This window comes from Xyrauchen texanus, chromosome 30 (genome assembly GCF_025860055.1).
Source record: "Xyrauchen texanus isolate HMW12.3.18 chromosome 30, RBS_HiC_50CHRs, whole genome shotgun sequence".
NCBI classification, from domain to species: Eukaryota; Metazoa; Chordata; class Actinopteri; order Cypriniformes; family Catostomidae; genus Xyrauchen; species Xyrauchen texanus.
Genome location: NC_068305.1, coordinates 20,030,804 through 20,138,935, shown reverse-complemented (window position 1 = coordinate 20,138,935; position 108,132 = coordinate 20,030,804). Strand labels below are relative to the sequence as shown.

The 108,132-nt window shown below is 38.1% G+C and overlaps 2 protein-coding genes, 1 long non-coding RNA gene and 1 pseudogene across 4 annotated transcripts; 3 read left to right on the top strand and 1 right to left on the bottom strand.

Moving 5' to 3' along the window:
* Positions 1 to 41,636: 41,636 nt before the first annotated feature.
* LOC127624125 (vascular endothelial growth factor receptor 2) lies at positions 41,637 to 76,881 on the bottom strand. Of its 2 annotated transcripts, none has more exons than XM_052098796.1 (30): positions 76,611 to 76,881; positions 68,454 to 68,550; positions 67,974 to 68,188; positions 67,478 to 67,599; positions 66,255 to 66,423; positions 65,760 to 65,896; positions 63,788 to 63,980; positions 62,657 to 62,774; positions 62,090 to 62,259; positions 61,806 to 61,962; positions 59,466 to 59,577; positions 59,206 to 59,314; positions 58,138 to 58,482; positions 57,885 to 58,031; positions 56,688 to 56,819; positions 54,128 to 54,234; positions 51,943 to 52,078; positions 51,749 to 51,853; positions 50,331 to 50,444; positions 49,915 to 50,003; positions 48,951 to 49,116; positions 48,033 to 48,124; positions 47,795 to 47,917; positions 47,565 to 47,676; positions 47,087 to 47,186; positions 46,299 to 46,404; positions 46,020 to 46,144; positions 45,705 to 45,789; positions 43,092 to 43,177; positions 41,637 to 42,972 (listed from the first exon to the last, which is right to left on the bottom strand). In XM_052098796.1, exons 1-30 carry the CDS (start codon positions 76,672 to 76,674, stop codon positions 42,756 to 42,758), a joined length of 4,050 nt encoding a protein of 1,349 aa, XP_051954756.1. In that variant the 5' UTR covers positions 76,675 to 76,881; the 3' UTR covers positions 41,637 to 42,755. The 2 variants fall into 2 exon arrangements, with proteins under 2 accessions (XP_051954756.1, XP_051954755.1); XM_052098795.1 differs by having other exon boundaries at positions 41,726 to 42,972; positions 51,943 to 52,081.
* An 8,644-nt stretch (positions 76,882 to 85,525) lies between these two features.
* On the top strand, positions 85,526 to 88,841 carry LOC127624400 (uncharacterized). Its single transcript, XR_007968151.1, has 3 exons — positions 85,526 to 85,812; positions 86,562 to 86,617; positions 88,287 to 88,841. It is a non-coding gene; the product is annotated as an uncharacterized LOC127624400 (long non-coding RNA).
* A 4,551-nt stretch (positions 88,842 to 93,392) lies between these two features.
* On the top strand, positions 93,393 to 98,449 carry LOC127623912 (polyprenol reductase-like; annotated as a pseudogene).
* Positions 98,450 to 99,787: 1,338 nt separating this feature from the next.
* Positions 99,788 to 105,254, top strand: LOC127624171 (transmembrane protein 165-like). The gene is made up of 6 exons (XM_052098873.1): positions 99,788 to 100,080; positions 101,262 to 101,493; positions 102,968 to 103,143; positions 103,284 to 103,469; positions 103,651 to 103,756; positions 103,891 to 105,254. The coding sequence occupies exons 1-6, from the start codon at positions 99,943 to 99,945 to the stop codon at positions 103,965 to 103,967; spliced, it is 915 nt and encodes a 304-aa protein (XP_051954833.1). The 5' UTR covers positions 99,788 to 99,942; the 3' UTR covers positions 103,968 to 105,254.
* Positions 105,255 to 108,132: the final 2,878 nt, after the last annotated feature.

The following is a 108,132-nucleotide window of genomic DNA, read 5'->3' as shown; positions in this document are numbered from 1 at the left end:
AATAGTGACTGCAAAATGTGAATTTTTACATAAACGAAAGATGAGTTTATTTCTTTTGCTCCTGAAAAGAATCTTTAATGCATTTTATTGTATGTTTATTTTAGAGTTTTTCTTTTGAAAAATAAATGTGCAAATTTGTCTGTGTGTAGCACTTGTTACTTCAGAATATAAATAACTGAAACCCTGAATGTGAATAAATATGATGTTCTTAAATGATTTATTAAGGTTATTAGGTTCAAGGTTTTTAACGCTCCCTTGTCTTTGGCAATGATTTTACATCGCAGCATTTACCGGGTCAATTTGACCTGCACATTTTACTCGCAACATCTATTTTATCATCAATAACTAACCTTTCACTAATTTACAATAGTAGAATTTATAAAAATGTTATACACCATAAATGTATGTACAGTATGTATTTATTAGGGCTGTCAATGAATTCGCAAATAATTGCACGATTTGTTAATCAAATAAATCGCACATCAATATTTTCAGAAAGGCTTTCAAATAAAAATTTATCAAAATATCTTTAAATAATAATATAGAATTATATTAAAATAATTATAAATAAACATAATAAGTATAATGCTTCAGATAATTAAAATACATTATGTTGGCAGATGAGTAAAGCATTGATTACACAATATGAAAATTGGCTTAAGAAGGCAATATATTGTTTTATATTGAATGTTCATCTCATTGAACACAAAGTCACATTTTGTGCAAGGTGTTTCATGTCCTAAGTAAACTTATTACAAGGGCTTTTCTAAGGACATATGCATCAGACGGACGATTTTGGAGCAGTGGCATAGGCAGAATTTTATTTTTGGCCAGGCCTTGTCAAAAGTGAGTGGGCATGACTTTCACTCATAGCCTACACATTTCTTATAGCCAAAAGCAAGTGTAGCAGCCTCAATAACCAGGCCTTTTCAATCTTCCGTTCTTTGTTTTCATTTAAACGGAATCTGTAGTAAATGATACACACTAGAGCAAATACTTCAATGTCTCTATCCGTCACGTACATGTTTCTAACCATAGGTAAATAGCATGTCCAGGCACATCAAATTATTGCAGAATATAATCACAAATGCCCAACACTATCTACTGTTGCAGGTTTAAAATGCTGGAACTAATTAGTCAGATCAAAACTGTGGAGAGAATATCCCACCTCAACCAGTGATAATAGGACTTACCAAAAGTATGGTACACATTAATAAGGCACTTCATCAGTAGTATACACAAACTAACTTGAACACAATACACAGACATGAGCTTTTATCAGTTGTCAATTAAATCATAACACTGACAAACAACAACACAGCCTAGGATAGCTACCACCCCGTCCACCCTCCCCATACTAAAGAAACACAGAAAAAACAGTGCATGTAGTCATTGGCATGGTTACCATCACTCACAATGCTTTTGTGTTGCTAAATTGTCCATGGGGCAACTGTTTAGCACTTCCATGAGCGTAATATCTTTGCTGTTCTTTTCGCATTTTTCCGATTGAAATGCTGAATAAAGCCAGTGAATTCTGCATCCTCGACAGCTAGTCCATAGAGCCTGCATGTTGGTTTGAATAGTTCTTGGTGGCCAAATATTGTGGACCATGGCAGGCAGGTGATGTTTTCATGATGCTGTATATGTCTATGTAACTTTATGTAACGAGGAGTGGTGGTGGCGTAGTGGTTAAAGCACAGGGCTGTTAACCAGAAGGTCGCTGGTTCTAACCCCACGGCCACCACCATTGTGTCCTTGAGCAAGACACTTAACTCCAGGTTGTTCCGGGGGTATTGTCCCTGTAATAATTGCACTGTAAGTCGCTTTGGATAAAAGCGTCTGCCAAATGCATAAATGTAAATGTAAATGTAAATGTAACTTTGTAACAATTGCAGTGTTCATCAGTGTTCAAGTGACCGCAGAATAAGAACACTTTTGATGCAACTTTCATTTTTGCGATTACGTGACAGCCCACTCTGAAATGTCATGCTTGGTCATCAACTCTTCAGTTAACTTCATAACTTTGTAAAATGTCCCTCCAAACTGTTTCTGAAGTTGACCAAGTTCAATTTGAGATGTCCAATCAAGCCAATTGAGTCTGTGACCGAGAGCGTGGAGCTTTGAAAAACAAATTTAATAGTTTAAAAAACAAATCTAAATGTCACCGGCAAAAACAGAAAGTTCTTTGTTTGAAACTGGTGCAACAATCTGCTTCAAATTTGGTCTCTGCATATTTCTTTGAACATTGAGCTAGCATTTCCAGGATTGAATCTAGCAGAAGTAGCACTGCTTACCGAATCTTCTCTGGAGCTCCAAGCTTTGTCAATCTGGGTGCATCTCTCTCTGAATTTCCAGGAAGATAGCATGTCTATAAGCTCCAGTTGGGAATGTATGCAGAGAGTTCAAAGTCTCAAAAGATTTGCTTATGTGTTCAGATACTGAGGCCACCGTGCAAAGAACCAGATTTAGTCTTAGAGAACAGCATAGAACATAGATGCATAGGGAAAATGTAATTTCAGGATTACTTTGGTGATGGCCGTGCGACGTCTGAGTAGAGCAATGCTGAGAGAGTGAGTACGGTAAAGATAGACACCTGTGGGAAATCACCTCTAACAGCTGTTTTGTGTTTACAGTGAGGCCGGAGAGGAAGTTAAAGGGCAATTCAGACTGCCGGAGGGGAGAGAGAGAGCCGAGCCTAAAATTGTGTGAGTGTGTGTGCATTTTTGTGTGGGCTGAAAACAGTGTAAAAATAAAGAATTATGAGAACTGTTCACCTGGTCCCGCTTGCTCCTTGAGAGACTACAAGAACCTTGTCACACTGGTGCCAAAACCCGGGAAGGAGGAAGGATACACTGCTATCAAGACTTAGCCACTGAGATAAATCATCAGGTCACTCATCCAAATCCAACAGGCCCAACACCAGGCTCTCATGGAGCTACGAAAGGAGCAGGAACACGCTACTTTTAGATGCTCCTTTGGGCCCAAGTGGAGGACCGGCGGACATTGCAGAGCTTTTTGCTCCATGAGGGGGCTTCCACCGCAGGCAACAGTGGGCCCACACGCAATGCGCGCTAAGATGGTAGCTCAGGACGACATGTAAGAAAGCACATGGCCAGATCTCTGAAATTCCCACGAATGCAGTGGGCTGTCCATCTCTTGCCACTGCTGACAGGGGGGGTACAACTCGCGGCCCAACAATGTCCGGTCATCAACCTCCTGGACTTTGTTGACTTGTGGAAAGCCATCCTGCAAGATGTTAGATGGATTATTAGCGACTAACAACCTGCATCACCATTCACTTTCATTGCCTGGGAAAAAGCAGTACACAAATTCTTCAAATTTCTCAGTGTTCAACAGAAAAAAACTAATTCAGGTTAGGAATAACATGAGGATAATTAAATGATGACAGAATTTTTACTTTGTGCTATCTATCCCTTTAAGTTGTCATATTGAAATTAGGTATTGGCATTCAAGAGCGCTGGGAGACATCACTTTGAAGACAAACCAATGAAAAATATTTGTAAATGACAAAGTGAACTACATCCAATAATACAATATCATACAACTCATTTAACATTGCACTAATGCAGCTTTAGTATGTAGCTCCATAAACCTAACCTAACATAAACTTTGGCCTTTACTCTGTGTCCCATCTGTCATCTAAATACTGTCAGATTGTATCTAATACCTGAACCATGATTTTGTGCCATATTGTCAACCATCTGTGGAAGCATGCTGTACGGATTGCATTTCTAGAGCATAGCTAATGAAGACTGCAGCAACTGCTACATGTTCTCATGTCTCATGATTTTGCTCATATCTAATGGGCTGTAAATAATGCTAAAACTGTCTTTTCTGTGACAGCTGATACATTGAATGTGAGTTTGGCTTTGATGCAGCTCTGAACATCTGCTTCTACAGGGAAACAGGCATTTTCCCGTCTCTGAGTACATATGCTGGTCAATTGTTTTTTTTGGAATCCAAAACATTAGTCACTGCTTAAATTCTGAGCCAAAGTTGAAGTGCTTTGTGTATAGTTTGTAAAATCGTAGCTGGCATTTATAGTTTGAGCTGTTCTGAAGACATCCCAAGACTACAGATTCTCAGAGCATGTGAATCTCCCAGTACAGTCACAGTTTATTGTTCACATATCTGATAAGGAGCAAAGGATTTCCCACTATTGAAGATGACCAAAAATACATACAGTGAGTAAGCAGCACCTGAGCACTCCGCTTGATTCCCTGACCAGCTGAGAGAGAGATAAGGAGCGAGAGAGTAGAGATAAACTTTTACAACTCATTACAGTTTTTTTTTATGAGGCAAGAAACACCTGCACCAAACACCAGATGTTGAAGAGGTGATAATATTTACTTGGTTAATGAAGCCAGACTGTTAGAGTCATGACACAGTCAAACTGAACAGGCATTTCATCAGTGTTTGGTACCAAGAGTATAAAAGAGTTCCAAGTAATTCAGAAATGAAAATCAAAACAGTGGGTGGATTGCCCAACACATTGCTGGTTACATGTAAAATAAATGTTGAATGTGTTTCTTTGTTTTATCTTTGTGCAGACTTGAGGCTTGGTTCATATCCTTCAGAAACCGTTCAAACAGGGACAGTCAGTTGATAAATAAGGATCTGACGTAAGAGAGTAGTTTGAGCATACACCATTAACAGTATTTTCATGCTGAACTTCCTTATCTTTACCCTACACCTACAGACATGCCATCCTTCTATATTAGTGATACATGAATACAAACAATTATAGTGAAGGCTAATTATAGCAATGTAAAGAAGCCAAAAACCTTTGATCACACGTTATCTGCATGTTTTAATTCTACCCGTAAAGTATTCAAATTAAAACAATTTATCTTAGCTTAATTAAAAGTACTTTTAGTGTGTGTGTGTGAGAGAGAGAGAGAGAGAGAGAGAGAGAGAGAGACTTTGACTTTTAGGGTCTCTTTTATTTACAAAAATATTTTTCCTTACAATCTAAGCTTTTTTTAAAACCAGAAAAGGACAAAGATACCATAGCTATAAATATAACGCTATACCATAGGTAATAAAAATAAAAATTTAAAATGACAAAAATGCATATATATATATATATATATATATATATATATATATATATCTACACACATATATACCTACATACATACATATATACACACCTACACACATGCATCACTTAAACACCTTAGACATTCATTTGCAAATTACCATCAGTATCAACTTCACACACACATTGATTAACTTCCCATTTACATTTGAAAGTTTCAAGATTATCAACTAGTTTATAATAAGCATACTCTATTTTAACACGTGTTTTTATCAATCCTTTCAAAATTGCTAAAACATCAGTTGACCCAGTGTCATTCAGTTTTCCTTTACGTGACACCCATATGGCCATTTTTGCCAGTCCAAATAAAAAGTTTAGCAAAACAATGACTTCCTTTTTAGAGAGAGAGAGAGAGAGAGAGAGAGAGAGAGAGAGAGAGAGAGAGAGAGAGAGAGTGTGTGTGTTGAGGGGTTTTCTCTAATGAGTTTCACATTCCTGTGGTTTTTGTGGCATTGCTGACAGTTTGACCTGTTCACTGTGCTCAGAACAGGATAGGGAGAATGAGAAGGGTTGGAGGATGGAGGGGTGTATGAAAGAAGATGAAATTATATGATGAAGAAATGCAGTACATAGAGGGGAAGAGAGAGTCTCAAACTGCCACATCTGACTTAATAAAATAAAGACGATGCACACATACTGTATATCATATCAAATTAAAAGAGATACAAAGGTATTTGCACTATATTGCAGTTCACTGGTTGCTAAGATTGGTAATAGCAGAAAATTTACTAGGGTTTTTTATTTGTCTACTTAAATTAGCCTGCATCATTACCCCTCAACTATCATTCCCTAGGGGATTATTAAATCATAACACTTAAAAGATATTTTAAAGACAGGGGCCTGGGGCCCCACAGGGCCCTGAACAGAGCCTCAATATACTGCCTCAATACACTATACACTTCCCTAAGTGAAAATAACCCACTCCTAAGTCTCTAGGACATACACACAGATCTGGAGATATGATCACTCTGTTCACTATTCTATGTTAAGTCTATGTAATCTCCTTAAAAGGCCACACAATTTAAGCCATCACTCTTGTCTGCAGTGCAAATGGTGCTGGATGTGTTAGATGCTGAAATTTATAAGGAAGAAGAATTGGTTAGGGCATTTTGGAAAATCCCTAAGCAATGGTCCGTGTTAATTATGTGACATAATTTGAAAGCGAAGACTGTTGTACCAAAATTAAGAAGAACAAAAAACATAAAACACAAAACTCAAAATATGTTTTTTTGCTTAATTTGCTCAATGCAACTTTGATGTTGGGGCCTATAATATGAAAATTCAAAGACAGAAACTAATAATAAACTTGATATTGTAAATATATTATTTGCCTTTTTTAAAAATTAAATTAATTAATTATTTATTTATTTTTACAACTATAACAGTGGTATTTGTAACAAGACCATAGTAAACACATGGAAGCATGGATCTTCTTCACTGCCTGGTTAGACATAACATGATTTCTATAAAAAAAAAAAACTATTGCACTTTGAAATTATAAACAGTAGACATACTCTAAACACATGTAAAAACAATAAATACAAAATATAAATATTTATAGGTTGTAACAAAAATTTATTATACATTATATTCCCTCACTCCCCTACTGTAGCCTATAACAAATTTAATAGAGCTATAGAAGTGATATGATCATATATATTATCAATCTGTTTCTGCCTAAAGTACAGTTAGTGTTACTATAGTAAATTCAAGGGTGGTGATGTAGTATTCTGTGCTGGATTCAAATGGTTCCACTTCTCGCGCCTTGCTTCTCACTGATTCTCACAGAGTTCAAGAGCTCGAGCTTTAAGAACTTTGTGCTCACACTGTCCTGTCCATTGAGCCATACCCATCTACAGAGCCATACAGGTGCATTAGCCAAGTTTGTGCCTCCGCCTGTGTATTTGATGCTGCTAAACCAGATACTTCGTCGCTAGACTTTAAAATCAGATGAACTGCGGTACAAATGCATACCAACTCGTATAATTGAGAACCAACTGATATACTCCAAGTCTAGATAAACCTTTTAATGCAAAGAGGAACTTGTCGCTAGATTTGATGATAAACGCCCCCCATTTGTAACCAAATGCCATTTGTAGAGTCATTCTTTTCTGGTATTCAACTAATCTGCTGGTGCTGGGTAGTAACGGATTACAAGTAATCTGGATTGCGTAATCAGTTTAAAAAATCAAGCACATGTAATTGGATTAAATTACATTTTAAGATACTCGTAACTGGACTACAGTTACTTTTTTATATATTACATGATTACATATTAATAAAGCAATTGCAGTAAATTGTTAATAACTTCTTGATCATCCTAATCATTTTCTTTTTCATTCTAAATCAGCACATCACCGATACATGTTCGGTAAGTCTTTGAGAGTTTTCGGAAGAGAGGGCGATGTGTGTATTGAACTCAGAACTGATACTCGCTACTAGCCAGCCAGGTGAAGATGGAACAGTCTACCTCAGCATTTAACCACTGGTTCTATTTTTAAAAATGAAATTACACCAATGGTGTGAAGCTTACACATTGAACTTACTTGCTTCAAAGGATCTATTGTATGCCTTCTTTTTTTTCTTCTTCTTTTTTTCCCCTCCCCTTTTTCTCCACAATTTGGAATGCCCAATTCCCAATGTGCTCCAATCCTCATGATGGCGTAGTGACTCGCCTCAATGCGGGTGGCGGAGGAATCTTAGGGGGCTTTCACACTTGGTTCGATTGCCTGTTCCGAACCCGAGTTCGATTGCTCCCCCCTCCCCCCTGCCCCCGATGGACTGTGTTCACATTATATATTTGTATCCGAACCGCGTTATGCTTGCGTCATCAAGCTGCAGCTGGTGCGTAATCGTGTTGCTTGATAACCGCGAAATGAAAAGGCGTCAAAATTCAATGAATAGACTTGCTCGGTTCACATTTGTTCTTCTTTTTTTAACCTTTGGTTTTGTTTTCAACATCAAGATACAGAAACACACTTAGCGTCTGTCTGCCGCAAAAATACTGAAATCGTTCAAAAGACAGCGGGCTGTCCGCCGAAGACAATTTTTGCGAAGGCAAGCAGAAATCATCTCTCTGCTTGCAGTGCGCGTAGCGCAGTGCGTCAATCCCGCTTTCGTCAAGGTAAGTGTATACACACGCACGCGATGCACGCGACGCGACGCACTAAAGTAAACTCTTTCCGCTCATTTTGAAAGTGACGCGTGTGAGACTGACGACCACATTATACGCCATCAATAGCGGTTCACTTCCGCGGTTTGGTTCGATTACGCTCATATCAGCAGCGAACCGTACTGGAGTTCACATGAACCGTACCCCAGACCACCTTTTTAAGTGGACCCGAGTACGGTTCGCGGGTGCGCACCCGAGTTCGGAAGACAGCGTTCACATCATCCAAACGAACCGAACTCTGACGTCATTCGAACCGGGGTGCGCACCAAAAGTGCTAGTGTGAAAGCCCCCTTAGTTGCCTCCACATCTGAGATCGTCAACCCGAGCAGCTAAAATTAAATAAATAAAATTTGCAGCAATATAAAAACAACGCCCATCACTCCCTTGTAACTGCTGATGCAGTAGTTCACTGCATGAAACCTGACAATCGTTCCATATGTAACTCTGTAGGAAATATTCTGCTCAAATAGATTTTTCTTGCTATTCAAAAGATAATATCTTGCACCTCAGCTTTGGAATAGGGGATGGACTATCAGTAAGCAGTAATTGCTGTTAGATTTAATGTTTATTTAATTCATGAAATGTTCAATGCACTTTTTAAAAGTCATAAGGAGCTCTTTTTGTGAGGCTCTTTTTGTTAGTAATAAAGAATGTAATGTATTTTCTTCCTCTGAACTTTTACATTAAAATGTTTATCCTACTCAAATGCATGTGACATAAAATAAAACAGAATTAAGTTGATAGTAATACGAAAGTAATTGGATTAGATTACCCCAAAAATTTACTCCACAAGATTACATTACTGATTGCATTTTTTGTCATGTAATTTGTAATCAGTTCCTGATTACAATTCACAAGAAATCCACCCAGTACTCAATACGCTGATAACTATAAAAATTCAGCTTATAAAAAAAGGAACATGCTTTTACATGAGATTTGAAATCATCATATTATTCCCTGTATCTGATGTCTAAATATAAACATGTATACAACACGATGGTAAAGGTGTTTATATGCAATGCAGAATCAGGGTAATGGACAAAAAAATATTCAGTATGTGTGATGATCGTTTGTTTGCTTAAACCGTAATTAGCATGCTTACTGTTTTTAATGTACTCATATTAAAAATATCCATATTTCTTGATAAACTGCTCCTTTAAAAATATTTACAGACAGTTATGATCAATTTTGCCTTGGGGCAGTGGATTGCCCACAGTTTAACTGCAGAGGAGAACCCCTCACAAATGTTTACGGGTGTATAAACAGGGAGAGGTTGCCTTTGGCAGTGTTTGAGCAGTTAAAGGACAGCCCCAGGCAAATTAATGGGGTGTGAACATACACAGGGAGCTCAATGTTGAGCTCCCTGTTGTTCAAAGACATGCAAGTGAGTGATTATATATATATATAGAGAGAGAGAGAGAGAGAGAGAGAGAGAGAGAGAGAGAGAGAGAGTAAATATCTCATTCACTGTGTGTGCCAGTCACGAGCAGGGGAGGCCATAGCAGAGTGAACACCACTTCCTGTTAACTTCCAGCTGAGGAAGTGTGTGTGGTGGATGCATGTGTATATACACTGAGAGGCATAACTACCACAAGAGCCACACACAGCCAGTGACAATCACACACAAGGCAAACAACCTTAAGCAACACACACACTTTGCCAAGAAACCACAGCAGAGCAGTGAAAAGGATACAAAGTTTGATGAGGTATAGTGAGGAAATGTGTGCTCAGTTTATCTCTAAAACAGTTAACTTCCTCTAACAACACCACAGTGGTGTGGTAATAACAGAGGTGTACAAGCATTACATATACACACATTCTCTTATTCCTCTTCTTAGAAGCTACTTGCTCTGAACTCAACACTTCAGGACAAAACCTCAGCACCAAGAGGTCAACCCTGTGAGCCCCTTTAGCCTTTGGTAAAGAAGAGACTAAGATCCTAATTTTCAGACTCTCCTCAGCAAAATGTAAACAAATGGGCGGCAAATGACGGTGTGATCTCAATATCTTCAGCCTTGTCTGACCGCACACTGTCATATTAGCCAGTTTTAGCCTTGAGTGAACTTTGACTCTTTAGCCCAAAGTATAATCGGTTTTGACGTGAACGTGTCAAAGGCTCAGCCTTTCAACGTAGACTCCATTTGACTGTGCACACATACTCAGGTAGTTAGTGTGCATGCATGCTAAGTAGTAGCCATGCATGCTAAGACTGTTATGAGATACTGAACTACTTCTCTTCTCTTCAGTTGTCTTTATAGTTCTTCAGATTCAAGTGATACAAATGCAGGTATCTCCTGACCTCCTCATACACGCACTCTTGAAGTGCACATCCACTGTTGTGGTTTCCTCTTTTGTCTCCTAATGTTTAGCAATTAATTTTTCTTCTAGTGCTTCTCCACTAAAGCAACGGCTCTGATGTGAGTGGTGCCACCTTGTGGACTCACAAAGTAGTGCAAATAATTCCAGGCGTATGTGCTTCCTGCCTGTTCAGAGTATGCGTGGCTTGACAAAATGTACGTCACATGTCGTATACGCAGACGCCTAGCATTCGCATCTAACCTAAATATATTCTGGGCTTTAGTTAACCAAATAATTCAAATTCTGTTTCATTTACTCACCATCATTTTGTTCTAAACCCATATGATTTTCTCTCTTCTGTGGAAGACAAAAGGAGATGTTAGGAGCCATTCATATCAAACATATTTTTGCTTCCATCCATGTTGTTTTTCAATAGTTTTTCTATGTAAATATGCATGAGACTGACATCTTTGACCATTGCTCCACATTTGTTATTTCAGCATATCACACAGCAGAGCCAAGAGCCAAGTATTCAAATTGCATAAAAAAAATTATGCAATTTGAAGACCGTTTCAAGTTAAAAGAACTTGAACTGTTAAAGATGACAGCTACATTCTGTTCTATTTGTTGCACTGTCTAGCTTTTTTTTTCTTTCATTTGGTCTGAGGGGTCCCTGTTCCAAACCCATATGACTTTCTTCTGTGGAACACAAAAGAACATGTTAGGAGTTGTTCAAACCAAAGACGTTTTTGCTTCTGTCCACTCTGTTGTTCAAATGTTTTTCTATGCAAACAATTACTAGTTGTAATTTGCGGCACATCTTGCTTTTTTTTGCAGAAAAAGTGCAGAAGTGCCAAGTTTTTTTAAACACTGTGTCAAGCTAAAAAGAACTTCAACTGATATAAACGTGTCTTGAGACACTTGCAGGTCTCCTCAATCACTGTTCACTTTCTTAGCATTTTAGCAATACAGGTGAAACTCGAAAAATTAGAATATCGTGCAAAAGTTCATTAATTTCAGTAATTCAACTTAAAAGGTGAAACTAATATATTATATAGACTCATTACAAGCAAAGTAAGATATTTCAAGCCTTTATTTGATATAATTTTGATGATTATGGCTTACAGCTTATGAAAACCCCAAATTCAGAATCTCAGAAAATTAGAATATTACATGAAATCAATAAAAAAAAGGATTTTAAATACAGAAATGTCGGCCCTCTGAAAAGTATAATCATGCATATGTACTCAGTTCTTGGTTTGGGCCCCTTTTGCATTAATTACTGCCTCAATGCGGCGTGGCATGGATGCTATCAGCCTGTGGCACTGCTGAGGTGTTATGGAAGACCAAGATGCTTCAATAGCGGCCTTCAGCTCTTCTGCATTGTTTGGTCTCATGTCTCTCATCTTTCTCTTAGTAATGCCCCATAGATTCTCTATGGGGTTCAGGTCAGGCGAGTTTGCTGGCCAATCAAGCACAGTAATACCATGGTCATTGAACCAGGTTTTGGTACTTTTGGCAGTGTGGGCAGGTGCCAAGTCCTGCTGGAAAATGAAGTCAGCATCTCCATAAAGCTTGTCTGCTGAAGGAAGCATGAAGTGCTCTAAAATGTCCCGGTAGACGGCTGCGTTGACTCTGGACTTAATAAAGCACAGTGGACCAACACCAGCCGTTGACATGGCTCCCCAAACCAACACAGACTGTGGAAACTTCACACTGGACTTCAAGCATCTTGGATTGTGTGCCTCTCCATTCTTCCTCCAGACTCTGGGACCTTGGTTTCCAAATGAGATGCAAAATTTGCTCTCATCAGAAAAGAGGACTTTGGACCACTGAGCAACAGACCAGTTCTTTTTTTCTTTAGCCCAGGTAAGACGCTTCTGACGTTGTTTGTTGTTCAGGAGTGGCTTGACAAGAGGAATACGACATTTGAAGCCCATGTCCAGGACCCGTCTGTGTGTGGTGGCTCTTGATGCAGTAACTCCAGCCTCAGTCCACTCCTTGTGAAGCTCCCCTACACATTTGAATGGCCTTTTCCTGACAATCCTCTCCAGGCTACGGTCATCCCTGCTGCTTGTGCACCTTTTTCTTCCACACTTTTCCCTTCCACTTAACTTTCTATTAATGTGCTTTGATACAGCACTTTGAGAACATCCAACTTCTTTTGCAATTACCTTTTGAGGCTTTCCCTCCTTGTGGAGGGTGTCAATGATGGTTTTCTGCACAACTGTCAGGTCAGCAGTCTTCCCCATGATTGTGAATTCAACTGAACCAGACTGAGAGACCATTTAAAGGCTCAGGAACCCTTTGCAGGTGTTTAGCTGATTAGAGTGTGACACTTTGAGCCTACAATACTGAACCTTTTCACAATATTCTAATTTTCTGAGATTCTGAATTTGGGGTTTTCATAAGCTGTAAGCCATAATCATCAAAATTATATCAAATAAAGGCTTGAAATATCTTACTTTGCTTGTAATGAGTGAGTCTATATAATATATTAGTTTCACCTTTTAAGTTGAATTACTGAAATTAATGAACTTTTGCACGATATTCTAATTTTTCGAGTTTCACCTGTATTTTAGTATTTGTGCATCATATCCTGTTCTATAAAAGCTGTTAACAGTACAAAATGCTTTACAAAAGATTTTGAACATAGTGTTGTAATGATGTATTGGACCCATTGGTTTCAAAAGCTGTTTCAGCGTACAGCATGGAACTGCACCGTTATGGAAATCTAACGATACAGCAATAAACTAGATATCACACACAAACACACAAAGGCCTAGCCTCACTTTTAAAGAACCAACTTACAGTCATTATAATGCGATTAATCAATCCTTGCATGCATAAGCCATGAATATTTCACCATTCAAAACAAAAGGGTGAATGCTTAGCATGGGTCAGCATTGGAATCTTGATGTAATGAACAAGCATTTGTTCCTGGATCATTGCGGGTGTGGGACTATCAGCTGTCTGCCTATTAAATATGCAACAGGAGGTGTGAGGGGTCACAAAGAATTCAATATCGCGTTTCATATTTTGTTGTCCTTGTCCATTACCTTTGTTCTCTTATCTTGTGTTTGACCAGTCACTGACACTCACGTCACTTGTACAAGACTGTACTCGTTAAATATTCTGTGCCTCAGTCAACAATACTAGGGTGTTATTCTTCCTACATTTACCAGTAGTGTTGGCTGCTACAGTAAAAGGGATGAGAAAGCTATCAGCACTACATACTGTACCATCTGTAAATGTTCAACTCACTTGTTTGATACCAGATGTTTGGAGGTGTATTGCAATATCCTCTAGGTTCATTCCAATCATTCTCAATCCAGTTAGGACACTCCTAAATTCCCCCTTAGGTGTCAACAAATAGATACAAATCTGTTCATGTAGTGTGTAAATGAAGTTCCAATATGACAAATAATTGTTGTACAATGTGTTTGTTTTCAAGATATAAAAGCTAATTATATAAGTGACATACGGGGAAAAATCGAAAAACATCTGAATACAGAAAAAAATCTATAGACACCTTTAGATTTTGGGCTTTTATTGTGTATAAATATGACATTTTATCATGATGTATTCACTCTAATTTTTTGCTCCAATCCCACTAGACAAGCAGTAGAACAGTTCAAAGGATTTATTACCAACAGAAAAAGCAGTCGTATTCCTGACACACGGGCAGAGATGGCGATTCATGGGCAGCAAGGACAGGTGTACAGCAAACTGGAAGGTAACCACACTTCCCGACACATGGGCAGAGACAGCAACCAACAGATACACGAGACAGCACCAAGTAGACAAAGAGAGCAAGGTTAGCTGCTTGACAATACAAAACAATAATCTAGCCAAGACAGTGAGGGCACACAAGGATTAAGTAGGGAGTGCAATCAAGAGTGAACAGGTGTAGCTAGCACGTTAATAAGTGGCATGATCAGCGCCTCCCCATGTGTGCTGGCTCCACTTGCGAGACATGAAGGAGAGAGAAAAACAAAAGAACAGAATACACCGGAAAACTCACTGGAGCCGTGACAGCTACACGTGTTCCTCTAGTGAATTAGTTGCATTGATAACATTTACTGTGATTATTTTTATTTTATTTGTACTTTTTTGAGCTTGGTTGAATAGAGTCATTTTTCACTTTTAATAAATAAACCTTTTAAAGATTTTTTGTGTTCGACGAAAGAAAGAAAATGATTTGAGTTTGGAGCAACATTAGGGCAGAGTAAATTATGACATATGTTAAATTTTTAGTTGCACCACCCCTTAAAGTGTGACCATAATATTCCGGACTGTTCCATCTGGACTCGCATCTGATCCACAGATGGTGTCTGGGAGAAGGCAGGGTGCGGTAAAGGTATGACCCAAGTCCTCCATGATGTAATTGGCCAAAAAGCCATTAATCAGGACAACAACAACAAACAACAAAACACACACACACACACACACACACGCACACACATTGGGGATTTTGTGGTTCCTCCTGAATAGTGCTGCTACAATTTAAGCCTGTAGCACCACTAAAATCTTTGTCTCCAAACATCTTATTCAATCAGACATGACATAACACAAACCAAACAAGCACGAAAAAGTGACTTCAGAGGACCTTGACGCAGTTCACATAGTATTTGAGCATGATGGCGTACAGCTTTTGTAGCATGTCAGTGGACATTTATTGCCATGCTGACAGGAACTGGCTGGAAGAATGTCTTCAAAATCAACGGTATGTTAAAACCCTTTTTAAAACCACACAGGTGCTACATTCTTACTGCTCAAAACAAGCTGATGATCCCTTACATGCAGGTTTACACAAGATGACACATAGCTTAAAGACAGGGTACTATTATGTGATCTTGGCAAATGCATGGGGAGTAACTGGAGGGCAAGAGCATGTCAGAGTACCCATATGGTTCTGTGTCATGTCCATACTCAAATACAGATCATTTTGACAGGGTGATTTATCCTCTGTAGCTAATTGAAAGCTGCATTAGTTTCTTCAGGATTTCACTTTGTTGACTTGGCAATATAATATTTACAAGAGGAGTATCACAGGATTTGTCAAGTGTTAAAAATGCTCAAGCTCATCCTAGATATTACAGATTTATGTAAACAATTTATTTATCCTTTAATCTAGCCGTTGTACCCCACTACCAGAATCGAATTTTTGACATTATACTGCCATATTTCAATATGTCTGTTCTCGAATGTGTTTAATATGTCATGTATTTGTTCTGGTTTTCTTTGGTAATTTCAGATGTAAAGCCTAGATTTGTGTTTAGAACAGGGATTAAAAACTGTTCAAGAAATGAAAACAAAAACATGGAGTGAAAACATAATTTGTAAATGCTGGTAACCAGTTATAACCGTTAAATTTTTTTCTGACAATTTTTTCGTGAAACCAAAAAGTTTATCAACTTAACCACTTCACGTTGCCCGAAAAAATTAAACGTGCTTTGATCCTGAAGGAAACTACTGCATCACACAATTTATTTGCTAATTGCCTGTTGTGGTTGTCATATTATCTGAATGAAGACTTTTTTTAACAACCATGTATAAGTACAATTACCGCTAATCCAGATATGAGTAAAGCATTATTAGAGGTAAAAAGTGCATTTCTCAGTTGCTTCCAAGTATACACAGAATTACTGTTAGATTTGATGCTTTAATACAGATTTGATGCTGCCAAGTTTTGACTCAGAAGCAGATCTGTAAATAAAACTATACATAACTGTTAATTAATTGCTTGTTATGATTTCTGTGCAAATCAATCCACCACATAGGACAAAAATGCTTATTTTCGCTTATTTTGGTGAGGCAACTGGCTTGTTTTGGGCTTGTTTTTCCAGACCAGGACACTTGTTTCTCTTGCGAGATCTGGTAACACTGTAACTGCTATATCACCCACCTCTGAGCTCAGAGTACTGTCATTTGAAAAAGAACGTTATTAACCTTTATTTTATTCTAACTAGTAACCTTTTGGAAAGGAGGCTGTAGAAATTCTGAACCAGATCGAAAAAATACAGTCAAGTCAATATAAGTCAATTTTATTTGTATAGCGCCTTTCACAACACACATCGTTTCAAAGCAGCTTTACAGAAGATCAGGCATTAACAGACGATAAAAATATTGTATATAATGTCGATGAATCATCATTGTGTAATTAGATAAAAAAAGAAAAGTAATTAAATAATAATTGTATTAATAAGCCCAGTGAGCAAGCTGAAATCGACTGTGTCAAGGAACACAAAACTCCATAAGATGTAGATTAATGGAGGAAAAATAACCTTGGGAGAAACCAGACTCACTGTGGGGGCCAGTTCCCCTCTGACTAACATCATGAATATAATGTAAATATTACTTGTGTATAGTGCAAGTCATGGTTTAAAATGATTAAACTAAGTAAGTGTTAAGGGTCAGTGTTTAAACATCGATTGTGTTTGAACTGTAAGATTAATGACCACTGTCTTTGAAGTCCATCCTTGATTAATTGCAGAAGTTCACATAGATGCAATTGTCCTTGTTAATTGGCTGATGAAGGCTTTTGTTGGCAATTGTTAGTCTATGCATTCCATTTCAAGATCGTAGTCCATCAATAGACCGAGGTGATGCAGGCAGTGATCAGGGATGTGAAACGCAGTTCAATCTGGCCGGTAATTTCGGTGAGGTTCGGTTGTGGTCCATCCTAAATCCAAGGTTCAGACAATGGCATATGAAGTATCCCATGTCTTATGGTTAGAGTTGGCATCAGTTAATCCTCTGAAGCCCATCATAATAGACTGAAGTGATGTTTGGCTGAATTATTCAAAATACAATTTATGCTTAGAACGAACTGAAATGAAAAACATTTAGTTTTTAGTGCCTGGTTATGAAATCACACACACAATTTGTTGACAAAAATATTTTGAATAATTCACCACCTACAAGTCTAATCAAAGTCCCTTTAAAACTAGTCAGGTCACTTGACGGACATGTTTGTAACACCTCTGTGCAGCTACTTCTTGGTCATACAAGTACAGCTTCTATATATTTGAATTGGGAAAGCGCAACATCTCCAAATGATTGATCGTTATTATATACTAATAACATTTTTCAAATCAGAAATAAAATCTGAGAAAAAAGTTATCATAAATACCAATTTATGATAAATAAATAAAGCATAAATTATGCTTTATTTATTTAGATAAAATCACACAAAAAAAAAACGACATTATACAGACTGGTCTAATCCGCATACACATTCCATCAAAAATAATATTTTAACTGTAAGGTGAGACTTCCATTAGCATTATGATTTCTCCCATATGTATACAAGTGACCTGTCTTATAATGTCCTATAATGTCTCTGGTCCAATCAAGTAATTAAAGAAAAAACATCACAAACTATTACAATATTTAATGCTTAACATAATGTCATGTACATTCCAACATATAAATACTCTATATACTATATTTGGACGGACATAAACTAATTTGTTAAGCATTATGTAATGCTTGTTAATAACATATTGCTGAAAATTATTGTAGTGTTACATTTTGGTAACAGCAATGATGTGATGAAATGCTGAAACTTAACTTAATGCAGAAAACCCTGAAAACAAAGTAATGTTAGTTCTCTTACGAGAGGTTCTCTCGTATTGCGTAAGCTAGCTTACGCTACGGGAAAGATTAATCTTTTCTGAGATATTGAAGCCAAAAAATTATCCTTCATTTTGTATCCATTGTCAACGCAGTGCAGCAGCTGCATACCTTGAGCGGGCTAGCTAGCGAGCTCATTGCTTGCTCTGCGGCAACTGCTGCAGCCTATAGACGAACTTGAGTGAACTTGCGTCCAATGACAGGTGCCCGCGCCGTCACTGTATCAAAGCCCGCCAGAATGGGCGTGGCTAGAGTGCATATAAGCGTAAGTTCGTAGGCTGGAACCCTGATTTTCATCTATTCAGCGAAGCTCTTCGCATCTCTGAACTGCAGAAGCCGCGTCGCCGTTCGAGGGGCATCTAGCAAGCTTGGACAGCGCTCGAAGAAGCCGGCCGTCTTCCCCACCTTCAGCCATCCTGCGAGCTACGCCATCCGGCGACGTATCCTTTTTAGAGCAAGCTAGTTCCTCAGCGAACTTCACAAAAAGGGCAACGAGCGTCTGTTTAAAGATGCCTCGCACCAACTGCGCCTCATGCCGCGCCCCTCTCAGCGCCGGAGACCGCCACCTCATCTGCACTCTCTGCCTGGGACTGGAACATGCAGAGCTCGCCCTCGCTGACGGCGGATGCGACCTCTGCGAGGAGCTTCCGATGTCGACCCTGCGGGCTCGACTCGAAGCACTCAAAACCGAAGCCACCGCGCCGCCTTTTGTTTCGCCACGCAGAAAGAAGCGCCGCTCCCAAAGGCTGCCGGAACCGGTGTTAGAAGCGACTACCTCGCCGGAGCCTCTCCCTCCAGCTTTGCTTTCACCCTCCCCGCCCCCCCGGGACGCGCAGTTGCCGCCGAGCGGTCGCACTGTTGCCATCTCGGATGACGAGGCGGAGGATAAGGGCTGCTGTTCCATCATGGCTTCGGACAGCGAGGAATGGTCAGGCTCCCAAGCCTCCTCCTCGGCCCAGAAATCCAGCAGGACCCGCGCCGGAGTCGAGGAAGAACTAACGCGCCTCCTCACACAGGCCGTCGACCGCCTCGGTCTCGAGTGGTCACCGCCCTCTGAGCAGGCTCCCAACAGACTCGACGGCTGTTTTTTTCAGAGCCGTACTGGAACATGCAGAGCTGGCCCTCGCTGACGACGACCTCTACGGCTCGCAGTCAAATGGACCAAGAGCTCACTACAGCCCAGTCAGGCAATTTCCTTCCTTGGAATAGAACTAGACTCCATGGTGAGACGGCATGCTTATCGACACAGCGCGCGAGCCGTGTTCAGCGACTAGCCGCGTCCTTTCAGATGAACAGCCTCACGCCTCTGAAAAAATTTCAGAGAATGCTAGGTTACATGGCCTCAGCCGCAGCAGTACTTCAGCTGGGTTTACTGTGCATGCGCCCGCTTCAGCATTGGCTAAACACCCGCGCATCTCGCCGGGCTTGGGCCACGGGCCGCCAGCCGATCAGAGTGACTCAGACCTGTATCTCAGCTCTGCAGCCCTGGGCACAGCGCATAAACACCCGCGCATCTCGCCGGGCTTGGGCCACGGGCCGCCAGCCGATCAGAGTGACTCAGACCTGTATCTCAGCTCTGCAGCCCTGGGCACAGGCCGAATGGTATCAGCGGGGAGTGACGATGGGAGCTGTATCTCGCCGAAAAGTCATCTCGACAGACGCGTCCAACAGGGGTTGGGGCGCGGTCTGCGAGGGCTGTCCGGTTTTTGGCCTATGGTCAGTTCAGGAAAAGCTCCTTCACATAAATTGTCTGGAAATGATAGCGGTCGAGTACGCGCTCGTGCGCTTCCTCCCGGTCATTCAGGGTCACCACGTCCTGGTCCGTTCGGACAACAGATCTGTGGTATCCTATCTAAACCGTCAGGGCGGTGTCAGATCCAGGAACCTCTTCCATCTGACAAAACGCATACTGAGTTGGTCCCAGTGCCACCTGCGCTCGCTGAGGGCGACGCACGTGCCAGGCCACCTGAACGACGGCCCAGACAGACTGTCCAGAGACAATATTTCCCCAGGGGAATGGTCCCTGCACGCTCAAACATTCCAGAAGTTATGGAGCATATTCGGCAGAGCAGAGATAGACCTCTTTGCGTCAGAAGAGAACTCTCACTGCCCAGTATTTTTCTCAAAAAGCGAGGACCCGCTGGCCCAGGACTGGCCCAACCGCCCGCTTTACGCCTTCCCTCCCGTCTCGCTATTGCCACAGGTAATGCAGAGGATCAGGGAAACGCGTCACTCGGTGCTCCTCATAGCCCCGCTCTGGGAGAATCAGACATGGTTCCCGGAGCTTACGCAGCTGTCACTGACAGCCCCGTGGCCCATTCCAGTGAGAGCAGATCTCCTCTCTCAAGCTCGCGGCACGATCTGGCATCCCCACCCAGAGCGCTGGGCTGCACGCGTGGTGATCAACGACTACCCGTCGCTTTGCCAGAAGGAGTAATAAACACTATCATACACGCTAGAGCCCCTTCCACGAGAAGACTCTATGCGTCCAAATGGTCTGTGTTTTCAAAATGGTGCACCGACAGAGACCTGGACCCACGGACATGTGGGGTGTCGTCGCTGCTTGTGTTTTTACAAGAGCTGCTGGATAAGGGCAGATCCCCATCCACGCTCAAAGTGTACGTGGCGGCCGTTGCGGCGTTCGCTGAACCCCTGCACGGCCAGTCACTGGGAAAAAACGAGCTGGTCATCCGCTTCCTCAGGGGAGCTAGAAGGATGAACCCCCGCGCCCCCATCGGTTCCTATCTGGGATCTTTCCGTAGTTCTCGAGCTATGAAAGCCCCCTTTCGAACCGCTTCAATCCGTGGATTTGAAATACCTTTCACTCAAAACCGTTTTCTAACTGCCCTGTCATCAGTTAAACGTGTGGGAGACCTTCACGCGCTGTCTGTCAGCTGCGTGTCTTGAGTTTGGACCAAGTGACTCCAAGGTCATTTTAAAGCCTAGACACGGCTATGTCCCCAAGGTGATCGGTACTCCTTTCAGAGCACAAATCATTTCCCTATCGGCACTGCCAGCATCCAATAGCGAATGCGACGCCAATCTCCTTTGCCCAGTCAGAGCACTGAGATTGTATACTGCGCGCTCGCCTCTTTCAGACGCTCTGAGCAGCTTTTCGCTTCGCTCGGAGGGCACACCAAAGGTTTCGCGCCTCGAAACAGACACTGTCTAGATGGATAGTGGATGCTATTGCTGCCGCCGACGCGCCAAAGACCTACCATGCCCGTTAGGCATTAGGGCTCACTCCACTAGAGGCATGGCCTCCTCGAGGGCATGGTCCAGCGGGATTTCCATTCACGACATATGTGTGGCAGCGGGCTGGGCTTCCCCTCCACCTTTGTCAGATTTTACAATCTGGAAGTGCCAGCCCTGCAGGCAAAACTACTAGCGGTTTAATACGCTACAGCTCCCCTGGTGAGCTGCACTGATGGGACACATTCCACACAGACCGGCACCGCCTCTTTCTTTCCCTTCCCACTATGTGCTTATGTATTACACACACACTGGCCCGCACTCTTGCCGGCCAAATATTATTCCCCACTCACAAGGGCTCCCCGGTCCCCCACCCCGGGGCTCATGCAGTGGATGCTTGGCGCGACGGCGTTGACAATGGGTTCCCGTGAGCGTAAACTAGCTTACGCAATACGAGAGAACCTCTCGTAAGAGAACGAATCGGTTACCTAACGTAACCTCGGTTCTCTCTAGAAGAGGGAACAAGTATTGCGTAGCCGGCCGTGCTTCAGCGTCACGCAGCGATTTTCGCTTCATTCAATGAAAACCAGGGTTCCAGCCTCACTGAACTTACGCTTATATGCACTCTAGCCACGCCCATTCTGGCGGGCTTTGATACAGTGACGGCGCGGGCGCCTGTCATTGGACGCAAGTTCACTCAAGTTCATCTATAGGCTGCAGCAGTTGCCGCAGAGCAACCAATGAGCTCGCTAGCTAGCCCGCTCAAGGTATGCAGCTGCTGCACTGCGTTGACAATGGATACAAAATTAAGGATAATTTTTTGGCTTCACTATCTCAGAAAAGATGAATCTTTCCCGTAGCGTAAGCTAGCTTATGCAATACTCGTTCCCTCTTCTAGAGAGAACCGAGGTTACGTTAGGTAACCGATTCGTTTTCATATGAATAGGAATTAATGTTGGTTTAGATTAGATTTTGATTTCTAAAATATCTCTTATTGAATTATTATTATAATTTTTTTTGTATATTATAAAGCCTGTATACAAACGTCTAGGTTACGGATGTAACCTCCATTCCCTGATGGAGGGAACGAGACGTTGTGTCGAAGAAGCGACACTAGGGGTCTCTCTTGAGAGCCTTTTGCATCTCTGATCTATGAGAAAAGGCCAATGAGAAATTGGCAGACAGAATTTACATGCCCCACCCCCGGACATACGGGTATAAAGGGAGGGAAATTAGTCTCTTTCATTCAGGATTTTTCTGAGCAACAGTGGTTCGGTTCAGCAACGTGGCCGGGAGGACACAACGTCTCGTTCCCTCCATCTTCCGTCAGTCGCTCACTTCGACGTTGTGTCGAAGAAGCAACACTAGGGGTCCAATTTAAATCATGCCATGCGCTGAGCCGTGTACGTGTACTGCTGACACAGGAGTGGGCAGGTATTTTATGTGCCAAAGCGACCAGCCTGAACACGGTGAGGCATTTCAGCACTGGTTGCACACGCTCGTTGGTGAGGCGCGCTGACATTGAGACTGAGTCTAACTCCATGCCGAGAAAAGAGATGCTCTGAACCGGGGTGCGCTTGCTCTTTTCCCAGTTGACCTGAATCCCTAAACGGCTGAGGTGCCTGAGCACCTGATCCCTGTGGACGCATAGTAACACTCTGGAGTGTGCCAGAATGAGCCAGCCGTCGAGGTAGTTGAGAATGCAGATGCCTGCTTCCCGAAGCGGGGCAAGGGCAGGGACATGCCGAAGGGGAGGACCTTGTACTGATATGCCTGGCCGTCGAACACAAACCGTAGAAAGGGTCGATGTCGAGGCAATATTGAGACGTGGAAGTACGCGTCCTTCAGGTCTACCGCTGCGAACCAATCTAGATGCCAGACGCAAGTTAGAATGTGTCTTTGTGTGAGCATTTTCAACGGGAGTTTGTGCAAAGCCCGGTTGAAAACTTGCAAGTCCAAGATTGGTCGTAAGCCGCCAGCTGTGTATATGCTGAAAATGAGCACAGAAAATAACCCTTTTAGAGAAATAACTCTTTTAACAGCGCTGTCGAAGCATCCAGGGGCAAAGCTGCACTGCCGTGCAGAGAAGGAGAAAGCCACTGATATGCGGCATAGATCCAACAGCAATCGCTGAGAGATGGGAGGAACAGTGGGTGACTCGCAGCTCTCTGCATACACAACCGGTCAGCTCCGAAGAAAATTTCTGAATGAAACAGACGCATTTCCCTCCCTTTATACCCATATGTCCGGGGGCGGGACATGCAAATTCTGTCTGCCAATTTCTCATTGGCCTTTTCTCATAGATCAGAGATGCAAAAGCCTCTCAAGAGAGACCCCTAGTGTCGCTTCTTCAACACAACATCGAAGTGAGCGACAGACGGGGAACTAGGGCCATCAATACATTAAAATAATTACTGGTAAATGTTGCACACAAAAAAGTATGGCTATGCATACAAAAGTAAAATAAAGAATACAGCTGCAAGCAGCAATTATCAGGGTTCAAGCCACTTAATGCCTTTAAATGCATACAAATAATCATGAAATGGTTAATTATAGACAAGTACTGTTGCAGAAAGTTCCCTATATGTCATAATAACGTACTGTATTATTAACGTAGTATTGTCACAGAATGTGATTTTTTTGGCAATGAATGCATGAACTTTATTTTTTGGTTGCCATGTAAATGTTATCAGAATGAAAGTCTGGTCACTATGTTGTGTTATATGAAACTTGGATGTGGGATATTTCTACTTGATATCTTTGATGTTTGATAATAAATGCATTTCATTGCATGATGTCATAATATTACATAATATAGTGCAAAGCGGCAGTCATCGGGGGATAAGCACACATTACCTTATTCACAGTAGCGCCATATTTGGTTTTTGACAAGATGAAAATTAGTGTGAGGGACAAAACAAAATTTTCTTCAATGGGTTGTGTTGTTGTTTAAAGTAAATAAATCAGTAGACAACAAACTCCACAAAGGACAATGTTGTGAATATTAGATGTGATCTTAGACCTTTATAGGCCCTAAGAGATCTAATCATTTTCACGTATATGCACTTTTATGTTTACATTTTATATATACATAGTAGCCTAATAAAAGGCCTTATTTACCTTCATATATTTTTCTTAAACATTTTTTGCCAATGAACAAGGTTCAAGACTTCAATTTTGGAAGCCAGTAGAACATTGTATAATGCTAAATAAATGCTAAAATATTATTGTTAGACCCAGTAAGGCAGTATTGTCATCATAAAAAGTGAGAAACACTGACCTCTTTAAAGCACAATATAATAAATTACAAAAAAATAAACATTCATTTCTCTATCAAAACATTACACTAATAATTCACCTGATAATATTAAATTAGTTTTATAAAGGATTGTTAATCATTTTCATTTAATAGTATTACATTATTAATTAGAATAAATCTATCTTCCTTTTCAGTTTTATTTGAACTATAACTAGAGGTTGCTGGTCCATGAGGTCTGCTTCTGTGAGAGTGCAGATGTCGCCCAGATAGCACACATGCATCTCATAGAGATGTCTGTTTAAGATATTTTCATCTGAAAAGCATCACAATCTATTTAACATCAGTTAAACAAAAAGATCAGATTTACAAATATTCTAAATCATAAACATCTCAAAGTTGTAAAATGTCTTAAATTCAGTTTTCCCAAATTTAAGGTCAGAAAAACTAAAGCCTTAAAATCATTTAAAGAGGTCTTAAATTTGGAGGCAGGAAGACAGGAATCGTGATATGACCTAATGTGAGTATCAAACTTCAGAAGAACAGGATTTATTATAAAAGTGCATTCGCTGCATCCTTCTAAGTGAAAATGCGACACTGTTGTATTTTATCCAAGCATGCAGGGACTCATGAGTGTTTTCAGCTGTTGCAGAGCAGTGCATCAGGCCATATCCGAAATGTATGACAAGCGATCAGTAATGATCAACTGTTGTTGATTATAATGAAAGTGTTGATGAAATATAAAAATGTTTACTTTTAATTGTTTATATTGTAATACACTGTAGATCATTGAAGTGCAAATGGTATTTCCCTTATCTGTTTGAATAAGCAGCTGGAAGCAGTGAAGCACAAACATTTTCAAAATAGGAGTCCCCGGTTAAAAGTTCTGCACTATAAATCAAAACTTTTTTCTTTACTTTTTTTATATCTAGTTATTGGTATTTCGGTTGAACCATAAACTGCTTCTGGAATTTAATTCAATGTGGACTCTTGTAGCCTCTGTCTGACCCTTCCCATCACAGGAAGGAAAGACGAAGAACATTTAATATAGGCTACTAATTGTTACAAAATATTTGCAGATTAATTGCTTTACTTTCAACACATTATCGTATCAGCAAAATCCAATATTTATCTACCTCTAATTTGTATTTATTTATATAATGGTACATAAACCAATTTTAATGTGATATAAATGTGGAAAACATGTCTTGAGTTTTTTAAACTTGCATATAACCTATCCTGTTTTACTGATAATCAATGTTAAGACCATGTTGAATGTATGCTTTATTTTGAGATTGTGTGGGTTTGTTTTGGGATGGGGATATAGTATACATTTTATTTGTTCAGGTCTTGAAAAAATCTTTAAAAGTCTTAAATTTTATTTAAAAAATATAATTCCCTGCTATAAGGCATCTTGTAAGTGCTGATCCATCTGTTTACTCTGCTAGTATAATTATCACCTGCTTGAAATATGTCTGCCAGACATCAAGTGTGCGCACTCATGAAGACAAGCAAGAGATCAGCAATAAACAACAGCCAAAGAAAGCCAACAGCCAAGACATTGGGAAGAGGCAGACAAAAATATTAGAATTATTAGAAGATGAAAACATCACCCGCATCTCACAAACCGCTGTCTTATTCTTTGAACTCTTTTCCCTGTTGTGCACATTAGTGCAATAATGGGAGCAAGCTAGTTTTTCATGCTGTTTGTTGACATATTACGAATAAACTCTCTCATTACTATGCCTATGCATGTGAATTTGAAAAATGTATGAGTTTGTGAAAAAGTTTTATTTGGAGCCAAAGAGCTTGTGGTTGATACACAGTCTACAATCACAATATTACCATACTAAATTGTATTTAGGGAAGACGCAATAACTATGAACTTACTGTTCGTTGGAAAGTGCTGATTTACAGGCTTTTTACCAATGTGTCAATTCACAGGCTATTAATATCACCAAGGCTTATTATTTAAGGGTGTTTTATAGTAGATAAAACACGCTGTATTTTTATTTAATTTTTACCATTGTGGGAATGCGCACACCATAAAAAATCTGAATAATATTGCTGACATGACAAGAAAATGTAAGCGCAGCATAGTTCTAGCAGGAAGACTAGCAGCTGTACATCATCGTACCATTAGCTAGGTAACTCCTAGTAAATCACATGTAAGCCATTGTTTTATGTCTGCTCACCATATCACATTGCTGTTTCAGTTTGCTAACACGGCAACCTCCACCTCAACGAGTTGAGTCTCGTCCTGCACGGGGGAAGGCTCCTCACCCCTGCCTCCTATCTCCGACAGGATATGACGGTTCCGAGTACAACTTCTTCGGATCGCCAGACGGGCCTACGCCAAAGAGAGACATTACATTTCTGTTTTATATTCATCAAATAAATGTCAACTTAAATTTCACTCAAGTCTTCCTGATAGAATTAAAATTACTGAAGCTCTAGTAATTATTAAATTCCCCCACATCCACATATCAAACTAATCCTGTCCGAATAGGGTCTAAATCTCTCTCAGCCTTTGTTTTCATTTTCAAAAGAAATCACAAAAACCTATGGCTTATGTATGCTTATTACCTTTCTTCATTAAGCAGACACTTTTATCCAAAACAACTGACAAATAAGAACAACAGAAGCTATTCTTCCAAATGAGAAATTAAGAAGAAAAAAAACTGCTAATCATTTATTTATCTGATTTACAGGGAGTGGCTGAATGGCAAAATACAACTTTTAGTATTCTTTGAAGACATTCCTTGAGTGGCTTCCTCTGGTGGACAAAAAATATAACAACCTATTTATGTACAGCATCAAATACAATTTCTTATGTTATAGCTCTGACAAATTGATACAATTTTGCATGTTACCTCAGAATGTTCTTTTGTGCATCTATACTAAGTTTTGTTAAGTTTAATTGTGCTGACAAGGTACAGGCCAATTAGTTATTATGGGCCACAACCCAAAACGTATTTGATTATATCTTCAGAACGATACGGCATATCAAAATTATTTTGATAACTTTTTGTCTGGAGGGTCTATAGATAAGGTATACAAATTTTTGTGCAAATCAGACAAGCAGCCTAGGACGAGTTCGAAAAGGTAGGTTTAAAAAAAAATAAAAAATACACATGATTAAAGTTTTCTTGTGGGAATGGAAATCCATGTGACCATATAACAGGGGGGCACTGGTGGATTCAGAGAAGCTATTTTATTGTAGTCTATTCCATTCCGGAGTTATTAGCAAAAAACGCAAATCAGCTAATTATAGTGCCACCGTGTGGCCAATTGTCAAAATTTGATAAGAGGCTTTGAGTTGAAACCCTGCTTATGTATAGAAATGTCCATAATTCTTGGCCATTCTTATATTTATAAGGAGCTGATTTTTTTGTGTGTGTGTGTATTTGTTGAATCGATTTTTTAAAGAATATGTAGTCATTTGAACCAAAGATGATGCATATTTAATTTGAACTTTGTCGCTCAAACGGCTGTGAAGATATGAAGGTATGAAACTTTGCGGACATCTTCAAAATGTGCACCGTATACTGGGTTTGGTTACGTTGACATTTGCATTGTGTAGATATTAATCAATTACTCAAATCACATTAAATCAAAGGGGGGTCTGTGGATGATGTATACCAAATTTTGGGCTGAACGGACAAACAGTGTAGGAGGTTAAAAAAAGAATGTTTTTCAAAATAAAATGGCGGAAAGAAATTATACATATTGGCGGTCGGGATAAGAAGATGTGTATGTCTAAGTTGTATGAGCACTAAGGGTGAAATATTTAACATAAATAAAAAATAGTTCAACCTTTATACTATATTGCCATTGTGTCTTGACTCCACAATAACAATTGTTTTTGCAGTCAACGTGGATTCAATGAACAGCAGCACTGGAGTTCACTCTCTGCTGACTTTTCCACTTTTATTATAAAGCAACCATGTGAACCCAATTTGTTTACCCAAAGACCCTTTTCCATTTTCTTTGCAAAGTGACTCCTTGTAGATATCAAATCTGTGTAGTTAATTGCATACATAAAATATATTTTAGTGGCCTCTAAGAATTGCCCCACAGATGAACCTCAAAAATATTTTCTTTTCTCTTTGTTGAGTCCATAGGATCTCTATCTTTATTAGATTTCTGCTGAGGGCATCCAACTTTATGGTATTTCCAATAACAAGACATGGGTAAAAAGTTGATCATGCAGTTGATCACTAAGAGGCCAAGTTATTAAAACAGGATTTCATCAGGAATGCTCTCTGGAACTCTGAGGACCACTTGGGAAACTTGCAGGCACAAACACTGTGTAGAGGTGTTGTCATGCTTGATTATATCCAGCTTTCACAATTAAGGTAATTGTACACAAGTTGCCATGTCCAGGAGCCTGGGTAGCTCAGCGAGTATTGATGCTGAGTGACTCCAGCCAGGTCTCCTAAGCAACCAAGTAACCTCCTCGTGCTTGTGATTATTGGTTCTCGCTCTTAGTGGGGCACGTGGTAAGATGTGCATGGATCGTGGAGAGCAGCATGTGCCTCCACATGCGGGGTCTCCTCAGTGCCATGCACAATGAGCCACATGATAAGATGTGCGGATTGGCGGTCCCAGAAGCTGAGACAACAGAGACTTTCCTCTGCCACCCAGATTGAGGTGACCTACTAAGTAGTGGGAATTGGGCATTCCAAATTGGGAGAAAAGGGGATAAAAATACAAAATATAAAAATAAAAAAACTTTGCTGTGTCAATATCCTATTAAGAAAAGCCTAGGCTGGGCAAATCAGGCATGAATTTCAGTCATCTTTTGAAATATCAAACTTTTACAACAAAAACATCTAAATATTTGTTTAGAGATCGCCTTTTTGTTTTCAACAAAAACATCCTGAAGGGCATCCGGACTACATACAGTAGACTGTAGGCTCATCAAACACACACATAAGAGTGAGTGTCACCTTTTATCATATCACTAAGCATTCTTGTGGTCATCATACAAACATCCTGTTTCTCTGGATCTGCACAGGACAAGGAAACTAACTTTCCTTCCTCCACAATCTTTTCACAAGCCTGTAACCCAAAACGGTGCAGCAACACACACACACACACAAGCACACAAACAAACATAGGAAGAAAAGCGTGCTCAGTGCTTCATCTCACGTGGCAACTCATACACTGACAATGCTCCAACCAGTAAAAGGCAATTTCTTTTCACATAAATTACAGGTTACAGTCTATGGATGTAAAGAAGTTTTTCTAATTTTCCTGGAAATCTTGATCTTGTGACAAACAATTGACCCCTTAGCAAAGCAAATCCAATGAAATCAATATAATAGTCTTGCACTCACATCATATTCAACTTCCTTGCTGTCATATTTGCAAAAATCTTTTTGTTATCCAGCCCATTTATTGTCAAATAGTGTCTCTTTAGAGTTCCTTTCCTCAAAACTTGCATACATCCTAAAACGTCTTCTCAAACAATGAGCTATCTTCGTCTGGTAACAGTTAAACCATGTATGTAATTAATGTTAATGGAAAATAAATTGCGCTTGGCAGTGATTACCTCACCATAACCTTTCACACGCTGACAATAGAGAGATGGATTTTAAATGCCAGGACCAGCTAACACAAATTTTACTCAAGGGCCAACACAGCTGAACAACTCAGAAATGCGTTTTGATGTTTCTATACTGGTGCCTTGTAAAAATTAGAGAACCTGAATCAAACAAGAGTCTCTGCGATAACAGATCTGTCTGTGCTACAAAAGGCTAATACAGAGTGCATGTGTATGAGAAATGGTGTAGGGATGGGCTATTGTCTCTTCATTAGTTTGCTTGTCTTATCCGTCTGACTTTGTTTTTTTTTCAAACACAGCTGTGTGGATGAGTGGAATGTCATGTGGGAGACTCACACTCATGGAACTGACAACCTAAAAGCTACCACTTCCTGTACAGCTGGACTCAACAGCTAAGACAGGCACAGTCCAGAGTCAGTAAATTCAGTTTCTTGACCATAAAAACAACAAATTCAGAAATGGTCGAAGAACCACAAGGCAGTCTCATCATGAATATGTCACAGGGGTGACATTTTGCCAGCATCATCAAAATGCCATTGTCATGCCGTTCTCATCTCAGTTCCGACAGTTCCATCATAGGCAATCTTCAGATTAATCCCGCATGTTTACTGTTTCATTTGACTTCTAAACATGAGTTTAATTACAGTATAGTCATACTGAAATTTTAGATCCCCTGACTCAACCCCGTTCCTAACCTAACTACTTATAAACAATATAAAACATGTAACAGGCATGTGAATGTAGTCATAACAATTACATTACACTATAATGTAGTTATTTTTGAACACCTAACTCCACCCTACTCCTAAATATAACAAATATTGTTACAAAAATATAATTAACCATCAATATGTGACGAAACAAGCAGACACAAGAACATTCACAAATAATCAAAAATAATAATAATAATAATTAAAAAGCACCATAAAGTATACAAATGACTCGTGCTGCATTCAAAGTCCTCCAAAGTAAGATAGCTCCATGTGAGGAAGAGAGTAAAACTGAATCACTTTTCATTTCTGAATATCTTTCTTTCCATAAAGGTAGTCCCATCTCATTAAAAAATATACATCTCAACATAAGAAGTTTGCAAAGAGTCACATGACTCATGAAAACCAATGGTATTTTACTTAATTGACATCAAAGCTGTCATAACGCTTGTTGGTGGCAATATTGAATGTCGAACTGAGTGCTGTCGGTATCTGACTGTTACAGTGGATGGGAACGCTCACACTGATTATTGCTTTGTTGGCTGTTCTTCGTGCAAAACAACAAGGCATCTGAAGATCAGGAATACAGTGCACAGATAGCATTGAAAATGGTCCTTTTCTCATTTTTTGAGCTGCAACTCATTTTGAAGCTCAACATTTTGAAACTCCCTTTATGTGCCATGGTGACCAAAACAATGAGCAAATTAGATTCAATATTATTCAAATTTAGTCTTGTGTAAAGCAATGGAATGCTCTGAAATGAGTTGAATTCAGCGTCAGAGTGACATTTAACATACAGACCAAGGGCACATTTCATGGCAAAAAGTGACATTTTGTCATGAGAGTATGTTGGAAGACATTGTCTCTTAAAAATATTTAACAGAAAGCCAATCCCATCCAATGATGAATGCACTTTGTTGCCAATGAGGTTTAACTTTCCTGACTTGCTGCTTGCAAAGCCCTAATCTGCGATTGCCGCGAGTTGTATCCTGAGTGGTTCGAACTCTGAGAAGCTATAATCCTAACCCTACTCCTAAATATAAACTCCTTAATATAAAGACATGATGACAAAAGTCATGGAAGGAAGAGATTGACTCAGAGCCAGAGGTATCATCTGAAGCTCTTCAGATTTTCACCTTTTTACACTGGGCTGCACTCATAACACAGACCATCACAATGTGGAACCTTAACACAGCTGACTCAAGGTGCAGTTGTTAATGGTGCCTCAAGCCACCAAGTGTAAAGTGGAGCATTCAAAACTTGGATTATGTCACACCAAGTGGTTTCAGCCCAGCAAATGACTATTTTCAATACAAAATAATACTAATAAAATAAAAAATACAATTATGAGAAATGGAATTTAATTGGTGTTTTGTGTTAACATGACCAGAAGAAAGAGTAAAATGGGCTTCTTATAGTTATCTGTATATTTTAATTTAAATAGGTAAACCACTGTTGGGTATGTTCAGGGTGTGCTATAGCCTAGAGATTTATGCTTTAAATTGTAGTTTACATTCATGTCTATGGATTTTCTAGATACTTGTAGAGATATTCCTTGGGGCAGCTGTCAGCCTCTTAGTACTGATACATTGCTTTGAAAAAAATATTATTTATATTGGAATACATTCCAGTAAGTTCTTGAGGTGAAAACAACCCAAGAGCAATATTTCTATGAAGTATTAAAGCCCAAGATTATTCACCTAAATTCCACATAACTCTCTTGTGGGTTCTTAAAGTGCTTTGCAAAAACTGAAACGCAAAATTTGACTGGAGGTGTTGATGTATTATCATCTTCTGTGCTAAAGTAAATCTCGTGTTAGATTAATTTAGGCTTGCCTTGGTTGCGCACACAGCATTTCGCTGGAGGAAACCTCGACCACACTGGTATTTCAGAGAAGTGCTCTGGAAAGCGAGGAACCTACTCCCTCTAGAGGCACCCCATATAAAAAAAAAAAAAAATGAGGTAAAGGTATTAAGCTAGGGCTGTGCCAGATATTATTTTATACAGAGACATCTACCTCTACTGCTTTGCCACAGGAACGACCATAACGTCAACTTGGATCACGTGAACCGCGCTCAGAGTGTTACGACAGAAAAGAATAATTTGCGGATGCCATACAGTTAAAAGCATAGTATTTATTATGTCTATGGTTAAAAGGGTTGAGGAGTAAATCGACACCTAGGCCTACCTAGAGCCGACTCGTTCGCGAACGACCCATCACTACCCAGAGGCTGATCTTTTGACTGGATGTTTATGGAGAAGTTTCAGTGTGCTGAATAAACTACTGTTGTGAGAAAACAGCTCGTCATTTAATGAATTGTGAGCGCCTATCAAACATGTTTTACACTAAACAATCCATTTGGAGTGAACAATGTGTGGAGATATAGATTACTAAAATGAAATTGTTGTTTTATAAGAGAAGTCACGGACAGTTTTGCGACAGGTGCCGGCTCTTGTAGGTGAACGTTGGGAGCCGGGTCGCATCAGAAGAGCCTGATCTATTTATAAAAATATAAAAAATTAAGATATAAATAATCAAAAGATTTAAATGTCTAAATAGATAATTAATAATACATAATATTATATTATGCTGTTCAGATTGTATTAGTTTTGAATGGTTAGATTTATATGCACTTTGTTTATATACAATATAAAACTATATTTTAAATGCAAATGTTTGATCGCATTCTTTTTCATAACAAACCAATGTATTTTTAAATACATTGTGGTTAAGGTAGAGTATTATTTCATTTAATAATTATATTAGAATTGTTTTAACACCGATTATAGTCAAACTATCGCAAACTGTTTGACTTGGAAAAAATACTAAACGTATTTTTTTAAAGAGCCGTTTGGGAGCCAAAAGAGCCGGCACTTTTTGGTGAGCTGAGCCGAACGAGCCGGCTCACTGAAAAGTGCCAGAATGCCCATCACTACCTCTGGGGTAGGGTTCATTGTTGCCAACTTAGCGACTTTGTCGCTATTTTTAGCGACTTTTCAGACCCCTTTAGCGATATTTTTTCAAAAAAGCGACTAGCGACAAATCTAGCGACTTTTTGGACAAACCTTAGCAACTTTCCAAATTCCAAATATCGCCAGTACTGCAAGCGTGAGGTCTTACTTCCCCGCTGCGTCTGCTCTGTTCAGTGAGCGGCTGAGAGGAGCAGCACATTCCGTTGACTGCACGCCAGCGGACATAGACATGAATGAGCTGCGCATGTGCACGCTGTGTTAGCAGGAACCAATCAGCTATGATCACATAGCAGCTGCCTTCTCCTTTGTTTTAATTCAAAACATTTAATTTGACCGTTTTTTCTTGGCATGCGCTTAGGGTTGCACCCATAGATATTATGATGTCTATGGTTGCACCAGCTATGCGTAAGTTCTCACGTAAGTTAGGACGTAAAGTTCACACTAAGGACATAATATGACGTTTACCTGTATTGATCCAATAAACGGCCTTCACATTTGTACACAGAAGCGTTAAAAAGCCTTTATCTCGTTACGGTTGATGTTTAAACCTTGTTTGCTCACGTAGGCTAACTGTCAGCTATAAATCCCCATTAAAGTACGATACCTAATTAAAGTAGATATAATAAAAAGTATATTTATTGCATATGTAAATAACAATAATATAGGTACTGTATCTAAAATAAGTGAGGGGTGATAAATAAATACTAATAGGCCTACAACAGGCTGGAAAAACAGACATTATTCATTTAGTAGGCCTATCCTATATATATATATATATATATATATATATATATATATATATATATATATATATATATATATATATATATATTATTATTATGGTTGTGTACTCGTGAACTGACCAGTTTATGCCATAAAGACTTGCTTTTGAAGCTTATGAATTGAAGCATTTTTTAATATTTGAAGTTGTAGTGAATTATAATTAAATGTGCTCTACAATACTTTATCATGGCATCTCGTATAGCATATACAACATTAGTCTACATTATAAAATAGAAAACATGGAAGCCAAAATTTAACTTGAAATCTTATAGGTCATGTATTGCAGCAACTAGCACTCAGGACACAGCCTGAAATTATGAGGGCTGCTTGTCTTAAGCCATCTTTAGCTTTGTTACAGACTTTGATGTATCGGATACAAACACATACGTAAGCATGTCTGTTTAACCACTAGATGTCACAACAGACCCACATAGACACAGACGGCCCTATCGTTTGAATTCACAAAGCCCAGGAGAACAAATGGGTGCCTCCCTGTGAAGATACAGATTTTCTTAAGCATTGTATAAATATGTTGTTTGTTTTGCCTTTTGCCTTATTGGCTTTTAATCTATAGCCTATGTTTGTGTTCGTTGGTAGTTTGTTCAATGGCTTACCTTTCTCTCTGTCAGCTTCATGTACTGTCGTTCCCCTTCTGTCACTCACTCGAAGTTGTGTAGATTGTAGTGACACAAGGGGTTTCTTCTGAGAGCCTCGCGTACCTCTGAACTTGAGAAAAGGCCAATGTCAAGTTGGTAGACAGAATTTGCATGCCCGCCCCCGGACATGTATAAAGGGGAGCAGGAGAGCAAATGTCAGACAGATTTTTTCTTCGGAGCCAAGTGGTTGTGCAACAGTAAAGCTGAGTTCATCACTGTTCCACTCACCTCTACTGGTGATAAGCACTGCTGTTGGATCTACGGCGCATTCCAGCGGCTTTTTCCTCTCTGCATGCTGTGCAGTCCACGCACCTGGGCGATCCGACAGCACTTTAATTGCCTGAAAGAGTGTTTCTCCTCCTAAAAGAGCAATACACAGCAGGTGTTGAATGTCCTTTTCAGTGCGCGTCTTTTTCAAGACTGGAAACCTCCGCCCCCCACGGCTACTTGATCGGTTCCTCAGGCCAGGGTGCCGCTCATAGCCATGCCCCCTGACTAGTTCCCAGCACTGACTAGTTCCCAGCGCTGACTAGTTCCGAAGACATCCCTACAGGACCTCAAATTATAACCTGCATTTGCATTATATTGGTTTGCAGCGGTAGACCTGAAGGACGCGTACTTCACGTCTCCATTCTGCCTCGGTGTCGACCCTCTCTATGACTCGCATCGGATGGCCAGGCATATCAGTACAAGGTCCTCCCTGTCGGCCCGTCCCTATCCCCTCGTGTCTTCACCAAGTCGTAGAGGCAGCCCTTGCCCTGTTACGCGAAGTGGGCATCCGCATATTTGATTACCTCGACGACTGGCTCATCCTAGCACACTCTCGAGAGTTACTATGCGCCCACAGGGACCAGGTGCTCGTGCACCTCAGCCGTTTGGGGCTTCAGGTCAACTGGGGAAAAAAGCAAGCTCTCTCCGGTTTAGAACATCTCTATTCCCGGCTTGGAGTTAGAATCAGTCTCTATCAGCGCGCCTCACAACTGAGCACACGCAGTCAGTGCTCAAGTGCCTCGCTCGCTTCAAGCCAGGCACAGCGGCTCCTCTCAAACAGTTAAAGAGGCTCCTGGGGCATATGGCATCCTTGGCCGTGGTCGTGCCGCTCGGGTCGATGCATATGAGACTGCTTCAACACTGGCTTCAGACTCGAGTCCCGAGATGGGCATGGCGCTGCAGATCATACCGTGTGTTAATCACCCCTTCCTGCCATCAGACTTTCAACCCTTGGACAGACCTCTGTTTTCTGCGGACAGGAGTTCCCCTACAGCAGGTGTCTAGATGTGTCGTGGTCACTACAGACGCCTCTCAACTGGGTTGATGTTGATGTGCCAACGCAGGCGGGCCCCCGTCCAGGAGCCAGCAGCTGCATGCCCGTAGCACACGCCGCCGCGCCTGCGTTGGCACATCAACTGCCTGGAGTTGTTGGCTGTACTCCTTGCCCTGCGGGGTTAAAGGAATAGTTGACCCTAAAATTTTTATTCTCTCATAATTTACTCACCCGCATGCCATCCCAGATGTGTATGACTTTCTTTCTTCTGCTGAACACAAACAATGATTTATAGAAGAACATTTAAGCTCTGTATGTCCATACAATACAAGTCAACAGGGTCCAAAACTCTGATGCTCCAAAAAGCACATAAAGGCAGCATAAAATGTATGCAGTGGTTTAATCAATGTCTTCTGCTTTGGGTGAGAACAGACTAAAATGTTACCCCTTTTTCACTGCACACCTTGCAATTACAGTCAGGACCGATCATTATTTCAAGCTTGATTACACTTTCTAGTAGAGTCCACTAGATGGCACTGTGAAATAAAATCGAGCTTGAAATCATGATTGTCAAGGAGACAGCTGATGTCAAGATTTATAGTAAAAAGGAATTAAATATTGATCTCTTTCTCACCCACACCAATCATATCACGTCTGAAGATATTGATTTAACCACAGAGTCTTATGGATTACTTTTATGCTGACTTTATTGTATTTTTGGAGCTTTAAAGTTTTGGCCCCTATTGACTTGTATTGTATGAACCATCAGAGCTGAAATCTTAATTTGTGTTCGGCAGAAGAAAGAAAGTCATACACATCTGGGATGGCATGAGGGTGTGTAAACGATGAGAGAATTTTCATTTTAAGGTCAACTATCCCTTTATCTTTTTGAGGTTTTAAATTGATGATTTTACTTTGGGATGTGTGGCAGAGCTCATTTCATGACCACTGTTGGGAAAAGCAATGGTAAAGAAAATGACAGAAATTTGAGGTAAATCTTGTTAAGGTTATAAAAAAGAATAAGTTAACTTAATGTTATGATGTGAAAGTGTGTATGAAAATATAAAAATGTATTACAAATAGATGTAGATATTTTCAAGACGATATTTTTTCCTCTGCTTCACTTTACCAGTACTGCTTAAAAAACGAGTCAGCTGAATTTAGTTAGCATAGTTTTAGTTTAGTCATTATTTAAGACATCCTTGTTTGTATGTAATTAGCTGCATTAGTGCATATCTATGAAAAAAAAAAGGCTTTGTTGGTATGGAGGTTTGATGCATGTGTTTAATAGCTAGTTCAGAACCCAACATAAAACGAAAACTAAACTAAAACTAACAGACAAACTCTGAAAAATAACGAAAACTTAACTAAATTGTAATGACAATTTGAATATAAAATAGAAATAAAAACTACATTAAAAATCTAAAAATATAATAACACATTATTTGGTCATACTTTGGTCTGGATGCCAACGTCTCGCGAGAGTCGCATTTGATTTTTCTAAGGTTAGGAAATAGATATTGGTGCACGGTGTATGGTTTCTGTGGGACTCTATAATAAATATGGTGCGTGAACGTCGTATGAGACTCTCGCGAGACTTTCGTCATCTGGAAGGTTACCCTCTAGATACGACCTTGGAAAACGGTATCCAATTTGTTCAAATATTACTCACACTATGAACCACTAGGTGGAAGTAGAACTTTTTTCTTCTTCTTGTCAGAACTTATATAGACGTATAGTAGCGTATAGTAGTGTATTGTTGCTCCTAGCACAAATGCTGGTGGATATACAGTGTACATAATATATGGCAAATACATGGCATGGATCAATACGACAGATATTAAGAGGATGGTTTTGTTTATTTCTTGTTAAGTTTATTGTGTGTTTTCTGAGCTCACAGGAAGATGATTTTTGTTACTATTTGCAAAGTGCACAAGTTAAGTCAAGGCTATTCAAGAGTAGATACTTTTTAAAAATGCTTATTTAAATGGCAATTATGATTTCAAGAAGTGTGGGAAAACTTGAAACATGCACTGTGCTTGTATTGGGGCTGCCCTTCCTCTGATTTAAGCTACATTAAATAGATTTTCTTTTCTTTTAGTGTGAACATTGATGGGTCTATTGGCAGAAACCACAATATTTTTCCAGTGATTTATTTATGCCACATATCAGTGTGAATGTTAGTGTCCATATCCACTGCCTTGCACACACTTACACACTACCCTAGGTTACCAGACCAGTAAATATAGAACATTGACCTAACGTTACCATATGACTTCCATTTGGTTATTTTTGTGGGAACCAATTCCAATTCATGGAACGTTCGTTTTAGGTTTTTCTTTTTTATGTAAATATAACCGTAAACGAAAGTACCCATAACATTGCAGGGAGTTTGTTGTTTGACAACCTAATAAGAACTTATTCAGAACGTTAGATAATGGTTTTTAGATTTATTTTATAACCAAAATCTAATGTTTCTGGAACATTCTGGGAACCACAAATTATTAGCTGGGAGTGTGTCAGAGTTTGTGTGTGTGTTTAAAGATATTTCCTGACATTGCAGATCATTGCTGGACATTTCACCCATTCCAAAGGAAATGAGATTGAATTCCTGCATCTAAGAAGGGTAAGCTTTTTTATGAACAACAAACAGATAACATTAATACTTGGTCATCCCTAATCTATAATCTCAAATCTAAACTGGGTAAAACTGCCATGTTACTAACAAGGGCAAACATTCACAGTGACTTTAATGCAGTGACATGTAAGTAGGTACACACAGGAGCACGTGGAGTCATTTTTTTATCTTTAGATGGTGCTAGTGAGAAGCTTGCCATCTAAAAGTAGTACTGTGAAGGAAATCATTGCTGTTTTTATTTAATATAGTTGTTTTGTGTCTTCAACGGTACTGCAAGTAATTATTGCAAAGGTCTTAGGGTGACCACTTTAAAATCACATGTCCTTAAGTGTGCTTCTGTTTTGCAGTCAGAATATTGTTAGCCCTTTGATGTTTATGTTCTCAGCAGTTGCAGGCACCAGTAAAGAGCAGGTTAATGTAAACATAGCTTCCTCACGCAGTGGGTATCAGTGCCAGGGAACAGCCTCCTATTCAGAGTTACACAAACACCAGCTATGAAGTACACATAGAGGTTTCCAGGTACAAGGTGTTTTCAGAACAGAGAAAATACCTTTTCTTATAGACTGTGCAACACAGCTCCTAAAAAGTAACTTGACTAGGTTAGATTTTAAGAGGACAAACAGAAAATTTTAAATGTAGCTTCGACCAAGTGGAAGATCTGTTGATCCAAATAAATAATGCTTTTTACAGAATTTACAGTGGGGTCCAAAAGTCAGAGACCACACTGAAAATATGTAACACATAAACAGGTAAGTTAAAATGTAGAATGAAGAAGAAATATGTATCATTCTGCACTATTTCTTGGTCACTAATCAAATGCATGTCAATTTGTGACAGTGACAACTTTAAAGGAATAGTTCACCTAAAAATTACTTACTGTCTCACCTTTATTCCATCCCAGATGTGTAAGACTTTCTTTCTTCTCCAGAACACAAAAAGAAATTCACTCCAATGGTTTAATCCATGTCTTCTAAAGGAATCTTTTGGGTGAGAACAGACCAAAATGTAACTCCTTTTTAACTGTATATTTTGCCATTGCAGTCTCTAGGCACCAAAAAAAAACAGCTTTCTCTAGAAACTCATCAGTCAATCATTGTTTTGAGGAACGAAGGCTATAAAATGCTTGAAATTACCAAAGAAACTGAAGATTTCATACAAAGGTGTACACTACAGTCTTCAAAGACAAAGGACAACTGGCTCTTACAAGGGCAGAAAGAGATGTGGAAGGCCAGATGTACAACTAAACAAGAGGATAAGTACATAAGAGTCACTAGTTTGAGATATAGACACCTCACATGTCCTCAGTAGATAGCATTATTGAATTCTACCCGTTCAACACCAGTTTCATGTACAACAGTAAAGAGAAGACTCAGGGGTGCAGGACTTATGGGAAGAATTGCAAAGAAAAAGACACTTTTGTAACAGAAATCAAAAACTAAAGGTTAGAGTGGGCAAAGAAACACAGAGTTTGAATAACAGATAATTGGAAAAGAGTGTTGTGGATCTAAACCTCATTGAACTTTTGTGGGATCATCTAGATGGTAAGGTGGTGAAAAGTGCCCGACAAGACAGCTACATCTATGGCGAGTGCTACAGAAGTGTGGGGTGAAATGTCACTGGAGTATCTGGACAAACTGACAGCTAGAATGCCAAGGATCTGCAAAACTGTCATTGCTCCACATGAAGGATTTTTTTATGAAAACTCTTTGAAGTAGTTTAAGAAGTTGTGAAAATGTTTTCAAATTGTAATAATAATTTTTCACGTTATTAATATCCTGCCTATATATTGTGATCAGTTGAATGACACTTTGGTGAATAAAAGTACTCATTTCTTTCCATAAGTGCAAAATCTGTACATTATTCCAAACTTTTGGCCGCTAGTGTGAATATATATATATACATATTAGTATTTCATTCTGAAAAATAAGTGTCTGAACTTTGTTGTTATGTTGCCACATTGGTGTTAATCCAACTGACCCCATTTTTGTTATCCTCAATACAATAATAAGTGTAAACAATAGCTGGATGAAAAGCACTGAGTGCTCACTGTGCTTTGATGGCCTTGTGCGTGCTATTTTTGGTGGCCATTTTGATACCAGCACTCCTAAGACAACACCCAAGGCTGTGTGAGCATTGTTTTCTGAGTTTCAGTCACCCATGCATACACAAAAATACAAACGCGTGAAACCCAAAATGTAAATGCAAGTAGTAAACAAGAAAGTCATGCTCAAAGAGGCTAGCGTGATTGTCCCATTCTCTCAGACATACATAAACAGAGAGGAAAAAGTTAAGATAAGAGTATATTGTCTTCTCAGGGTCATTGAGAAACAGATACAGGAAGAGTGGGGTCTCAAAAGATGTACGCACATGTGCATGGAATCACACACATCCACATATATATATATATATATATATATATATATATATATATATATATATATATATATATATATATATATATATTTTTTTTTTTTTTTGATTGGCAAGAGTTTATTATTTTAAAAACTAATTACATTAATGTGTTACTAAATAATACTCAAAATGGCAAAATACTGACATTTTTCTTACAAAGACAAAAAGGCCCTCATTATAATCTGTACAATCAAAAGACGAACCAAGAAACAAAGCTGAGAAAAAATCAGACAGATTGTTTGTTACTTGGGAGAGAACAAGTCTGGCCATCATTCGTTTAAAGACAATGCAAAAGATGAAGACAAAAATGGAAAACATTCACACAATCAGTTGTCTGACATTCCAGTTGCTATTTCCTGTTCGGTAGGAAGAGGGCGTGCCTCTGCTCAGGAAGTGGTGTGGACACACTTGGAACACTCTTGTTCTGCAGTCTGTGTAAACAGGATTGTATTGCTAAGGCTTTCTCACTCCCCTGACATTTAGAAGAATAAAAATACAACATACACCTTATCTGCTACAAAACAGCTTGTTCCAATGCAATATATTACATTTTTTTTAAATGAATATAATAAAAAAGTTAACCATTCAAATTGAAGATTGAGGGCCAATTAAAAAGTTTGTTGTTTTTAGATGATGCAGTGCATGTGGTTATAATACCAGAGTCATTATGAGTAGGCAAATGGCAGGAAAAACCTAATATTCGATGAACAATGACATTGAAGGTTCAGGGTTCCCACACCTTGTGACCAATTAATTTCCATGATGATTCCAGTAGTTTACGATTACTGGATTAGGATTTTTAAATATAATTTTATATTGACTTCATTAAGCAATTTAAAGCCAATCTACAGTAATATTTTAAAGCTAAACATAGCCACAAAAATATTAATATGTATATACAGATATTTCTATGACATTCCCATAACTTTTACAGTTTTGTTTTACTTTCTATGACTTTTCCATGATTTAAAACTCTTCTACCACTTGCATGAAATAAGCATGACAGTGCTAAGTGTGTTGTTGTGAAAGAGGAACACTGTTGAAGCTCATCTATAAACATAGGTATTGATATTAAACTGGAGGTGCACTGTAACGGACATCTGCGGTGAACTTGTCGTCTCTCTTGGGCAGTGGAGGTTTCTTCCGAAAGTCTCTCTTCAGGATCATTTCCTCGTTAGCGTATATTGGCGCTTCTGCATCATCAGAATGGTAGCCCGACTGATAGCCGCTGGTCTGATTGGATGATTCAGAAGCTAAAGACTCCTTACTCTTGCACCGCAGGAGTTGGCTGAGGGTAAAAGCATGAACGCAAACGTGTTTACATGGCTGTGGAATTTTCTTGGTTTACACACGTTCAAGTATAAGCTGTACTGATATCAGGATGAATGTGATGTTGCTACATCTCACCTGAAATTAGGTGTTCTTTGCACATGGCGATCCAAAGCTTTCATCTGCTCACGTGATAAGCCCACTCCACAGTCCATGTGACCATTCTGTAGAGCAGGAGATAACTTAAAATAGACAATTTTTACCATTATAAATATTTCTAAGATGCAACAATGTAAAGGCTTGTCGATTCTAATGAAAGTGTAGTGTGTGGATTGATTTTATAGTTCTGTTTATGTGAAGTTTCAGTATTGGGTAAATTACTCCAAAATAGGAATCTGCTATAAATTACTAATTACTTCTTTAAAAGGTATCTGTTTGCTTTACTGATTACTTCATGGTAGAAGTAATGACATTTCTAATTTACTTTTAAGTTACTTTCTAAAAAAACTTTTTATTTTTTATTTTTCTGCTCAGTAAGTTCAAAATAATGTCTGTATTTCCTTGTTTATTGTTGTTGTCTTCAGCTGTCACAGAAACACAAGCAGAGATACGTTTGAACATAATTCATAGTAAACAATTCATCAAGACATTTTGTGTAACCCATGTAGTGTTCTTGAAAGTAGTTAACTTAAAGCTTAAGTATGTAACTTTTTTTGGGTTAAAATACTTTCTCCTATCCAAGCATAATATGCAGAGACAACTATAATTAAGCTATTCATAGATAGGCTAAATTTTCTCGAAAAGTTTAAGCATCGTGTCTCTGTGGCACTATGAAAATTTCTCTGTTTGTCTTGAGTGACCTGCTTAGACCCGCCCCAACAACGTTACTCAACCAATGCTGTGAGTATGGGTGGGACTATCTCTTTGTTTGACCAATGGCAGATGGGGTGGTGGGTATTCAGAAGGTTGATTTAAAACAAAGTTTATTTTTGCAATTTCATTTGGCCACGCTAGTGTCACAGGAATTACATGCTTCAGCCTTAATTGAAATTCAGTAACTAATCTGATTACAAGAATTTGAATTGTTATGTGTACACTACTTTTTGACAAAAAATTTAATTCGATTACAATAACTAATTACTGTTCTTTGAAATCAGGTAACACCCAACACCGTAAACATTATGTAAATGTTTTAACCTGATTGCCATAACCTGATTAAATCACTATTCTAGATTCTAAAAATCAGTTTAGAAATCAGAATAGAACAACTTACATAAGGCTGTATTAATCAGAATTTTGTGTAATGTAAACACTAAGAAACATCATGGTCTATAAAGACAAGAAACATTATTGTAAAGAAACACCATATAAATGTCTATATTTGTAACTCATGGCCTATATTTTGCACTCCATTTTCTTTTCAGAATAAAAAGGCTTAACCAGACTATCAAGGTTAATCGTATAATTATGTGCATGTAAACAGCTCTTTTAAGACCTTTTTATATTTATATTTTATATTATATAGAGGAATATGTAGGGATTCAGGGGAAGGCCCTAAATTGGTTTAGGTCATACCTGACTGAAAGAAGCATGGCAGTGAAATTCGGCCAGTATACATCAAGTTCTACACCACTGATATGCGGTGTGCCACAAGGCTCTATCCTGGCCCCAACACTTTTTTCACTCTACATGCTGCCGTTGGGAGATATTTTTAGGAGGTATGACATTGCATTTCATTGCTATGCAGACGACTTGCAAATATACTTACCATTAAGAAACGGAAGTAGCCTGGAGCCTCTAATGTCCTGCCTGTCTGAACTTAAATCATGGTTGGCCTCTAACTTTCTATATCTTAATGAAAATAAGACTGAGATTGTAGTATGCGGGTCCAGAAGAATAAGGAGCTCAGCGGAGTTACATTTCGGCCCACTCTCAATACATGTTAAAGAACGTGTTAAAAACTTGGGTGTTTACATCGATAGCTCTCTGAAGCTAAATGCACAGATAAATCATGTGGTGAAGACAAGTTTCTTTCACTTAAGAAACTTGGCTAAGATGAAATCGTGTTTGACGTATAAGAGCCTTGAAATTGCTATCCATGCGCTTATATCGTCAAGACTTGATTATTGTAACTCTTTATATAAGGGTATTAGTCAAGCTTCTATTCTACGGCTGCAAAAGGTCCAAAATGCAGCAGCGAGATTATTATTGAATATTAAAAAACGAGAACATATCACTCCATCTTTGATCGCTCTACATTGGCTTCCTGTACAATATAGAATTGATTTTAAACTTCTTTTATTGGTGTATAAATCACTCCATGACCTTACACCGACTTATTTATCAGCTCTGTTAATAGAGTATCAATCAGGAAGAACCATGAGATCATCAACTCAAAAGTTGCTGAAAATTCCAAGGACTAGGTTAAGCCAGAAAGGGGATCGGGTTTTTGCAGTAGTAGCGCCAAGACTTTGGAATAGTTTGCCATCATATGTTAGGGATGCTGACTCTGTACATGTTTTTAAAGTACAACTTAAGACATATCTGTTTGCCATGGCTTATTCGTCTTAAATGTTTATATTTTTATTTTTTATTCTATTACTATTGTAGTATGTTTCTCTTTCTATTTTTCAGTGAGAATGTAAAGCACATTGGTCAACTTGTGTTGTTTTAATAGTGCTATATAAATAAAGGTGACATTGACATTGACATATATTTAGATCCTGGCTATAGTATGTAGAGCTAAATTACCATTACAGCACTGTGCTCCAGGGGAATGTCTTCAAAAGTCGTCATACTTATTGGCATTCCACATTTGTCTGTCTGTTGTGGGAACCTGTCAGCAGAAGATTGAGTGAGACCACTGTTACATTAGTTCAACAAAGGAGTGGTTCAGCACATTTTATCCTCCAATGTCAGTTCTTCGAGGTTGGATGGATAAATAAGCAACCGATGTGATATAACTAGGGCAAAGAAATGTCTGAGTGCTTGGCATATAATTAAACCTGATTAAATTAGTTAAATGATGCAACAGCACACTAGACAATGTAGTAAGCGTAAACTAACCCCAGTGGTGGAGCATTATCATAGTGTAGCTGGGCTTCTGTACTGCCTACATAAGGTGCTCTATTAGATGTTCCTGTTTCTTCTTCCATCTCTCCATTTGTCAATGGGATGTAGTCTTTTCCATCCTAAAACAGACAACAAATACTAGTTAAATTCAAAGAATCACATTTGAGTTTTGTTCAATGACATGTGGAATCACAATAAACACCAGAAACAGTAAATTATGTGTTGCAAAATCACATAAAACCACAGACATTACAGTAAAAAAAAAAGTTTAACCTGTTGTGCACTAGCCTGAAGCAGATTACCCAGATGCTCGACTAATTGAGTAAAAGTTGGCCTGTCTTTAGGCCGATCAAGCCAGCAGTCCAGCATGGTCTGATATCTGGAAGAATTCAATATTAACATTGAAGAAGCTGGGTTAATCAAGTTTCCACTTTATGGTTGCTACATCTCTGATCTCATTAATTAAAATAGCAACTTCAAGATTTTCCAAAAACAGAGACGTTCCCAAAATATGTCATATGTTTAATAGAAATAATGAAGGAATGAATGAAAATATGAAGGAAAATACTATTAAATACTACTACTAGAAAAAACTATTTCCTAGTTTAAACATAATCGTATTATGCAACCTATTCGCTTCAAGCAATTATGTGTTAAAAAAAAAGCTAAATATGATTTGACCTGGGCCATATTTGCACCTAATAACATCCATCTCCATCAGGTGATCCAATCACGGTGAGACACATGGACGCATTCACTTTTACACTGCAAATGTGATGCAGTCACATGCATATTTGGCCACCTATGATAATGGTTTGAGTGACTAGATCAACAAAATGTTTTGAACCCCCTTTCACAACTGTATTTTGGGCTGTGCACTTGTGACAGCTGTTTGACAGCTGTTGTGCTGCCAACTGTCCAAAATGGATGCTAATACAAGGTGTAAACTGGGCTATCAAAAACCTGAATCCAAGATGTATTTCACTGTCTGTCACTGTCACTGATGATTGATTCAAATAGATCCTATTACTAAAAGCTTGTAATAAGAAGTGTATAATTACATCTCAGGTGTTGCATAGTCTGGAGCTCTCATTCTGGTTCCCTCCTTGAGTCGCCTGCAGAAAGACTCATCAATACACACACCTGGATATGGAGACGCACCTGCGCCAAAAGACAAAAGCCATCAGACAACATCAACTACTGCAAGCACAGAAGGTGTATGCAATCTTGCAATATTCTTTACTTCATCTTCAGCTTTTACTATTCCTGAAAATAAAACAAAAGTATTGTTTCCTTTTAATGTGAACACTGCAAGGTCTTTTATTTTTTATATACAACAGTCCCAGTCCACTAATCTGATTGGATAAGCATCTTTCCAAGTGTGCTGATGATTTAGCATAAGCTGCAAAGTCATACACACCTGGGGTGGCATGAAGGTGAGGAAATGATGAGAGAATTTAAATTTCTGGGTGAACTTTTCCTTTAATTTACATTTAAAGTTTATTTCTGCGAGATTCATAACACCTTAAGGCTTATTACCAAGTGAGAAGATCTCCCAGAGCAGCACACCAAATGACCACACATCACTCTGTGTGGTGTACACACGGTCAAATATGGTCTCGGGAGCCATCCACTTAAGAGGAAGACGAGCCTGGGTGAGAAAGAGTGGGAGAGAGAGGCAATGCTCTAGTACTGTATATGTTGGTGTATTCCACAAAACAAATTAAATAAAATTTATTTTTGTTCATGTGTATAGCAGCAGTCCTCACATCTCCTTTACGGACGTAATCAGGGTCTTTATAGACGTCTCTGGCTAGACCAAAGTCGCATATCTTCACCACATTGTTCTCAGATAGTAGGATGTTTCTGGCTGCCAAGTCACGGTGAATACACTACCAACCACCAAAGATATACAGTAATTTAGCTATCTTTAATGAATGGAAATTGCTCAAGTTCAAAGCTTACACACACACACAAATGAACTCTTGTGACGTTGGTCAGTATTACCTTTCTGGAGGCAAGGAACTCCATGCCTTTGGCCACCTGGAAGCTATAGCTGATGAGGTCCTCCATTGTCAGGTGATCCCAGTCTGAACTCTCTAAACATACACATCAAGTTGTAAAAATGCATAGTATTGTATATGACAAGTGTAATTAAAACATACAAATTAGGTAAAGTATTTGGACTCTTTTAGACAGCCACTATTAAAAAGGTATTCACTTAATTGCATTAGATATAAAGATATCAAACCAAGTGGCATCTAAATATAATCATAGACGGGTCCTCAGAACTAACTTCACTTTTCTTTTTTTCTTCTTTTTCTCCAATTACAAAAATGTTATTTGGCTTGTCCCTCCTTGTGGTTACAGTGAGGCACTTACAATGGAAGTGATAGGCGCCAATCTGTAAACATTAAAATACACGCTGTTTCAAAAGTATACGTCACCATACGAAGACAATATGGGCATTAACATGATTTTAGTGTGATAAAATCGCTTCTTTACCTTTTCTTTGTAAAGTTTAATCCAATTTTACAACTTTGTTTCCATATCGACGTAACGTTGTAAAAACCCTAAAAAAAATATTTCAACAACAGTATACATGTGTTTTAACTAAAGAATTAACGTATATGCTTTTAGAAAATTATTATCTTCACCTTTATGCCTTTTACCCCTCCGAAAATTAGTCACATTCACCTCCATTTTAAATGCATCTTTGTAACCTCGATTCATTTTTGCTTTTTTTTAAAGAAAAGGAGGAATGAGTCCAAATTATTTTTTGTTGAAATCAAAATAATGCCACAAATGCTGTCAAATGAGCTTAACTTGTATTGTACCCGGAACATTCCTATAAGTGTTTAAATACTCCATACGAGTCCATAAGTGTCCAATAACTACCAGAACCCAACAAGCTGTCTAATGTACCTTGCTCATCCTGCACATGGGTGGTGGTTGTCTGCTCTCCCAGTCTGGTGCACAATGCAGTGCCAGTGCAGATGTCCAGTCTAGTGCTGGCTCCCAGACCCAGATCCCCCTCACGCAAATCCTCTTGCTGCTGCACTTTCCTCTTTCCCAGCCGTGAAGTATGCCTCTGAGAAACAACACACAGGTAGATCTGTTTCAGTTGTTGTCAGGGTAGTTGGTTAGTATGATTGTCAGAGTTAAACACCACAAACACATCAGAACTGTGACTAACATATTTTGTTGTAGTGGTATCATGCACCTCTTTATTTTACATAGCACCAGTGGCAGTCCTGGCTCATTACTTCATTGCTTAAGTGCAAGATCGATTGGTCAAGTACTAGAGTAGAGTTTTCAATGAGCAAGCAAGGGGACTAGGGTTCAAATCCTGACTGAGTATAAACTGTATCTTTTTTAACCAAACAAAATTGCTGAACTTGGCAGCCAGTGATCATCTTTAATTTTTGTTGTATGGAAAAACTCAGCTTTGACATTTTGATAATAACTTCTTTATGGATAGATGATGAAAGAATTTTCAGTTTAAAGCTAATGATCTTTTCTGTGGAAGGTGCAACTCGATTAAACTGACCAAAGTTTAAATTAATATCTGCCACGTTGTTTTAGACAAACATTTTTTCAACAATAACTGTCCAATTGTCTCAAAAGCCTGCGGGGGCATGTGAAGTCAGTTTCTGAATGGGCATGACACTTCGGCTTTGTTGTGTGCAACTTAACAACTGTTTCTACCTTGAATAACATTTGAAGTCCTTACATTAATTTGGCTGTGGCCCAAAGTCAACATAAGGCTCTTAAATCAATGTGACCTCATCAGAGGATGGCAGAGCATTGTTAAAATCATGACCTGTAATCTGTGAAACCACATTATAGGCTCTTTGACAGGGTTATAATGAAATATGGAGCCGTTTACCTTGTAGGGACTGTATTCTCCTCGCTTGCTTTTTAAATAGCTGGAGAGGTTACCATGTTTACAGTACTCTACAATCACCATTAAGGGTCCTGATGAAGTCAGTAAAAGAAAGAGACGAATAAGATGAGAGACTTTTAATATGGGAACATTTTCAACAACCAGCAATCACTTTGTGGTGTTCGTGACAGATGTTGCTTACTACTTTTTACTGTGACTGTACATTTTGTCAGCCATAAAATTTCTACACACATCCTACTGAACAGAACATGCCTACAGCAAATGCAGACAGAGAGGAAAGGATACTACTTTCCCCAAATGTATTTAGAGTAGAGAGAGAAGCAATTATTGTCAATATCTGAGGTCTTTTTAACTTTGACCAGTTTTTACATTTTATTGAGGTGAAATGAGAAACTAACCCCCTGGTTTGGTGCAGGCTCCTAGAAGGTTGACCACATTGAGGTGATGACCAATATGGATCAGAATCTTCAGCTCAGACATGAGAGCACGGTACTCACTGGAGGTAGCACCCTCTGTTGGAGTTGGAGAATATTGCAGCCAGATGTGATACAGCATGAAGTAAGGACATACAGGTCTGGCCACAGCCAAAAAATAACTTTTTATTGCACATATTAAAGTAATATTCTGGGTTCAATACAAGTTTAGCTTAGTTGACAGCATTGGTGGCATAATGTTGATTACCACAAAAATACATTTTGACTCGTCTCTCCTTTTCTTAAAAAAAGGTTAAAAAAAAACGTTACAGTGAGTCACTTACAATGGAGGTGAATGTGGCCAATTTTTAGAGGGTTTAAAGGCAGAAATGTGAAGATTATAATTTTATAAATGCATTTGCATAAGTTCTTCTGTTAGGGTTTTAGGGTTTTTTGTTGCCATTGCATCGTTATGGTAACGAAGTTGTAAAATTGGCTGTAACTTTACACAGAAAAAGTTAGTTAGTGATTGCGTCACACTTAAATCGTGTTAACACACATATTTTTTATGTCTTGTGGCCATACATTTGAAACAGTTAGTATTTTAACGTTGAAAAATTGGCCCGCATTCTCTTCCATTGTAAGTGCCTCACTGTAACCTAGAATTTTTGCTTTTTTTAAAAGAAAAGAAGGGGCAAGTGAAAATATTTTTTTTAGTAATCAACATTATGCCACAAATGCAGTCGATTGAGCTTAAGATGTATTGAACACGGAATATTCCTTTAAGAACCAACCATTCATATTGCTGGGCCATGAAAGCAGGCCAAGTATACTGCTTTTTTATTTTTTTATTAAAAACATAATTTATGTTTATTTCTTTATGAAATAACAGGATTATTTAGGTATTTTGTTCTTGGTTTTGTCAAAAGTCTGTTGTAAATATATTAGATTTGGTGGCTTGATGATAGAAATCTTCCAAATATCGCCACACGGAGTTCTGGGGAAAAAGTACGGTAAAAGTTGCTTGAAGACGAGTGAGTCGCCACAGATGTTTTCTTTAGTAGATGGTTTGATTTTGCACACATAACTTATATCAGCGAGGATCAGGCTGTCTTATAAGGAATTGCAACATTATACATGTTTAAAATGTTATTGAAATGTTCCTGGACATGGTGAGTAACAAAATTGTATTTACTCATCAATGCCAATTCTCTTCACATTTAGCGCTTTGTGGTTGTAGACTCTGGGTCTGACACAAACTCAAATGATGATATATCTTTATTTATATCTATATTTTGATAAATGTGTGTCATGTTTAGCAGTGTGTATACACATTTTGTATAAACCATAAATATAAATCAGATTTACAGTAGGTTAAATCCAAATGAGCAGATGCCTCATACCCTTGAGCATCTTCACTGCTACTGTAGAACAGGTGGTGGCTTTCTCGATACCATATGCGGTCGCCTCCACAACTTGGCCAAATGCTCCTCTGCCCAGCGGCTCCCCTAAAAAACAAAGTGTAATTTGTGAACATTAAACATGTACAGTATCATTTTTGTAAAAATATTTTAGGTGTTTCGAGGCTCAGTCTCACCTAGCTTCAGTCTATCACGTGGGAACTCCCACTTGCTTGCATCATAGGTCAATCTCTCACAGTGCTCATCCATTGGCATATCATCTGAGTCAAGTATGATTGACAGGTAGCCAGTTTTCAGCTCTCCATCATAAGGCTTCTAAAAGAAAAAAAAAAGGGGGGGTTTGAGGGAGAGGGAGAGCACAGAACAATGAAAACTCTGCTTGAGTATGTGTTTGCTTGAGTAATATGAGGGATAATTAGTGATCTGCCTTGAATATGTGTCTCCGTCCCTTAACTTATGCTCATTATTACTATTTATGGCACATCTACACTGTAAATGTGATAACCTGCTATCGTTACCTTAAAGGGTTAGTTCGCCCAAAAATGAAAATTCTATCATCATTTATTCCACCTCATGCCATCACAGATGTGTATGACTTTCTTTCTTCTGCAGAACACAAGCAAAGATTTTTAGAAGTATATCTCAGCTCTGCAGGGCCATACAATGCAAGTGAATGATGATCAGAAATTTGAAGCTCCAACTGGCAGATCAAATGAATGTCTTCTGAAGTGATCCAGTTTGTTGTAGGCAAGAACAGACCAAAATAGAATTTATTTTTCACTGTAGGTCTTGACAGCAGTCTCCTTGGCGATCATGATTTCAAACTCGATTACCCTATAGAGACATCTAGCGCTCTGCACGTGTCAAACTCTAGGAAGTGTAATTGAGCTTGAACTCATGATGGTGCCTTGAGACTGCAATGGCAAATATACATTTAAAAAGGAGTTACATTTTGGTCTATTCTCACCCAAAAAAAGTGATTAGGTCACTTTAGAAGACATGGATTAAACCATTGGAGTGAATTATCGTGCAATGGCAAGATGTGCTGTAAAACAGTTATATTTTGTTCTGAACCAAAACCAACTAGACCACTTCAGAGGAATTTAATTAAACCACTGGAGTCTTATGGATAACCTTTATGCTGACTTTATCTCCTTTTTGGAGCTTCAGAGTTCTGGCAACATTCACTTGCATTGGATGGACCAATAGAGCTGAGATATTCTTCTAAAAATATTTGTTTGTGTTCAGCAGAAAAAACAAGACCTTTTGAAATGAGAATTTGTTATTTTTGGTTGAACAATCCCTTTAAGAATACCTATTTCTACCTGATCTAACCCTTTTTGCAGGTGTAAACTAATTAAGCCAGGTTTAAGTCATAATACATATGTAGTCATTTTAAATAGTATTTTGACTTGAATCAAACCAGTTAATTTAGATGTTACCACATGAAGCAAATGTTATGTTACCTGAGAAAACACTGAAAAAGTGATAACCTAAACATTATGCTATATGTGATAACATCTAAATTAACTAGTTTTATTCAAGTCAGAAATATTATTTAACATAACTGAATCAACTTAAATATACAAACATAACAAATTTTAAGGGTTAGATCAAGTAGAAATAGAGAAGAATAAAAAAATAGCTCTTTAAGGTAATTGCAGGTTATAACTTTTGCAGAGTGTTTTTATTCAATCACCTTTAGTTTATCTTCCTTAATTAATTGTTCAAATAATATCACTTCTTTGATTTATTCATCTTTATTGAAATAAAAATGAAAAGTAACACATTTAAATTTCTAAGTTAATTTTGCTCTGTTATTTTGTTATTATTTAAATGTATCTGGCTTTACTGATATTGCATTTTATTAGCATTTTATTGCAGTACTTTATTTACACTGCTGTTTATTTTACTTTATTTTACATTGCACAATTTCTCACTGTGTGCACAAATGTAAATATTCAAATGCAAATGTACATAAAATGCAGATAAATCACATTAAAGTTGTATTAATTTGACAATTGAAAGAGCAAGCTAAGGACTTCAAACCTTGTTATGATTGAGTCCCCCACAATCAGCCCCTCATTATAAAGACAACCACTAATGAGTTACTGGACGCCTCTCGCACCTACTCAGTCCCCACATCCAAAGTCTAAATTACGGCTGGGGTACAGAGGGGACTGGGGCCCTAGGATGAATGGTCTACGTGATGCACCAGAGCAGCATGTGGGCTTTGTGTACAATAGAGATGGCACATGCCAAGCCTGGTTAGTCAGTTCTGATCAGTCAGAGAGGAGCATTGTGTGCATTTGTGTGCGTTTATGAGACAGGGAGAGAAAAAGAGATGAAATGCAATGTTACCCGTTTCCTGTTACGAATGACGAAGACGATGAGGAGCCAGAGGAACATGGCAATGACCACAGCACCAATAGGCATAATCAATTCCACATTCATCTTTTCTTCTGCACCTGTTGGATGGGTCACATTATCAATTAAATATCATAAGAGAACAGAACACACAAAACACACCCTTAACAATGATAACAATAAAAAAATTATTCACACACTTCACTAATTAAACAGACACAATGCCTCTAAATATTATTTACAGTATATAATAATGTAATAATAAAATATTCCAATACATTAAAAGCATAAAAGTAATCCATATGACTCCAGTGGTTAAATCTCTGTCTTCAGAAACGATATGACAGGTGTCGGTGAGAAACAGAAAAATATTTAAGTCCTTCTTTACCATAAATCTCCACCTTTGACCAGCGCCGACCAGTAAGTGGCGAAAATCACGTAGAATGCAAATTGCCAAAAAACTAAAGAAAAAGAATGTGGAAGTAAAAGTGTAAATTTATAGTAAAAAAGGACTTAAATATTGATATGTTTCTCTCTCACACCTATCATATCTCTTCTGAAGACATGGGTTTCACCACTGGTGTTGTATGGATTACTTATATGCTGCCTTTATGTGCTTTTTGGAGTTTTAAATTTCTGGTCACAATTTACTTGCATTGTATGGATCTACTATGCTGAGATATTCTTCTAAACATCTTTGGGGGTGAGTAAATGAGATAATTTTAATTTTATGGTGAACTATTCCCTTAAATAAACTGTTAAATTTGTATAATTCAACTAGGTAAATTATTTTTTGGAGAGGAACTAAAACAATGATTCACTTAAAAGTTCTGGCAAAAATGGTATGAATTGTGAGAAACTAGTTTACAGGAAATATTTCTATGCTAATGGCCATTTAAGAATTGCAGGAATGTGAATTGTGTGCTGCCCTGATATTTTATCTAATCAAAATAATGTGGTCAAGTTTGTGTTCATGATTATATTGTGGCTCATATACTGTGATAAAATGGATTGTATGTTTGCATCTGTTATGATTGTATTCATGTGTAAATAGTCCTATCTGGTGAACTCTTTATGTGATTCTAAATGTCACTAAATGTAATTTCTCTTTCTCTCTGGTTTACGCTCTTTCTTCTCATGGGAACAGGGCTCCTTGTTAGCAGGCCTTGTTAGTGAATGTGACTGGCGTCTGATAGTCGCCTTGGCAATGACAAGAAGAAACAGTGATGCAGAGAGATGAGTCACGTACACCCTGTGTCCGTCTCTTTTTCTGGCTGTTATTTGTGTCGCTGCTCTCTCTCTGTGTGTGTGTGTGTGTGTCTGTGTGTGTGTGAAGAGGGGAAGAATACGAAGATGCAAGTATCTGAGAAATGTGTATGTGAGTGAGAGAGAGAGAGGGAGAGGGTGGGTCACCCCAGTCTTCTTTTGTGTTCTGGGATTTTGCTTTGTTTTCTTTTAGCACTCCCTAAAGTATGTGCGCTAACTGAGCCCTCTTCCTGACAGACTAAAAAAAGAGCTATTTTTCCGCAGAGCCTTGATTAAAACAAAATCTCCTCTCAAATCAGGATAAAAGTCGGTGGGATACTGAGCTCACCTCTAATCTGTTACACTTTTAGAGAAATGCCTCCTGTGGTCTTTAATGGTGTGGCCAGTAACACAGGCAAGAATGCTGTTTTACTGAATATCTGCACAACTGCAAGTGTGATATAGGGTATTTCTTTTACAACAGTTCTATTTCTAAGAATTTTATATAGAGCATCTTAAATTTTAGACACAATATGGGCTATGCTTCCTAAAATCATCGTAAACCTAAGTAGATTGTAGAAAACAATCTGGACAGTAATTTTGTCTATTTTTGATTCGCTAAAGAAAAGACTTCTACATAGAGCCAAAGTAAAATCAACCTTTGTGTGTAAAGGAGCGATACAAATAGTGAAGCATCCCAGTGCTGTTGTAATAAATGTTTGCACGTTTGGAAAGCCACTTGCCAAATCAGATTAAATGACTGGAAATGGAAGCCGAAGGGATAATTCTATCAGGAATAGTAGTAACCATCACGTCATTAATTCAATTTAGGTACCTCATCCAATCATAATACAGCTTTTGCTTTAAAAGCTCCGATTGGCTGTCCTTCATCGCTTCATTATGCCACTGTTTTTTTCACCCTTCACCACCCCATCATCACCAGTTTAGATCCCGTCCTGCCATATGGGTAAGCTCCTTTCCTCTGCAGTCATCGTCTTCCGGCAGGATCTGACGGTTCGAGTGAAAATCTGAGCACTGAACCGTATATTGGGGCTTGAGCCAAAGGAAACTATTCTCAGAGTCTGTAAGAACTAACAGTGCATAATAATTCTGTTTGTACTTTTGCCCTATCTGACGCAAACCAATTTAAATACTATCCTCTCTGAGACCTACATTCTCACAAAGTCAATGGAAAATTGGCATTTGTGACTTTTGAAAACTGTGAAAACAGACGAACGGACGGACGGACAGACAGACAGACAGATAGATAGATAGACAGACAGACAGACAGACAGACAGACAGACTCACCATCCACTATGAGACGAGCCTGGTCAGAGTCACAGCCCTGCTGGTTACAGGCTGTACATATGTATAGACCACTGTCTTCTTTTTTCACCCGTTGGATGGTCAAGATCTGGTTGGACTGTTTCAGAATCACACCTGGCAACAGAAAAGCATCCCAATATATATTATACTGTATGTCCCAAAATGAATGCTATAAAAAGCATTTACTGTACACAATGTTTGACATCACAAACTGTAAAAGCAGCACTGTAGGACTATACTGACTGATCACTGGTTTTAGTTCCACAAGGGTTCCCACACCTTTTGACCAATGAATATCCATGATTTCCATTACTTCAGTTATGTGATTACTTGCCACCATTGACACTCAAAGGTAAAGAAAGCTAAAGAAAAGCTAAAGAAAAGCTAAAAAGAAAAGTAAATGTCTCTATAGAAATTTCTATGACTTTTAGGGTTTCATTTATTGCCATGATTTGTTCAGGCCAGAAAATCACAGTTTTAAAATTCCCTGATATTTTCTAATTTTCCATTACCTTGGGGACCCCGTTCTACTGTTGGAACCCAGATCTACACTGCTAGCTCCTACCATTAGGCAGCTGTTCTATGTTTACAGTATTTGACAAAAAAAATAAAAGGATAAAAACTAGTCACTCTTAAAGACAGTTACATCCCTTAAACACTGTATAATTAATATAACAAACAATACATTTACATTATTGATACATTTTCTCTAGCCTAGCAATAAAAATAAATGCAAGTCAATCATATAATAGTACTCATTCATAGATTTTTATTATCAAAATGTTTTGCCCTTGAAAAGTGAAATATCACTATAGTGAACGTATACAATGTGGGATAAAATTAAGGATACAAAGAAAAAGCTGTTTTTTTTAAATAAAAAAATTAATTCTGTCATAATTTACTCCCCTTATGTTGCTCCAAACCCGTACGACTTTCTTTATTATGCTGAACACAAAAGGAGTTGTTCAAATGAATATCACAAGCCATCTTTCAACATAATGACAGTGAATAATGCTTTACTTTAAATCTTATAAAGGGACCCAAAGGTTTCATAAACGCAGTCCATGTCATTTCTGCGTCATATTCCAAGTCTTCTAAAGGGTTACAATACGTTTTGGATTGAATTTTCAATTTTATGTGAACTATTCCTTTCATTATTCCAGAATATGTTTCTCTCACCTGAATCCTCTATGACAGTCTGATTGTCTTTAGTCCAAACAACAGTAGGGGTTGGTGTACCCCAAACCTCACACACTAGTGTGGTAGAGTCACTTACATTCACTCTCTTGTCAGTCAGATTGGTCACAATTCTTGACACCTCAAGAGCTACGAAAAGAAATACGCTGAGATATGATGTACATTCATACTGACACAACACATCCTGTTCACTGTACTATGTTCAACTGTGTTCAAGTACACAAGTGACACTGACCTTGGAGTCTGAGGTTGTGAAGTAAGCAGGTTCTCTCACTGGTGCCCATGTTCTCCACTTGGCAAGCGTACAGGCCTTGATCCATCAAGGTGGCGTTTGGTATGGGCAGGTCAAGTGTTGCATTGGTGCCCTGCAGGCCTGATATGGTGACATTAGGCTGGTGGAAAGGTGACAGAGTAAGGGTATCGCAGGGCACGGCCACTGGAAGGGCATCAGGATTGGTTGCGTTTATTACCCGATACCAACGCAAGTTACAGTACAGCAGCCGATCGGCTACACAGCGTATTAACACATCTTCTCCCTCAATAGGGCTGCTAGAGGGGAGAACACTTAGGTTGATGAAATCTGTGAGGAAGAAACACAGGCTGTCAACGCTGAAAGTTCTGACTGGCAATAAGTGATTGATCACTTTACAGTGGCTCCAATAGGTTAAGTGGATATTTTCCAGCTGGGATGCACAGTCCTGAGCTCTATTTACAGCTGATATTAAAGGTGCACTCGGTAAGCTTTTCCTCATTCAAAATGTTTTACTCCAAATTAAATAAATTGAGATTTTAAAAAAATATGTATAAAATCATGAGCACTCTCATGAGATGAAGATTAGTAACCTTATAAAACTGTTTTATTCTACGTTGGGAGGGTCCCCTCATGGGGGCAGCCATGTTGTGATCATAGGATGCTATTCAACACAATCACATATGGATTAAATTTATCATGGCTGACTGTGAATATTGAATTTCAACAATGGCATTGAGAAGTGGAAACTATTTAATTTGAATGATGCTGCATCCATGCCCCTAGGTGTCAGTGTAAATCAAAGACAACATAAACTAAATTTACAGAGTGCACCTTTAACGTAGATGTGATGAGGAGGAGGGTGGCCGCATCCAAACTGCCTTTATCCCTCTCCTCGGCTGATTAGCCTCGAATGGGGGCCGGGAGCCATCCTCCTCATCATAGTAGATTAAAAAGACACTCTTGTTGGCTGCATTGAGGTAGAGCAGCAGGTGTAGGCCTATTGAAAGGAAGGTGTTTTTATTTATTTTTTTAAGTGAAGGAAGCACTCACGAGTTACTCTGAATACTATGACTCTTTCATCTGTTCCCATCTTATTGGTGGCAATGCATCTGTAGAGAGCATGGTCAACTGCTTTCTGGATCTTCAGTGTGCTAATAGTCTATGGGAGAACACACATTGACACGTCAAAACTGCATCTAAAGGCAGTGGATAATTTATTGTTGTTACAACAGTGTGAAATTGCTTTACAGGTTATGTATGAACCCTAAGCTAATCATTCTGGTCAAGTAAGGGTAAGTGAGGATGTTCACCTTGAGAGATCGCTCAATAGTCGATATGGGGCTGCTGATGGGATTCTTTCCTGTGTTGTTTGATATCTCCCTCCATTTATCACACTTCACCACATTCTGGTGTGACTTTGGTCTGTAATATGAATGTTAAAGAAAAGATAGTATTACCACTGTAATAATGATAATAATTATTATCTTAACTACAATAATTATAGATCCATAAAATTCGAACCAATGCATGTACAAACAGAGTGTAAAGTCACGACTCACAACCATACAATATGCCACAGTTCGATTCTGATAAGTTCACAGACAGCAGGAAAAAAAAAATACTAGATGTAAATAATAAAACAACTAATTGTAAATAATTAGGATATAGGTCAGGGCCAGATCTCATGCTCCTCCAAGCGCAAATTAAGCAAAGAATCGAACTGTATCATCATGGCGCTAACCCAAACTCGAATGAAACGCGTTTGAACGAAAGTCGCACACCCCCATCGACTGAAGACACACTCAAACACTCCACCCCCTCCTCCCCCTCCACCCACACAAGAAAAAAATACTAAAACACACTAGAATAAACATCTAGCTATAGATATTCAAAGCGGGAACAGAAAACACAATGTAACCGAATCAAAAACAACTATCCACTATAGAAGTAAAGCACGAATACATCTATTATTGCAACTGTCAAAATCATAACATAATTCATTTAATTACAGATGGTTTTATTTCTAGCACTGTTACACAACATATTTATGAGCAATGGGAATTATCAGAAATGTCAACAAGCAGACATCAGGGTCAGACATGGGTTAGACATCAGTGCCTCACTTAGGTCAACCATGGGAGAAGAGACAAGAAAGAGAGGAAAAGGGGGGAAAAGATTAAAAAAGACAAGCACAAAAATAGGACACATAAAAAATGAAGTGAAAGATGAAGAAAAGGGTGACCATGGTAAAGCCTTGTTAGAAAGGTGCAGTGATAGACATTGTGTTATTTTTCTTGTTTAATCAAGGACAGAGGATTTGAATGCGTCTGCTTTTAGAACAACAGGAAGTTGTGATGAGGGCTACGGAAGAGGTGAGGGTGCAGTCTGTAGATAAGGTTCGCGTGATGGCTGACCCTGAACACTCATGACATGATCACAACATCCTTGGACGAGCTATTCTGTGAATGCAGTTTGCCAATCAAAGTCAGAAGTCAACCAAAGCTCACAGGTGCTCATTTCTTAGCATAATGGGACAAACCAAATTAGCAATCACGGGTGGCCTAATCACAACAGTTCTTTCAGGATGACTGCCCAATTAGAGCACCTAATGAATTGCACTGTAGGATACATTGGCAAACCAGGGAAAAATGTTTTTTCAACCCTTGAAAGTCAACTATATTATGAATGTAGATTTTATCGAAAGGTTTAAAGGACAAAGGCATATTTTATTTAAGTCATGTCAGGGCATGTCATATTTCTATCAGGGCAGTTTGTCATGTGTTTCTTAAATGTCAGAAAATAAACCTACTCTGAGAAACTGAAGGTGTGACAACTAGCCCCGGTCTACCCTAACCAAAGCAAGCAGCAAATCAGGACCCCCAAACATTCTCTGTCTCTGCATATTTTGTCAACAAAAACAATGACTAAAGATATTGTCAGCAACCCCCCGCCCCAGAACAAATAGAAAAGGGCTACTCATATGGTCCCAATCTTGGTCTACTGTGGAAATTGATGAATAACAAATGACAAAGCAGCATAATATAACATATGACTTCCATGTAGACATACTGAATGTAAAGTGTACTGCTTTTTTATCGAAACATAAGCATAACCATCATTCTTGCAGACTGCTTATTAAAACAAACAAGTTAATATGGCATAAAGGTAGTATGAATTTGACAAATGATTTTCAGAGCTAATTGCAGAATAGTTTGGTTACTACTGCTTCTTAATAGTCAGCTATTTGTGGGGCCATGGGGAATCCTGTTGTTGCTGTGATCTGAAGTGCTTCAGAACGTACACTGTGTCAAATACAGTACATTCATTGTACCAACCAGAGATGTTAAGTATTTAGGTATTTTTTCAAATAATAAATTGCTATTACACAGAAACTGAGCATCTTGAGTTCAGGATCTGAGTTGCAGAAATCGTGAGCCGCTGATGGTTTCTTTCAAATGATCTCTCATTGCAGTTATTGGGACTGAGGTAGGCTAAAGTACTACTGTATCTACTACCAGGTCACAAGAAGCATCAAAACTTAACATCACATGTGCATTGTTTGTATTACTCCAGTGTAATGTGACTGTATTAGGCTGGGTACAAGCCAAAAAAGAACACAGCAACATCAAATCATGTGTGTTATAACTTACTGAAATCTGATTGGACAGTCCTCTCTGGGCATCCACTGCCATTGTATTTTGACAGGGCTGGATCCTCCACTTGCAGTGCATCTCAATATAGGGCTACTGCCATACATATGAACATCTCGATCCGAAGGTACTTCCTTCTCAAATATCCTAGGATGATCTGTGTAAATGAACACGCACACACAAACACAATCAGAGGAGAGGAGAGGAGAGGAGAGGAGAGGAGAGGAGAGGAGAGGAGAGGAGAGGAGAGGCGAGGAGAGGAGAAAACTAGAAAGTGAAAATACCATTAACCAACAGTTGAAAAGTTCTTCTCTGCTCCTCCTTGAACTTATTCGTCATTATAATGGTGTAATTCCCAGAATCCTTCTCTGTTACACCATATATGGTGAGAGATCCTCTGGCAGGCTTCATCCTGTACTCATCTTTCCAGGATATTGGCTGATCATTTTTATACCTGCGTGGACAAAAGTAAAAGCAAGGTTCATGCTCAAGCTTCAAGTTCAGTCAGTCAGTTGAACAGAAAGTCCTACTCCATTCTTTAAAGGGACAATACATTAAAAAAAAAATCTGACAGATAGCTGGAAAAAGCTATCCTAAAAAAAAGTCCTAATAACTAACAAACAATGCAATGCACATTACTGGTTATTGATAAACATCTTAACAGAGAGATAATAGAGAATTTCAATTAAAGAATGAAGAAAGCCCTTATAAAGTGTTTATAAAGCTTTTATAAATGCTTCATATATGAGGCGATGTAGTGTCTGTAGTCTATACAGACTAAGCATCCCGAAGGCACCGAAAATACTTCACCTCTTATGCAAATTCACACACTATTTTGGCTAACCACTTACCACTTGAAAGAGGGCTCTGGATAGGCATAGTATTTAACAAGGATTTTTGCCTCTTCCTGGCCAGCAGTTACCTCCACAGTCTGCAACAACTGATCATTCAGTGCTATAAATGGCTTCTCTGAAATATCAAAAAAGTTAGTGCATACTATTAGTACAATGCAACAAAAAGTTGTTTTTTTTTGCACAAAAAAATATTATACACAGTTTAAATATCATATATTTGTAAAACATGATCATTGTCCACCCTCATTCTGAACCTCTGTAAGAAAAACTTTTTGTAAGAAAATATTTTTATTTATATATATATATATATATATATATATATATATATATATATATATATATATATATATATATATAAAATAAAAATATTCAGATAATTAAAATGCTTTACATTCTTGTAGCAGTAGAGTTCATCATTGTTAATAATATACAAAAAGCGGCTTTAGAATACAATGTATTGTTTACTACCATATTATTGATCATAACTCAATCATTGTAATACAGTTCACAGCAATCCATTTCACAAGTGAATTTGTCAATCAGTTCGAGATTTATTATGAGGGCTTGTTTAAGAGCCCGTCAATCTACACCTGCGTCAGACATGCTTGTGTAGCGTCTCGGGTGCGTTGCATCATAAACATAAAATGTTTAGGTCACTGTGTCAAGTTAAATATAGTTTAATACTCAATCTTTAAACACACCTTGAGATCCCTTAGTTCGCATTTGCGCTCCTTCATGTGTTTTGAACGCAAGAACATAATGCATGTCAGTGTTGTGGGTTGTTTTCTTCACTGTATAAACTGTGCATTGCTCATACAGCTGAAATTTCACTTACTGCCCTCTGGAGTAAACAGGTGGTATTACAAGCTCGCATTTCTCGGGAATCTTCCTTATTATGGTGCGATTAATTGCGTAAATCTTTTTAACGTGTTATTTTTTGTCAAATTAATCGCACTGAATTAACGCGAGAAATCAACAGCCCTACTTAAAAGATGGTCATTTGGCACCATCTACAGGTGCAAATAATTTAAAATAAATGTTGCGGGTCCTTTAAAATATATAATGCTCTATGCTCCTTATTTGTTGAAGTTGAGGTTATTCCTAAAGACTGTGAAATTAGGGTCGTACCATAGACAATGAGGGAGGCACGGGCGGCCTTCTGCATCTGACCACTGGAGGCTGTGCATATATACTCCCCTGTGTCATTTATGGACACATTCTCTACAATGAGGGTATTGGACAGTTCTAAAGAGTTCCACAGCTTCTTCTTGTAGGATTTGGTGTCATAGCGTGACCGTTGTGTTGAGCTGTTCACACTTCTCTGTAAGGGGAGAGAGTTGCATAATGATTTTTATGGAATTGCAATTCAACAAAATTAATGTGACAGTTTTTTAATAAAAAGGAAAGTATACATAGACATATTTGGTCGGCACCTTTCTGATAAATTATATTTGATGAAATGCAACTACACGGTAAAACAATTTTTTTCGGGTAACCTAAAAATGTGCTTCACGTGGAGACATCTATACTAGTTGGTTTTAATCATGTCAAAAAATATTATTTAATTTGACTAAATGAACCTATAAACATCAGGTGACACACACAAAATTCAAGTAGAAATAGGTCCTTAAGGTAATAAATATAGTTTATTTGTGCATTGTCCAGGTTGGGTGGGGTAGGAGGATTGTTTGTTTGTTTGTTTTGAATTTGTCATTGTTTGTTCAATTTAAGTCTTAAACTTTTGTCATAAAATATGTAAAAAAATGTATTCTGTTGAAAGCCAATATACATACAAAAACACCTAAAATGAATTGAATTGATTATTATTTAATTAAATTGAATTGAAGTTATGCTTAAACTAGCTTAAGGACAGTGGCGAATTCTGAGGGCCAGCAAAGCCTTCTCTGCTGGCCTAACATGCCAAATACATAAATATTTTTCATCCTTTAATTCTCAATCACCTTTTTGCCAATGTATTTTTAAATCGCTTTCCACTCTTAATTAATCTACAAACAAATAGAGAAAAATTAAATGTTTATCCAGTCAGAATTTATTCCTTGATGCTTACAAGTGAAGCCTGTCAACTGTTTCACAAATCGCATGCCCGAAGCAGTGTGTGAGACTGAGCTCCACACCGTCAGGCCTTCAGAAATTACACAGAATCCCTCAACAATGCAAATGAATGAGCAACTTAAGTCAGTTTGTCAGATTCATCAGCCAATCAAATAGATTTATTTGTTCTTGTGGGTGTGGTCTTTAGGATATGTCCCAGTCGAGGCCTTCTAGCTGGCCTTGAGTGACGCAATCACGCTTTAAGTGATGTACGTAATTTGAAAGTGAAGCGCGCAAGATCACCATCACTGCCGCTATCACTATTGAGAAAGAGGATTTATGGATTTATGGATTTAAAATATGAGATGTTCTGCTTGACAGTGCGATTGCTTCATTTATTAAACAGGAAAGGAGGACTGATTTGCTCTTCAAGTAAGTTGGTAAGTGCTTTTTGCATTGTTGAATGCATCTTGAAGCCACAATTACAACTTCTGCAGAAATTCTCAACTCTGATTTTGCCGAGAAGCAGGGGCATGATGTCATACAAATATGTCAACACTCAGGAAGATATACAAAGTACATGTTAACATTCACTTTATTAAGTAATATCGGTAAATGAGTTTGTTTCCACATTACATGATATTAAAGCTTGTTTAACAAACGCCTGCAGAAACAGGTGTATAAAACATTATAATCTCTTTTGATAATCGTACACCTGAAGCACAAATGCTAACACTGCAGGACTGTTTATCAGTTGGGTTTCTAGGAGACATGTCTAATGAGAGTCAAACCCCTGCTTAGCTAACAGAAACGTTGCAGTTCCGAATATCGTTGAATGGAATGCATTTATGGTTGGAGATATCAAGTAGGAATATCCCACATCCAACTTGAATGGAACGCAGACCTCCTTGGTAGATTCATATGAAAAATTATGATTTTTGAATGTCTGTTCGGGAGACGTTCATTTCATAAAACAGTCATGCAGCAGTTAAAATTCACACAAGAATCACACAAGAGATTGGCTGATGATGAATTTTAAGTTCCTGACCTTCTCATGAGGGAAGGTCCACTGAAAGTCGATTCCCACATTGAGTTCCGTGTGAGCTGTGCAGTTGAGCACTAGCCTCTCCCCCACCGTCAGCCTCTCATGAGCTGGACTAAGGGTGAGTTCATAGATCTTGTATCCTGCGGAAGAGGGAAGGGGTGTAAGCGACGTGCCGGGTGGAGCATTGTTCTCTTGAGACCAGGGCAGCAGATCTCACACCAGAGTATTCAATAGTCTCAACAAATAATTTGTGAAACATGCAATCTCATCTCTTCTAAAATAGAAAGCTTTTATCAGTTTCTAACATGTTCATAAATCTGAAATAAACAAGAAACATGTTCACATCAAATTACTTGTTTATGGAACTTCATACATAATTAACCTGCCCAGATTAAAATTGCATAGTATAGAACAATATATAAAAAAAACATAGTTTACAAGTATACAGTATACAAGTGTTGATTCATGCACAATTCAGGGTTCTCAAATCTGGCTTACCAACAACAGCCACAATGTAAGGTGAGGACTGATAAGTCTCGTTTAGAATAATGGTTTCACAGTAGACCACACCAGCATAACTGACTACATGACTAGGGAGGATGAAGCCCCTCTTGCTATCCCAGATGACCTCTTTGCCATCAGTGGCTAGTTCTTTTACTGGATACTTCTGTTAAAGTCAAACATCATAAACACACAATTATGATTCACTGAAAAAATTTTTACCTAAAAAAATGTGTTCATGTGGTAACTAAATAAAATCTAAATCAGCTTGTTTTTTTTAAGGTCAAAAATATTATTCAACATCACTGAATCAACCTTATTACATTAGGTTATACACACAAATATGCAAATATAATAATAATAATAATAATAATAATTTTAAGGATTAGATCAGAAATAGCTCCTAAATGCTCCTTAATAATCTTTGCTGATACACAGAACTCGTTCAAAGATATGTATACTACTTATCATACTGTACGTATAGCGTATCATACTGTTTTGAACAATGGCTTTTGCACAAGACAGTAAGACAATTTGTTATCTAAGCTGGTAAAAGTTTGTTTCATTATCTATATGGTTGACCTAAAAATAAAGTGAATGGAACATTATGTTTGGAAAATTTGAAAATGCATTTGTCATGTTTAAAGTTTTGTGGCTTTTGCTCCATGTAACGTTAGTATTTGTCAAAGTTGATAAAATTAACTTGTAGTAAATATACTGTATGCATTTTAAAAATACAGTATTTCTCTTCTTGGAAATCAAACCAAAACTATTGATGACTCATCTTGCACTCACACATTTTTTCCAAATATAATGATCTCTACAATGAGAATGTCCATCCTTATACCACCTACTTCTGACCAACAATAGCAAGCAACAAATCATGCTCACGGCTGTGACATAAACTGTAGCTTATTAGATATTTAAAAAAGGGGACAAGCCCTTTTACATGTCCCACAACCAACTTTATGTTTCAAAAGAAAGTACATAGACACTATAAAGAGAACTCATCAAGCCAGTGTGCTATCAACAGTATGGTTTATGGTATTATGTATACTTAGACCATATTTTTAGATAATGTACTGTATCATGTCTGTGTGTATATATTTGTGCTTACAGAAGCGTATGTACTGTATATCTGCATTTGTAGTGAAAGGAGAGAGTGAATTGATTCTTATCTAGGATCTAGGATAGATTAATATATGTGTGCATATACTCACTGTGTAAAGTGTAACGTTTAGGTCCGCCACAGATACTAGACAGGGAATGACCACCTGTTCTCCCTCCCGGATGAACACCACATCATAATCTTGAGCCATTCGGACAAATGGTGTGCGGTAATCTGCAATGGGCATGTTTTGCTTAGATTGAACTAATTCTCATAGGTATGGAGTGGAGAGCAAGTTCACACAACAACACTTACATTAACCGACTCTCAAAACAACCCAGCAATTTCCTATACTTTGTCTGTCTAGGCAGGGGAGGAGTCTATAGCTTATGTGAAATATTGTATTTGTAAGTAAAACGTGGAGGCTGAAAATAAAGGGGTCAATAAAAATGTTGAGGTTATTCTGAATGATAACAAAGGAAGTATAAAATGAATGTTTTTGTAACACTCCAAACTCTCTCTTCCACTCTCTTTCAATACATGTTTTGTTTTTAAACTAATCTATCTATTAAAGATGTAAAACAAAATATTCACAATGAAAAACATACCTTGTACAAAGACATAAACCGCTTTTGAAGTCTTCCCGTCCTCTATAGGCAGGTTTTTGTAGAAGCAGCGGTACTCTCCCGTTTCATTGGCTACTGCCTTGGTGAGGGTTAAAGTGCTACAGAAAAGTCCGTCTCCACTACAGTCGGATGTGGTGAGCCGGTTTTCGGAACGGGTTCGGTTGTGAGGTGTAGACCACTCCAGGATCTGGCGACCTCTGAATAGCAGGTAGACAAGACCTTCAGCAGAGTAAACTGCAACACTTTCACTGTTTATATATATTTGGATATTTTGCTTTCTGATTTTACAATTATAAATTGAATTGACAGTGTCCCTTGCCCTCCTCGCAAATGCAAAAATCCTCAGCACAGAGAGAAAGAGAGAGAGAGAGAGAGAGAGAGAGAGAGAGAGAGAGAGAGAGAAAGTAAACTAGTCTGTTTAGTGCAACAAACCTCAATTTGAATCAAAGACAGAACTGTTACCTGCAAGTGATCTCCAGTGTATCTGAAGCATTGATTTTGAGAGTCTTTTCAGTGACGTTTAGGGTTGGAGGATCAGGTACGAACCTAAGCTCTATCGCTGAAAGAAAAATACAATAAGGTTTTGTTTAAAAAGCAGCTGGTATTCACTGAAAGGTGATGTGTATGGCTTTCTTTCTTCTGCTGAACACAAACAAAGATTTTTAAAGGAATATTTAAGTTCTGTTGGTCCATTCATTGCAAGTGAATTGTGGCCAGAATTCTGAAGCTCCAAAAAGAACATACAGGCACCATAAAAGCTATCCATATGACTCCAGTTATTTAATCCATCTCTTCTGAAGGTATAGTTGTGGGTAAGAAACAGATCAATATTTAAGTGTTTTTTACAATAAATTCTCCTCCCTGCTCAGTAGGTGGCGATATGCATGAAGAATGCGAATCGCTAAAAACAAAAGAAGAAAATTATGAAAGTGAAAGTTAAAGTGGAATTTATAGTAATAAATAGGCTTCATATTCCACACCTATCATATTGCTTCTGAAGATGTGGACTGAACCACTGGAGTAGTCTGGGCTACTCTCATGCTACCTTTATGTGCATTTTGGATCTTAAAATTTCTTGCCACAATTCACTTGCATTGTGTGGACCTACAGAGCAGAGAAATTATTTAAAAAATATTTGTTGTGTTTTGCAGAAGAAAGAAAGTCATAAACATCTGGGATTGCATGAGGTTGAGTAAATGATGAGAGAATTAAATTTTTTCGCGTGAATTACCCCTTTATAAACAGTACTCCGCTAAAATCAATTTTACTGATTGACATTAGTATACTGTATGTTATTCATATGCTCTTATCCTGGCTTCATCTCAGATGTACCATGCACTTATGTTCTGATGCATCAGAGTACAGTGTCCAGAATACCCATAAATACTTGAGAAGTTTGTGTGAGAAATACAGCTTTGCTGTTTATCATGAATTATATCAAAACCACTTAAACCCTTTCAAAAACAGGTAACCAAGAATATAGAGAATAGAGAAAGTGCACAAAACAGCCATTGTAAATTTGAATCTCTAGACAGCATATCACAATATTTCACTTTAAAACCAAACACTGAAATACTTAGCTTCCATCCTTAGAGCAATAAACCTCTGAGAAAATGGCAGTCATTTATTAGATTAACCTCAATACTAAGTAGCTTAAAAAGGTACAGTATTTTACAATGTTTTAGAGTCTCCATTATGCCTTTAACATGGTAAATATTATGCCCAGACTAACTGAATTCAGTTCTAAATGTAACTTTTTCTCTAGCTTCATTTTAAAGCAGTAATCTTTAAAGGGATAGTTCACGCAAAAATTACAATTCTATCATCGTTTACTCACCCTCATGGCATCCCATATATGCATGACCTTTTTTCTTCTGCATAAGACAAATTAAGATTTTTAGAAGAATATTTCAGCTCTGTAGGTCCATACAATGCAAGTGAATGGTGACCAGAACTCAGAAGGACCAAAAAGGACATAAAGGCAGGATTAAAATAATCAAAAGACTCCTGTGGTGAAATCCATATCTTCTGACACTATATAAATGTTCATTTTTAAAGTAAAAAAGGACTTAAATATTGATCTGTGTCTCAACAACACCTATCAAATCACTTCTAAAGACATGGATTTAACAAATTAAGTTGAATGGATTACTTTTATGCTGCCTTTATGTGATTTTTGGACTGTCTGTGTTCTGGTCACCATTCACATGCACATAACATTGAAATATCCTTCTAAAATCTTAATTTGTGTTCTGCATAAGAAAAACGTCAAACACATCTGGGATAGGATTAGGGTGAGTAAATAATAAGAATTGTTTGGTTTTTTTTAGTGTACTATCCTTTATTCTAACCCCCTGCTATCTCTTAAATCTGAGACAAATGCTTGTTCATTCTAAGAGAAGCAGTTGGAGGTGTTAAAAATACAATTTCAAACCACAACTTCTAGTGAATGGAACACAGGACTCTCGCAATAACACATATGCAGAGACTGTGAGTCAACCATTATAACAACTCTAATCAAACACTGAAAAACCCATTTGATTTGAACACTGATCTGAATATTGTTGTTGGACCCTCATTGTCTATGGTGGTTCCAGACTCTAATTGTTAACTTAAATCCCAAATTGGCCTGGTTGCTAGGGAGGGTAGGGTCACATGGGGTAAACTCCTCATGGTCACTCTAATGTGTGGTTCTCGCTCTCATGGGGTGCATGATGAGTTGTGCGTGGATGCCGCAGAGAATAACGTGAAGCCTCCACATGCGCTATGGCTCCGTGGTAATGCGCTCAACAATCCACATGATAAGATGCGCGGATTGATGGTCTCAGACACAGAGGCAACAGAGATTCATCCTCCGCCACCCGGATTGAGGCAAGTTACTACACCACAACGAGGACCTAGAGCACACTGGGAATTGGGCATTTCAAATTGGGGAGAAAATGGGAGAAAGTTTTTCTGTCAATGTTAACTTTTACAAGAGTATTCTGTGCTCAACGATCTTCATGTTGTTCCGCAGAAAGTCGGGGTCATGTTGCATACGTTATCGTTGGTTTTTGCATTCCCTACTATATTCTTGCATTGGGCAATCAGGATTGAGTATTCTTGCAGTTTGAAATATGAATAATACTGAATGTGGTCTGATTAAACTCTTTCTTCAGTTCAGGTATGGTTAAAAATGTTTGACTGGTATTTCGATAGTATTATAGTCCATTGGCAATTTTCCTATTGCAGAATTGTCACTGCTGTTTCTTCGATTTATAATATTTCCTGCTGATGCTTTCATTGTAGTTGTCCTTTCTCAAATTAACACCATATCTTTCATGATTTGTAAGAACGTTTACTATTGCGTTCTCTCTTAAACAGAAGGATCAATCGTTTCTGCTTGCCTACTGACATCTAGCAGTAAGCACAACAACATCTTAGAATCTTAGCAAAGCATGCATAATTGTGCCAGGCAGAATATTTTAAAATCAAATGGGATACACCAATCATGTATTGCAGTTTTCCAATGTTTTTCCTTGTAATAAGGGGACATTTCAACATACAAGTGAAGGTATTTGCATTGTTGGTTGCACTGCCCTAATAATGTCTAAATTATATGATTGTCTTTAACAATCTACATTGCAAGTATTTCCAACCATTCCACAGGCAGTAGTTTGCATAAACGCATTGCAAGCATTGCTATCCATTTCATGGGCAGTCTGTTTCACAGACACATCGCAAGCAATGCCACCAATTCCATTTTTTTCAAATGTACTTTTTGGGGTAGCTCCTCTACCCTGCCGTCATCACATTCCAGCAGGTCACATTCCATTCTGATGGTTCGAGTGAGAATCCTGATGCTGAATTGTAGGACAGAGCTTATGTCAAGGGAAACTTATCTATAACTAACTCATGTTATTCATACTATCAAGTTATCTGAGGGAAATAGTAAGGGATGTAAAAGCGTGGAATAAGCACAGTATAACAGTACATCAGGGCTACTAAACTTCGCAAAGGTCAGGGGTCACAAAGCTGGATTCCTGTACCCTCGAGGGCCACACTCTTAATTTTGAATCTTTATGACAGACAGACGGACAGACAGATAATAAATTCTGTAAGAGGAACATCAGAAAGCTTGGAATAATTTATCTGTGTGCTATTTTCACTTTATTGGAAAGAAGTCAACAGCGGATTACTTATATTTTCCACCGTAACAGTCCGGCTACGATTTAAGTCCAGAAACAAAGCGCAATGAATTACATCTAAAAGATTGCAGTATTGTGCTAATAGGTGTGTGTACATGTGCTGAAAGTTTATCTAATTTGAAAAATTAGACATTTGGAGAGTTTGTTCATTTCTATTCAAAGTTGGCCTTTGTGAATGTTTCACATGTTTTGAAATGGCATTATTACTGAGTATAAAAAGCAACTGTGTTTTTCCTGAACTGTCTGTGTTTAGTGAGGATGTTTTCAATTGTTTTCATGCTGTGATGCTAAATGAATAAATTCTACTTTGAAAGATCATAATTATTAGATATTAGATTTATCATGTTTTAAATTAATTGTATTATGATTTTCCTCTTTCCTGCATTTTTCCTGCCTACAATTCGCTTTCTTTTGAGAAACTTTTCAGAATGTGGTTGTCTTCTCTTCAGGGGAAAATGTGATTTGGAAAACAGTGTGGACATTAATTCAGTATCACTTACATTTATTTGTACAGTGTTTTAATAATACATACTGTTTTACAGAGAACACTGCACTTTTGTTTACAATGTTTATAATGCACTCTATGTCCAAATAAATATGTACGGCACAGTTCATTGTGTGGCTGATAACACATCATTATTTCCTACAAAAGAACAATAAATTCAATCTATCAACAGGATCAGTTGTTCAGTCAACACTAAAACATTTCATGTAGGTTATAGCATTTAGATACAGAGATTATGTATGTAAACTAACAATTATAAAGCTAGATTGAGCTTACTACACATTCATCTCTCGCAAAATAATTTTATTTTACACGAAAAACGTCTGTGTCCTGCAATACACGAGCATCCTGCTGTCTGGACCTCCAATATATTCTTTAAAATAACCATAATTATCTACCGTTCTCAAAACATGTCAAACTTTACAGCTGTGAAGGTGCTAATATGCTACATAGCTTTTCAGGTTAGTCTGCTCAGGTTCTTCCATCCACTGACATGCACAGAATGGGGATTTCGTTCACAAATCTAAAGCTGCCCTTCACAAATGTAAAGGTGCCCCTTTAAGCAGAGGTGCCATTAAGAGCACAGAGATTTAAGCGGAGGTGTCTTTACTACAGCACCCCCGCTCAACAACAATTGCCGCATTTCATTAGTTACAAACACATCATTTACTTAAATAAATAAAAATTTACTTAAGAATATTTTAACGTTGTTACATGAGGTATGTTGAGTCAAAATGCGTTGATTCATATTTTTATGATAAGCCATGTATTGTGAAGTCTGATACGCAAGAGACGGACGCGGTTGGGGATCTACATAAGTTACAAATTAGCCAAGTTGTGGTGTAATAGGCACTTAGTCGCAATTTACATACTACTAAATATTTGAGTGTTGCTCCATTAAACATAGATAAGACGTAACCCTACGTATAAACTAAAGTAAGTACATTTTGTTAATGCTAGAGTGCCAAACTTAAAGAGTAAACTGGAGGATGTAAGCTGTAAGTCATTGTTATATTGGTTTAGTTAGTCATTTTTTAACATATGAAGGAATAATTGACTGTCGAATAACTGAAAATGAATGCACATTTGAGGTGTTACGCGAGTCACAGTGACCATTACACAACAGGTGTGCATTAACTTTCAAAACTTAGATGGTTTTGATTATGTTTTTCTGCTTTTGTCTGTTATCTCAACACATTTTCAGGTTTTTATCTTGGGTTGATCGCTTTCTGTATTCCTGTAACTGAGCGATGCTGTGTTGTGGATGAGGGCATGATAGAGATATGCCTCTTCAAACATTTATGAAGTCTGAACCGCAAGAGATGGACGCCGTTGGGGATCTACATAAGTTACAACTTAGCCAAGTTGTGGTGTAAATAGGCACTTAGTCGCAATTTGCATACTACTAAATATTTGAGTGTTGCACCATTAAACATAGGTAGGACGTAACCCTACGTATAAACTAAATATTTACGAAAGACTCCGACCAGGAGTAACAGATGGATAAAAAGCAGACTCATTTAATGACATCAATGAGCTCATGTTTTGGTTGACAGGCTTCAATCCTTTCAACATATTTGATTATGTGTGCTTAAAGGTCTTCATTCATTAATGCGCAGTAATTTCTGTTTTTACAGATTGGTACCTGTGGCTGATTTCCTGCACCGTGCAAAAGATGCCTTTTTTCCATACACACTGATGCTTGGAGAAAACAATCAGTGCTTTCAAGTATTGGGGAGCAGAAGTTTATACTGATGTTTCAGATGTAAAGACAAATATAAAACTATAATTCTGTGATCATTTGTTCGCAAGTTTCTGTAATTTGTAATGCTGTGTTGGAACATAACAAAACGATTTTTTACGTTTAACAAGAAGTTCTGCCCACGTTGCCCGCAAAGCATCATGGGGCTCTGGAATATTGTGGATATAAATTACATTAACAACATAATTATAAAATTGCCACTTACATCTGCAAATAATGAAGTGAATTCACAGCTGAACTTGAATAACGTGAGTAAAACCTTGTGAATATAAACCAGTGCCATAACAATTTAAAGTCTTTAAAAAAGGGAAATAGTCAATATCTCTAGCATAAAAAAATGACAAAACAGTCACAAATGATCAAATACTTCACTATACTGATTGTTTTCTATTATTTCACAAATTTATTTCAAGTTTTCCTAGGTTTAATAAGATGTTATGTTCACGTGCACTTCACCGCTGGTGGCACTCCACCACTTGTCACGGTGGTCCTAGCAGCCCTATGCAGTGCCCAGGGAAGGCTTACAGATCCTCTACTGATGGTGGGGACACTTCTGTTTGCATTTTGCTTCGCAAATTAACTGTACGGAGCGTGAGCTGCTCTACAGCGGAGAGGGTAGTTAAGCGGCAAATTGGTGCACAAGAACAACTCAATCAACTTCATTGATAACAACTGCAACTACTCATAACAAACTCCAGTGCTGAACTGTCACTTATTAAAATACACACAAATGAATTGGAAACTCCTGCTCAAGAACTGGAGATATTTCCTCCACATTAGACACTTTCCTGATGAAAGCTATTTCAAAACGTGGTGGGGACAAAATTGGCAAAGGCAAAAAGTGGGTGGGACATGTCCCACCTGTCCCACCATAAATGACACCCTTGCATACACCAGAGATGTGTTCAAAAACAAGAACAAACGCATGTTGATTGACAGATATTAATATTAGATATTAATAGTTTGTTTTTTTGTAACACACTCTTGCAGTTGAATTTCCTCTCTAACGTGATTCAGCAATGTAGAGAACTAGCGTAAATCCTCATGAAAATGGACACCTCACAATTCATACAGATTTGATAGGCAGCTGATAAATACATTTCTGATGATGTTATAATCACGCAGGCCAAGTAGCGCTGCAGTTCATTGTGGCATGTAACAGTGTGATTTGGGACCCTGTGATATTTTCCATTGGAGCTGCAAGAGCGGAACAGTGGCCTGGCTGAATCAAAACAGGAAGCCATGGCAGATGGGCCGGGGCCAGGATAAATGGCCCCACCCTCCAAAGGTTGAGGTGGGATTCCTGCTCCAGAGGAACTAGCTCAGGGAACACACACACACACTCTTGTGGGCACACAAAAACACAATAACGCTAAAATACATGCACTCCATGGAGACTGACGGTTTGTTTTAAAGTTTGAATTACTGGGCGCTGAAAGCTTTTTAAACAATAGTGCTGAAGGCCTGATTGTATCTGTTGAATAAGAGCGAACTGAAGGGATTACAAGATAAGGCCAACAATGAATCAGATTAATTATTTTGAACTCTTCTAAGTGTACAAACAACTTTCTCAGTCAATCCTATGCTGAAATATTGAAACTATACATTTAAGTTTATGTAAGTTTAATTTGACCTCTTATAGAACAGATAAAAAATTTGTTACATTGGTTAATGTTCTGCATTGTTCTACCCTTGTAAGTGCAGAATGTTGGTGCTGCTGATATTCTTATTTTTTTTCCTCCTCAGTAACAGTTGTTAAACCACACATTAAGCTAGCTAAATTGCTATAAACACCATGCTTAAATATAAAAATTATGCATTTTTATTACTAATACTTCTACTAACAATGCTAAAATGTATATATAACCTATATTTTGGAACTTTCTACCCAAACAACTTTAAGTGTCTACCTAAATACTACAGGAGGAGACAGAGGCTTTTGTCTGAAACTATTAGCCTACTAATCACAAAGTGCACAACTTTAACACCTATTATATGGCATAACTCAAACACCAGTTGAAACTCAGCAATGGCAACAGTAGGATCAATCACCAATTAACAAGCTGTACAATACAATTAAAAGCATTTGCAATTAGATGCCTATAATGACGTGAAATAGAACGACGATGTTAACATTTGTATGTAAACATATGTGTATTTCCTACCTATAGCCAAGTTGATGATAAAAACAATGTCGACGAGAGAAAGGACAAAATATGTCTTTGCCATCGCCCGCCACTAACGCAGGACCGTCCCGGCATGAAAAGTTCAGGAAAAACAATCTCTAGCACCTCATCACGTTTATACGGCACACTTGTGTTCTTTAATATATGTTGTTGTTGTTTTATCCTTAAACCTGCAGTGACGAATAAAACACAAACTATGTATGATAACTCCTTGCGTTGCCTTGACTCAGATGGAAACCTGTTGCGCGCACCGATGGATGAGTGAATGAAAGTGCGCTAATGGTGAGGAGGATGAGGGAGGAGCACTCACACTCATTACAAACATATGACCGTTTATTTAAATGTATAGGGGCTAAACAGAAAAGCCGATGCAGGATGAGTTTATCAGAGATTCATTACGACATGCACTTAAGTCAATCAAGAAGTGTGCAAATATGCTAAATGCATCATTTGCACTAAACAAACTGAAGTAAATGCGACTTATTTGCTCAATATCGACTGCACTGATCTCGACCTTGCTATCTGAACAGCAATCATGTTAAACTTAATTAACTGTGTTAATGTTGAAAGTCCAGTTGCCCAACGACGCTTCTTCAATCATAGGTTTGTCAATATTAGTTACCTTTGCATTAAATGACATAGGCCATGTTTGTAAATCCAGGTAGACTACGGGTTTTGAGCTAGACACGCACATAAGGACAAGTGGCCATTGCGCCCCAAATGAAATTAAGGATGAAAGAGAGCGTTCTATTAATACACAAAAAGTTCCACAGTATTATTTGTTCCTCGCTTCTACATTCTTGGCACATGTACAGTAATAATAAAACAGACCTGATTGCTTTGGACATGAATGACATCTTTTGAGATCTCTGACAGACACTTGATTTAATATTAGCAACTGAGAAATAAAATTGTAATATTTAAGCATTTCGATTTCATAACAAAATTCCACTGCAAGGTACAACTCACTCAACTCGACTCTGGTCACTTTTTGGGGAGTATCCACTGTGGATAGTATACCTGGTACCTGATACTTATTTTAGTACCACATCGGTTGAGGTTCCAAGCGAGCCGAGCCGATACTAAATGTGATGTCAAAATCCAGAAGATCACTGATTGGTCAGAGAGAATCGTCACTACGAGCTTCACTGGATTTCCGACACGCGCCATCAACCCGCTAGTTTTAAATTTTTAGTAACAGCGATAGCAGTATCATTTGTTCACGTGACTTTCGAATTGGGAAAAAATAAATGGCTGTGTGCAAAACCACGCCGTGGTCAATAAACGAGGTGCAGACGTTCCACTCGTTGGCGATGAGCGAAACGGAAAAGTCTCTCAGGAACCATCTCAGCTGTTGGCCGCACATGGCTACCACCGGACCTACCAACAGTATAGGGAAAAGTAAAAAAAACTAAAAAGTGACTACAGAACCATCAAGGAAAAGCAGAAGTGGTTCAACCAAATGGACGCTATTTAAACTGCCGAGAAATGGGAGGGAGAGTGCCCTGGGCTGGATTGAGGATGGTATGTTTTTTTACGTTATCTCTATACACTACTTGAAAGCTTCACTTAATTTAGTTGACCAGCTACTGGAAGCTTGCTTCTAAAACAACCAGGCCAATGTGTAAATCACCATGCCACAACTGCTTTATGCAGCACAATGAGCTAGTAGCTAACAGCTAGCGGTTGTGTTATTGTTTTGGTCAGTTTGTGTCATGTTTAAGATGATTTCACGGCAGAAGAGGTGGGGCAACTATGACGATCAGCCTATAATCCCACCCACGCTGAGGAGGCACTAAACTGCAGTGGAAATGCAAGCTCAGAAAAGTAAAGCGAGTATAGTTTAGGTGAGTCAAACCGTAATGTGCAGTGGAAAAGTGCCATTAGACATAGGCTAATAACACTATTTAAACATGCACAAAACAAAGACTAATGGTGAGTTTTCTTTATAATAAAATAAGGACTAATTAATCATAACAATTGGAATAAATAAACTGATTATTTATTTATTTTTATTCATGGCAAAAAAAGAAACTTGCTTTCAGGAGCAAAGACCAATAAACATGTATACACAGTGCAGAGTGTCACTCATACAAACAACAGATTACCATTAGGTTAGCACACACTGTCACAAAAATATGCACAAATAAAAAAAATTTCACTTTCAAGTTTTCATGTTTTGATTTCATGTCTTTTATTTTGAAGTTTACTTCCTAGTCCCTATCTGTCATGTGATTTACCCGGTTGTGTCACGTGATCTTGTTTAACATGCGTTTCATCTTGTTATTGGTTCTTCTTTATTAGTCTTGACATCTTGTTATCAGTTCTAGTTTGTCATTGGTCAACTTGTTATCAGTTCTGTATTTTCATTGGTTGTCTTGTTATTATGGTCTCCCTAGTCTGTGTATTTATAGTCCTCGTGTTCACTTGTCCTTTGTCAGGTTTTGTGGTTGTGCAACTCTTTGTAGCACTTGTGCATGGGCTTGTTATTGTTCTTATTCATTGCTCTCATTTCATGTTCTTGTTTATGGTTTAATTTAATAGTTTGTTCAAGTTATAGTGAAGTCTAGTCTTTCTTTTGTTTCAGGTTTTGGATTTCCATGTCATGTAAATAAACTGCACTTCATTTCATCATCGTCTTCATCTTGTTCTGTCTTCAGCCTACCTCTATGTTACAATTGTCTTGTTAAACTTGGCTAAAATAAATTGTCACCATTAACTATTAGGTCAATCATACTTTTTACTTAAATATATATATATATATATATATATATATATTCACCTAAAGGATTATTAGGAACACCATACTAATACTGTGTTTGACCCCCTTTCGCCTTCAGAACTGCCTTAATTCTACGTGGCATTGATTCAACAAGGTGCTGAAAGCATTCTTTAGAAATGTTGGCCCATGTTGATAGGATAGCATCTTGCAGTTGAGATTTGTGGGATGCACATCCAGGGCACGAAGCTCCCGTTCCACCACATCCCAAAGATGCTCTATTGGGTTGGGATCTGGTGACTGTGGGGGCCATTTTAGTACAGTGAACTCATTGTCATGTTCAAGAAACCAATTTTAAATGATTCGAGCTTTGTGACATGGTGCATTATCCTGCTGGAAGTAGCCAGCAGAGGATGGGTACATGGTGGCCATAAAGGGATGGAAATGGTCAGAAACAATGCTCAGGTAGGCCGTGGCATTTAAACGATGCCCAATTGGCACTAAGGGGCCTAAAGTGTGCCAAGAAAACATCCCCCACACCATTACACCACCACCACCAGCCTGCACAGTGGTAACAAGGCATGATGTTCTCATTCTGTTTACGCCAAATTCTGACTCTACCATCTGAATGTCTCAACAGAAATCGAGACTCATCAGACCAGGCAACATTTTTCTCAGTCTTCAACTGTCCAATTTTGGTGAGCTCTTGCAAATTGTAGCCTCTTTTTCCTATTTGTAGTGGAGATGAGTGGTACCCGGTGGGGTCTTCTGCTGTTGTAGCCCATCCGCCTCAAGGTTGTGCATGTTTTGGCTTCACAAATGCTTTGCTGCATACCTCGGTTGTAATGAGTGGTTATTTCAGGCAAAGTTGCTCTTCTATCAGCTTGAATCAGTCGGCCCATTCTCCTCTGACCTCTAGCATCAACAAGGCATTTTCGCCCACAGGACTGCCGCATACTGGATGTTTTTCCCTTTTCACACCATTCTTTGTAAACTCTAGAAATGGTTGTGCATGAAAATCCCAGTAACTGAGCAGATTGTGAAATACTCAGACCGGCCCGTCTGGCACCAACAACCATGCCACTCTCAAAATTGCTTAAATCACCTTTCTTTCCCATTCTGACATTCAGTTTGGAGTTCAGGAGATTGTCTTGACCAGGACCACACACCTAAATGCATTGAAGCAACTGCCATGTCATTGGTTGATAAGATAATTGCATTAATGAACAATTGAACAGGTGTTCCTAATAATCCTTTAGGTGAGTGTATATATATATATATATATATATATATAACAATTTTACCATAAAATTACATTTTTGTCTTGTTATATATAATTTTCACCTCATAAAGTAACTACCAATTAACCATTTAACAGGTTTACTATAGCACTTTTATTGCCTTTAAAATTCATTGAATACCCTATACCTGGACTGGCTTCAGGCATACTGACCGAAACAAAAATGGTACAGACTATTTGAGAGCTTGTGTCTAAATAACTAACAGTCTTAAACATATTTATTTTGCTGAGGAAGACCCTTTGACCATTCCATTGTCTGTAAACAATCTGGGTGGTAATTTTTCCTGTACCTTAAAGTGTTACAGGAATACAATCATTAACATTGTTCCCCCCCCCCCCCTCTCTCTCTCTGAAGGTAAGGAGGTTGAGTACTGGTAACCTCCCTTGTTTTTGCAGCAAGCTGAGATAGTATGTCCTATAAGCTGCCAGTGGGATATGGGTGGATCCAAAGGATAAAGATTTTGTTGTGTAACGGTAAGCTGGTATGACACAGGACATCTCTAGAAAAAACAATGCACTTGAAAAGGCCATGTGTTGTGTATGAATTATGGACAATGCTGTGTCTTGAGTCAACTGTTCGTTGTGTAGCTACACAACCGTGTGAGGACATTGGGAGTTTAGAAACCCTACATTGTCCCCGGGTTAACTGCAATTATACAACACGTAAGGGCCTTTAATCGCATTGGACAAGCAGCGTTCCAAGAGTGCTGATATTTAGGGTATCAGCACTCCACTTGTTCTTTATAGGAACTTTAAGGTCTGTGGGTTTTTTTTTTTTTTGTAGTTGTTGGTAGGTGCGCAATGTGTGCTGATGCATTGGGTCTTAGAAAGCCTGGATTGTTGAGGTGGAGTCTTGACTGAAAGAGTTAGAGTTTGAGTCTCCATACACCACATGTTTCCTGTTCTGGGCATTTCTACTGGGAGTCATAGCACCTAAAGCACTTCCCCTCTGAACAGGAGATCAGAAAAAGAAAGCACTTCCTATCTTTTGGACCAGTGCGAACAGCGGGCAAAGAAAAGCCCCCAAAGGGAACTCTTTGTGTTGGTTTGTTCTTTTAGATGTGCTGTTTTCAATTGAGTGGCTTGTACAGATTTGTCTCAATACAAGCAAGTGCAAAACAAGGACAATATATAATTGGATACAAATTAAGCTGATTAAGCATAAATTACATCAATCTGGCACACTGTAAAAAGTGGCAACCTGTAATTGTTCCCTTAAGGCTCTATTTTGGTTTAATCAAACCCTTACAGTTAGTTTTGTTGGTATAACCTAATGCATTCAGATTAAATCCTGATAAATAATAATTTGACTTGAAAAATACAGGTTAATTTAGATGTTACCACATAAAGTACATTTTAGATTGTCTGACAATTGTTTTTTTTTTAGAAAACTATAATACATCATACATTATATTCCAATATACTGTATGGAGAATTAGAGGCATCATCCTTATGACATCCATGATCTCCTGATACAAAAGTCTTGTTTTCAGTTAAAGTTACAATTGATTCATACATGCATTTAAAATCATATAATTTTAGGTTTTGACTGTTTAAGTTTAAATATGTTGTAAATTATGATATATATGTGATATAATTATTTAGTACTTCTCTATTGAGTCCCACATCCCATTGGCCCTGGCCAAGGTGTGCAAGTTCCTGTTCTGTCATCACTGGTTACTGGAAAAGAAAACACAGGAAAAACCATTGAATATTAACCTACAGCCAACCATCACAAGACAATAGAGTGATAGAGCAATATGACCAACACGCTCTAAGCATACCACTTCATGAATCATGTGAAACGTATGAACTCAAATGCAGAATAAATCAAATGCTATATAAGATACTGTCACATTTGTGAGTGTTTGATTTGTTTGAAAGCATAGTGGAGCAAGGCAACACTACTGTAAACTGCAATACAGCTAATGTGGCAATGATCTCCAAGTTAAATGTTTGGCAAAAAGATCTTGACAGTCGATTTTCACTTGGGGAACTCAGTCAAGAACATGTTAAAATCTGGCTTTCACCAAGATTTGTATAAACAACATCTCACTATCTACAGTCTTCTGGCATGAATACAGTGCTTTGAAAAAAGTATTTGCCCCCTTACTGATTGCTTCTATTTTTGTGTATTTTTCATGCTAAATTGTTTTAGATCTTCAAACGAGATATTACATACAAAAAAGGCAACCTGAGTAAACACAAAATACAGTTTTCAAATGTATTTTTTTATTGAAGCAAAAAAGTGATCCAACACCTACATCACCCATGTGCAAAACAAACTGCCTCAAACTTAATAGCTGGTTGTACCACCTTTAGCAGCAACAACTGTTTCCAAAATCTTCTGATACCTGGAGATCAGTCTTTCACAATGTTGTTGTGAAATTTTGGCCCACTCTTCTTTGCAGAACTGATTTGTTTCCGCCACATTGGAGAGTTTTTTAACATGAACTGCTCATATAAGGTTCTGCCACAGCATATCAATCTGGTTCAAGTCAATACTTTGTCTAGGCCACTCCAAAACTTTAATTTGGTTTCTTTTGAGCCATTCACAGGGTGACTTACTCCTATGCTTTGGATCATAGTCTTGATGCATAATCCAGTTGCACTTGAGCTTCAAATCACAGACAGATGACTGGATGTTCTCCTTTAGGATTTTCTGGTAGAGAGCAGAATTAATGTTTCCCTCAATTATTGCAGGTCTCCCTGGCCCTGAAGCAGCAAAGCACCCCCACACCATCACACTACAGCACCACCACGCTTGACCATATGTATGATGTTTTTATTATGGAAATCTGTGTTTGATTTATGCCAGATATAAAGGGACCCCTGTCTACCAAACAGTTCCACTTTCAACTCATCGGTCCACAGTACATTCTTCCAAAAGGTTTTAGGATCATCAAGGTGTGTTTTGGCACTTATTTAAGCCTTATTGTTCCCCTGGGTTAGCAGTGGGTTTTGCCTCACCACTCTTCCATGGATGGCATTTTTGGCCAGTGTCTTTCTGATAGTTGAGTCATTAACGGTGACCTTTATTGATTAGAGAGAGGCCTGCAGTTCCTTGGATATTGTCCTTGGCTTTTTTTTAATGTCCTGGATGAGTCGTCGCTGTGCTCTTGGAGGAATTTTGGAAGGTCGGCCACTTCTGGGAAAGTTCACTTCTATGCCAAATTTTCTCCATTTAGAGACAATGGCTCTCCCTGTGGTTCTTTGGAGTCCCAGAGCCTTTGAAATAGGTTTGTAAACCTTCCCAGACTGATATATTTCAGTCACCTTTTTCCTCATCATTTCTGGAATTTCTTTCAACCTTGACATAGTGTGCTACTGTGTGAAACCTTTTAGCTAACTTCATGCTGTTGGAAAAGTTCTATTTAGGTGTTGATTTGATTGAACAGGGCTGGCAGTAATCCGCCCTGGGTGTGTCTAGTCCAGCTGAACACCATTATGAATTCAGTTTAATTTATTTGGGGATTTAGTAGCTAAGGGGGCAAATATTTTTCACACAGGCCCAGTTGGTACTGGATAACTTTTTTGCTCCAATAAATATCATTGCCATTTAAAAACTGTATTTTTTGTTTACGCAGACTGCCTTTGTTTTATGTTAGAAGTTGTTAGAATTTTTGAAATAATCAAAGTATGAGACATACAGACAAACAGAAGAAATCAGGATCGGGGCAAATACTTTTTCACAGCAATGTAGGCTCTCATGACAGGAATAACTCTGGGTTTAAAAATTCGAGCGTCAAAGTACTAAAGACTGTAATGGTATATTGAACAAGCTCGTGTGTATTCACATCCATAACTATGTTAGCAATGCCACCTTTAATTTGTTTGACTTCTTACAGAAGAGCTAAAAAAGACGCTAAAAAAGAAATGGCTTGAAGTATACACTGTAAAAACTAAAGGTGCCTCAAATATCCTGTCGGATACTCAAGGAACTTTAAAATGTAATTTAGGTGCCTCAAAGCTCTTTCTCCTATAGTAGGGTTACTGGTTGAACCATTGACTGTCTTTGCGGTTCTTGCAGGAACTTGTGGGATCCTTTAAGCACTTTGTATTCAGTTCTGAGGTTCTGGAGGCTCCTTTTCATTACCATGAGACGTCGAGGTGCTTTGGGGGAAGTTAGAGGTACTCATATTCTATGAAAGGGTTCTTGAAAGACCTGTAACATATACGTGGTTCCTGGAAGATCTCTTTTGTAAAAGCCAGAATCTGGAGGAACCCAAAAGTTCTGTGAGGCCACATTAAGATGTACAGCCATTCAGATGTACAGTTTATTTGCCTATTGTTGTTATCATTATTACTGTTGTTCATAATTATTAATGAACACACACAGAGAGAGAGAGAGAGAGAGAGAGAGATTTTGAGATTGTTTACCAGTTAGCCAGAAGACAAGGTTGAGATCAGATCACACATTTTTGTACATTTTTGTTACATTTTTATTGAACAGATTATGGGTAATGCTTTGTGTTCAGGTTTGACTGTACTCATGTAAAACATTACACTTCAAATGCCTAAACATAAAAAGACAAAAAAAGCAATAGACATTTTACAACCAAGCAGATTTATAGGCTACTATAGCCTACAGACCTTGCCTAGTGGTACAGCATGTCCACAAAATACGTCACTAATTTAAATAGAATTTTTTTTTTCTATTATTTAAAAAAATTCATATTGAAATAAACAGTGCATTATTAAAAGTGAAATTTTGTTTAGTAGGCTACCATGAAATGAAATATAGATTTTACATTTATTTAATAGTAATAATAATAATAACAATAATATGCATTTGACCACAAACAGTACAAATGTGACACTCAAACGAACAGCTGTAGGCTATATTAAATTGAGTATTTTGTAATTCTGAATTAAATAGCTTTCAGGACTGGCTATTGCTTAAACTGGTCAACAATTAATACAGTGATTTATCTTTATGTTGTTATTGCCATGATGAAACCTATTACAGAATATATATCAGAATATATATAGCCTATATATATCAGAATATATATTTTTAAAGTGTAGTATTATTATAATTATTAATCGGAAGAAAAATACGAAGAAGAAGAAGAAGAAGTGCTCTCGTGCGTTCTGCTCCCGCGCAACGCAAGAAGCGGTGATTTTAAAAAAAACGGCTTCATATGACTTCCCCATTAAAGGTGAGTAAAGTCGCCAAAATTATTATGCAAAATATATACTATGTGTACACACATTGACACACTAACACGCTTAATTGTATGGCTGTTTAAAAATGTATGTTTTAAACTTTTTAACCGCTTATAGCAAAGAACGTATATTGACCATACACATTGACAGTAAGTTAGGCCTATAGCAGAATAGGACTAACTGTTTTAGCTGCGATGCTAACGAAATGTAGCCTAAACGAAATTACTTTGTGGGTCGAAATGAGCACTGTTAAATCACAAACAATGATTTTAGTTTTGTTGTTAACTTTTAGACAATGTAACGTTAGCGCTCTCTTTTTTTATTTAACTAACGTTATTTGTTGTCATTGGCATTTGTGTTAATTCGTTGTTTACACAAACATACACAAATTGGGTTTACATGTTTTAAGGGGACATTCCATGGCCTTACGAAAATTAGCCAAGGATTTATTATAGTAAAAGTGTAGTAAACATTGTTTTCTGTCGGATTGATTAGTATTTGTTTAAACACAGTTGTACTACAAATAGGCCTAACGTTACCATGGTAAAACTATGGTTAGTGTAGCAAAACGATGGTTCATTTGTGGTTACTATGGTATAATAACCATGTTTTTGTTTTATTTGTAGTAAAACCATGGTTAATTTTCGTTAGGGTAGACATAATGATTTTTATACTGTACAAACTGTATACTATTATTTAATATTTACCCTAACCCTTTCCTTTGATCTTTTTCTGTCCTCAGAACATCCAGTATACTTTATTCCTCTGAAATACAGGTTTCACTGAGCTGCAACAAATGTAAGTGTATTTCTGGACTTCAAAATAACTGAAATGGTGCTTGTCAATCAGGTCTTATTCATTAAAACACTAGCAGAAAAATATTTTTTAAATCAGTTTATGAATTAGGGGTCCAAGCACCGAAAGAACAAGTCATTCTGAGCAAACATTAGTTTAATTAAAAAAGAAATTCAGATGTTCAGGAAGCTAACAGCAAATTCTAAACTGTTCTGAATCTTTTGAGCCTAATATCATATTCATGGACTTTGCTATAAAAACCACATAAGATACATTTCAATTGAATCACTGATCAGCCCACACGGGCCATTGATGCTTGGACCCCAATGATTGCCGTTTGTGGCTATATTTTTTCTTCATTTATTCTAATCAACATATTAGAATCATTTCTAAAGGATCATGTGCCACTGAAGACTGCAGTAATGATGCTGCAAATTCAGCTTTGACATCACAGGAATAATATATACTTTTAAATATATTGAAGATACAATATGTAAGATTTTTGTAATAAAATATCCAAAAATCACTTGCACAGTGTGATATATTTCCTGCAGTTGTCTACTTACAATACCCCAAAAGTCCACAAAGATTTTTAATTTCAGAGAAATTCCCATTTTTAAATAATGGTCCATCCCGGAAAAAAATGTTGCATGTCAATGACGCAATATCCGCGCTATCCTTGGTTTCCGCAATATCACGTGGACAAATGCGGAAGTGGTGGTTATAGCTGTTGTGTCCATCATGGATCACCAGGGGCAGAGTGGCAATCGGGAGAGTCGGGACTTTTCCCGGTGGGCCGGTAGTGTTTTGAGGGTGCGAGGGCCGGTCTGATAATAGTTATACATTGCAAGTTCTTAGCAACACCATCCGGTGGCCTGGTGTGCGGCCGCTGCCCGCTTGTCAAACTGTGCAACCTCTCTGCTCAACCCGTAAATAAATGCATCGATGCGCATTTTGTTTGAGTTTTTAAATGGTCCAGTGGTGGATCTTTTGCCAAGCATGTCAGAGGTTACGGGTTCTAATCCGCACTCGTATAGTTTTTTTTCTCTCTCATCAAAACTGAAAATGTTCATCAGTGGTTACAGTATATCAAGCAGGGACACGTTGTGTGCATGTTTTTTATGATTTCACCGGAGCGAATAGAGAGTCTCCCCAACGGCGATAGATTGAAGCGTGCGTCCTTGTGAAAACTGTGCTGCGACATAGATGTGACCAGTAGTGGTAGCTTACTTAATCTATTTAAAATAATTGTGCAAGGGTTCTTTTTATCACGTGTGGTGACCAAGATTATGGCAGTGCAATTAAATACAATAGGCTGTGTGTTAAAAAATATTTAGCCATTAATTGCAAATACTGTCGTTCAAATTTACTTTGAGCACGATTGTTTTGAATTTTTTTATTTATACGTGCAAATGTTTTGGGCCATTGACAATTGAAATAATCAGCTTAAAGTTTTGCCAGTATTATGCCAGTTATTGCTAGTGATTTTGTGCATTTAACTACTCCACAACCATAAAAGGACATTGGATATTATGTATATTTTTAACTCTGTGACCAGTTGCATTTGATGTTCCTAATTTTTAAGACACTTTGAATAAATGTTTGTGGAAAATTAATTAATGTAAATGTTTTGTAATAAAAATTTATCTTATCCCTTTTTTTCAACCAACAGCCTCCACAGAACCTCACACCAACAATGGTGATTACAGGAGACCCATTTGGTGAAAGCAGCATTGCGGTTTTTCTTCATGGCGAAGAACTGCTTGCTGATGAACCTGATGACATAACAATGGGTGTAGGCCTTACTATGAGTGCCTACTTTCTGTTCAACATTAAGTACAGGAAACCAACTAAAAGTACACTGACTTTTCTGCAGTATCTGTTGGGCATTCAGAAGGAGAGCATCAAGCTACCTACAGTTGTGTTGAGGCTTATCAATTTCTTAAAATGTCCTGTGTGAATATTCCCAGAGTGAAAATGTTACCATTGACTGCATTGTAAATTGAATTGTAGTCAATTTGAATTTTAGGCTACTGTTTTTGAGGAACCTGAAATATATTCGAAAGTTTTAAGATATTTGAGTCATATTTATATTTTACAGTTTTGTCAAGATTTAAACTCTTAATGTATCACAATATTAACATTATACATGTGCTTCCATGAATTAGATGTTGATACATTTATTTATTGACTATAAGGTGATTATTTATTGAACTTTTTATTTGTATGGATGTTATTGTTGTTTATCAATAAACAATGTTTGTTTTGTATTTGGTTTCAGTTTTTCATTGTGTTTATAAAATAATAATACATGTAAATAAATAAATAAATTTTATTTATTAGTAAAAGAAAGGGAGGGAGGGTGGGGACAAGAAATAGAATTCAAATTGGGAAATGGTGCCTTGAAGCACCAGAGGTGGTTCCTGATCATTCTTAATAAAAGGGTTCCTCAAGAAGCCTTTAAGGTTCCTCAGAGAACCGCCCCTTTTGAAAGGGTGCCTAGAGGATCTACAGACGGTTCCGCCGGTGTGGCAAAGTGAAGAACCCCAAAAGGTTCCTCCAGGCACCTTTTCTTTTTACAGTGTACACCTCTGTTTTGTGTATATCCATTTAACAATAACTTTTAAAATAGATGTTTTTTTAAATACCTTTCAGAAAAAAATCATCAGTTCATGTGAAAACATCAGTTGTTTTTTCTCTAGTCATTTTATCTGTTGTAATTGTAAAAACATTTAATTCCTCAAACAGTGAGAAGTAACTACAGAAGAACTGCATGTGAAAAGTCTAATGTTCATCACAGTTAAGCCTGTTTTCAGTCTGATTAATGGCATGCTTCACATAATTGTGCTAGAGAACAGAGGAACAAAAGTCTGAGAATATCTGGTTTGTACCTGGGAATGAGGATTTAGTGGTTGTTGGTTGGAGGCTGAAATGAGAGTAATGCTCCAGTAGTGTTATCTGGCCACAACACAGTGGCAAAAAGCCATCACAAGAACTCATAAGCGATTCATATATAAACCAACTTAATTTATGAACTGGTTGAATGTTTGTTGGTTTTGATATGAACGTTTGCATTATCATTGTATTCCAGCTATTGTACCTCAGTTTGGATGCTTCTCCACTTTTTGTCAGTGCCAATCCAAATGTTTTTCTATTTTGTTTTTCTATCAGTGTTTCTCATGATGGATTTTTCCAGAGAATAAACATTAACCTAGACTAAATTAGACTCTCACCAGTGATTTATTTGGACAGAGGGGCTTTTTAAAGCACACAACACATTATAGTTAAAATCTACAGTGATTCAGTCAAAATCTGAAATAGATTCACTAAGTGTTTGTGTATGTGTGTGGAGAGAGGTAGAGAATTGGCTAAATGTATAGAGAACAATAAAAAATAAGGCTGAGGTATTGTGAGAAATGGGGTTAGTGTGTGTTCTGGGGTTTGGGGATCGCAAAGCGGAAGTCAAGTGGAGGCCATGGAAAATTGTGTGAAAAGGCAGCATTGATGGATAAGCAGAGGAATAAAAGAATGGAAAGAGGGGAGGAGTGACAATGACAGAGTCAGAGGGGAGCCTAATGAGGATCCAGAGTGAGGAAGAGTCGGGAGTGGGCAGGAAATGGTGCACACATCCTCAGATAGGAAACCTGCATTTTCTATGAGGCATCCTGGAGTCAAATATTTTAGAGGCTTCAGCTTACATATCTCTGCCACACACACAAACAGTCTGTCTCTCTCTCTCTCTCTCTCTTTTACTGATTGAACACGGTATAGTTAATAGTTCAAGAGGATAATGAGGTTTCCTTGCATTGGCAGGCAAAGTGTGCAAGCAAACAGTAAAATGCATATTGTGTAGTATGGTTATTGCTCTGCTTCCTGCTATAAATCATAATCTTGTTAAGGGTAAAAATGTAGGGACAGGTAAAGATATTGAGAAAAAATGTAACAACTTTTGAATGGCCTTTTCAGCTATTTTAATACACAGATGCACAATTTTAATTAAAACATTAATAATGCATTATAAACATTACCAATATTGCTTCTTAACTCAATCCTGAAAACACTTAGAGAACTAAAGGGTTAACTACTACTTTATAACACTGTCAATTCATCACATCATGGATACACTTAAATAATTTATTAGACCAATTATATGTTCAAGGTTCTGTCTTTTCAATATGATCACATGGTAGGTTGACATGCTGTTTCTGAAAGTTACGGTACCCTTGGATAAACCAACAAGCGAGTTTGCATCTCGCGTTGTAACCAGGAAGAAATAGCGTGTGCATAATCAGAGACAAGCGTGATCCTGAGGTTGCATTTTCCCCTATAATGTAACATGTTTGTATATGACAATACAACTTAATTTGTTATAATTTACACTGATGGTTAGGTTTGGGGTTTGGGCTAGGGGTTAAAGTTGATACAATATGCATTCCTTTACATTATTGCAGCCTGTACAGCTGAAAACCACTCACTTGTTTTTGGGGCCCCTCCAAAAAAATAGAGATCACACTTGCTCTTGCGCCCAACAACACTTACCGCTCTGGCCACTGGGGACAGTTCACATTTTGGTAAGCACAAACTGGTTTTAGCCAAAGTCCCTTTCAAAGCAAGTCAGTTAACTTGGTGACCATCTCGCAGGCTGGGAAGCTATTTTCTATGTAAACATGTGGCATAAAAGTACAACACCAATCTACTTGAATGGGCAAAGACCGAAACCTCCAATATTAAAATTAATTAACATGAACATGTTTCAAATCAGCAGTAAAATCTGACAACAATGGTATCATAAATTGTGCTCTTTAACTAAGATCAACCATACAAAATGCTATTTGTCAGACTTGTCCAGCTAATGCACATTCACATTCTTAAGTTGACTGACAGGCAAAGTCTGTTTCTAAAATGTGATTGGCTCTTTTACCTGTTAGGTGGAACTTCTTTTTGTAAATCCATTGGTCATAAGGGGTTCAAATTTCTCCCAATCATTTTAATACCATTGGTCCGTCTCAGGCTAAATAGTTTGTTTTTTTAGCTAAAGAAAGTCAACCTACTGTTTCCAATTTCACTGTGAGATCAGTCTGGTCTTTTTGTGAGGTCTAAAAATGGTTAGATGTCAGAAACATGTGAGGCCACTAAGAGGTTCATGCATTTTTATTATTGTGTTGCTTCTGTTGGTAAAAGGATAGCTCACCCAAAAATGAAAATACTGTAATAATTTACTCATGTCGATTCATGTCGTTCCAAACCTGTATAACTTTCATTATTCCGTGGAACATAAAAGGAGATGTTAGGCAGAATTGCCTAATTCCATGGAAGAAAGAAATTCATACAGGTATAGAATGGCATGGGGATGAGTGACAACCGCATTTTCATTTTAGTGTGAACTATACCTTGCAGAAACTGACGACTAACCTTCCTTATCCTCTGCTGTCATCCAAATATGAATATCTCAACTGTTTGTCAAAATAATGTAATCATCTGAAAGTAACTTCAATAACACAACCAGAAAGCATTTTTACTCTCACAATAAGAATAATAAATTTGAGAGATTACAACATCTGCAGTCTCCCTGTGTATTGGGGAATTTTAGTGATGCTGTGTTTGTTTAGTCTTGTTTAGTGAGATTATGTCTTCCTCAATTCTGAAAAACACACTTTCACAGCTGGCTCCGTAAGAGTGCATACAGTCTCAGGGTTCCTGTTTGAGTCGACAGAAGATGAGCCCAAATAAACAGAAAAGCTGCTCTTTGATGTTCGCAGAGCCATGAGCACACTCATGCCCTACTGCTTTTGAGACCATGTACTACCTAAAAATTAAACATATGACACTTTATTGAATAAATATATATATATATAATAACTTAGATTAATTTAGCACATTCAGAGTAAGGAACATTACCTTTTTAAGGTAATGTTACATTTGTTAGGTTTTAAAGTAAAATTATATCATTTGAACCTCAGAACTGTTCGAAGCAAATGGCTGGAGTAACCGCAAATGCACTACTAGATTCCAACATGTGGAAAAAAAAAATCATACATTTTATTTTACAAAGCTTATAACCCTGATGAGATACGATACAATACTACTTTATTAATCCCCAGGGGGAAATTGAGACATTACAGCACAAACATAAATATAAAACAGAAAGTAGCAATAACGAAGTATAGACAATAAGAATAAACAGGCAATAGAGATAAATTAGGAATATAAATAAATTAGGAAGATGTAAATAGATGATAATAAAAGATTATTTATTTCACTTTAAATCGCCTCTTTGATACATCAAATCTAACAACAATTCCAGGATAATGTGTAGCATGCATATTCTGATTTAGTATTTTCATTAAATAAAATTGGTATAGTTGAAAGATAAGATTGTTGTGCAGGATTCAAAAACAAAACAAGAAATTATGTTAAAATGCATAGAGGGAAGTGTATATTTTTGTAATTGTAATTGGTCACCATTTATTTGATAGTTTCCATACATAGGCAGTCTCTTAATTCGAGTTAATAAAAGTGCACGTCTAATAATTATACTTTATTATATGTAATTACAACTAGAAACATGTTTAATCTAGTTTTTTATTAAATATAGCATGACACACTGCTTGAAATGTCAAGTCAGTTACCAAACATTATAGCTAACTTTTCATTTATGCAATGATAATTCAAGTATACAGAAACAAAACACCAGGTAGCCTATCCATCCACTTTGTCACAATATTTCTAAATAATAATAATAATGACCTGGTAAAGGTAATATTTTAATTGGGTCATGATGCCAAGGTCAGGTTTGCCTGTGCATGTAAGCAGTAAGTAGATGAGTGGAAATACATCTAACCAGTTTATCCAGTGAACAAATAAATTTTTGATAGACCCACGGCCAAATATTTTTGCCTGCTGCCCCCCTGTGTTCATAAGTAGAACCATAAATTGTATATAAATATACGATTGATATCATTTCATATAAAACGCTGCAAATATCAAACATAATGCAGTGGTTTCTGTATTGTGGATTTTTTTTGTGTGACATGACATCGAAAGGGTTTGGGATCGATCAGCAAATGTCAGTGCCCAGAACAAGACATTTTAAGTATTTGTTCCCCCTTGTATATAAATTAGTGGGTGGCATTATGATGCTGCGATGCTTGACACATCCCAATAGTTCATATTATATGGTTTTTGCTAGCGTTATGTTTTCTAGTAGCTTTATGCCTCTATATATTTTCATTGCAACTGCCTTATAAATTTGAACAGGTGTTTCAGGACTTAATCCGAAATGGAAAAACTAAGGAACACGTCACGCACCCATGCTGACAGCTCAATTTTGATGTGTCAAAGAGGTGATTTGGGGATAAATATGGTTTCAAGTTATTCTGTATATTTCTCAGATAGTTTGTGCATGTAGGGAAACATTTTTCTCTTATGTATTCTGTAGCTGTTTCTGTCATTTCTGTCGTTTCGGTCATGTGGAATGGGCTCCTCCTACTGTTCTCCGTTTGTTCTTTCATCATGAATGTGGAGTTCGCTGATTGGCTGACTGACACGCTTGCAATCAGTGCTTTCGACCCAAGATCTGCTTGGAACGTACTTCAAATTTCAAATAAGATCAACCAGAGACCCCATATTAAAGCTGAATTGTGTAACTTTTTCTGTATTCAAATACTTTCTCCTACCCCATCTTATTATGCAGAGACAATTATATGTAAACCTTTCGCAGGTTGATATCTTCGAAAACTGTAAACACCATGCTTTAAATGCAATTATTCTGACGTCACACCGTAGGAAACCACTCTTGCGGGTTCTTTGGAGCAGCAGATTTCGGTGGTGGGAATATGCAGCTCTGCAGTTTTAATCATCTTTTAAGCTTCATAGAATGTAATAATGTCTGTTAATAAAAGTTTTTATAAATGATCTATCTATGGTTTGCAGAGAAGTATGTGGGTTATTTTCTGATATATCGGCAAAGCAAGTTTAAATTTGTTTCAATGAACCTGCATGAATGCATTCTAAATAAATGCAAAGACATAATTTTAGTTGTATGACATTATTTGTATTAATTTATCCTTTCATAAACAGTAGTCCATGCACTGTGGTGATGGAGACGGGATCTTTTCCTCCCGTTATATCGTATCTGGTGGTCTTGATCATAGAAGATCATATTTGACTTTATTTCTGTCACAACGACAGCACTTTGGAAATTACAAACAGCCGTTTGTGATCAGAGTTTGCGTGATTTCTTAGTTAAAAAAGTTAATATCCACCCACATGTGCTGCGGGTCAGTTGTGTCTAATAGAGCAGAGTTTTCCTGATGCAATGATCTGGTGGAAATTTTAAAGGGTAACTAAACCCCTGCTCAGAGTCTGACTCCACCCACTAGCAATATTTGAAAAATCCTTGAAAAGTGGGCAGACCCCAGCGGGGATAGAGGGGACGAACCGTGTGTGGGGCTGAGCGGGGGGGTGTGCACCTGAGACCCGTAGTGACGGATTCATTGACAGCTGCTGTCAGACTCTAAAATGGAGAGTGACTGGAGTGACGCAAGTAGCTTTGCCACGGAGCGGTCTTTTGAAGTCAAGGACTTTTCTCCCCCACCTTCACCTGAAGTGGAGGAGGGTGAATTGTATTACTATTATGTTATTATTATTCCTCACACGGTCGCAAGATGACATGTACATGAATCTGATGAGTTTTATCGAGTTGATGTCAATAGCGTGCGCTCTGTAGGCATATTCATATTTTGCCGCTATGTGAAAAAATCCAGCAAAATGCGTTTGTCGACCCCAGAGGATTAACTTTAGCCTAACCATAAATTGTGATTCAAATATATATGATCACTCACCTCAAGACGCCGCTGCGGTGGTGGAGTCCATGCAGGAGGAGCAGCGTTTGGCACTGCGTCGCTTTTCAGCGCGAGCTGTTTGGAGAAGCCCATTTCCACCTCCATTGCGTTGGAGAAGCAATCCCGCGTAAAATGCAGTTTGCACACTCCTCCAGCTATAGGCGGGAACTAGCCGTCTTCCAGCCCAAGGACATGCAACCACTGGGGCCTAATTTCCAAGTCTATATGGAAAGCAATACAGTCCAGCAGTGCTGTTGCAACCAGAAACACTACACCAACGTACCATCCTAACCACTGTACTAAATACAGATAATCTACGCTAACTTGAAGCTATCCTAACTGACGCAATACTATGCTACTAATTAACTATGCTTCTAACAATACTACACTAACAAATATGCTAATTAACTACATAGGCTACACGAAATAATCTAAATAACTATATAAATGCTATGCTAAATAGATGCTAAAATACTCTATCCTGATCGTTTTTCAATAATCGCAATTCCAACTCCTGACTCGCTACAGTGGTTTTGACGAAACGAGATGGTTTTTATACTGCCATGGGCGTGGTAGCTCGTACCAAGGGCGTGGTGAGTTGGAACCTGCTTACATCAGCTGTCACCGCTTACATCACGAAGTACCGCAAACAGCCAATAGGAAAATTCAACTGCAGTAGCCACCATTCAACCTGAAGAGGGCAGCAATCAGATTTTTTACACCATATATTGTAGAATTAAAACACTTTATACACAAATGTCAAAAAAATGACTTGAATCAATGACCAGTACTAATAAAGCCCCATTCTTACAGATCATTAACTAAAAAAAGTTGGTTTAGGGTTTAGTTACCCTTTAAGAAGCTCTTATCTCCAGTAATCTGTGGGAAAAGAGGTTTTTCAATCCCACAAACAGCACTTTTTGGGCAGTTTCAGCGCAATTTGTGCAAAGCACCCATCCAGCTCTATTCTGGGCAACCAATAGAACCCAGAAGAGGCAGGGTGGATCGTTTATTTGTAAACAGTAACTTTATCTATATGTGGTGCTATAAAGACTGCTCTGCTATTTTTGAGAAACACGTCCAGCCTGACGCAACAATATTGACTCAACCAATGGCTTGATTTTGGGGCGGGACTATCTGTTTATTTAATAAGATGGTGTTCTTTGTCCTTTTCTGCATATTGCGTTGCCGTTTTGTGGTTCATTCTGCATAACGCGATGGCTCATTTTAGCTTATCGTGGCCCATTCGGCACGTTAAACTGCCGACTCACCGGCCTGCTTGGTTCTCCCGATGGCCAGTCCGCCCCTGATCGGCCCCAAAGTGCGTTGGCCTACCGGGAAAATGCCCGGTATGCCAGATTACCAGTCCACCCCTGGTTACAATGGAAACTTCTGTAATGGTTTGATTATTTTATCTTACAATATACAGTATTTGAGAATATATTGAGAAGAAAGCGCTTTTATTTGTATTTTACATTTATGAAACATAAATGTCAAATGCATAATTAAATACTACATTTGATTTTCAGAGTTGTAGCTGTCCGTTGTGCTTCTAAAAGTGTAACTATGGATCCATTCCTTTAGATGGCTATTAGAGTGCCTGTTTGTCAGCGTATTCTCTAATGGGGTTATCCAGTCCAGTATGCATTTGGTTTGTGTTACTAGATCCTACTTGGACTAACTGTCTTGTGTATAAATGGATCTCTGCCTAAAGTAGGTTAGTTCTATCCTGTCATCATATTGCCATGTAGGAAACTCCTAACTTAACCAGACAGACTCAAAAGTACAGTGAATGAGATCCGTGAGTTTTAGTTTTAGTTATTTAATGAAAATATTAGTATTATTAGTATATTTATAATATCCCAGAGTTTTAATAAAAATGCTAATATTAGCATTTTTAGTATATTATTTACAATTATAGGACATATATTTGTATAAACTAATGTTTGTCCATCTGCTCTACATCTGTCCATTTCTTTTATCAACTAACATGGCATCATGTAACTGGGACTCTAATTTTCATTTGGGCATCCTCCAGCATCGGTCCCTCTCAAGGCTGTTCAAGCTGAGAACTGACAGCTCAGCTAAGAAACCAATGAATTTGCCTGGCAAAATAAAATCCTTAAATAATTAAATAATTTTAATTAAAACTTGATATTTACAGTGTTAATAATTAAATTACAGCTCTTCAGCCGTGATAATTTGTAGGCAAACACAGAAGTCTAATTCGACACAGGTTCCCTTGGGATTTTTCAATGGGGTTGTTCAACTTATGAGTAAAATAAGATCTGTGGTAAACATTACTTCACGATACGTGGACATTTTGTTCTACATTATGTATTACACACTTTTATACCTCAAACGTGAATTTTTAAGCCGGCGTGTAAGCATGCAATTCGATACGGCTTAAATTCACATTTGAGGTATAAAAGTGTGTAGTACATGTTGTAAAACAAAATGCCCACGTATCATCAAGAAATCTTTACCACAGACCTCATATTACTCATTAATCCAAAAATCCAAAACCCCATAGGAAAATCTAGTGTGAACCCATGGCGAATGTCAAGTAACCAAATTCATGCATTTCAGTTAAATAACAACAACCAAATTTAGAATGTGACTAACAAATTGCTACATTTGTTTGTGAGGAATGAAGAGTCTGTTTAAAGCCACAACTGGAATTGAACCTTTGTTCACTCTGTACTTTGATGTAGGTAAAGTAGAGACTCTGGCCCACAAGATGCCACATGGTGGCTGGTTTGAGGTGGTCTCTTGTTCTAATTACCTGGCTGAACTTCTGATTTACTTTGGATTGAGTGTTTGTTGTGGTAGCAGTTCACTTACATGACTGGTGGTAATCTATGTACTCTGTAACCAGGCACTGACCACCCAGCTCTGTCATGATAACAACAGAGTAAAGTTTGAAACATATACTTATCAACACAACTTTTTCTTCTTCTTATGTAATAAGCTCTTTTTATATGTAATTTAGAACTGAATTATTGAATAAACTTGACTGCAGTGCACAAAGCATAGATTTTCTCAATGTCACTTTTCAGAGAGAGCTGACACTTATTGGCAATGTATGTTATTTGAAGAACTATGGAGGGAAATACAAACAACATATCTGAAATGGACTGACACAGACAGCACAGTTGGTGACTGACAAAAGCAGCTTCCTTCCGAAGATATGTCAGTATGGATAATATCAGATATTCTTTATTTACTGATATAACAACCTTTCTCTCTCATTTAACAACTGCTCTGTTATGGGATACAGCTTAACAGTCAAGCATGGGACGACAGTAGGAGAGGCTGTGTACTCGGTCCTCTTGTGAATGTGCATTGTAAAGCCATCGGAAGTAAACAACTATAGTGAAAAATACTTAAATATTGATCTGTTTCTCACCCAAAGCGACCATATCGCTTTAAAAGACATTAATTTAACCACTGGAGTTGTATGGAATACTTTTTTTTTTTTTTTTTTAGCTTTAAAGTGCCTATCACCATCCACTTGCATTATAAGGACCTACAAAGCTGAGATATTCTTCTAAAAATCTTGGTTTGAAGAAAGAAAGCCATACACGTCTGGGATGGCATGAGGGTAAATGATGAGATAATTTTCATTTTTGAGTGAACTATCTCTTTAATTATACTCACTAGTCTATGAGCCATATATATATATATATATAATTTTTTTTTTTTTTTAAATTTATTATATTGTAACAACCTAAGCGATTTTACCTTCCGGTAAAGCGTAACGGCCAATTTGTATGTTACGACAGTAAGTCACTGTTTGCGGACACCATACAAATGAACGGTGAGAGCCGTAAACTGACACCTACCTGTCGCAAATTGTCCGCGTCGCCTCTTATAAAACATCTTTTTTTTTCTTTTTTTATAGTTGTAAACTTAACACATAGTTCACTCTATAAGCATTTTAGTAGTGTCAAACATGTTGAAGATTAGCGGACAGGCGATAAATTCATTAAGTGAGGAGCTCTTTTATCACAAAAGCAATTTGTTTACCACATTCAAGCATCTCCTCCATAGATATCCATTAAAAAAATAAAAGCTTCTGTACCACCGTTAGCATATCTATGTCTATGCATTTTGTTGCTAACATTGCAGGCTCTACAAGGTAGAAGGGCTATGCACATTCCTTGTACAGTATTTCCCTTTTGCGCTGCAACTCTACCTTTCTGAAGGTGTTCCGTCGTACGTCAATGAGACAGACGTCTCAACCAGTAGTCTCCATCAATTTGACTTACGTAAAGGTCTTGGGTACACGATGAACTCTCAACTGGCCAATCATGGTGCGTTTTAAAAAGCAAGTTGCCTTGGCGTTAGCCTCTCAGCTAGGTTGACCACGGTGGGCTAACAAGACCGTAACAACATAACGTGGATGTACATAAATGTTACGTTTTTGCTGTTGTAATTTGCAGAGTATTAACACACTAGAAGCCGTGTTATCCAACCACAAATATGCCTCTCCGGGCCGGTGAGTGGCATGGCGGGCGCAGGTTTATATGCTTCCTGATTTTGACCGTCACATTTTTGTCAGCCGGAGTTTTTGCAACTCAAGAGGAGAATAAAGTCATTGAAGAGGAACAGCCTGTGCAGGTACATATTAAACAAGTATTATACGCTTGGGAGAGTTTGTTAAATAAAAATGTATATTCGTGAAAGTAGAGTAAAACTGGAATTAATGGGGTAATTAGGGCTGTACATTAGCGCAATAGTTCAAGGCAAACTAGTTTGACCACTGACTTTCACAGGTTTATATTCACATGACTTGTCAGGCTGGAATAAACGGATGGTCCAGTTTTAACATGATGTGATTACTCTTAGTTTATAGTTTTACTAATAAAACGGCTAACATCAGTCGAAGATGGTTTTAACTCGTTTTATATGGTCATCCATCTTAAAGACCAAAAATAAATAAAAATGCTCCAAACCCCTCTAAACTAGCCTACCAGTTTAGGCTGATTTTAGTTTCCTTTGTGTGTGTGTGTGTGTGTGTGTGTGTTATTTAGATGTTCGTTGATCTTTACTCGTGTTGGTGAACAAATCTCATAACCTCTTAAAGATATGTTCTCTCGCGCTTCATATTCTGAATCATTAGAAAGATGCATCTGCTGTATATGTAAAATCTTACTACCATCTAAAGGATGTATGGATGAAGTATCAAAATGAGTTTCATTTGCGGAACACAGCAATAAAATAAGGTGACGAGAAGCAAGTGGAGTAAATCTGTAGGTTTACTCGAAGCATGTGATAAAGAAAGTGACGATTAATCAGCAGAACATTCAAAACTTTCTTTTATCACTTCTTTACATTGTTGTACCCAATTATGTTTTTTTTTTTGTTTTGTTTTTTTTTTCAGGCAAAGATATTTGGAAGAATAAGAAAGCATATTTAGCTGATATTTGTCACTTTTACCCAAGAGTCAGTGATTCAAACAAAAGTGTCATAATGGTACAATTACTTTGGGCAATACACAGATTTCAAATTTCAACATGTGTATTTCATGTGAATGGAGTGACAAACACAATTGCTCTTAGTAGTTGTAATGTGTCTCCTTGAAGAGTTCAGAGATTCTTTAAATCATCAAAGCTTATAAAGTTTCAAAGCATTATAAGTTTGTTAACATTGACCCAAATAGGAGTTACTGTAAGTGATTCTACTTCTCCGTTTTGTGATCTACAAAAATCACAAACAAGAAAGTGTCATGCTTCTAAATTATTGTGCAATTGTTACCATCACTAATAATTGATCTAACAACCAACATAATTTCTGTCCAGCTCCAGAAGGCCACCACCGGTCATGCACCTGACCCAGCAGTTAGTGTCAATGAGCCCAATAAAGGAGACCTTGGCTTTATTCATGCCTTTGTGGCAGCCATTTCAGTCATCATTGTCTCTGAACTGGGAGACAAGACGTTCTTCATCGCAGCAATCATGGCTATGCGCTACAATCGCTTCACTATTTTGGCGGGTGCCATGTTGGCTCTTGGACTCATGACGTGTTTGTCAGGTGGGTAAAATACAGTTCTAAAGCTTTTTATCTTATTCAGAAATTGATAAACTTCACATAACCACAATCACACCAATACAACTCCGAGAAATTTACCTTGGTTGCCAGAAGTGATTGATAGTGTTTTCATCTTCTATTTACCAGAGCTTTCTATGATGTAGTGTAGTTTAGACAATTAATAGGAAATTAATTGAAACTGTGAAATCAGAGATTGTCACTCACACAAGCTTTAGTTAATTTAATAATGCTTATGTGCTATATGTGCATGTGAGCTTTTTTTTTTGTTCTTAACTCGAGTTACCCGCCATTCAAGTTATCTGGGTTTATTTATTTCTCATCCAGTTTACAATACAAATGGTTAGTTCCGGTCCTCCTATCTGACTGGATGAGAGACGTTCCATGAGCACTCAGCCACTTCACTGTGTGTGTGTGTGTATCACTCTGCTGGTGTTCATGCCGTTAAAGTGTAAGAGCAGTGCAGATGTGTTGAGCGCTATCTTTCTCTCTACATTTAATTTTGTTACATTACATATTTAGCCAGCAGGTGGAGGCAAAATACCATTTTTTTGTATTATGAGCCAGTTCGTGACATGAAGTGAGTACTACATGATCTCTCATATTACTACTAACGCTAAGAAATGGCTTTGAACTAGTGCTGCACGATTAATAATATCGCAATCGCGGTGTCAGCCTGTGCGATTATATGACGGCAAATGCTGCGTTTTTTTTTTTTTTTTAAATAATTAAATAAGTGCACGTGTGGACGTGACAGCCCATTCTTTCCGAGAACTGTTTGCCCATTTTCTGCACCGCTAATAAAAAGATGACCAGTCAGTCTCAGTTTAGGGAGTGGCACGTCTGGTCATGTGAGTTTCCGGTGTTCAGCGTGGAAATCAGGTGATTATGAATGCAGAGCAGACAGAAAAATTGAACTGGTGGCCAGAAAAAATAACACAAACACAGATCACAGCTTGGCGATATCTTTATTTAATCAGTAATTAAAGTTAATATAATACGGGAGCGTGCAAACTCCAAAACTGTCATTCTCTGTGCGGTCAGAGCCGCTTCAACCAGTCACGGAAGAGACACAATCTGAGCGGGAGTCGAGATTTACAGTTCCGCCGGGTGATGCGCACTCTAACATGGAGACACTCGTCTCTCACCCCCGCTGTCTGCAGTTTGCAACGTGTTACATCATTGATGAAATCATCATAAGATCATTCTTATATGAAAAATAACAGTAAAATTAAAACAACAATAAAATGTGTGTGTGTATATGTATGTATGTGTGTATATATATATATATATATATATATATATATATATATATATATATATATATATATATATATATATATATATATATATAAATAATCTTATATAATATGAAAAATGTGAGTGTTTCTCTACTGTGTGTCTTGTATAAATTCTCAGAATGCTTGAAGGACCTGTGACCCATTTGTGTTCCCATTAGTCCTGTTCGGCTATGCAACTACCATTATTCCACGGATCTACACCTACTACATATCGACAGTGCTTTTCGCCATCTTTGGCTTGAGGATGCTGAGGGAGGGATTGAGGATGAGTCCTGATGAAGGGCAGGAGGAGCTGGAGGAGGTCCAGGCAGAGATAAAGAAAAAAGATGAGGAGGTGATGGAGCAGCATATACTTGTAACCAAAGCGTCTGTCCCCAGACATGGCAATATAACACCCCCTGCATAATTTAAGCATTCTATCTGACCGCTGACAGGCTGTTTTTCTCTCTCTCGCTCTCTCTCTCTCGCTCGCAGCTGCAACGCTATAAGATGGCAAACGGAGCACCCGATATGGAGGAAGGGACTGCAGCGACCATGTTGCCCCAGAGAAAGTGGCACAGTGTGATCTCACCCATTTTCGTTCAGGCACTCACCCTCACCTTCCTCGCTGAGTGGGGCGACCGCTCTCAGCTTGCCACCATTGTACTGGCTGCGAGAGAGGTATAGTAAATCGAGGCAGACCAATATATTGGTTTTACCAATTAATCTGTGCCGATAGTTGCTTTTTGGAACTATCGTTATCTGCAAAAATCTATTCACATAGTTACAAAAAAATTTGTTTTTATTCATCCATTTTCCTCTGGCCTTTGTGTTTGTTTTATAAACTTATGTTGTACTGCAGGATCCATTTGGAGTAGCAGTCGGTGGAACTTTGGGACACTCCCTGTGCACAGGACTGGCTGTTATTGGTGGAAGGATGGTGGCTCAGAAGATATCCGTCAGAACTGGTGAGATATTGGCTTATTTATTACAATGCATTATGTTCTATGAGTTTACGTTATAAAGAATCTATTTTCTTAATTTCATTATTAATTGATTGATTGGTTATTAATGGAATTATATTTTTCCCCTTAATCTCTAGTTACAATCATCGGTGGAATCGTATTCCTCGCCTTTGCATTCTCCGCCCTCTTTATCAAGCCTGATTCTGGATTCTGATTGAAGAAGTGACTCTTGGTTTCATTTTGTACATATAATCGCCAGAAGACAACCCATACAAAGAGAGACTGTGTGAGAAATGTGAATGTCTAGAGTGTTACTCGTGTGTCCGTGTGTGTGTCCGTCCGTGTCCAAGACTGAATGAATGAATGAATGACAATTTACTGCTCATTACTTTCAACCAGATACACTGGTCTCTTTTTAGGTGATCACCATATTCCTCCAGTATGCCACCTAAAGTTTACTTGAACTACCAGTCATATTTCGAGGGCTGGCACATACGTAATGTTTTAAATAGCCAAAAATGAACCTTTTTTCATATAATTTTACCTTGTGTTTGAGCAGTGCACTTTGGGTAAATGCTGGCCATTATCTAATATATTCAAGCCTAATTCATCTTCACTACAAGAGCAGTAAAACTAATACCAGATCAGCCACCAAAAATATCCTTCACTGTCCCCATGACATTCTGTGCTGTTAACCACTTCACAGCAGTAAATCTACTTGCATCTCAAGAGCATTCAGTGGGTAAGAACATCAGCAATATAACAGTATATTATAATGTATTCCTTCAACAATAACAAACATGCTAGATGTGAATGTTGTTTACATAGGACTGTAATGAAGCATGGAACTTTGCGTGTGCAATACAGTAAAGTCCTACCTGTTGATGATGGGCTTTTCTATTTTTTATTCATACTGCAATATCAAGTCAATGGCTAAAAACACACTGCCTCTAACCAAAAGTAGTATAACTTTGTGTCAGATTTAATTTACACGTAGACATTCATCACATGTGGCCTTTAAATCAGACACATTATTTACTGGTCATTTTTCAATTCTAAATTATGTTCACAAACACTTAATATGCCCTTCTGCTTACTGAAGACTTATGGACATTATGGTCTGCTTTTCACAGACTCCCTTCAAAGAAGCACACTTGTAAAATGTTGATGGAATCTGCTCATAAAGAGTAATTTAAGGAATTTTGAAGACAACTTTTTTTTTTTTTTTTTTTTGGTAGGGGGCGTAGTTTTTATTTATTCTACTAGGAGCACAGGAATTATGAGATTTTGTCAAGGTTGAAGAATTGTATGTGTTTATTAGCCAAGGAGGGGGTTAGCTTTGCTGTGGTTGTTTTTTGTAATGTTTTTAGGGTGACTTGACTTTATTGTCAATATTTGACATGGGTTGTTTAACTTTGGAAAGTGTGTTGAATGATCTGTCATAGAGGAATTTAACTACAAAAACTGTGATTCCTGTAAATATTGAATAAAAGTATCAGTGTCAGTCAGATGTGGTTATTTTTCATAATTTGAATACTCAACTGTATAACTAAGGAGCAAATCGTGATGCTATGGTTTAATTCTAGCTCTGTAGGGTCACGATTGAACAGATGTATACAGAACGTGTTGCGATGAAAGACAACAATAGCATGTGTTAGATGAAAGGAATAATTAACGCCAGACCACTGAATTCCATAATAATAATAACATAAGGTGTGGTAACATCATTCAGGGTTTTATCTCAAGACATTTTCTGGTTTTCATCCCTAAACCGCTCTTGAGAGTGGAACTACTTTCTTCTTCACGGATTCAGTGTCTTGCTCTGATACAGTCTGATCCTTCATTGCTAATTCGAAAACGTCACTTTAGAACTAGCAACCGAGGCTTGTGCTGCTTTACTGGAGTACTTACTGGTGTAACAAGGTAATGCATGTGTGTGTGAATTTGTGTTTGGACGATCGAAAGAGAAACTCAGAAACAGAGATCTTGTGTGGGATTTCCTTTATTTTTTGCAGCTCTCGTCAGAAATATCATTGCTTCAAAATCGCAATGATGTAAGTTTAAGCACACTTCTCAGCAGCAGCGAGTGTCGCCATTTTTGTATCTAGCTTCTCTGATGTAAATCTTAACAACTTTTCGACTACACTGAGATTTGTGCTGACATGACGGCTGTTTTTCACTCACGAATACGTGTGTGTGTGTGTGTGTGTGTATATATATATATATACATATAGTGTGTGTGTGTGTGGGAGGGGGAGTGCGTTCACATAGATATACTTGTATTGATCAAGTGTATCTAGCTTTGATACAGCACAAGCCTTCGTTGCTAGTTCAAAAACTACACTATATGGTAATAAGAGGGATTTTCATGGCAATGAGAAGACACTCGGCTCCCTTGCAATGCTCCGGCGAACATCAGTCCAACTCGCCACTTGACGCTTCACTGGTGAACAAGCTGCTTCGGTATCCTGATTCCCCGCATTGCTTCGGCAGGAGTTGTGTGTCCTTAAGCAATTATGATTTATATTGTGTGTGTGTGTGTGTGTGTATATATATATATATATATATATATATATATATATGAGGGAGTACATGTTTGCATCTTTTTAAAGATGTCGTTCTGTAAGAGGCTCTGTCAGATCGGCATGAGAGCTGCAGTCACTGTCTGGGCTGCGCCCGTGCAGAGTCATCTCTCATGGAGACAGGCTGTCCTCACTGTGAGGGCATGAGTCTCAAGATGCTGCACTAGCGAATCGACCTTGTTCTGGGGGATGATTCAGCCTCCCACACCCTCCCACCTGCTTCTGAAACATGCGAGTGATCACACGAGGAGGTACGGCGGGGCCGCAAGGACGAGCAGGATGAATTTGAGGTGGATGTCGTGCCGATACCCGGCCCGCAAGGCCCTCGATCTCCATGTAATGCAACTTAGCCGATACATTGTATGTGTGACGAGCTCCGGACCTCTGCAGGAGAGCAAGGCCTCGTCTTGTTCAGCGGTTCTGACACTAGGGATGATGATGATGATGTCATGTCTCTCGCTGCATCAGGCGAGTAGTCAGTGGATGATGCTGCCACCCCTTCCCTCAGCGAGTGCAAGAAGCGTGCATGCGCCACTGGTCGAAGAGCTCTGTCTCGAGTGGTCTCCTCTAGAGGAACCTGTACAATCTTGCTTTGATGAATGGTTCCAGTAGTCCAGATGCCATCAAGCAGCCGCACTCCACAGATCTGCCCCGTTCTACCCTGAAGTTCATAAGGAACTGTCAAAATCCTGGCGCATGCCCTATTCAGATCACTTGCACAGCGATACTATCCTCTCTAATGTGGATCACAGGGAAAACAAAGGTTATGCCCAACTACCCCCTGTGGAGGAGGCGGTAGTGGCACACCTCTTTCCAGCAAGTAGCTGTAGAAATCATGCCCCATTCATCCTTCCAAGTCGTGCCGACTGCGCAAACTCAGCGGTGGGCCTAGCTAGTTCAGCAATCCATAGAGTTGCTGGCTGTATTCCTTGCCCTGTGGAGGTTTCTCCCGCTGATTCAGGGCAAGCACGTCTTGAGCTGTTCAGACAGCACTGCGACGGTAGCATACATAAATCGCCAAGGCAGCATACGCTCACATCACATCATCCCATTCATATCCCAGGCAACCTCGACACGAGTGGAGGCTCCATCCCCAGGTGGTCCAGCTGATTTGGGGCCGTGAAAGGGAATCATACCCTGTGTAGAATATTATTTAAAGATTTGATTTGGGGGTAAAATTTTGAGAACCGTTGCATACAAAGAAGTGCCTAGATTATTAAAGAAGTATTAAACAAACCTGAGAATGTTTGTATGATGAAGAATTAAGATTGAAACATTATTTTTACTCATGCTTTTATTTAACTTATGTACATTTGAATATTAATGAAGAATGGAAAAAGAAAACATGGTGGTGACAAAAGACTAACAATGCTTGGCTTTTTTTAAAATAATAATTTAAATAGAATTGTTGAAGAAACGGGGTGCACAATTGGCTAAAATTAATATAATGATTGAAATAGCAATTCTTGTGGGAGGAAAAATAATCTGGCGTGTGTAACCATTGGTAAAATCATTTTTGCTCTGATAATCTGAAGACATCTACATTACGAAAAAGAACTCTTGATATTATGATGAATATTTTGTTTTATCTTTGATATACTCTAATTGCACACTCATGCTTAAACCCTAACCCATGCTTATATGTTTCAATTATTGAATGAAGGTATATGGGGACAGAATTCTTTACTCAAACTTGAATGGAGATGAGATGTTTAGTTTCTGAAAATCTTCACTGGAGTGTGGTTGCATAATCTGGTAATTGAAGGTGAAGCTGTGTGAATTGATTTAGTCTCTAGA

Bases quoted from the DNA above. Each gene is read 5' to 3' on its own strand.
- LOC127624125 (XM_052098795.1), bottom strand. From the start codon at position 76,674: ATGGCAAAGACATATTTTGTCCTTTCTCTCGTCGACATTGTTTTTATC. The intron at 47,677-47,794 runs GTGAGGACTGCT...TTTCTCACCCAG, and splicing joins ATTACGTCCGTAAAGGAGAT to GCTCGTCTTCCTCTTAAGTG. The intron at 45,790-46,019 runs GTTAGTTTACGC...TTCTGCTGACAG, and splicing joins GATAATGCTCCACCACTGGG to GTTCCCACAACAGACAGACA.
- LOC127624171 (XM_052098873.1), top strand. From the start codon at position 99,943: ATGCCTCTCCGGGCCGGTGAGTGGCATGGCGGGCGCAGGTTTATATGC. The intron at 100,081-101,261 runs GTACATATTAAA...ATTTCTGTCCAG, and splicing joins AAGAGGAACAGCCTGTGCAG to CTCCAGAAGGCCACCACCGG. The intron at 103,470-103,650 runs GTATAGTAAATC...GTTGTACTGCAG, and splicing joins TTGTACTGGCTGCGAGAGAG to GATCCATTTGGAGTAGCAGT.